General features: G+C 46.2%; 5 protein-coding genes, 1 long non-coding RNA gene and 1 pseudogene across 7 annotated transcripts; 6 read left to right on the top strand and 1 right to left on the bottom strand.

Moving 5' to 3' along the window:
- The first annotated feature begins 17,960 nt into the window (after positions 1-17,960).
- Positions 17,961-22,088, top strand: LOC133890694 (YTH domain-containing protein ECT3-like). 2 transcript variants are annotated; one of them, XM_062331188.1, is made up of 9 exons: positions 17,961-18,088; positions 18,525-18,601; positions 18,717-18,849; positions 18,960-19,024; positions 19,150-19,620; positions 19,930-20,475; positions 20,598-20,810; positions 21,038-21,184; positions 21,457-22,088. In XM_062331188.1, the coding sequence occupies exons 1-9, from the start codon at positions 18,061-18,063 to the stop codon at positions 21,673-21,675; spliced, it is 1,899 nt and encodes a 632-aa protein (XP_062187172.1). In that variant the 5' UTR covers positions 17,961-18,060; the 3' UTR covers positions 21,676-22,088. The 2 variants fall into 2 exon arrangements, with proteins under 2 accessions (XP_062187172.1, XP_062187171.1); XM_062331187.1 differs by having other exon boundaries at positions 19,921-20,475.
- A 449-nt stretch (positions 22,089-22,537) lies between these two features.
- Positions 22,538-91,497, bottom strand: LOC133890006 (uncharacterized; annotated as a pseudogene).
- On the top strand, positions 55,762-56,804 carry LOC133890924 (NADPH-dependent aldehyde reductase-like protein, chloroplastic). The gene has a single exon (XM_062331565.1). The coding sequence runs from the start codon at positions 55,841-55,843 to the stop codon at positions 56,630-56,632; it is 792 nt and encodes a 263-aa protein (XP_062187549.1). The 5' UTR covers positions 55,762-55,840; the 3' UTR covers positions 56,633-56,804.
- Positions 74,469-77,371, top strand: LOC133891139 (uncharacterized). Its single transcript, XM_062331863.1, has 4 exons — positions 74,469-75,473; positions 75,553-75,648; positions 76,584-76,946; positions 77,030-77,371. Exons 1-3 carry the CDS (start codon positions 75,090-75,092, stop codon positions 76,941-76,943), a joined length of 840 nt encoding a protein of 279 aa, XP_062187847.1. The 5' UTR covers positions 74,469-75,089; the 3' UTR covers positions 76,944-76,946; positions 77,030-77,371.
- Positions 83,192-84,996, top strand: LOC133891542 (uncharacterized). The gene is made up of 3 exons (XR_009904242.1): positions 83,192-83,291; positions 84,223-84,585; positions 84,669-84,996. It is a non-coding gene; the product is annotated as an uncharacterized LOC133891542 (long non-coding RNA).
- Positions 91,498-99,128: 7,631 nt separating the features above from the next.
- Positions 99,129-101,518, top strand: LOC133891699 (NADPH-dependent aldehyde reductase-like protein, chloroplastic). The gene is made up of 2 exons (XM_062332432.1): positions 99,129-100,036; positions 101,066-101,518. The coding sequence occupies exon 1, from the start codon at positions 99,178-99,180 to the stop codon at positions 99,979-99,981; it is 804 nt and encodes a 267-aa protein (XP_062188416.1). The 5' UTR covers positions 99,129-99,177; the 3' UTR covers positions 99,982-100,036; positions 101,066-101,518.
- Positions 101,519-122,960: 21,442 nt separating this feature from the next.
- Positions 122,961-123,964, top strand: LOC133890915 (NADPH-dependent aldehyde reductase-like protein, chloroplastic). The gene has a single exon (XM_062331543.1). It carries the CDS (start codon positions 123,028-123,030, stop codon positions 123,817-123,819), a length of 792 nt encoding a protein of 263 aa, XP_062187527.1. The 5' UTR covers positions 122,961-123,027; the 3' UTR covers positions 123,820-123,964.
- The last annotated feature ends 6,092 nt before the right edge of the window (positions 123,965-130,056 follow it).

The following is a 130,056-nucleotide window of genomic DNA, read 5'->3' as shown; positions in this document are numbered from 1 at the left end:
ATCCATCGCCCCACAAGCTCCACGCACGACAACACCTTCATCACGAGCTCTATGGCCCATGCCGTGAGCTCGGGTAGCCAGATGCCCCCATCTTAGTCGAAGCCCATTTTTTTTAATGCCATTTAACCGTGTGGATGGTAAATTTGCAAACCCACTCTTTGAATTGGCAAATATTTTCCCCCTATTTTCTCGTGCCTGTGTGGAGCCTGCTTTTTTTGTTCTTATGTAAGCCGGAATACCCAGCAGTTAAACTTCCTTTCTCCCCTTTCTCTGCTTGCGAGACATTTCTGTATTAAGCTGGGATACCTGTTGTTGGAAAGAAATTATCGACAACAAATTCCTTGAAGAAACAGGACCGGTTAAAAATGCTCAGTTTGACAGCATTCCTTCAGCTGATACGATGTATGTATTCCAAACTTTATCAGCGCGTAGAATTCCGAAAGCAATTGTTACCAGCTCCTGGAAGCACTTAAGAACTACCTGCAGTTCCGTCCACATTTTCTCATCCGGACTTGGGACCGGCAAAGGCAGTGTTAAACCGCATACAAAACAAAACACAAATCACAAAGAAAAAAACAACTAACCAACCAAACAATGAACCAGACAAGTCACATGATCAGGTATAAAACTGATAAGCTACATTCACACAGAACAGAACAATTGCACACTGGGTTATGGACGAGAACAGATCTGGAAACACAAACAAATATCAAGTAAGAACGTATGGGCTCTGACTGAAAGGACTTGGGCTCTAGCCTTGGAACTAATAACACACCAACGCTAATAGCAGTGACGAAGGGAGCAAGGAGCTCCCCTCCCGAGCCACCCGTGTTCGAGCCAGGAGGCTGCACGGGATGCACGCCCCGACAAAGGCTAAAAAAAAACCTCCGGGAAGGAGGGTCAACGTTCTAAAAATAAATAAATAAATAAATAATCAGAAGGTTAGTGAGCGCTATGATGAAACAAAAAAAGGCAATGGTGCATTATAAGCAAAGTCCATTTTTCAATCTATTACTTCAACCAGAGAATTGGAAAATTAGAAGTTACCTAGATAATTCAGCCAACACAATGGAAGATACCACAATCCAGTCCCATAACAAAGAAGCTCCATCGCCGCAACAACCCAGCTTCAGAAAAATCTTCCATGACCAACAAACCAAATTGGAACTAACACAGAAAAGAGAACAGAATGTGCCAAAAGCGAACCATTTGTTTAAGCTTCCAATTTTGGGATCTTCCCTTCAGTGAATGTATAGTCAAATACCGAGCAATTCTAGACCTCAGCATGCCCATATTGCCAAAATTTTAGTCACGTCACTGCTGTTGATAATCTCTGATTGCTATTTAGAAGCTACAAACTGATGGTGCATGGGACCAAGTAAACCAAGGTCAGATCCGAAATCTATAGTCATCTTTGGCAACTATGCTCACAAACAACAAATACCAAGAATTAACCCACAAAACCATCTTGGCCACATATGCTCTGCAAGTATCAAGAATTGATTTGTCACATAAACCAACCAAACAGTGGTGCACTGCTCATGAAATTTGTCAATGGCCGAATCAACATTATGCAGAGTGACAAATCAGCGTGTGGATATGTCCAATATGAGCATCCAGTTAAAATACCAGTCTTCAACTGCATCTAGTACCCCAGAAACCATACAACTGTTTCCATGTCAGGATGCAATGGATGAATGCATTAATTTCACCAAATACAGTCGTAAGTACGCAGAAACTGGTACAATATATCCAATTTTGTACAGTCGAGTAATCCAAGATATGATAAAATCTAACAAAAATGACGTGCTACAGAACAATAATCTAATCCACAACTGAACAGATAAATTGCAGACGACAGGACAAGCATAGAGCACACTAGTTCCATCGAAATTAATTGATAGCCAGCAATCCAAATCAGAAATGGCACAAACCATTAAGTCAGAACCTCATAATTTTTGGTGTCTCCTAGATTATTGCTTGGACTACTTGTGCAAGGAAGGATGGAGAGCAGGCCATCAAGAGGTAACCAAAGTAGCATGCTTCAAGATCACTAATCAACCCAACCACATAAGTGAAGCGCCGGCCATGGCGACATTATTCTTCACTAGGGTTGCCCTTGCCTTGTTAAGATTGCATGCATGCATGCAGCAGCTGCCGGTGAGTCACCAACGCGAGAATTAGTCTTGTGCTCTGTTTTCTCATCATATCCTGACTCTGATATCTTGTTAAACTACTTCTCAGGCCATGCTTAGTGTTACTCTCTTCAAATTAAGCAGCAATTCAAAGTAAACAGCTCCAACGTTAGCGACAGGTCTGAAACTGAAAGGTATTCTTCCTCTTCTTCGAGCAAGTTCTGAAGAATACCCACATGGTCATGTGGCATCTTCGAATTGGTTGGTACTAAAGCTACACAATTTACCGAAGCGTTTCATTAGAGCTTTACCGCAATATGGTAGAAACCAAGTAGTAAGGCAGGCACTAAACCTTTATGGCCGACTATATACATTGTGGATGTAGGCAATAAGCATCAAAAGCTTAAGGTCGACAATAGCGCTATTGCCTCGTTGCCTGGCCATAAGCAATAGTAAAAAATTATTGATTAAAAAAAATTGATTCCCTCTCCTCCCAACTGCTCCTCACCTCTCTCTTTCTCTCCGACGTCGTTCCAACTCGCGCCACCGTAAGATCGATGAGGAGAGGTTGGCGATGTCGATTCGGCGGGTTCATTAAGTTCAAAACAGAAACTGCATTCTCTCTTCAGTTCAACATTCACACATATTTATCACCTCTCGATTGACATGATCAAATGCTAAAGATAAAAAAAAATATCAAGTATGGAGATTGAAGGAAGAGCAATAAAAAAGGATGACCAAAAAGATATATTCCCCAAGGACATGTCTTTCTGAAAAAGAAAACCTGCATGCCAGGATCGGGAAGACTGCGTGTCTCCTTGGCCACGAGATGTTTATCTGCACATCTGAACTATGTTCATGTTGTTCAATCCTGCAGTCCTACTTCCTTTTTTCCTAATTCCTTTGGTAGTTGAGGTCCTCAAGAAAACACCTTGGTTAAATTTTGTTTGACTTCTTGCAAATTTGAAGCTGATGCCGTAGTTACCTCTTCTTTCAGATGTATTCACTTGAATTTTTTTTTTTAGTATACTTGTGCTCATCGTTTAGTTGTTACTCTGTTTTTTCGTTGCTTTCTTTAGTCAAGAGCATGGTCGCACGATCGCCAGTGCGCGTAGTGGGCTGAGGCGTGCTCATTCACGCCGAGCCTTGTAGCTGTTCAGTTACGGCGCTGGACGCGGCACGAGTGGCAGAGGCGACGTGCGGGATAGCGCATGCCACGGCCCGATCGTGGCGTGGGTTCTATTGTCGATTTATAAATAATAGTCTGAAATGAAAACGCTGCAAGTTCTGAGCGCAACTCCAAAAACACCTCTGCTCGAGTTCGTCTCTGTTCTGTCCTTTACTCACGTGAGTTGAGTGCAGGTTCGCGTGTGTTCGCATCCTGATTGCGTAAGTCGCCGGAGGTGGAGCTAACAATTGGCATTAGAGCCGAGGTCCTAATTCTAGACGACGATGTTGTCATCATGGGTGCCGATGCGTTCCAGGTCGAAGACTCCTCCGTGGTGTGGTCGCCCCTGCTCACCGACGTCGCATCGGTGCCGACCCAGGCACCATGACGATGGTGGTCGTGGTACAACGCATGATCAAGGAGCTTGGTGAGTCGACAAGCTACATGACACTGACACGTACCAACTGCAGTGGCTGGTCCCACATGATGAAGGTGATATTGTAGGCGCGCGGCCTTTGGGATGTGGTTGAGTTCGAAGGAGTCGAACTGCAGGAGGACACGATGACACTTGAGGCCATCCTTCGAGCGGTATCGTCGGAGATGATCTCCATTTTCGCAGTGAAGAGAAGTGCCAAGGAGGCGTGGGACACCATCAAGACCATGCACGTCGGCATCGATTGAGTGTGCGAGGACAATGCTCAGAAGCTCCAAAAGGAGTAGGAGGGCATTGCATTTTGTGATAGCAAATCAGTGGATGACTTCGCGTTGTGACTGACTGGACTGGTGAACCAGCACGCCATCCTTGGAGATCTAGAGCCCTTGCAAAAGGTCGTCGAGAAATACCTCCGCGTGGTCCCCTTCATGTTCTCTCGGCTAGCCCTCTTCATTGGAACATTATTTGATTTGTCGATAGGGGCGGAGACAGGGGACGCGGGGCCTGGACCCCTAACCAATAAGAGAGGCCCATTAATTTCCATGCTAATTAAATGCTTAACCAAATACTTAATTAAGTATGCCCTCATGTGTTGCAATTCTAAGCCGAATAAGAAAATTAGCTCAATCAAACAAGGCTTCTGTCCATCGTCAGTAATTTATGCTCATTCTGCACCGCATGTTTGACTTCCTCTATTTCTTCATGTTGTCGCCACCTGCAGATCGCTTGTGCATATGCTTCGCTCACTATTGGCCACTGTTTCAGTATTAGGGCTGTGAAACCATGAACGTCAGGAAGGTATGCCATGAATTCCAATTTTAGTATGTTTTGATAGCCTTTACATGTTGACTTGTTAGCCATGATGAAGAAGCTAAACACGATCTATAGTTTTTATAAGCTAATTGTTTCAAAATTTGGTTGTACTGAAAATCCTAATGCAACCATTAATCAAACTACCGAACCGGTTGATACGGAAATTCATGATTAGAATAATTATGCACCATCACAAGATAAATAAGCATAATTATAACTACAACATTTGAGAGGGACCCAGGTAAACGCCTTCAAATTTGAGATACTTGTTAGCGAATTAGTAGAAAAAACAATTGCCTTTCTTTTGTATCACAAAACATATGTTGATGTACTTGTTATGTATGCTCCAGTTGAGTCAGTATATGTGCATATATAGCATCATATCATACCTGTTATCAGATGACTGTTATCAATATTTGCGACTTGGCCCCCTATCGTTCAGTGCTGACTCTGCCCATGTTTGTCGATGTTGTCTGTGGAGGAAGTCACTGGGAGCTTGAAGGCAGTTGCGGACCGACTCGAGCCCGTGCCATCCAATGGTACCAGCGGGAAGCTACTCCTCACCGAGGAGGAGTGGATCGCGAGGATGAAGGAGCGCCAGCAAGGGGTAGGATCCTCAGGCAGTTCCAAGTTCAGTAATAGGCATCAGAGGCCGCCTTGGAAGAAGTCGGCTGGCAACGGCTCTGAGGATGGCAACTCGGCGTCCAACGGTGGCCAGGACAAATGCTGCAACTATGGCAAAATGGGCCATTGGGCCAAGGAATGCCACAACAAGATGAGGCATGCCAAGGCTCACCTGACGCAATGGTGACGACAACGAACCCACCTTGTTGATGGCCAGGACCTACATTGTGCCCACTCTACTGAAACTAGTCACGCGAACTTCCCCTTCGGCGCGATGCAACCCGCTCCGGCTGATCGAGGAGAAGGTATTCGCATAGCTAGATCAAGAGGAGGACTACGATGATCGACGGTAATACCTTGACACCGGCGCCATGAAGCACATGTCCAGATTGTGACACGCCTTCCCCTAGCTCGAATCCTGTGTCTATAAGACTGTCAAGTTTAGCGACAGCTCTGTGGTCGACATTGAAGGCTGCGACACCATCCTGTTCGAGGGGAAAACCAGTGAGCACCATGCTCTCATTAGGATGTACTACATTCCGAAGCTCACAACCAACATTGTGAGTCTCGGTCAACTCGACGAGGGCAGATGCTAGTTCCTGATCGATGAAGGGGTCCTCCGGATCTGCGACCAGCAACAACGCCTCCTTGCCAGGGTGAGGCCCTCAGCCAATCAGCTCTACACTCTAAGGCTCACCATCACGCATCCTGTGTGCTTCTCGGTCCGCAGTGCGGATGACGCATGGTTGTGGCATGAGTGATTCGGCCACCTCCACTTCGACACGCTTCAAAAGATGGCACGCAAAGGGATGATTCATGGACTACTCCAGATTGAACATGTGGAGGAGCTCTGCGATAGCTACGTCTCCACCAAGCAACATCAAGCCCCATTATCGGCGCAGGCGAAGTACCATGCAGAAGGATTGCTCGACCTCATCCACAGCGACTTGTGCAACCTGATCACACCTGCAACACCCGGTGGTAAGTGCTACTTGCTTCTGCTGGTGGACGACCATAGCCAATACGTGTGGTTGGTGTTGCTGGTCATCAAGAGTGATTCTTCGATGGTGATTTGAAGATTCCAAGCGGCGGTGGAAGTCAAGATGAGTCAGAACAGTTTGCTAAAGGCACGGGGTGTTCTGGCGGAGTTCTAGGGAGAGGCGATCACGTCGGCCGTCTTCCTCCTGAACCGAGCGCCAACGAAGAGAGTCAACGACATGACATTGTACGAGACATGGCCTGGGCACAAGCTGGTGGTCCACTTTCTGTGCATATTCGGGTGTGTGGTGCACATCAAGAATGTTCACCCACACCTCAACAAGCTTAAAGATCGCAACAAGCTGATGGTGTTCATCGGGTACGAGTCTAGATCCAAGGTATATAGGGTGTTCAAACTCTCATCCGGGTGCATGCACATGGCACGATATGTCGTGTTTGATGAGAACACAACCTAGGGATGGAGCGAGAAGGCCGGTGTAGGTATGACATGCCCATCTGAATTCCTAATGGAGTACATGGTTACCCAGGTGTGTGGTGGTGTACATCCCATAGCGGCAACCGATGCAGAGTTGGGCTCAGCACAAAGTCCTATTGTGGGAGCACAGACACTGACGCCAAATGAGGAGCCGGAGGCACCTCCAGGTGTCATCCCAGAATTCGCCTCGCCTTTGCCAAACCACTTCAAGCACTACGACATCAACAACGATGATTGCCCTGAGCGACTTCGCATAGTCAACAATGTCCTCAGGTCGGCCACGCCACCCGGTCTTGCTTTATGATAACTCAACGCCGATGAGCTGCTTATCCAAATTGTAGAGGAGCCAATGATGTTCGCCGAGGCTGAGTGACACCAGGTGTGGTGCCGAACCATGATCGAGGAGATGCACTCCATTGAGCAGAACTGCATTTGGCGCCTCATTGACTTGCCATTAGACGTCGCCCCCATTGGGCTCAAGTGGGTGTATAAGGTCAAGAAGGACGGCCATGGCATGGTGGTGAAGCACAAAGCATGTTTGGTAGCCAAAGGATACGTGCAACAGCTAGGGGTGGACTTCGATGAAGTCTTCGCTCCCATGGCGCACCTCGACTACATCCGCCTACTGCTTGCACTAGCTACCCAGGAGGAGTGCCCCGTGCACCACATGGACATGAAGTCTACCTTCCTCAATGGTAAGCTCCTCGAGGAGGTCTACGTCATGCAACCTCCAGGCTTTGTTGTCAACGGCTGTCATGACCCCGAATTCAGGTTCCCCTATGCCTCCTGTATCAGTCCTTGAATCAAGTAGTTGATACACAAATAATTCTCCATAATGATATCAAATACATACTTCGAATAAAATAAAGTAAAATAATTACCTGAACAACGCAAAAGATGGTCTTGTGGACAAGGATCCATGACAGACTAGCTAGGCAAAAGAGCCTACAGCAGAGTAGAGCGAAACAAGTAGAACAACCCAATGACACAGGTAACTCGGGTGCGGACACAACCTTAGACTTTTTCTTTTTGACTTCAATTAGGTTGATCTCTATCTCAACAATCTGAAAGTGGCAAGACTGAGTACAAAAGGTATTCAACAAGTCCTATACTACTTCAAGAGGTTGATAGATGCATAATAGATGAATCAAGGATAAGGCTTTATGGTATAGTTTTAAGTGTAAAGCAAGTTTTATACAGGTATCTAGTTATATTCTCTACTGTTAATATTTTGAAACAAAGGTAACCTGGTAACAAAGCTTTTGAAACAATTTTAAATCCAAAAAACAGTAACAAGTTATATTTAGGATGTTTTTGGTGCTGGGAGTGGCTACATCTCGCTCTGTAGTCCCTTTCATCATCTCTGGTGTACCTCTAGTACCACACAGCTCCTGGTGGATTGAACCAGCAATTGTATCACACGGACATCTAGTCCACACACTTACTCATCAAGACACACGCACCCGAAGTCTAGTAAAAAAGGTTCTGCCTTCGCATGTATGATCGTGGACATGGCTATTCGAATAGGTTTACTCCCTATAGAGGTTGCAACTGTACCCACGCAATATGCTCAGCCTCCAACCATTGCAAGCGGACGAGCGAATCATACCGAGACATTTCAATTGCCTTTCATGCCAGGCTTTTCTACGAGATACCCCAAGTACCAGAGGCCTTGTACTGAATGTCAGCCCCCTTTTTAAGCTGTTGGCCGGTTCTCAAAACATTCAAACAGAGGGACAGATGGTCACTCGACCCCTCGCTACTCCCCAGGCTCCTAGTATGACGCCCAACCCAGTCCGGTGAAAGAAAAGTCAAGTCCTATCTATTCAGGACACATGGTTGCACCAGGGTGGCTTAAGCATGGTGGCAAAATGACTTAGTCCATAAGCGGCTAGGGCAGACATCTTCTGGCAATGAATACGACAAAAGTAACTCAAGCCCCCAAGAGTATCCTTGATCAGAGTAGTACTCTATCTGCACCTGCCAAAATAGTTTTCACCCATTTTTACACACCTCCCGCTATATCTCACATAACAACAAGGATCTCACCACCATCATGGAATTCACAACCATCAAAGGTTAATGGTCTATGAGTTTAACATTGATAACGATCAAGTGATGTCTCCAAAGAGACGTATTTTGGAAGCGACCCCTTCGGGGAGACGTATTCAATCATAAGCATGCTAGATATCAAGGCGTCGTACAACATTAATATAGATAACAACAGGTAAATTCTAGGGTGATATGTATTCTGATGATAACAATTAATGCATGACAACTGTTTGATAGGATTAACTAGTATAAGCAGTTGAAAAGCATAATACATAGTATATGCGATAATAAGTTCACTTTTTAGTTGATCATGTAAATTATTTGAAAACATAGGTTCAATATAATCAAGGAGATATGACTTGCCTTCTCCGATGTTTTCTTCAAAGTATTTGTTATAGTCAGGATCCTCATCGCTCCTGATACTTCCAGCGCATCACTCACAAAACTCCGATGGTTCTGCAAACACGACTACGATTAATAATGAACTATACTAGAGAAGAATCAAATAACACCAAATAGAAAACCAAAAGAGCTCTAATGGATATCACATTGTGATAGATAGGTAGATCTTGAATTTAGATTAATTTGACGAAAGAATTACCGAAATCGAAGCTAGAATGGAGAAGTTACGACTCCCAGAAGATTTAATGTAAAATTAAATCAGAAAAATATGAAATTATACTATTCATAGGTGGGATCAACTGAACAGTAACCTAGGCCCACTGACTAGTACTCGATGGGGCCCACTTCACAGTGTTGGGTTGGGCCGAATGGGCTCGGATTGTGCTGGGATGGACTTGGATTGGGATGGGCCGCATAGTGGTCGACTCGCTCGGGGCGGGCCGACTGCGTTCATGGGCTAAGGCAGCTAGGTCGGCCCAATGGAGCACGACCCCATCCGACTAGGCTAGCCTGGCAGGCCAACGGCGTGCGGCCGAGTGCGGCCTACTCAGGTGGGCTATGGGCATGACCGGTGGCCCAGCCATGTGCGCGTGGGCGCACGATGTAGTGGAGTAGCGGAGGGGATCGAACCGACGGCTAGCAATTGGGCAGAGCAACGCCAGAGAGTTCACCGGAGTTCCACGATGAGAAGCTGATGAGTAATGTTGGCCTGATCTTCCGATAGGTAGCGATAAGTCGGTGGATGGAGAACTCGACGTTGATGACCCAAAGGCTTCGACCCGAACAGATCGTCTCCCTTGCAATCACTACACCACAGCTCCGTTGGTTATCAACCATGTCGCGCGGTTGACCTCGCCAAGAAGGCTCAATCCCTGCAAGCGTACCGAGAACACAAGCAAGAACGTAGAAGATGCAATCTGAAATATTGCGAATAGAATTCAAGCACTCGAAGTTGGGGTTCCACAAACACTTGCGGCGGCCTAGTCGGTCCGGAACAAGAACAAAAATCTCATAATCTGTGTGTAGATCAATATCTAAGTAAAACCCAACCCTAATTAGGGCGGTGGCTACTGTATATAAAAGACTAGGGTCGGCCAAGGACCCCTAGACGCGTCCCTAATGGACTCCAACACGTTACACGGCCCAACGGCTCAAAAGATGGTGGCGCAACACCCTGATAGATTCTGGATGTCCACTTGTTTCGACGATTACTATTAACTTAGAAAGAATTTGGACATGGGACCAGTCCCGTTGGAAAGCTTATCTCCTTAGCTTTCCAACCATGTGTAGAACATCAAAAACAGAGTCCGTATGCGTCCTGGGCGACGATTTTAGTGCAGGCTGATCCTGGACTCCGAAACGGACTCGAACTTGATTGGACCTCCACCTTGGCTTGGGCGCCCTTGCTGTTCTTCTCCCGTGTTCCTAAGTAACAATACATCACAATTATTCAGAAGCATCCCATCCTTATCAAAATATAAAGGAACACTAAGGAACGAGCTCACCTCATGATTTAGTTGACGTGCACGAGCTCGTGCCAATGGACCTATTGTTGGAGGAATACTCGGTGTGTGTATCCGAAAGAGTGATGTCCTCATCAGAAGCTAATGTAGGTCACCTATGCACTACAGGGAACTCGGTCGTGGGTTCGTTGTCAGCTGGCCGTGACTGGAGCAATGCCATACGGCGACCGAAGAAGATGACGATGGCATGGAGAAACTGAATAGCACCTCCCCTATACTATGCATGGTCAACTTGCAAAGAAATGGAGCCTAACGCTCTTGGGCCATACGACATGATGGCCGGACCACACACAGAGGGCAGCTGCACGCCGGCGACGAGATTTTGACGCGGTAGTAGAAGAAAACAAGCGACTTCATGTGGTTGCATGAAGAGAGAGTACTAGGACAACGACATGCTATCTATGGGCTGCGTGAGGGGGTGGGGATGCTCATCGAGCTCAAAAATGGTGATGGGTAGGGAGACGGTCGGTGTCGGAGGATGAACTCCTGTCGCAGGGATCCCGAGAGACCCCTTTTTAAAGATTCGGCCGGGGGGATGATCCTGAACGAGCTCGTCGGGGAAATAAATGGAAACGGAAATAAATGCAATGGCTGGTGGTGGGGGATGATCGACCTAGTGCAAAAAAGAGATAGATGCACCGGGGTTTAGACAGGTTCGGGCCTCACGGGGGCGTAACACCCTACTCCTGTGTGAGTGCAATATCTTTCCTTGAAGAGAATTCGTCAAGGATGTGTCTGGTTACAAGGGTGTGTTGTCTACAGAGAGCTTGAGGCTCCCGTGTTCTAGCTCTGCTCGAGCTTGTTTGTGATGTTCTTCGTTTCTTGATCTGAGCTTGGCTTAGTTGAATTGGACTTGGTTGAACTTGGTCGTCTGCTAGACTTCGCCTGTCTTCTGCTAGATATTTTTTTGCGTGTCTTCATGTGTTCTCCATCCTTTCCTTTTATACACACACCGACCTCGACTTATCCTGAATGGGAAAGAGGGGCGTGAGTGCCAAGGCGCCACGGAGAAAGGCGTCATCATTCCGTCTTGGCGAAGTGACAGGGGCGGTGGAAAAATGCAGCGCACATCCGACCACCCGCCACTGTGGACGTCCTCTGGCGCCATTGAGAGGGCCCACCGGGCGGCCACAGAGGCGCCCGGTGCGCCCACCCTGTCTTGTTCTTCTGTCAGGGCAGGGTGGCAGGCGGAACGCTTTGATCCTGGCAACGTTATCCCGAGGCACCCGGATGATACGGGACGGGACCCGTGCAATTAATGGACCCACACCCCCCTGCCAAAGCATGACAGGGACTGACACTAGGGCGTGGGCAGCTGAGAATGTCAGGATGTCAGGATGTCAGGCCGCGCGTGCCTATTAAATGCGGCATTAGACCTTTGACTGGCTGACACCCCGCCGACGGGACCCTTTGGGTCGTCGGGCGATCTTGCGCGAACCTTCGGGGAACCAAGTGCTCGGGGGCTGCCACGTGCAGCCCCGAGCACTCTCTCCCGAGCACTTGGGCAGATCTTTCGGGGAACCGAGTCCTCGGGGGCTGCCACGTGCAGCCCCGAGCACTCTCTCCCGAGCACTTCGGCAGATCCTTCGGGGAACCGAGTCCTCGGGGGCTGCCACGTGCAGCCCCGAGCACTCTCTCCCGAGCACTTCGGTAGGACCTTCGGGGAACCGAGTCCTCGGGGGCTGCCACGTGCAGCCCCGAGCACTCTCTCCAGAGCACTTCGGCAGATCCTTCGGGGAACCGAGTCCTCGGGGGCTGCCACATGCAGCCCCGAGCACTCTCTCCCGAGCACTTCGGTAGGACCTTCGGGGAACCGAGTCCTCGGGGGCTGCCACGTGCAGCCCCGAGCACTCTCTCCCGAGCACTTGGCTGTTCGAACCATCGGGGGACTATGGTACTCGGGGGTGAGTGGGAACCCTTCCGAGCACTTTCTTCCCGGTACTTGGACTCTGTGGGTCATCAGGGAACTGGGGTGCTCGGGAACCAGAGGCTGTGGCCCCGAGCACCTTCTCCCGGAACTTAGATTCTCCTCATCCTGCAGGGGGGACCTCGTGGGATGGTGACACGTGGCGGACAGCCGGCCTGGTCTTGGGACTCAGGGATCCCTGGTTCCTGATACACCGACAGTCGGTGAAGCGACGGAGCGGCGGCGGTGGAGCAGCCCATCTTCCGGTCCAGGCGTGTTCTCGTCGGGCTTCTGGTTGATGGAGCTACATCGGCTAGCAATGGCGTGGCGGCGGTGCTATGGCAGCGGAGAGGTGAGTAAACAGAGAGAGGGAGGCTGGACTGCTCTATTTATAGAGGGAGGCAGAGCAGTAGTAAGGTGGTGCTGCGCGTCGCGTTGTCCTCCATGAACAGAATAGTGGTAGCGATCTTTCCAGCTGGGGCGGCGGCTCTGCACCGGGTCACGCATGAGGAGGCGAGAAAGTCGTGGGTGTCAGATGCTCAGGCTGCAGGAGAGAGAGAGCTGAGAGAGGGAGAAAGAGCGAGAGCATGTGTGAGAGAGTCAAATCGTCAATGCATTGAATGCGCCAGTCGTTGCGGTGGTACGGGACATCGCGACACGACGTCACACTAGAGGAGGGAGATGGCTCGGGTGGACGAGCGATAGATGGGTAGCACGTGGACGGCGCAACGAGCACGAGTGCGGGAGAGCGGGCTGGTGAGCATGTGTGAGCTGGGTAGAGCGGGATGCCACGACCCAGGAGTGTCAAATGGGGAGTGGGGGAAGAAAAGGAAAACCGGGCCAGCTGCACGTGGACCGAAACAGAGAGAGGGGAGGGAGATCGGCCTGGGGGAAAAGGAAAAGGAAAAAGGGGAAGGAATTAAATTTAAATTTAGATTGAGGCATTTGAATTTGGATTTGACTTTGGACTTGGAATGAATTCAATTTGGAATATTTGAATTGTGATTTGGATTTGGATCTTGATATTCGAGAGAGGATTTGAATTCAAATTATTTGAATTCAATTTTATTTGAGTTGAAGGGAATCTAAGAATATATTTGAATTTGAGAGACATTCAATTTCAAAACTCCACTCAAAGAACCATAAAAACCATAGACCAATGCATATAAACCAATTCAATGCAGAGACTAATTTTGAAATAATTTTAGTGCACTTTGGAATACTTAGCCAAAATAATATATATGGATATGTATACATACATATAAGTATATGCATATATTTAAATGTATATTTCCTTGATTTTAGTTGGTTTAATTAACTAAAAATATTTAATTTGGAGTGAATTTTGCCATTAATCAATATGCTAAAACTCAAGATGTTACAAATAAGGGAAGGTGCTAAGGCTCGACAAGGCTTTGTACGGGCTACGTCAAGCACCACATGCGTGGAATGCCAAGCTCGTTCGAAGCCTGAAGGCGCTCGGCTTTCAGCACATCACATTGTAACACGCTGTATGCGCACATGGACATGGCTCATCGCAGATGTTGGTTAGTGTCTACATCAACGATCTCATCATCATTGGTGGACGTCTCATCATCATTGGGAGCATCCACCAAGAGATCGCCAAATTCAAGCTCGAGATGAAGGAGCTATTCAAGATGAGTGATCTCGGCCTGCTTAGCTTCTACCTTGGCATAGGGGTGAAGCAAAGCACCGAAGGGATAACCCTGAGCCAATCTGCATATGCATCGCAGATCCTTGACAAGGTAAGCATGCAGGACAGTAACCCTTGTCATACTTTAATGGAGCCACAATTCAAGTTGAGCAAGGTGAGCTCAACATCGGCAACAAACGCAACTGAGTATCGAAGCCTCGTTATGAGCTTGCGATACCTCGTTACCCATACACATTCTTTGTCGACTATGTCAGTCGGTTCATGGAGAACCCCACCACCGAGCACTTGGCTGCGGTGAAGCAAATCATCGGCGAGGTGGCAATGCTAATTGGCTACAACGACATGACTTGTGACATCGACACACGCAATAGCACCAGTGGTGTGCAGTTCTTCATGGGCCCAAACTAGGTTAGCTGGCAATCCCAAAAAACAAAAGATCGTGGTGTTGTCGTCATGCGAAGCGAAGTACATTGCAGTGACGATGGAGACCTGCCAAGGCGTTTGGCTGGAGCAGCTCCTTGCCGAGCTGAGAAGCGAGCAACACAATGCCTTCATGCTCAAGGTCGACAACAAAATCCATGATCGCCCTTAGCGAGAATCCTGTCTTTCATGACCGAAACAGCACATCAAAACAAGATATCACTTCATTTGGGAGTGTGTTGACGAAGGGGGGATTGACGTCAATTTTGTCGGTGGTGAGGGCCAGCTCGCAGACATCCTGATCAAGCTACTTGGGTGCGTCAAGCTTAAGGAATTGCGCCCGACTTGGGATAATTGAGGCCAGTAGGGAGCACAAGGTTTAGGATGTGAAATGTTTGTAAGCTTGTGATCATCATTTACTTAGTTGTTACTTTGTTTTTCTGTTGCTTTAGTCAAGAGCACAGTCGCACGACTGGCCGTGCATGTAGTGGGCTGAGGCATGCTCGTTCATGCCGAGCCTCGTAGTTGTTCAGTTATGGCGTTGAATGCAGCACGAGTGGCAGAGGTGACGTGCGGGATGGCGCACACCGTGACTCGATCATGGTGCGGGTAGCGCGGCCATCATGGCCTTCTCTCCTGTTGTTGATTTATAAATCGTAGTCTAAAACAAAAACTCTGCAAGTTCTGAGTGTAGCACCCTCTGCTTGAGTTCTTCTCTGTTGTGTCCTCTGCTTGAGTGAGTTGAGTGCATGTTCGTGTCCTGATCGTGTAAGCCGCCAGAGGTGGAGCTAACATATTTCGACGGATATTCTATGATCTTCTTACATTTATGTCTTTAACTGACTAACTAGTCCTAATAGAAAATTTATTTTCATAGTTTACAAATGGGACTTGACAAAGGACTGACTTAGCATAGAAATTAATGAAACCTATATCTTTTAAAGAAGTCCTGGAAATATGCACAATTACAAGTTTTGGAGGTTACTCCTCTCAAAATGCCAGCCACATGCTGCATACCTTCCACATGACGAAGAAAATCAATCATCTCCATCCATCCACCTTCATAATTCCATTAACCTGAACAACACATGTGGTAGGCAACCAAATTCATTGCTGCAGGCTTTATTTGGAGGACAGAAGTTGGTGAACTTGTATTTTCTTGATGCCTTTTTTTTTTATACCATTTTCGCATGCAATTCCAAGTTGTCTCATATAGGCCCAATAACGGGACGAGTTGGGGTCGGGTGCAGCAAGAATGTACCCAACTCGAAACCCGAATCGTGAAACCCGACCCGCACCCGAGACCTTTAATGGGTGAAAAATCTCTCTCAGCCCAGAATCTAGCGGGGACCCAAAACCCGACGGGACCCCATGGGCGGGAGCTGCGGCCTCAGGCATGGGTGGCGGAGGGAGCGGGGCGGCCAGGGGGTAGGAGGACAAGGGGCGGCGGTCGACGCAGGGAGGGCGCGGGGTGGTCGACGGCGGCTGGCAATGGGCGGGAGGCGAGTGGGCCTGCGCCTATGGCGGGTGCAGGCGGGCGGCCTCAGGCGAACAACGACAGCCGAGAGTCGGGCACCCGCTCGGGGCCCGTGGGCAAAAATCGGCCCTTGTCCCGACCCGACCCGCAATCGGAGCCCGACCCGCAACATCCACAGGTAAAAACCCAGCCCCGCCCCCACCGGATATAAAACCCCCGGAAACCTAACACGACCCGCCCTGTTGCTAGCCCTAGTCTCATAGAAGAAGAAGAAAAACCTCTCTTTTCCCATGTGTCTTTATCTGTTTTCATGTTTTATTTTAACCCAAAAACATCATTTCTCCATTAATTTAAGAACTAGTGAACCATTTTTTTTAAAAGTTGGTAACAAAGAAAGTATCTTCTTTTCCAAGGTCCTGATGATTCTATGGAAGTCATCTTTGTTGTGCTCCTATTTTTCTCCAAGCTAAATGAACAAAAATGGATGCTTCGAGGCTACGAATGACAATTTATTCCGATTACACATACCTAAATAGGGCAATGTATGGATAGCAAATGGTATCCCTAGGTATGTTTGTTAGGAAAAATACTACCCGATGAATAAACAGGTATAGATATACGTAAGACATACTCGTACCCATAAAACTCGTATACTCGCTATCTAAATATCTCATCTCCAAAATCTTATATTCTACATCATATAAATACTCTGTCCCGACCCACCCCGCTGTGCCACCGCCGCCCTGTCTCGTCGCTGCTGCCTCGCGCCTCCCCGAGCCACCCCACTGCGTCGCCTCGGCCCACCCCGCCGCCCTGTCATGCCACGTCGTCGCGCCGCCCCACGGGTAAAAGAGTATACTCACGAGTAACGGGTACCTACGGGTAACAGGTTTGAGACTGACTCTTTATCCGCAGATGTTTGTGGTATATCCGTGGATAGGTAAAAAATCAACAGGTATAAGTATAATTGACCACTACCTGTATCTACTGTACCGATTGCTATTCCTGTTTGAGACTAAGTGAGTTGACTAGTCATAGCGAGGTCACTGAACAAGAGAGGAGCCATCAAACATGACTGAATACTGATGGTTGAAACGAAGAACGCCAACGGTACCGTAAATCCTTGTAGTGTGAGACAATCAAATAAAACGAACGAAAAGTTGTAACATAATTTGGAATTTTGTCCATAGGTAGAGTAATTACGAAAACTAGCAACTACGTATATATATTTTACATACGTAGAATCAATATATAATATAGCAATTTAAAAAGTAAAAGAATATAGTATAATAAAAAAGATTAGTATATTAGACTTTTCAAAAATATACTACGTGGTTGAAAAAAGAGAGCATAATCACCGTTAATTCCTCGGGGAGGTTGAAGTATTTTTATAAGGAGAAAAAAGATCTAATTTTATACGGTGACTGTTTAATTAACTCGGATGAACGAAAGAGATCGTTCGAATCTACCGTAATTTGTTCATTTTATAAGAGTATAGATATATTTAATAAAGTTTTTAGAATATTTTCATGTTGGTTTTAAGCAAGTGCCAAAGTTGATCAGATATTATCCGAAGATGAACAAATACAAAAGTTTATTTGGAAGTCTTTTGAAGTTAAATTACTGTCATGGTTACTTAACAGAAATAATGCAATTGGATTAGTCCACCCAAATCACCATCGTCCTAGGGTCTGTTTAGAAAGCATCTCCCGAGAAAAAAAATTCCGCGATCCAAACAGAGTTTTTCTCTAGCCTGAAAAGAAAATTAAAAATAAAAAGAAAACAAGAAAAAAGACCACGATTACATATTAAAAAAAGCAGGAAAGGCTAATAATGATAGGGGCGATCAGATCTGAGCCGCTAATTATTTAAGTCGCCCCGCTCGCTTCCCTCCCTCCCTCTTTTTTTCCTCCTCCCCTTCTTGCCCCCCACCCAAAACCCTAGCTCGCCTCCAGCCCATGGCCGCCGCCGCCGCCGCCGCCGACCGTATCCTTCAACCCTACTGTGGATTCCTTTCTTTCCCCGCTGCTCTCTCGTTTTCTTGGTTCAGGGTTCTTGAGACTCGCGCGGATCACGCGGTCCTTGCCTTTTTTTATTTTCTTTTTGCGTCTCGTTTCGTGGTGTTTTGGAGGGGTTTTGCTCATGGAAGGTTCGAATCTTATTGGGCTCCGTGCGTGGGTCCTTACGGTGGGGAGGGGTGTTTGATCCTCCGGTACATGTGTTTCTGCGAGATCCTTTCCGTGGTGCTTGAGTTCGGATGCTTAATCTCTCGTTGAAAGAAGTGTTTTGTTTTTGGAGATTTTTGCGGTCTTGCTGTTTCGGTTGTGTGGTACATGTGTCCTTCGTTGGTTGGGACCGGCGTTGAGTGGTGAAAACCATTTCGCGCGATGTTGTTGGCTTCCCTTGACCTTTGTTTCTCCAGATGCTACGGATTTGCTGCAGAAGCTGGCTCTGGACCCGACAGGGGATGCCGGCGACGTCACCGCGGTGAAGGAGAAGGTGAAGGCCCGCAAGTTTCTCCGATTGCCAAGTGATCCTCGAGTTGTGTGTGTGCTCCGGAAGTTAGTTCGGTTGATTTGGTGTGATGTTCTCTTTGTTGTTCCAATTGTTGAAGGCTTTGGCGAAGGGCGTGGAGGCGGCTGTAGGGAACCTGCAGCCGGGGATGGAGCAGTGGGGGACTCCACAGGTGCAGGATTACAAGGACGCAAGCATGTACTACGGTGCGTACCCGGCTTACGCCTACGGAGGTAATGGACTGCTCGGTTTCTAGTGTTCCATGCTTGAATTCGTAGTGGAATGTTATGCGAACAGTTTGTTCTAGAGTTTCAGACTCCCTTGTTTTTGTGTCCATCTGCAGCCTATGGTGGTTGGGGGGAGTACTCCACATACTTGAGCCATGATGGAGCACAGACTCCGACTGCTGTGAGTGATTCTTATACTCTTTATATGTCTGTGAAATAACAATGATACTTTATAATTGTCCTGATTTTCATGTGTTTGGAGTGTATTTGGATCGATAATAATGCTATATTCGTTGGAATATCCAGGGTGCTTATGGTGACATGTACTATGGCTATCATCCATATGGTGTTGCAACTTTGGGGCATGATGGTCAGATGTATGGGTCTCAGAGTTACCAGTACCCATCAACGTACAACAAGCAGCAGAATTCCACTGCCAAGCCGCCATGCAATGGTAAAACTGAAAATTTGGCTCCATTGCCACAAGGGGATGTCTCCACCAACGGTGTTGATGGGGTGAAAGATCTGAAAGATTCAAACCTGCCCCTGAAGGCAGACCGGAGTACGCCAGGTTCCAATGGCTCATATGGTCGATCTAGTGGGCGTTCCGGTAGCTACCAGAACCAAACTAACTGGTCAACCTATCCGTATTACAGTAGTAAGATCTTTTCTGATAAGCAGCAAAAACTTACCAGCAATCGGACTTTGACCGCTTCCAATGCTAAAGTAAAGGGACAGTCTAGGAATCAAAACATGAAACAATATCCTCATCTCATGGTAAGCTTTGTTGCTTTTAATGTTTACTAAAACTATTCAGTTAATTTAATCGAGGCTGGTGTCCTTTCTATGCCATATACTTACTGGCCTTTTTGGTTCAAATGCTTTGCTTGGTATAGTTCTGATTGGTCACTTGTCATTCTGAATGTGCTTTACTGTTGCTTGGTGAAGGACCTGTTAATTTTTCGGAGCTGAATTCTTTTCTATGAATCTGTTAGCTAATCTCCTGAGCGTGACATTGCATTATGAGTTGTGACATTTTGATTAGGTGGAGTAATGCTTGTGCCTCCTGTCTTGAAGTGTTTGCAGACGCCAACTTCACCAATGGGGCCACCATCGATTTGCTCAGCGAATGGAATATATGGGTATGATGGCAATTCTTATGGATCTGGCCTTTGGTATGGATCACACATGTATAGTTCTGGATTATATGGTGGATGGAGTGCACCATGGGATGGAAAATACAAGCCCAGAGGAAGAAGTAATGGATATTATGTTCATGGTAACGGAAACCTAGATGGGTTTAATGAGCTGAAAAGAGGGCCAAGAAGTGGCCTTTTCAAAAATGACCAAGGGCCTGGAGCTACTAATGAAGTACCTGCAAAAGAGCAGGAGCTTTTGGCTGTCGATGGCTCAAATGCTGCCATAAAGGATCTGTATAACCGGGCGGACTTTGTGGAAACGTACTCAGATGCTAAATTCTTTATTATTAAATCATACAGTGAGGATGATGTTCACAAGAGCATTAAGTACAATGTATGGGCTAGCACGCCCAATGGTAATAAGAAGCTTGATGCAGCATATCAGGAGGCTAAAGAAAAATCCAGTGAATCTTCTGTCTTCCTTCTTTTCTCTGTAGGTTTTATGTTTCTTTTTGTGAGAAACTAAGTTTTATCAATGCTCTTAGATTTTCTAAGGACAGGCCTTGTCAAAGTTGTTTGCTGTTTTCATGCTGGCAACATGTTTCCATTTTCCAGGTGAATGCAAGTGGTCAGTTTGTTGGTCTTGCTGAGATGGTGGGTCGTGTTGATTTTAGCAAGACAGTGGAGCATTGGCAACAGGACAAGTGGACTGGCTGTTTCCCTGTCAAGTGGCACATTGTGAAGGATGTTCCAAACAGCTTACTGAAGCACATCATTCTTGAGAACAATGAGAACAAGCCTGTGACAAATTGCAGAGATACACATGAGGTTAGAAGAATGGCTGGTCATTCTTTTGTTTTTTTTCCTTTTTTTACCCCAACCCATTCCTGGGATGAGCACATTGCTATTAGCGCTATCATAAAAAATGGTGTAGGCACACTAGTATGCTATCTTGCTACCATGCAATGAAATGCTTGATGCTTTTTTGTTAACATGTTGGACTATTGGAATGAAGGACTGAGTGAGTTTATGTACCTTCTGTGGTGGTTTCACAGGTGAAGCTTGAGAAAGGACTTCAAGTGCTTAAGATTTTCAAGGATCATGTCTGCAAGACATCTATACTGGATGACTTTGGTTTTTATGATAATCGTGAGAAGATGATGCAAGAGAGGAAAGCAAAGCAGCAGCAGTCACTGAAGAAGGTATGGAATAACTTTTCATCTTTTATCGACTGTCCTTTACGGTGTTCTAAAATTGTATACTGATATTTATGGTTATACATTTGTTGTAACTGCATAGGTCCAGATGTATTATTAAACACAAACTATTTGAATGTGTGTGTTGCTATGAGTACATGAACAAGCAGCTGACATATTATCTTTTTTCTAATTAATTCATTTTTGTAAAAAGAGGCTTGATTCTTTATAGCTACCATGATCACTTATTTAGCTGGCACTAATGAGTGTTCCTGTAGGTCACGGATGTGAAGCTGCTTAATGCTATTGACACAGAGAAGAAAGTGCTCAGCGGGGAGCCTGGATCACAGAAACTTGCTGAGGTTGAGGTTGATGTCTTGAACAAAGAGCCTTCACATGACAAAGCAGGACAGAAAAATGATGTGAAAGGAAATGGTGTTGCCCCACAAGACCTTAAATCTCCAACTGAAAAGTTGGCAGGTGCAAATGGCTGTTAACTTTTTTGTGATCAGCTCAGCCATTGAGGGTGGTATGGGGTGAAACCTTACAGGCTGTGGGGGCTTTGGTTTGAGACATTTCAAGATCCCATTTAGCTTATTTGTTGTTCCTCTTTACTACTTCCCCATTGCTTGCAGTTAGGAGTACAGTTCATAGGAGAGGTTTAGCTAGTTGCTTGTGTTTGGTGATAGTTGTGGGCTGTGTTCTGGCTAATCAGTTTTTTAGGAGTAGAGGTTGATTAACTGGGTTTTGCAATGACGGATCATGGGTTTGAGGACGTATTTTATTTTACTTTCTTTCTCTTTCTGAATTCTGGACAACTGTAACTCTTTTTTTTATGTCGGCTGGTGTAAGAACCTGAAATGAACCTGGGAATGCAATCAAGGAATTTTAATATATTTTTAACGCAGTACTTCCTGGGTTTATGCGAAAATAGTGAATGACTCCACGTGTGAAGTTTCTGCAATCGTTACTTTCTGTTATTGTTGTGATCCCAAGTTTGTTGAGAAGGGTGGATTGTACTTTACATCCTCGTATCTGTGCTGACTGTTATGGTGTGCTGCATGCAAATTGTCTTTACAAGGAGTAAATGTGAACTATAAATGCTTGGCAAATTTTACGTGAATTGCCCTGTTTGCTTCAGTTGTGTTGGTATCTACAGAAGCTTCAAACTCTGTAATCTCTTGTAAAAACTGATCGAGTCGGTACTGATGATCACTTTCATGTAAATAACTTGTCATAGAATGGGTTATGTATATTTAAATCAGTATGATGTTTATTTACTGAGAATTATTGTATGTTCCGAAGTTGTGATGGATAGTAATATAAAATGAGATAGTTGGTAAGGTCTGGAGCTCATGATCATGGAGATGGCCTGGCAAGGTACTGCAGCCACTCTTCAGTCAGCCCTTGGTTCCTCTTGAGCATTCTGAATGTAGTTCTTGTTAAGGGCACAACCAGAATATCGTATTCCTTCGGCGCCTGCAGTGTTCATCCCTATTAGCAATTGGTAGTTGCAGTTCACAATCTTGCAGCTACTGGGAAGAGAGAACACCACATACCTTGGGGATCTTGCGTAGCTTCATGTTTGCTTGCTCCAGTGTCTTCTGACCCTTCCTTGAGTTGCTCTTGAACATGCAGTTACCTGCACAATTAAAAAAAATGAACATTAAACTATGAAGAGACTACTACCGAGGGTTTTGTGGCAAATTATTTTTCTTCGGGAAAGATTGTTCATAGATTTCAAGAACCCTAGTAAAATAACTAGATAGTAGGAACACTAGATCTGCATACCAAATTTTCCCATTCCCATTTGCCACCGAGCGAAATTGGAATAACATGGTCAATTGTCAAGTTGTCACCAGAAGAGCAATATCAGTAGGTAATACAGTCAATCAATTTATGACTTAGAGATTATTATTTTTTTCACTTGATGCAATCCTAGTCTCTCTTCTCCACTAAGAAATCATACTTCTCTCTTTGTCCAATAAAAATACCACAAAATCAAAGACAATATGAAAAATCAACAAAGATACTTAAAATTTTAGGGAAAAAAGCAATCTCATTCGAAAAAGAGCTGTTAAATCTGTAAATATGCCAAGGGAAAAAGCGCTATGTTTAAACCTTACCTGTAAAGGGAAAAACAAAACTTCTGCAGTGATCTGTATAAGAGAAAACGATATCAGAAATAATGTAGTACTTACTGATAGATGAATCCATCCTTATAAAGAATGTTTTTACGACTAAGGCGTAGAGTTGTCAAATCATGGACAATGGTCATATTTCGAGTTGTGGGCTATAAATAGATCATTTGCTTGTTCGAAGGGGTAAGCAAGCACCTTATTTCTAGACTCTTGAGCACTTGCCATCCTCCTCTCCCTCTCTTGACTTAGTGGTTGCACCTTTAAAAGAGTGAGAGCATCTAGTGCATTGCATTATAGCGGTTGAGAGCTTTGTGACACTAATGATCCTTCAAGCAAGCATCATCGACTTGCTACTCTTGAAGGTTGCTGTCTTCTAGACGACTTAGAGGTGATTGCATCGTTGAGCCCTTCAAAGGAGTTTGTGAAGGAGTCATGGTGGTGTGATTGTGAAAGACTTTGAGCACGTAAAGTGTTCCTCTAGTGAAATCAAGGTATTGAGTAGTTCATTATTCCATTCCGGCTTAAGATCAAGTTGCTCTGTGTGAGCCCTTTCTTGGTGTGAGAATTGCATACTTAATAGGAAAGCAGTTAGAAGCTTGAACTCCCCTTAACGTGGATTAGCAGTGACTAGCAAATCATTGATGCCACGGGATAAATTTAGGGTGTCATCTCTTGTGCTATTTATTTTCATACAATTTATATTATGTAATTTTTAAAAAAAAATATAAATTATTGCATGTCACTCTAAGATTGCAAACCTTGACATATTTCTTAGCTGCTACATATAGCTCTAGTGATCTCTAGTTAATTTCCGTAAAATTTACTAATCGCTAAATAAGTAGTTTTAAAACCGACTATTCACCCATCTCTAATCGGTATCTTAAATCCTACACTTGTCCATAGGCTCCACCTAAGGGACCCGTAGATTTTCGACGCCTGAATATTCGGTGACCGGATGTCGCATGACCCTCTGCTCTCTTCGAGCCGCAATCATTGAACATTTGAAACTTGGCCAAACCTCTCGACCTTCGGCAATCGTAGCGGTTTGCTTAGCTCGATGCTCCAGTAGATAATCTTGGAAGCCCCCATCCGGATACTGACTGAGGAACCTTCGCCAAGTTGGGGCAATAAGATACATGCCATCGCATTCGATGGCCAGCGGGAGCACATCTAGTGAAGCGGGTCCGTTCTTTGGCCCATGCCCTGAAACTAGCTATTTCACTCGCCCAGAAGAGGGGCGAAGACCTTACCTAGCAGTGCGTTTTAAAGTGCAGCAGGAGCATGTCCTGGGAAGCGCATCCACTTTTCAGCCTGAGCCCTGAAGTTAGCTTTTTCTGCTTATACACAGGGGAGGGCCTCGCCGAGTTTTTATATTTTTATATTTTTTATATCTAATATTTAAATAAATAGACTTCTGATGGCAAGATTTGTGGAAATATGTGTCTACCGCTCCCTAAAAGGGCTGCAACACTTTCAGAGGACGATTAGGATGCCACGGTGGCAACACCACCCCTAACCGCCCTCTCAGAGGGCGGGTACGGCCCCCCACGCTCGCCTCCCTTATTGCCCTCTGAGAGGGCGGTTAGCCCCCTTGCCACTCTCTCAGGGGCGGTGAGCCCCACCGCTTGAAAATTTGTTTTTTAATTTAAGTTTTGTATACGTCAATTTAAAAAATAGTGCACATTCATTCGGTGAAAAATGTTAGTTGTGTAAAAAGTGGTCATATTTGTTTATTTATTTTATGTCAAATTGTATGAGTAATTTTTTAGTGACGTAATGTTGGGAGGATATAAAATCTAATTTTTTGAATACTTGTAGTTGTGAAGTACTATTAGCATAATACCCGACACGGAGGTTACATACGATGACAAATATTACATGGGACATACGGTGACAAATATTATATGGGACCCTAACCATAAAGACACGACAACAGCAAATGTTGGCATGTATGGTACGCCTAAAGACCAACCTAATAGCGTGCCGCTGCTAATCCTAACATGCATTAGTGAGTGAAAATATATCGGGTTACAGTAGATGCTCTCTACTGAGTGCACCTAGGATATTTGCCATTTCTCAGGGTATCGGGGCCACCTGCATTAGTGTGACGGGCCCTCTCCCGCTTCCTTGCACTCTCTGCTTTGCGTGCTTGAGCCACAGCGAGCTCCTACGCTGCCTTCCTCATGTGATCTTCCTCCTGCTGCTTCATCCGTAGTTCCTCCTGTTGTTGCTCGTACTCCCGGCGTTCATACACTTCCATCCTCCACCGCATGCTCATGTCGACCCACCACTTCTACTCTTTATTTTGCTCCATGTCAAGCCATTCAATAAAGTCACAGATAGGTGGAGTAGACTGAACAAATATAACAAGATGTGAGATTAGTAAAACAGTGCGTGAAATCGTATGGAACAAGATGTGAAAAGTGCCACATGATTGATCTATGTCGCTATACCGGTGGGTACTCATACGTCCATGTTGAGGCTTGTCGTATTGGTAGTTGGCACACATGAAGAAGCATAGACCATAGGTGTAGGAGATGTTCTAGGACTCGCGAAGCCTACAAATATCACCATAGAAGCACATCAGTGGTTCGACCCCTGGGGAATGAAAATCCCCCAATGTTTCTTGGGTGGGCTTGGTGGAGCTGAGGAAGACATTACAGTGGAGAGAGGTGAGGAAGGAATGGTCTATCCATGGATGAGGGTGAGGTTATTTATGGTGCCTAGGGGCTGGTACATGAACTGAGTGCATGGGCTTGGCTGGAGGTTGGAGCATAGGATTTACTGTGAAAGATGAAAAAGTTGTGGCATTGATGCTAGACAGAGATTCCCTGTGTCAAGATAGAGATGTTATCATTTAATTTATGATTAAAGCTCTGCCGTGTGGTCACTTTATGTCTACAGCCTGCGTCAGGACAGATATGTTGTCATTTCATGGTTAAAGCTGAGTCATGTGGTCACTTCGTGTCTAAAGCCAGACTCACGACAGAGGTGTCGTGTGGTCACTTCGTGTATAAGTAGCTTTATATGAAATGCTTTTCTAGCTTTATCGTGAACAGTTCATACAAAGCCGAGGACGAGGAATGAGTCAACATGTTGAAGAAATGCAACTAGCGTGCGGTCACGTGGGATTAAGAAATGTAGTAATGACATGGTAAGTAGACCATAGAAAGTAGATAGGTCTGAAAATGTAAGACTACCTCGCGAATCAAAGATGTATCATGAAACAAACATGTAAGTTACAATAGCAAAGGAAAAATGCTACTACTGTCTCACTTGCTGCCATCAGCCATTCCCACCATCATGGTCTCGAAACCACTGCTACTTGTTCTCCCTCACGTGGCCCCTAGAGTAGGTCAGGGCATACAGTGGACCAACCTACCTGGTAGGCCTAGTAGCGAGCACAGGTGTCGAGGCCTCCTTCTAGGTCTGCTGCGTCCGAAGTGGAGCACTGGGCAACTGAGACCGCGTGACGACGTTGTAGTCCGGTGTGGCCCCGAAGAAGTCCCTCACGAGGTCAAACGGGGGGTCTGGCCCAGGCTCATCCTCCTGACTCGGGTATGACGACTGCGATGGTGCTGCCGTCGTCCATGTATAATCACTCGAGGGGCCTACGAACGGATGAATTTGTTAGATACGGTAAATGTGCAAATGAATATTTAGTATAAAATACAGTGTTGTACCTGTATGGTATGCAGGTGTAGTAGTAGATGGCCAGACGTGAGGGCCGAAGTAGGGTGCGAACGGTGGAGGTCCGAACGGTGGACGTGCGAATGGTCGAGGTGTAGACGAAGACGTCTCGGCTTCATCACCATAGTAACCTGCAGAATATATTAGACATATTATTGAATATATTGAAAGTGGCAATGTATTGGCACCCACTACTTGAGAGGCTTGCGAGCGGTGAAGGTGTCGGCACTGGGCATGGTCTAGGTGGCAGCGTCGATAAGTATGTAGGTGCACCTAATATTTTTTTTTGAAATTAATACATCAGTAACAAAGGAATATTGCTAACCGTCGTGCATATGAAAAATGCGTACATGTTGTGTCTGGGATTGGTGGGCGTGGTCCAGGTGGCAGTGTGGATGTCGGTCCCGATGGAGGTCGTTGCACATCAGACCTCCTGGACGACTCTGCATGGACCCCACTCGACCTGGAAGGAGCACCAGCGACGTCTGCGGTGGATCGGCATGAGATAAGCTTCAGGGCCCGCGCGGTCTTTTCAAAAACTCGCTTGATAAATCCCGCTACATCCACCGCACTAAGCTGCATCCCTTGCCTGAGGGGTCCATGGTTCCAACTACGTCCCTATAGATATCGTAAATGATATTGGTATGTTGAAACAAACATGAAATAAGAATTTCAGTTTATAGTGGTTCTTATGGGATTATATGATAAATAAATGAGACGTTATTACATATATCGCTAATGCAGCGTCCTCGTCCCAATGGTCCGGGTAGGCCTCCGTAGTCGAAACGACGTGCTACCGTACAGTATCTGGGGTGTAGGTGATATGTGTACATGTACGCGGGACGTACCACCGCAGGTACTCCTCGAAGCTCAGCTCAGCGAAAGGACGGGGCTCCTCGACGACATCCTCATGGGCATGGGCCCACGCCGAGACGTATGGCGCCAAGCGATCTGCCCAGAGATTGCCACCCGGTTGGCCCTTTCATGTATACCTGCAAGTCCGTCCGCTGAATAGGGGTGAACCACTGGTGCATGATGCTCATCTAGTCTGCATCCACGTCGATGACTCCAACGACAGCTCCGGCGCAAGGTAAGTCTACCAGGTAGGCTACGTCCTACAATGTCGAAGCCATCTTGCCGCAGGGGAGGTGGAAAGTGTGGGTCTCAGGCCTCCACCGGTCGACCAGTGCAGCGATCAGCGAGCGGTCAAAATAGAATCGCCTTGACGCTACCTTAGTGTTCTCTGTCGCTTGGGCCTCCATCAAACGACACAGCGGTAGAAGTCCAGATGCTGCCAACCTGAACCATTTTGAATATAAAGTGAATGTAGAGCATGCAATAAAGAAATAAACTAGCACATACGTAGCTAATTAGTGACATACTAGTGCTTCCAACGATCATCGATCGTAAGTAGCTCCTCAGGGCCATGTGGTCGGAAAACTCCTAACTCCGTCTAGTGAAAGGCAGACAAGAAGCTATGGTGCTTCTTGTCCACTGCACGGTCAAGAAGCTCGGGGGTCGGTGGGTGTGTCATATTTGAATTGAAACCAAATATAAATAGTTGGTTACATGAAAATATACACACAGTTACGTGAACAACATATAACATACACGTACACAAAGTACACGATCAAATACAAAAGTAAGGTCCAAATGCAACGTACATAAGTAAGGTGAAAATATTACAAATATAATATCGAGATATGCTAAATACATTCACACTTGGCCGCCATCATGACCCCATCTACACACCAGGTATATTTTTCGGACAGTACTTGTATGTGTAACATGTTTTATCGCACTTGCTGCATCGTTTCACCCTTGGACCCGCCTTGGATTCATCCATATCGTTTCGAATTTGCTGAGTTTGTCAACATCCCGGTGTGTATTTCATCCTCTCAAAGTCTGGCACATAGATTCGTGAGGGACTTGGATTACTTGTAAACATATCAACAATGTTGTAGCCATAAAGCTCATAGTTCCATATGTTCAGTATCTAATCCTTCATAAAGTAGTGAGAAACATATTGTCTGGGTAGCATATTATGCTCCCCACATGCAGCTATGACGTGCATACACGACCTATGTAGCAATTGTGGCTTCTGGCATGTACAGATACATGTTCCAATCCTAAGCATACACTCTTGCACATGGCGCTCACGTCTGCCACCCCTACGACACTTATCATGGTACAAGACACTGAACCTGTGCTCCGCAGTTTCCTCCTGATTGACGCGGTGCATATGTGCCTTCTTTGTGGCCTTCTCCATATACTCACATAGCATTGATCCATACAGTATATGGTTATCTTCCATCGTCTTTGAAGTAGCTGCATGGCAATCAATAAAATATCTGCAAGTCCTATGCATAATACCTTCAACAATTCTAACAAGTGGGAGGGACCTCATACCCCGCATGACCCAGTTGTAGATCTCAGCAAGATTAGTTGTTATTATCCCATACCTTGCCCCACCAATATCGTACATCAATGCCTATTTCTCTCTTGGCTCATTTTGTTTCCACTGCAAAAAGTTCCTAACAGCTGACCTTGACCTCCTTACTATCTGGGGAGTACTGTTGGGATGGGTTCAAGAGCAATTGGGTCATCTCCTGTGTCTCCTAGCTCAACTTCCTGCTTTGTGGTTAGTTCGTCTAGTCTTGCCCATATGGCGTTGAACTTTCTCTGCTAGTTTTGGCTGCATAATTTCTTGAAAAGATTCATCAAGTTCTTGTTTTTGAATTGTCTGTAAAAGTTGGCACCCATATGCCTCATACACCACCTGCTCTTCAAGTCGGGCCACTTTGCTCTTACACACCGTCGAACACTGCTGTATTGCATATCCAGCAAAGCCTGCAACATTCATGCATATATATCATGAATCAAATATATATGAGGCCGATCCAGAATAATAGCATGCTTCACCTGCTCAAGGAACCAATACCAGTTGTCCCCATTCTCACTCTCCATGAAGGCAAACCCTAGTGGCAGGACTTGGTTGTTCTTGTCTACTCCAATTGCAGATAATATTTGTCCTTTATACTTTCCAATGAGGAATGTCCTGTCCAAGCAAATGATGGATCGACAATGCCTAAATGCCTTGATGGTTGCCACAAATGCAATGAAAGCACGCTGCAATACTCACTTCCTGCTATACTTCACATCAGTCCTGAGGCTCCTCGGCGGCACGTTGTGGCAGGTCGGCAACGGTGGAGGTGCGATGGCGTAAATAGGGATGGTGGCATGGTGGCGTGGATGGCAAAATGGAGAAACACACACACACACACACACACACACACACACACACACACACACACACACACACACACACACACACAGAGAGAGAGAGAGAGAGAGAGAGAGAGAGAGAGAGAGAGAGAGAGAGAGAGAGAGGTCAAACGGCTGTATGTATAGAGGAAGAGGGAGCACAGCAAGGCAGTGCAACGCATGACGTCGTGTGGTCATCGGCGGCAGCGCGGTGGTGAGGTGGCGGAGCGGCACCCACCATATTTTTCGCGGCATGGGCGCTCTGCACCGTCCACGCGCGGTCGTGGACGCAGAAGTCACATGGTGGCAGGATATGGGAGCGCGAGCACGGGCAGCAGGGAGAGAGCGAAGATCGCGGCGGGGTGTCGCATCGATTTTTCTCAGAAAGGCGGCCGTCGCAGTGGCGCGGGACAGTGCGGCGCGGCGTCGTGCTGGAGGGAGGAAGGAGAAGGCGCGGGCGAGAGACAGATGCGCGACACGCGTACGGTACAGATTGCGCATGGGAGAGAGCAGTCCATGAACGAAGGAGTTGGGCCGTGCGAGGCTGCGACGGCCTACGCGCGCGGGGAAAGGGGGAAAGGAGGCCGGACCGGCTGGCTGGGCCACGCGAGGGAGAGGATCTGGCCCGGGGAAGAAAAGAAAAAGGAAAAGGTGTCACATCCCAATTCCTAATTATGTCATTACGCATAATTAAGCATCATAAGCATCATGTTTATTTGTTAAGCATTTGGATTTCTTGATTAAATCAATTGATGGATTGTTTATTTATATGTATTTTAAAAATACCCGATGATAGATTTGTCGTTAGTTAAAACCTCCGCTTATGCGTGTAAATGAATCCTTTTGGAAAGGTTTCATCTCATTTTGAAATCGGGTCACAAATTTTCCTAGAATTTTTGAAACACTAGAATTATAATCTTTGGGCTATTAGATTGGGGAGAGAAAGATTTGTTTTTCAGCTGAAATTTTGTTCTCTCTTACTTGGGCAGCAACCTGGGGAGAGAAAGATTGGGGCCCATTTTGGCCGACCCCACACCCTCTCCCTCACTTGGGCAACAACCCCACCCCTCCACCTCAGCTCCCTCACTCTCCTCTCCTCTCCCCCACACCCAAACAGCACCAGGAGCTGCTGCTCACTCCCTCCCCCACTCAAACTCTCTCACTCTCCACCCAAATCCCACCCCAAGCCCTTACATTTGAGGTATGCATGCATTATCACTGGAATCCCCTACTCGCTAGCTCTCCATCCCTCTAATTCTTGCCCATCTGTTCCGAATTTTTAGCAGCCCTTTGGTCTTCCTTTCTCCAAGCTTTCCTTCGATTCTTCTCCAAATTGATGGCCACAAACCTTGGCTAAACACCTTGGGTAAGTCTTCTGGGTTTTCTTGCTGAAAATGCATGTTTTGGAATGGTGGATTTCGAATTTGGAACTGCAGTCAAAGAATGGTGACGCCACCATGTGTTCTTGAGACATTAAAGTTAGAAAAAATGTTTAGATGGAGTTGAGCTATTGATTCGAGTTTATAGAGAGAGTAAATTAGGTTTAGAACCAATGTTTTAGTGCCTTTACATGTTTAGGTGGCTTAGATTTCGACATGCAAGTCGAATCGACCGAAGAATCGTCAAAAAACTCGCGTTCTGCTATCAGAACCCGGACTATCCTCCCGGGTGATTTTAACCAAAAATACCCAAGGACCCCCTCCCAGAGGGTCTGCCAGAGATTCCAGACCCCGGAGAGCCTGAGTTCACCTGAAGACTCCGGATGTTACTGTTCATCAAGCATTTTTTTTGGGGTCCTAATACCTTGTATATTTCATAGTAAATTCATACAAACTTAAAAAATCATGAAACTAGTTGCGTTAGCTTTGTATGAGTATGAAATACATTTTAAAAATGTTGAAACTCGATAAATACTTTCTGATATTTAACTAATTATTTAAATGTATTTTAGCTTAATTAAATCACAGTTAACTAATGCTATGTCCTAAAATTATGGAACTACTTGGATAATTCATATTATGATCAGTGATATCTAGAAAAAAATATACTTTTGTATGAAAGTGCTGTTTAAATTATTGAATCTCATTTAGTCTTGATAGCTAGGTTAATTAAGATCATTTTTGGACAGACATTAAATAAATCTTTTTTACCATGGGCTTACGTATTTAAATTACAGTGTTTGTTGCTGTATTATGCTCTTTACGCAGTACCAAATCCTCATTAAAATTTTGTAGCATTTTCTTTGCATCCCTTTCATGCTCATCATTGCATGCGATCTTCGTTAGTGAACGAAGGACCAGAGGGTGACGCGGGCGTGATCGAGGGTAATTCGAAAGTTGTTTCCCTTGCTTGTGAAGCTGATCAACAAGGCAAGCATCTAAGCATTTTCATCCTATTACTTTGGATCATATATTATGTTAATTGATAAGTTATGCTTTATGTATGTTTGCATATCAATAAATCTTATGTCGAGTTTTGGGTTAGATCCTATTTGTTGCATTACCCTCTCTTAACATTGTTTATCAATTGATCCTTTGTAACCTAAGTTGTTCATGTCACATAATGATCTAAATTAAAAAGAATACGTTATGCTTAACATGGCTTAGGTCCTCGGTGGAAATCGAGTGGTGGTTCGGCCATCGTTCGTGAGCTTAGGGCTTACCTTATATCACAAAGATAATAATGATAGAGGATGGTGTAAGTTAGTGAGGATGAACCGAGATTCGAGTGGGCAATAGGGATGGCTCGAGAAGGGAGTCTCGGATGCTATAGGCCTACTTGAATCGATTAAGCACCGTCCGTTGTTGCAGTCGGCTTTAGCACTTGTTCGTACTTATCACGTATCCGTATATGGGATGGATGAGCCGAATACCTTATGTAGCTGTGATCTTTTGGCATGCTAGTCTCGGGTGTTGTCGGCATAATAGGCTTGGAAGGGGTATCTAGTTTACTCTGAGAGTAGTTCTAGATGACCCTTGCATGCCGAGACGCATGTTCAAACGATTGGGGCTTATTTGGAAAAGGTTGACATGAGTACCCTATTGTGTGGACCTGTGTGGTCACACAAGCCGTATGGTCCTTAAGTCATGTGGGTAATAGAGTACCCCCTGCAGGTGTAAAACAATTCGAATTGCCGCGCTCTCGGTTATGAGCATGTTTCTGTCCATTTGTATCAATCGTAGAGTTCCGGTTGTGGTTGTGACGATATGTTGGGAAATGTACGGTGATGTTGTTTAAGTTTGATACGGCTCAAGTTAAAATTACGGTATGGTAATGATCTCAGGATAGAAGGTTGTTTATGGTTAGATGTAGATGCTTACACTTGGGTCAAAATTTGCTCTTGCATATAAAATTCACTTGACTTTGTGGCAGAGTCCTTGCTAATTATCCAAATTGCATTCTCTTTGGAGTCAGGTTAATTATAAGTGCTTATTATGGATTAAATTTTGCGAGTACCTTCGTACTCACATGCTTGATTTGCTTTTTAGGTGAGGAAGATTTAGTATTTAGCTACTTTACGTCCGCCGATATTGGCGACGTGCATGAGTAGTGCCGTCTACTCGGTTGATGTTGTTTTGGAATAGCGCCTTAGGGCAAATGGCGCTACTCATATTTTGTTGTCATGTATTTTATTCCATTGCGTAGCTACTCTATCAACGTTCGGTTTATACTTTTGTTGTAAAGTTAATATACTTAAAGACTTGTAACTTAATTTAATTACTCACTCTTTATTATATCTTGTGATGATGTGCTTGTTGTAAAGGCGTGTGTTCCGATCTTGGAGGAAACACATGCTGAGACTACGGGGTGAAATTCTAGTTAATCGTTGTAGTTGTGGTTATGCAAATGACCAACTTGATGATTAATTAGAATATTATCTGGACGGTTCCCCACAAAAGAAATTTAGTTTTGGAATTAAATTCAAATGAGAGATTTGAATTTGAATTTGACTTTGGATTTGGATCATTTCAAATAAATATATTTGAATTATAATTTGAACTTAAATCTTGAGCTTTCTAAGATTATTTGAATTGAGGAAATTGAATTTGAATTGGATTTGAGCTGAATAGAATCTAAAAGTAGATTTGAATTTGAGAGACATTCAAATTCAAATCTCCACACAAAGAACCATAAAGATCTCAAACCAAAGCATATGAATCAATTTAGAGTAGGGATTAGTTCAGAAATTATCTTGGTGCTATTTGAAATACTTAACCAAGAAATAATATATTCGAATATATACATACGAGTATATATACTTCAATATGTATTTCTTGGTTTTATATTGGTTTAAATAATTAGATTTTTTTTAATTTGGAGTGAAATTTGTAATAAATTTACATGATAAAACTCAGGATGTTACAGGCAGGACTTCATCCTTCATTGTCACGACTATGCCGGACACACTACTAGGAGAGCTAAAAGCAGCGAGAACCTAAGTGCATGATAGGTTGATTTCTGGACCAGGCGCTCTACAAATGTTAATTATCGCACAAGAGCCAGACATTGTATGAAGATCAATAGTCCCTGACTTTAAGAATGAAACTTGTAGCACTTGAGCTGTCTTGCAATAGGAGAACAACAAGGGAGGGATGTGAGTACCATTCAAATAGTATTCTAATTAATCATTAAGCCAATCATTTATATAATCACAACTACAATGATTAACCAGAATACCATCTCAGTACTTTCGGCACGTGTTTTGTGCAAAAGATCAAAACACATGCCTTACCAACATATAAGGCCACAACAAGCTTAAGAAAGAGCGAGTAACTAATATTATATTAGAAGCCTTTAGAGAATCATCATTTCAACAATTTCCAACAAAAGATTAGAGAAACTATACAGCAAAAAAAACCCATTGACAATAAAAGAAGGGTGGAGCCATTTACCCTGAGACACCACCCCAAAACATCATCACTTCAGTAGTTTGTACTACTCTTTTCTGCCACCAACATCGGCGAGCGTAAAGTAGCCAAAGATCAACTCATCCTCATCTGTAGAACCTAAAAGAGCAGCGTGAGTACGAAGGCACTTGCAAGACTTAATCTATATAGGGTACATATAGATAACCCAACTCTAAGGATTATGCATTGAGCCGCTAGCAAGGAAAAAAACCACAAGGTTAAGTAAAATAACATGCATTCACAACCTAGACACATATGTGTGAGCATCTATACTTAACCAACTATATCTTTCCAACATGTAAACCTCAACATAAACATGAACATATGTGTAACTGGAACAACAATTAACGTATTTGTAAACATAGCCATCTCAACCACATACCACCCATCAACCCACAATGGAACTCTACAATGGTGCGCATGGACATAAGACATGCTTATGACCGAGAGTGTGGTAATTCAAATTGTTCTTACACCTTACAAGGGGTACAACTTTACCCATACAACTCGGGTCCATCCTCTTAGCCCCTGAGGCAACCTTTCTCATACCCGGAACTATCCCCTTGCACATGCTCCTATGGCATCGGGGTTACCGCAAGAAAGTCTCGGTCATGCTCCAGCTCCCCGACACCTTGCTTCTTCTCATTCTTTTTCTCTTACGCGTCATAGAGACGCACGACAAGTGTCAGCACAACATATGGTAATCGTCTTACCTTACCATTAGATCAGTATGTGGTAAGTATGGAAAATGCTTAAGCCAACGGCGGTCAATGGTCGGTGCTTAACTGATGCAAGGCGGTCTATGGTATCCAGCCTCTTTTCCCAAACTACCCCAAGGAACTCCTCCGGGACAGAGAATACCCCTAACACCGCCCACATCTCACCTCATTCTCACCACTTATGCAGCCAACATCACAAACATAGTACTTGTGAACAATAAGTAAGCACTAGGCTCACGAACAATGGTTGCATGTCGCTCGACTTCTACTGATTACCTAAGCATTGCTAAACATATCGAACGACTCTTAAGTAATACATTGACACTGTTATCCAGGCTACAAGGATATGGATTCATCAATAAGTCAAGGTAGAGACAATGCATCGACATAGGTTCTACCCATATTCACCCGACATCGACTCGCTAAACATGCAAACTTACATAAAACATAACTTATCAATTTAGACTCCATTCAATTCAACTGAAAGGGTGCAATATGCTTAGATAGTTGCCTTGCTGCTCTAAGGTTTGCTTGATACCGCCTGCACATAACTCGCGGAAGTGGTGTGCCTCGATGTCACCCTCAATCACACCCACGTCATGCTCCGGTTCTTCGTTCACTAAAAGAACGCATACAATCATGAGCATGAATGACGTGCAATGAAAGATGCTTCACAGTGCACGACGACAGTGGAGATGCAATGTTTTCAGGTCATGAGTTTTAAGGCCTCAAAGATTTCCTAATTTGGATTAATGTTAAGCATTTACTCATTTCATGGATTAATTAAGCTTAACACAAAACTTAGACCTAATTAGAAAACTAATTTATACTTAATGTGAGGGTGATTATTTTTTTATGAGTAGGGAATCAATTAGTAAGATTTACAAAATTAATTTCAGCAATGTTGGAGTTACCAATATTTATTTATGAATTAATGAAGCTTTAAACATATTTCATTAGTCATAGAAATTCCAGTACATATTTCATAGCCCTAGTATTTTTATCATGTAGATTATGATCATATGAATCTAACAAAACTGGTTTCACTATTTTTGGAGCTATATTCATTTTCATATGCATTTTACCAATTTTAGCTGATTAACCATTGAGCAATAAATTGATTTCACCATTTTCTAAATAACCGAATAAAAAAATTGGCCTGGAAACCTTTTTGCACAAGGCCATTTCTAGCCATAGAGATGAAACACGGGCCCTTAACTTGGGTCAAAGCCGACTCGCGCCAATGGCCGCTATGGCAGGCGGCGCTAGCGGGTCTACCGGCGGCGAGCGGCACAACGCCGGTGGTGACATGACAGCAGCTCGGTCCAAGTGTGTCAGCGGCGAATGGCAACCCAAACGGCCCGACCGAGGGTGCCTACAACTTCCACGTGGGACGACGAACACAATGACGCAACTAGATGTCGATGGTCCTGATGGTGGCTTGGCCGGTAGCGTGTGCAGGGAGGCGGCGTCGGCTCAGCCACCATTGACAATCACACCGGTAACGAGCTAAGACAAAAATAGTGCGCGCAAAAAAGTGATGAGAGCATGGGGAAGCTCACCGCGGGCTTGGGTGGATCGGAGAAGCAGCGGCTCAACTACTTGGTGGTGAGAAGCCAAGGGAAGGTGCCGATGCTGAGGAAGACGGCACGGGCGCGTGAAATCTGGTCGGGGAAGAGTGGGGTCTCAGAGGGGAAACGACCGGGGTGCTTCGGAGGCCTTCTTCCTTGCTTCACACGGATCGGGCTTGAGGGAGTTCGTTGGTGGTGCGGTAGATTTGGCGGCGGCGTGCGTTGTGGCACTCAGCTCTATTGGCTCGGCCAAGCGCGCGTGAGAGAGAGGAGAGCAAGCAAAAAAGGAGGTCGAGGGGAGGAGATAAGGGTGACGCCTGGCGCCTCGGGAAGGAGCACGGTGTCGTGACCCGGTTTTCAGACGACATGGCAGTGGCCGGCAGGCCTCCATGGTGAAAGAAAACGGCGAGAGAGAGAGAGAGAGAGAGAGAGAGAGAGAGAGAGAGAGAGAGAGAGAGAGAGAGAGAGAGAGAGAGATGGGCGCAAACAGTAGCCGACCAAAAATATCCTCACCCCTTTTCCAACCCTATGTTGTATGGTGATTTTGTGGGTTGCTTCACAACGCACCATTTACAATTAATTCCAACAATTTCTATTTAATGTTTGATTGAACTAATTGGTTGCTCAATATTTCAACTATGATGCTAATAATGCTCATGAATTCTCAATTACGTGCTTACAGATTTTGGGCTGTCACAAGGGATGACTTAAGTGTCTCATTATGATGCTCCACTGTTGATCCTGGTTAGAAGTTGAGCATTGCGTGTGGATACAATGTACAAACTTTGTAGAGTGTAAATATATGAAGCTTTGGTCACACTTTGGTTAGACTTTGAAGTGTGAGTATCCTTGATGTGTGAGTGCATGAGCTAAATGCTCGTGTGGTGTGGTGTGGTGTTGGCTGTATGGGCCAAGAGATGGTTTGGACTTCATGTACACCTATCTCAGTGTCAGGGAATACGGAGTGTGGTATAGCCTCTGCTAGGATAAAAATCCTAATTTTACTTGATACTTGGATAGGATAGTTTTTCAAAAGTATCAGTAATCATACTCTTAAACAACCTCATAAAATTGGCTTTTCGCTAAAAACTAAGCATTATAGCCCCCAAATCCTTGTGCTGAACATCCTTATGTATTTATCCACTACTTGAGTAGTATTAGAACTTGTTGAGTAATATCCTACTAGTATTTATTCTTGCTACTGTTCAGATGAGGAGCTTCAATACAGTGAAGGAGAAAAGTAGGTTTAGTGTTTGTTTTGGCCAGTCGATCATTGCTGTAAGAACCATAAGGGTTAAGACCTTTATATTCATCACACTATATATCTTAAACTATGAGATGTATGATCATGGTAACATGAAGTTGTAATTATATATAGCAGCTACCTGATTCAGTAACTAATTCATGAGATACAGAAGACTATGAGATGTATGATCTCGAATAATTCGAGATCTTACCAAAGCTCCTAAATTAGTTACTTTTTTAAAAAAGAAAAGGCTGGAAAAACCTCATGAACCTAGGTGTCGGAGGGTGAACTCCTGTCGCAGGGATCCCGAGAGACCCCTTTTTAGAGATTCGGCCGGAGGGATGATCCTGGAAAAGCTTGTTTGGGAAATAAGCGGGAACGGAAACAAATGCGATGGCTGGCGGGAGATGATTGCCCTAATGCGAGGAAAAGATAGGTGCACCGGGGTTTAGACAGGTTCGGGCCGCACGGAGGCGTAACACCCTACTCCTGTGTGAGCGCTATATTTATCCTTGAAGGGAATTCAAGGATGTATCTGGTTCTAAGGGGAGAGCCGTTTACAAAGAGCTTGAGGCTCTCGTGTTCTAGCTTGGCTTGAGCTGGTTCGAGCGTTTGCGTCCTCTTCTTCACACACTTTCGGTTCCTTCGGTCTTGTTCGTCGGGGGGTCCTCTTTTACATATTCTCCATCCTTTCCTTTTATAGGCGCGCCGACCTCAACATATCCTGAATGAGAAAGAGGGGATGCGAATGCCAAGGTGCCACGGAGAAAGGCGCAATCATTTCGTCTTGGCAAAGTGACAGGGGCGGTGGAGAAATGCGGCGCGCATCCGACCACCCGCACTGTGGAAGCCCTCGGGCGCCATAAAGGGGGCCCACCGGGCAGCCTCTGAGGTGCCCGGTGCGCCCACCCTGTCTTGTTCTTCTGCCAGGGCAGGGTGGCAGGCGGAGCGCTTCGATTCTGGCAACGTTATCCCGAGGCACCTGGATGAAACGGGACGGGACCCGTGCATTTAATGGACCCACGCCCCCCCTGCCAGTGCATGGCAGGGTCTGACACTGGGGCATGGGCAGCTGAGAATGTCAGGATGTCAGGATGTCAGACCGCGCGTGCCTATTAAATGCGGCATTGGGCCTTTGACTGGATGACACCCTGACGACGGGACCCTTCGGGTCGTTGAATGATCTTGCGCGAACCTTCGGGGAACCGAGTCCTCGGGGGCTGCCACGTGCAGCCCCGAGCACTCTCCCCCGAGTACTTGAGTGAGACCTTCGGGGAACCGAGTCCTCGGGGGCTGCCACGTGCAGCCCCGAGCACTCTCTCCCGAGCACTTCGGTGGGACCTTCGGGGCACCGAGTCCTCGGGGGCTGCCACGTGCAGCCCCGAGCACTCTCTCCCGAGCACTTCGGTGGGGCCTTCGGGGCACCGAGTCCTCGGGGGCTGCCACGTGCAGCCCTGAGCACTCTCTCCCGAGCACTTCGGTGGGACCTTCGGGGCACCGAGTCCTCGGGGGCTGCCACGTGCAGCCCCGAGCACTCTCTCCCGAGCACTTCGGTGGGACCTTCGGGGCACCGAGTCCTCGGGGGCTGCCACGTGCAGCCCCGAGCACTCTCTCCCGAGCACTTCGGTGGGACCTTCGGGGCACCGAGTCCTCGGGGGCTGCCACGTGCAGCCCCGAGCACTCTCTCCCGAGCACTTCGGTAGGACCTTCGGGGCACCGAGTCCTCGGGGGCTGCCACGTGCAGCCCCGAGCACTCTCTCCCGAGCACTTCGGTGGGACCTTCGGGGCACCGAGTCCTCGGGGGCTGCCACGTGCAGCCCCGAGCACTCTCTCCCGAGCACTTTGGTGGGGCCTTCGGGGCACCGAGTCCTCGGGGGCTGCCACGTGCAGCCCCGAGCACTCTCTCCCGAGCACTTCCTTCTTGGTATTTGGGCTCTGCGGATCATCGGGGAACTAGGGTGCTCGGGAACCAGAGGCGGCGGCCCCGAGCACCTTCTCCCGGGACTTAGCTTCTTCTTACTTTGCAGGGTGGTGACATGTGGTGGATGGCCGGCCTGGCCTCGGGACTTAGGGACCCCTGGTTCTGAATACACCGACAGTAGCCCCCGGGCCCGTTGGTAGCCGATGGGACGGAGACTGCGAATGGGCCCTTCGTCGCGACCGAGGCCAAGGCTGGCGCGGACGCCATATGGCAAGCTTTCGAGAGGTGGCCCTTGCGGACCTAGACCTCAAGTACGTTCCAACGGGAAAATGAGTGGACGCGTGTCCACACAACTTCCGAAGGGTATGATAACCATACGGGCGGCACGCGCGGTTGCCGCGCAGATCGAGGAAAATACGCCTGGCAACCGCTGACATCGCGCGATCGGCGGGAGATTCGCCTGACAGTTGCGCCGATCGAGGCGACGCTTCGCCGAGCGAACCGTTCGGGCGGCAGTTTTCGAATTTTGAGATATAAAAGGGGGAACGGATCGGTCCGTTCCCCTTTTTACGCTCTCTTGCACTTGTGCTCTTGCCTTCTTCATGCTCCGAAGCCTTTAGGGGATTCTCAGGCAACCGGAGCATTCTTCCTTCTCTCTTTCTTCACCACCAAAAAACACCTTCCATCCTGTCGAGATGACGAAGGTTGGAGGAGGTTGCCGGGACAAGACTTCGGATAGCATTTTGCCAGAGTCTCGTCTGAGGAACGAGGAGGCGGCGGATAAGATTAGGAAGCTGCTGGTGCCGGAGGGTCAGGAGGGTGCTGTGGCGGTGAGGCCGGCGACTCTGACGCCGGCGACGACCGTCCCTGGGCGGACCGTCCTCTTCACCTCCTTCGTGGCAGTGGGGCTAGTGCCGCCGTTCTCCGCCTTCTTTCTGCAAGTGCTGGAGACGTACGGCATTCAAATGGTGCACCTAAGCCCCAATTCCGTTGTGGCATTGGCGGTCTTCGCGCATCTCTGCGAAATGTTCGTGGGGGTGATGCCGTCGGCGACGCTGCTTCGCCACTTCTTCGTCCTTCGGCCGGTGGGGAAGAAGAGGGGGCACTCCACGGCGGACGTCGCGGGGTGCTGCAACCTTCGGCTCCGGGAAGGCCTGGGGGACCATTACATTCCCCAGGTGATGCGCAGCAAGTGGGAGGAATGGAGACGGGACTGGTTCTTTGTCAACATCGACCCCCACGAGCGCCTCGAATTGCCAGAGAAGGCGGCGGAACCTCGGCGATCGACGTGGGAGGCGCCGCCGCCAGAAGACGCGAGGCTGAAGCCGGTATTGGAGCGCATCTTGGAGCTGCGCGAGTCCGGGCTGACCTCCGTCATGGTGGTGGCGGATTTTCTGCGTCGTCGGTTGGCGCCTCTGCGAGAACGGGCCCTACCGAGCTGGTTCTACACCGGGCCGGAGGACATCACCAGGACCCAGATTGGCGTGAGCTGAGATCTGGGGGCGGCGGAACTGCGGGGGATGACAAGGGTGATCACCGGAACGGAGGATATGAGCCGGGCGGAACTCCCGTGGCCGGAGATGGCGCTCTGTGCCAACCCCAGCCGGGTGGCCATTATGGCGGGGCTGCCGGAGTTCGATGCCCAGGGGCCCGTGGACTGGCCAAGAAGCCGGAGTCCTGAGGCCTCCGAACTCCCCAGGCTGGAGGAGCTACTTGGCGATGAGGTTGCTGGTAGTTCGGCGCAGGCTGGTGAAGGGGTCGCCGCAAGCGGCAGCCGCCGTACCAGAGAGGAGGGCGCCACTGAAGTTGTTGAGGAGTTGGCACCGGGAGATCGGGGAAAGCGTCCCCGGGCCTTGATCCTAGTGCCGGATTCTCCGCCGTCGCCGACGGCAGCGGCGGCATTTCCGGTGCTGGAGCCGCGCCTGGTGCGGATGGGGCCTGCATCGGCGCCCGCAACCTGCACGACGGAGACCGAGACCCGTGCGGCGGCACCCGAGGCCCGCACGACGACGCCCGTGGCCCGCGTAGTGGCTCAGCCGAGCCCTCAGCGGAAGAGGCGGCAGGAGGAGTCCGGACCGACGGCGCCGGACCCGGACATCAGGCTCCCAGCGGCCAAATGGCGGTATCGGTGAGTCTTCTTTCTTGCTTTTCCATGGGCATTTTCGGCCCGAACTAAGTTTTGACAATTTTCACTTGTCTCCCGTAGGCCGGCCGCAGGCGCTGCTGCGACGGAGAGAGAACAGGCGCCGGGGCCAGAGCCGAGCCCACCCACTGCGCCGACGGAGGCCGGCATAGGAACGGCGGAGGCGCCAATTGACGTGGCAGCCCTTGGAAGAGAGGCGGAGGCGGCGGCCAAGAGAAGGGCGCCGGCGGAACCTACCCCGGGCGCGGAGAGCCCGGGGCGGATAACGGTGGAGGTGAATGTTCTGCTGGGGCCGGTGGACAGGGCGGCCGATGCGGGAATGCGGCCGCCGTCCGAGACCTTGGCTCCGGCGGAGCCTACCCCGGGCAGGCAGAGCCCGGGGCGGATGGCGGTGCAAGGCCCTGCGGAGAGCTCGGCCCCCCTGGAGGCACTCTGCGGAGAAGCCTGGGCCCCACCGGTGCCCGGTCAGCCCGCCGATCCTTTCCTAGCCGCCATTGAAGGTGTCCAAGTAGCGGTTGGGCGGCTGGGCGCAGTGGTGAACGCCAAGGAGGGGGAGCTCGAGGCCGAGCGCGCCCGCCTGGCACTGGAGAAGGCGCAGCTGGCAGGCGCCCAGGAGGAGGCCCGTGCGGCAGCCGCGCGGGAGCAGAAGCTCCTAGAAGACATCCGCGCGGAAGCCGCGCGGGAACGAGAAACTCTGAAGACCGCGCGGGCAGAGGCCGCGCGGGAACGAGAAGACGCCGCCCGCTTGGCCGAGGCGTCGAGGCAGCAAGCTGCTGAGGCCCTTGCCAGGATGGGGCAGGCGCAGGAGAGGGAGGTGGCTGTCGCAGCCCGGGAGCGGGCTGCGGAGGAGCGGCAAGCCGAGCTGGTTCGCCGGGAGGGCGCGGCCGAGAAGACGCGCGCCGACCTCCAACGCTGGGAAGACGATCTCCGGAAGATCAGAGAAGAATTCAAGCGCTGGGAGGAGGACGTCTCCATCCGGGAAGTGGACAATGAGCTATCGGCGTCGGGTCTCGGTGCCCGGGAGGATTCGGTGGCCCAGCAGGAGGATGTGTTGGCCCGGCGGGAGAATGAGCTGAGTCGCCGAGAAGGCGAACTGAGTTGCTGAGAAGGCGAACTGAGTCGCCGAGAGGGCGAAGCTGCTGCTGCGTTGGCCGCCGCGGCTACAAGGGCGGAGGAGAACGCGAAGCATGAGGCGGAACTGGCCGCGCGCGAACGCGCCTTGTCCGAGATGGTGGCCAAGACGAAGCAGGCTGCCGCCTCCACCGCGGCTGGCGGTTCTTCCGGTCCGGCCGGGGACCAGGGACTCGAGGCACAGCTGCGGGCCGCCAAGGAGAAGCTCGAGACCTCTTTTGTCTCGCGGGTCAACCTTGAGCATATGCTGGAGGACATACTCCGGCGGATGCGACGGGCCGTGGAGAAGGGTGGTCTTGGACGGCTTGTCGACGACACGAAGGGCGACGGCCCCGCACGACAAGTGTTGGGGCTGCAGCAGGTCTGCGAGAGCCTCGAGGCCCTACCTTGGGCGGTCCAGGAACTCGCCGCCCGGGAGGGACGTGGCTTGGCGCATGCAGTGGCCGAGCACGTCCTGGCCTGCTACCGAAGCAGGGACCCGAACTTCCCACTGGAGCCGGCGCAGGAGGGAGTGGTCGAGGCTGAGGGGGAGGCTGCCCGGGCAGCGGTCCGGAGTACCGCCGCCGAGGTGGCGGCCGGCTTCAGGCGAGAGGTGCCGCCGCCGCCAGTCCCCGGGGATGACTCAGAGGATTCAGCCGACGCCTCTGCCGCCGACTAGATCTTTTGTAGCCTCTTTTCTTTTGTTGTAGATGTAGGAGTGAACCCTTAGAAAATGCCTTGGAAATATCATGTGAATATTAAATGGCTGTCTTTCCCTGGGCTCGCAACTCCAGTTTCTCTGTGTGTTCGATGCTTCTTCCGATGTTTTACTTCGAAGTCCCGGGGAGTACTCAGTCGGGCCGTTCCCGACCTTCCCATCCCCGAGGATGAAGTTGTCTTGATCGCTGTTACTGGCACAGTCGGCCTTCAAGCTCTCACGAATCCGCATCGCCTAAGTTAAGAACAAAGACAGAGACTTCCTTGCCCGGGAGATGGATCGATCCCGCTCGGAACACGCCGTGCCTGATGAATACTTTTTCACTTTGCGACCACTCAGTTAGTAGAAGGGAGACGCGTGCGGGCGAGAATGTGACCAAGAGTCCTCGCGGTCCGGTGGTGCCCGGGCTTTAAACGGGCCAGGCCGAGCACTGACAGCCCGCCCCCGAGACCTGAGCTCCGGACTACCCGAGCAGCTCGGGCGATAGGATTACCCAGGGCACCCGAGGACTCGGTAGTGCTCGGGGTCCTTAAAAGCGGACCGAACACCACGACCACCACGAAGGGCTTCGGTCAGACGTTATCGCAAGCACGCTACTCTTTTCTGCAGACCGTTCTGTCATTCTGGGAAAAAGTAGTCACGCGGCAGGGTTTTGCGTGCGAGGAGGCCACCTCGCCGAACAGATTAAAACGCGAGAGCCCCCGAGAGTGACTCGAGGACATAAATTTACTTAAAGCAGACTTGTCTGAATATAACCACTCACCGGACAGCTGTCGGCCTTCCGGCTCATCGATCCAGGAGGGATGTGCTTCCGAGCTCGGGTGCCCGGGGACTCGATTATTTTAACGGAGCGCCTGAGTGCCCAGAGGCATACGAGGCTCCTAGGGTCGGGTGATCTCGACCACCCATGCCTAAGTGGTAGGACCGCCCGAGGACCCTGGAGCCGACCAGAGACCGGGGCATTGAAGCCCTTGCGGCCGAGCTGCTCGTGATCACCAGCCTGTGACTTAAGAGAAAAAATAGGATTTCTTTGTCTGGTGCGCTCTGTCAGTGCGGTACTTGCTATAGACTGCTCTCGTTTTCGACCCGAGACCTCTCGAATACCCAAACCGGCGGACAAGAGCGGTCAGAGGCATAACCCAGAGGTCCTATGGTTTGGTGGTGCCCGGGTATGACAGACCAGACCGAGCACCGACAGCCCGCTCCGGGGGCCCGAGCTCCGGAAACTCGGTAGTGCCCGGGAGCCTGTCACGACACCGAACACCACAGCCTACCATGCCGGATGTAAGTCAGCGGCGACTGCTCGCATGCATACCAATTGGGATTCTTTTATCAGCGGGGAAAATGAGAGAGCGAACTTTTTCTCGCACAACCGAGCACCTCACCAGACAGATTAAACATACGGAATCCAGACAAAGTATTTTGACATAGCGATTGCTTATTGAAATACTTAATGTGCAATATTTACAAGGTTGGGCGACAACGACTTACCCCACGGGGCGAAGCCTTCAGACTGCTCGGGCGGGGAGAAACCCCCGGCCTTGCTGACCTGAGCCGCAAGCACGACCATCTACGGGTAGAAGCGTCGGAGATGCTCGATGTTCCACGGATTCGGGAGTGGCTGTCCTTCCTCCGTCGCCAACCTGAAAGAACCTGCCCGGGGGACCGCGATCACGGTGAAGGGACCTTCCCACACAGGGGACAACTTATTCATTCCTTCGCGCGACTGGATGCGTCGGAGAACTAGGTCCCCCACCTCGAGAGACCGGGCCCGGACATGGCGCAGATGATAACGCCGCAGACTCTGCTGGTACCGAGCCGCTCGGACAGCAGCACGCCGCCGGCGCTCTTCCAGGTAGTCCACGTCGTCGCGCCTTTGATGTTCCTGCTCACCCTCGGAGTATGCATGCACTCGAGGGGAGCCCAGAGTGAGCTCGGAGGGGAGGACTGCTTCGGCGAAATAGACGAGGAAGAACGGAGTCTCCCCGGTGGCGCGGCTTGGTGTAGTCCGATTGGCCCATAGCACGGCTGGCAGCTCGTCTACCCATCCCTTTCCGTGCTTAGCGAGCACGTTATAGGTCCGGGTTTTGAGGCCCTTCAGTATCTCCGCATTGGCGCGCTCGACCTGCCCGTTACTCCGAGGATGAGCGACGGAAGCGAAGCAAAGCTTGATGCCGAGATCTTCGCAATAGTCCCCGAACAAGGCACTAGTGAACTGGGTGCCGTTGTCGGTGATGATCCGATTGGGGACACCGAAGCGGCTGGTGATGCCGCGGATAAACTGGAGCGCCGTGTTTTTGGTCACCTTGACGACTGGGACCGCCTCCGGCCACTTGGTGAATTTGTCGATAGCGACATATAGGTATGCATAGCCCCCGACTGCTCGGGGGAATGGACCCAGAATGTCCAAACCCCAGACCGCGAAAGGCCATGACAGGGGAATGGTATGGAGAGCCTGAGCTGGCTGGTGAATCTGCTTTGCATGGAACTGGCACGCCCTGCAGCGCCGAACCAGCTCGGAAGCATCCTGGAGGGCTGTAGGCCAGTAGAAACCTTGCCGGAAGGCTTTCCCGACCAGCGTGCGGAACGATGAATGGCCACCGCACTCGCCCTCGTGGACCTCAGCGAGAAGATCGCCGCCTTCTGCCCGAGAGATGCATTTCAGGAGGACACCTCCTGCGCTACGTCGGTAGAGATTCCCATCTACCATGGCATAGCGTTTGGACTGCCGAGCAACCCTTTCGGCAGAAGCCTCATCCTCGGGTAGGAACTTTTCTTTCAAGTACCCTCGGATGTCAGACATCCACGAGGCATCTTGAGAACATTCGGCGAGCATAGCGCACTCGCCGGACGGCGGCGCCCTGACGGGGCTTCCCACTGAGGGCACCGCAGGGGTCCCCTGAATTGAGTTCGAGGTTTCCCCTTCATCCTGTTCGGCAGGCAGGACGGAAGGCCGTGCGAGTCTTTCTTCAAAGACTCCGGTAGGGACGTGCGCACGTGAGGAGGCCAGGCGAGAGAGCTCGTCGGCCGGAGCATTGTCGCGGCGAGGGATATACCGCAATTCGAGGTCGTCGAAGCGTCTCTCGAGCTTCCTGACTGCAGCTACGTACGCCGCCATTTGAGGATCCGTGCACTGGTACTCCTTGGATACCTGGTTGACGACCAGTTGGGAGTCCCCTTTGACCAGGAGGCGACGAATCCCGAGCCCCACCGCAGCCCGGAGGCCGGTGATGAGACCTTCATACTCCGCCATGTTGTTGGATGCGCGGAACTGCAACTGTACGACATACCGGAGCTCTTCACCTGTTGGGGAGGTGAGAACCACTCCGGCCCCTGCGCCTTTAAGCGAGAGGGAACCGTCGAAGTGCATGACCCAGTGCCCGGGCGCGTCGCGCCCGGGATAGGCAGAGATCTCTTCTGGGACGACGCAGGGGACGGGCGTCCATTCTGCCAAGAAGTCGGAGAGTGCCTGACTTTTGATTGCCTGGCGACAGACGAAGTGTAGGTCGAACTCCGCCAGCTCGACCGCCCATTTGACAACGCGCCCGGTGCCCTCCCGGTTCCGGAGAATGGGTCCCAGTGGATAAGTGGTAACCACCGAAACCTTGTGCGCCTGGAAGTAGTGGCACAGCTTCCGGGAAGCGACAAGCACGGCATAGAGCAGCTTCTGCGCCTGGGGATACCTTGTCTTGGCCTCCCGGAGGACCTCGCTGACGAAGTACACCGGTCGCTGTACCCGGCGGGCCCGGATGGTGGCCCTACCCGGGGGGCTGCCACAGCCCCCAGGGTCGGCGGTATGGTCGGGGCTGGCCGGGCACTCGGGCTCGATTCCTTGGCTGGGAAGAGCAGCATGCTCGGGTTCGACCCCTTGCCCAGGGGGAGCCACGAGGACAAGTGAGTGGTCGGGGGCCTCTGGGAGCTGGGACCCAGCACCCGGCCCCGAACACTCGTCGCGCTCCACCACCAGTACTACGCTCACAACCTGAGGAGTGGCCGAAACGTAGAGCAGCAGGGGCTCACCGTGAGAGGGAGCCACCAACACGGGTGGCGAAGTGAGGTACTTCTTTAAATCGCGGAAGGCCTGCTCGGCTTCCGGCGTCCAGTCAAAATGACCGGATTTCTTCAGAAGCTTGAAGAGGGGGAGCCCTCGCTCCCCGAGCTTGGAGATGAAGCGCCCGAGAGCTGCCATGCAGCCGGCGAGGCGCTGGACTTCCTTGAGTCGAACCGGGGGTCGCATCTGCTCGATGGCCCGGATCTTCTCTGGATTGACCTCGATCCCTCGGCCAGAGACCAAGAAACCAAGGAGCTTGCCCGTCGGCACCCCGAAGACACATTTCTCCGGGTTGAGCTTGAGGCGGGTAGAGCGGAGACTGTTGAAAGTCTCGGCAAGGTCCTCGAGCAGGGTGGCGCGGTCTCGGGTTTGGACCACGAGATCGTCGATGTAAGCCTCGACGTTGCGGCCAACCTGCGAGTTAAGAGTGATACGAATAGCGCGCTGGAAAGAGGATCCAACGTTGCGCAGGCCGAAAGGCATTGACATGTAGCAATAAGTCCCCACCGGGGTAGTAAAAGCAGTTTTTTCCTCGTCCCCCACGGCCATGCGAATCTGGTGATACCCAGAGTTTGCATCTAGGAAGCATAAAAGATCACATCCCGCAGTTGAATCTATAATTTGATCAATGCGAGGTAAGGGGAAAGGATCTTTAGGACAAGCCTTGTTAAGGTCGGTGTAGTCCACACACATGCGAAGCTTGCCGTTGGCCTTCGGGACGATGACTGGGTTTGCTAGCCAGTCGGGGTGGAGGACTTCTCGGATGAATCCGGCGTCGAGGAGCTTGCGGACCTGCTCGCGGATAAACTCCTGGCGCTCTGGCGCCTGCCGCCGGACCTTCTGCTTCACTGGGCGGGCGTCCGGACGCACGGCCAAATGATGCTCGATCTCCTCCCTAGGGATCCCGGGCATGTCGGACGGTTGCCAGGCAAACACGTCCACGTTAGCCCAGAGGAAGGCAACGAGCGCGCTTTCCTATTTGCTGCCCAGGTCGCTGCCGATACGGACAACATGGGTAGCATCTTCGCCCACCTCGACCTCCTTCGTTAGAACAGAGGTGTCGGCGGCGAGTCGGGGTCTGGATGAAGAGGGTCCCGGGCCCCCTGTAGAGCCATGAACCTCGGCCTGCGCTGAGACCAGAGCCATGTATGATTGTTCAGCGCAGGAGACGGCGCCGCCGGAGTCGGCGATCACGGAGATAGAGCCAGCGGGGCCGGGCATCTTAACCGTAAGGTATGCATAATGCACGGCCATCATAAACTTGGCAAGCGCCGGACGCCCGAGGATGGCGTTGTAGGGGAGAGGGAGCTCCGCAACATCGAAGAGGACGCACTCCGTGCGGAAGTTGTCCCGGCTCCCGAATGTGACAGGCAACTCAACCTGCCCGAGGGGCAGGGAGTGCCCGGGAGTTACTCCACAGAAGGGGAGTGATGGCTTTAGGCGTCGGGAAGATACTTGCAGCTTCTCAAAAGCCTCTTTGGAAAGGAGGTTGAGGCCGGCACCACCGTCGATCAGCACTCTGCCGACCTTAACATTGCAGATAGTGGGAGACACTACCAGAGGTAGCCGTCCCACGGCTGCAGTACTGACGGGGTGATCAGCCATGCTGAACGTGATCGGAGCATCCGACCACCTCAGGGGTCTTGTGGCCTCCTCGCTCGGGGTTGCCGAGCACACTTCGCGCCGCATGACCTTGATGCCACGGCGCGAGCAGGGTGTGTAAGCGCCACCGTCGATGAAGGCGACCGCATGCTCGGGCTCCTGGAAGCCGAGCTCGGCGTTGTTGGGGACGACCTCGGTATCGCCTCCTCCGTGGGACTCGTCGCGCTCCCTCTGGCGCTGCTCCACGAGTCCTTTGACCGTACGACACTCCGTGAGGTCGTGCCATCTGGTCAGGTGTATGGGACACCATTTACCTGGCTCGGGCCCCGCAGGAGCGGGGGCCCTCGCTGGAATAGGAGCTCGGCCAGGGGCCGGGGCTCTTGCTGGAGCTGGCGCCCTAGCCGGTGCCGGGGCCCTCGCGGGCACAGAGGCCCGAGGAGGAGCCCGAGCAGGGGCCCTGACGGGGCGCCGATCGACACCCGGCCGACGCTCTTGCCGGTGATCGGGCTCTTGCGGCACCCTGTGAGCGGGGACTTGGGCTGGCTCGATGGGAGCGGCCTCGCGCTTCCTTCTCTTTTTCTTTTCCCGCTTATCAGAGAGGGAAGAACTTGGCTGGTCGGGAGCGGGGCGAGGAGCATGCCACGCCCTGGCTTCCGCAGCCTTGGCGCACTTATCGGCCAGTGCGAAGAGTTCTGCAGGGGTCTCGATCTCGTGCGTACCTAGCTTCTCGAGCATCCGCTCATCACGGACGCCCTGCCGGAAAGCAACAATAACAGCGTGGGGGGCCACTCGCGGAATAGTGTTGCGAACCTGGCTGAAACGCTGTATAAATCGCCGTAGCGTCTCCCCTTCCTGCTGCTGGACGGCGTGGAGGTCGCACTCCAAACCGGGACGCGTAAACGTGCCCTGAAAGTTGGCCACGAACTGGTGGCACAGGTCATCCCAGGAGCCGATAGACCCTGGGGGTAAGTTCATAAGCCAAGAGCGGGCGGATCCCCTCAAGGCAACATGAAAATAGTTTACCATCACCTTTTCGCTGCCTCCGGCCGCTTGGACGGCCGTCGTGTAGATCTGGAGGAACTCGACGGGGTCGATGGACCCATCGTACTTCTCCGGCAGCTCAGGGCGGAACTTGGAAGGCCACCTAACCCGGCGGAGCTCGGTGGTGAAGGCGCGGCAACCGGTGCCGTACCCCGCAGCGCGAGCGGGGGTCCTTGGTGGTGAGAAGCGGCGAGCCGGGGATCCCTGGTGGCCGCGGGCCGGGAGAGAGGAAGCCTGGTCCTCTGCCCCAACCCCCTGCCGGGTCTCCCGCTGACGTTCGAGAGTAACTCGGGCATCCTCGTGGCCCCTCCGCTCATCAAGGTGTAAACGAAGGTCCCGGGCTTCAGACACGACCAGGGGGACGGCGCTCCGCCTGGAGACCCCTCGGCCCGTGTGGGTGTTGCCCGTTGAGGAGCCGGCTCTGGTGGCACCATGCTGAGAAGTGGCGCGAGGACTCCCGGCCTGCACCTGGTGACGAGCAGTGCCGACCAAAGCGACGACATCTTGTATCCACCGGCCTTCCGGAGTGTTTGGCGTGGCCTGAACGGGCGGGTGCCTGAGGAGAGCATGTGCTGCAAGCAGCGCGCTTCCTGGGCTGGCCTCGCTGAAAGCGAGCCTGTGCCGGGGTGGCACCCGACGTGGTCCAGAGGCGGACCTAGCGGCCGGGGATCCGACCACCTGCTGGGGGTCGGAAAGTACGTCGGCAGCGGCGGCGGCGGCCCTGCTGGGCCCAGCGCCTTGATCCCCTTGCGCGGGAAAAACCGCGCACGTGGATGGCGGCTGCCGCTGGTACGCAGCAGCGACGGGGCTCTCTCGGTCGTCGGGCAACGCTCCGTCACTGGAAGTGGAGCCGGAACGCTGGAGACGGTGCCCGCCGGCCATCTTTTCTTGGGAAAAAAAAAAGTGAAAACAAACAATCCAGGGATACTCCCCCCTACCTGGCGCGCCAGCTGTCGGAGGGTGAACTCCTGTCGCAGGGATCCCGAGAGACCCCTTTTTAGAGATTCGGCCGGGGGGATGATCCTGGAAAAGCTTGTTTGGGAAATAAGCGGGAACAGAAACAAATGCGATGGCTGGCGAGAGATGATTGCCCTAATGCGAGGAAAAGATAGGTGCACCGGGGTTTAGACAGGTTCGGGCCGCACGGAGGCGTAACACCCTACTCCTGTGTGAGCGCTATATTTATCCTTGAAGGGAATTCTTCAAGGATGTATCTGGTTCTAAGGGGAGAGCCATTTACAAAGAGCTTGAGGCTCTCGTGTTCTAGCTTGGCTTGAGCTGGTTCGAGCGTCTGCGTCCTCTTCTTCACACACTTTCGGTTCCTTCGGTCTTGTTCGTCGGGGGGTCCTCTTTTACATGTTCTCCATCCTTTCCTCTTATAGGCGCGCCGACCTCAACATATCCTGAATGGGAAAGAGGGGATGCGAATGCCAAGGTGCCACGGAGAAAGGCGCAATCATTTCGTCTTGGCGAAGTGACAGGGGCGGTGGAGAAATGCGGCGCGCATCCGACCACCCGCCACTGTGGAAGCCCTCGGGCGCCATAAAGGGGGCCCACCGGGCAGCCTCTGAGGTGCCCGGTGCGCCCACCCTGTCTTGTTCTTCTGCCAGGGCAGGGTGGCAGGCGGAGCGCTTCGATTCTGGCAACGTTATCCCGAGGCACCTGGATGAAACGGGACGGGACCCGTGCATTTAATGGACCCACGCCCCCCTGCCAGTGCATGGCAGGGTCTGACACTGGGGCGTGGGCAGCTGAGAATGTCAGGATGTCAGGATGTCAGACCGCGCGTGCCTATTAAATGCGGCATTGGGCCTTTGACTGGATGACACCCTGACGACGGGACCCTTCGGGTCGTTGAATGATCTTGCGCGAACCTTCGAGGAACCGAGTCCTCGGGGGCTGCCACGTGCAGCCCCGAGCACTCTCCCCCGAGTACTTGAGTGAAACCTTCGGGGCACCGAGTCCTCGGGGGCTGCCACGTGCAGCCCCGAGCACTCTCTCCCGAGCACTTCGGTGGGACCTTCGGGGCACCGAGTCCTCGGGGGCTGCCACGTGCAGCCCCGAGCACTCTCTCCCGAGCACTTCGGTGGGACCTTCGGGGCACCGAGTCCTCGGGGGCTGCCACGTGCAGCCCCGAGCACTCTCTCCCGAGCACTTCGGTGGGGCCTTCGGGGCACCGAGTCCTCGGGGGCTGCCACGTGCAGCCCCGAGCACTCTCTCCCGAGCACTTTGGTGGGGCCTTCGGGGCACCGAGTCCTCGGGGGCTGCCACGTGCAGCCCCGAGCACTCTCTCCCGAGCACTTCCTTCTTGGTATTTGGGCTCTGCGGATCATCGGGGAACTAGGTTGCTCGGGAACCAGAGGCGGCGGCCCCGAGCACCTTCTCCCGAGACTTAGCTTCTTCTTACTTTGCAGGGTGGTGACATGTGGTGGATGGCCGGCCTGACCTCGGGACTTAGGGACCCCTGGTTCTGAATACACCGACACTAGGTGTAAAATATATTGCTCATATTTCATCATAAAAAAACCTCACGAATCACTGTCAACTTTAACTTCACTAATCATATTTTAATTAATTAAGTTGTCAGCTACTTCCGTTTTTTTAATACTCGTCACTTTTGACTATTTTATTTATTTTTAAATACTTATCACTTCACGTTTTTTAAGACGTAGTTTCCAATTTTATCTTTACAAAATATCTCTTACCCACCTATTTACAGTAGTTTCTAGAATATTTGAGCTAGTTTCTAAGGACTTTTTTGTCATTTCCCATTTAAAATTGATACTACCCTTAGTATGTCTTGGTATACGTATTTAGTTAAAAGTGATAAGTATTAAAAAACAGAGACAATAAATGCCACAGTCCAGAAGCACTGAATCTTATCAGAAGAATTGAAACCGGTTGATGGCCATTGCTAGTAGTACTTTCTCTATTTTTTAATATTTGTCACTTTTGATTATTTTATTTGTTTTTAAATATTTGCCGCTTCAAGTTTTTGGGACATAGTTTCCAATTTTACTTTTACAAAATATCTCTTATTCATTTATTTACGGTAAGTTTTAGAATATTTTAGCTAGGCTCTGTCATTTCACATTTAAAATTTATACTATCTTTAGTATAATTTATTATACGTATTTAGTTAAAAATGACAAGTATTAAAAATAGAAGAAGTACGTAATAAAATAAGGCTGGCAGAGCAGTGACTGAGGACGAGCACGAGGTCTAGCCTCGAGAGTCGTGCATTCGTGTCGGGCCATCCAGAGCCGTGCACGAGAGCAGTTTTTTTTTTGGGCTTTGCTTGCACGGCTGAACGCCTGAACCTGACGAGTATCAAACAGAAACCAACCAACCAACCCCGTCGTGGTTTGCAGGGTGCGTACATGGACAGATCATGCCTGATTCTGACGAGTTCAGACCTCCCTCACATGAAGCAGATCAATGGAGACTACTACGGTAGACCAGTTAGCTGATGAATAAATCGAATCGGCAGCTGAAAACGAAACGGAAACCAGATCGATCGTCCAGCAGGAACAATACAAAGCGGATCGGATCGTCTTCGACTCTTCATCAGAGATGAAATGAATTGAAATGCTGGTTGATACGCTACACTAACAGCGACGCCGAGCAGAACGATACAGCGCTGCCGGCCACCCATACAATGCCAGCAATGCATGCTAGTACGTTACTGTCCCAGGTGGAACGCACGTACGTACTCACGTACGCACACTACACACGTGAACACGGTTTAACACACATATAAATAAAATTTAAGATAGTAGCTTACATAGCACACTCATATATGTATGTATTATTTCTTGCAAGATTTAATTTTAAAAAAATACAAACACCTATACTGAGTTTGGAACTTAAATCTAGTGGACAAATTTCACAAGAATTTTAATCCACACCACTGTATAAGTCTAAACACAAACAGGCATATAGAGTATCGTACTATGTCCATTCGTGGATCTATATCCAGCTGAAGCGTTATTTTTCACTGTCAGTTAATAAGGGTAATCACGGGAAGCACCTCATGGTGCACCGGGTTTTTCAAGAATCCTTTAATCTTAATTTATTGAAAAATAGATACACAGGTAGATTCAGCATTATCATCAAAGTCCATTCTGTAGAAATTTGGTGGAGTTATATTTCACATGAAGTCTATAGATTTTCTTTAGGTCTGAAACTTTTAATACAAATAGATATTCATATATAAATCAATTTGATATACCTGTGTTTAACGTTGAGTGTTTTTGTTTTGGGGAAATCTGCAAGCATCATACTTTAAACTATCTAATTAATGTGAAAATTCTAGATATTTTCTCCATTATTTCAAATTAACATGGGAATTTTCTACTTTTTAAATGTAATGGTTAATGCAAAGCTCTGGATGGAACCACCATTACTATACATAAAGATATGTATATATGTGTAGGTAAAGCTGGGGTAGGTAAGGCTACAGCGTATATATGTGTCCAGCTTGTAAGAGCAGCAACGACACGCTCAAATAAACTCGCAAACATCCAAGAACTCGCCGAATGGCTGACGCCGCTGCCGCGTCCTCTCCGCCGGTGTCCCTGCCGCTGGCCGGCCGGGTGGCCATCGTCACGGGCGCGTCGCGCGGCATAGGCCGCGGCATCGCGTCCCACCTGTCCTCGCTTGGTGCCAGCGTCGTGATCGGCTACGCCTCCAGCGCCGCGGAGGCCGAGGCCCTGGCCGCGGAGCTGCCCCGCGCCGTGGCCGTAAGGGCCGACGTCGCGGACGAGTCCGCCGTCCGGGCCCTCTTCGACGCCGCCGAGTCCGCCTTCGGCGGCGGCGCGCCGCACATCCTCATCGCGTGCGCGGGCGTGCTGGCCAACGCGGAGAACCTCAGCTTCCTGGCGGGCACCGCCGCGGAGGACTTCGACCGCATGTACGCCGTGAACACCCGCGGCGCGTTCCTGTGCCTCCGCGAGGCCGCCAACCGCCTGCGCCGCGGCGGCGGGGGGCGGATCGTGGCCATCACGTCGTCAGCAGTGGCGTCGCTGCTGCCGGGATACGCGGCGTACGCAGGGTCCAAGGCGGCCGTGGAGGCCATGGTGCGCGGGATGGCCAAGGAGCTCAAGGGCACCCACGTTACGGCCAACTGCGTCGCACCGGGGCCCGTGGCCACGGACATGTTCCTCGCGGGAGACAGCGCCGAGAGGGTGCGCCGCGCCGTGGAGGTGAACCCGATGGGGAGGCTCGGGGAGCCCGCCGACATCGCCCACGTCGTCGGGTTCCTCTGCACCGACGCCGCCGAGTGGGTCAACGGCCAGGTCATCCGGGCCAACGGCGGCTACGTGTCTTAGGTAGAGTCACTGCCTTGTGGGCCACCCATTAGGACTAGTACCTCCGCGAGGTGGTCCGTGTCATTGTAGCGTGACAGGTTTCATGGCCAAGCAATAAAATTGTTAAATTGCTAAACAAGACTCAATCCTAATTTTTGGTGATTTATATATGTTGATTTCTTTTAAGCTTTCAATAAGGGGAAGGAATCCCTATGTGGTTTTACAACTATGTTGAATTGTGTTGCACTACATAATTGAAAGCAATTACATGAATGTTTACAACACAATAAGATTTTGTTGTTGTAGCTCTAAATTTTGAATTCAATTCTGAACTCTCTTTACACAGCTTATATGATTTCTCCAAAAATCACCCAAATCTTCAACCATATCATCTAGTAGCTCAAATATTCCTTACATCTTTAATATATCAATACTATATATAGTTACTATATTAGTTTTTGTCCACATCACTGAACACGACACGTTTCATTTATTGTTGCACTATTTGGATGAATAATATGTACACACATCATACCCATCGGGGCCTCTCCTCCTTCTCTCTTTCTCTATTCGGACAATGAGGCTCCTATGCTCCAAAATTCATGAACTTTTTTCTATTCGTCCTGCAATTTACGATGAATCCATTTTAAAAGATCCATATCAATACCTCGTGTAGGTTTTAAAGTAAAAAACTCTAAAGAGGGCTACTTTTAGAACTTCTTGCAATTTTTAAGCCCTAAAAAAATCCCACAAATCTGAAAAAATCAACTAATATTCCTCTCATGTATTGTAACAAATTCACTAACCTCGAGAATGTATGAAAATCCTAGGGTTATGGTAGTTTTACACTATTTATCGTCAGTAATTTTCTCAGTTGATAAGATTTAAAGATGACTTTTTATAAGGGTTTTGCTATTTATCTATTGATAGATTTCTAATACCAAATCAGTCTAATTTGTGACCGCATGATTTTCTTTGATATGTGTGCTAAGATGATTGAGGTGTTTGGAGTTTTTTGGTTCTAGTTTTTGGTCCTGCGCTCCGACTTGTTAAATTGGCTGGAGACTCAAATCGATTTTAAAATTGCTTCTTTATATCTCGGTTTTAGCGCCCTTTTCTCTGACATATCTATCTCCAGCTCTCCCTCGCACTATCTCTCCTTTTATCCTTTTTCTTCATTTTCTGCAACCTCAGAGCTTTGAGGGAGAGGCAACATAGTTCTGTGTCTCGATCGCTCTAGCTGCGCACCCTATTCCTTTCTATAAGCGGCGGGTTCAAGGTTCGATTCGAGCGCTTATCCTTGTTCTGGTTCCTGGCTATATCGGTTGCTTTATGATTTTGTTCATTCTCATGGTGTTTTTTCATTCATTAGGTGAGTTGAAATGCATCACGCGCTGCGTGTTATGAGATTGTATGTTCATGTGCATTTTATTTTATTTTACGAGGTTTGGGATGGTCACTGTCCTAGCATCATGGACAAATTTTTGGTGCACGGGAGACTGGTGACGAAATCGGGCAGAATCCAGATCTAACATTTTTGGGGGTGAGTATGCATCTCTAGTTCTTGGTCCGTGCTTGATTCATACGATCCCAGTAGAGTTTATTTGAGCAATATTTATTCTCATTTCATCTGTTTTTATTGAAGTTCATTATGCTACTCATTCAGGCATGCATTTCTTATTGGGGATTCGATTGCTGTTTTCTAGGTTAAGGTCTCCAATCCCCTGCATCGATCTATATGTGATGTGTTACCTAATTATTAAGTGTTTTTTTGGATTTCATTTTTTATGATATGGCTAATTTTTTTTATGTTGATATGTATGGTTAGTGTGTTCATACGGGAATTGTTGGGGGTGGCCTGTACTACAAGGGGGTAGGCTTGCTGTCCGCGTTGCTGTTGCTGTTTCTGTTTGATAATGACCTTTTTTTGTAGGTTTTATATTTGTTTGTTATAATGGTCTGTTAAATGATATCAAACATTGGGAAAATGGTGTTGCCCCTATGCTTCATCCATTGTGCATCAGTTTTGGTGTTGAATTTGGGCATGTTGTTTATTTCTTTTTTTTCTGATGTGATGAGTATTGCTGTCGACCGGTACTATGTTGTCAGTCTTGTTCTTAGGAACTTTAATTTTTAAATTAGATTTCTCTATTGTTGCATGTTATAATGACGATATATTTGTGTTCTTCAAGTCTGGGCTTAACTGCCATTGCCTACTCAATAAGGGCATGCTATTTTTAGACTAATGTTTTTTCTGGATCTGGCATATGAAATGAGTTAGTTAGGGATGGTTCCAGATTTGAGATTTTTTTGGTTGCTATTTTTTTTTGCAGATGGCTCCTAACCGCATTACTTTCGATCTAAATGATGACGCGTTATGTGATGATGATATCATCAAGGCTTTTGATTTGTTTCATGTATGCCTCAATTTTTTTTTGATAGTTCATATTTACCATTACTTCGTTGCTAGTATTAATTTTTTTTCTTTGTTACAGGGGAACAACCATGGTGACGACACTGAACTTGATGCTACTGTTTTTGAGCTATCTAACAGAGAGGTACGCGGTGGGCTTAATCTACTTTTAAACTTATCATTCATGGGTAATATCTTTTTCTCATGTTTTGTTTAATTTAACTTTTAAGAAAAAAAGAATTTGAAAAGGAAGTTGAACAAAGTTGATTTTAATTATTTGAATCAATTGAAGGTATGTGTTTTTTTTATTATTGTTAGTTATCATCAATTATATTTGTGTTTAGGTTTATTGCAACCTTAATGGTCATCCTCGATCTCTCGTGCATTTATATGCATTTATCTCTCTATTTCTTTATTTATGTCATGTATTTATCTTTATTTATGCAGTTATCTTTGTATTATATATATATATATGTATTTATCTATCTATCTATATTTCAGCGTTGATTTCTGCATTTGTTTTTCTCTGTCTCTCTCTTTCTCTTTCTCCCCCTTCTTTCTATTTTTCTGAGATATCTCTGTTTTGAATCACTATCTTCTTTGTTTTTCTGAGATAGTCTATATATCTATGATATATATAATTATCACTTAGAGATAATCTATGATATATATAATTATCTATATATCTCTATATATATCTGTATATTTTTCTATGTATCTCTATTTCTTTCTCTCTATCTCTCTAAGAGGATCTCTCAATTACCTTTTCTCTCTGTTTATTTCTTTTCATCTCTCTCTGTCTATTTCTTTTATTTCTCTCTTACTCTCTCTCCATTTATTTCTCCCTCTTTCTATTTCTCTAATTTGTTTCTCTCTTTCTCTCTCTGTTTCTCTCTCTGATAGCTAGATCCTTGCCCCTCTTCGATGTGCACATGTTAGCAGAACGAAATCAAAGAGATCCTTGCCCCTCTCTATTTCTATCTCTCACTTTTTCTCTTCCTCTTTCTCTATCTTAATATCTCTTTCTCTATCCTCCGATTGTTTTGTTTCCTATTATCTTTTATTTCCATATGCTGTATGATATCTACTTATGTTTTTTTAATTTTTTTCATGTCATGAAGATACAATGCTTCATATATGCGTGGCAGGAGTTTGTTTGTACTGAAATACCTTTTCACAAATTCAAGATTGGTTATCATTATGTCCCAAAACAAATCAACACGTAAGTGTACCTTTTTTGTGTTTTCCTGACTTTTTTGTGTTTATGTCCTATTATTGTTTCTTTGAGAATTGTTTTACATTTATTAGTGTTTATTGTGGCATTTTTGTGATCAAGTATATGGAGCTTTGAAGGTTTGGAGCAAAACATGTTGATGATTTCTCTCAGGATGGCATTCATAACATTTGAGTACAAATTGTGAATGATTTGTTGTTAAGTGAGCACAGTACTGCCGTGACAAGTATAGTCAAGAACTACTATGGTCTGGTTTCACCTTTTTTTTTACTGTTTTTAAAATTTTTATTTATTGCATTTTTTGTCCCATTTGTGTTTAATGTTTTCTTTTTAAATTTTTAACATGTTGATTTTTCAAGATCTGTGTGTCCGCAGAACAATACATGAAAGAACATTGAAATACCTATTTTTTATAGTAACAACATAAACCATATGTTATACTTTTTTTAAAGGGGAAGAAACGAAAACTCCTATAGAGTCAACCTTTTTCATTCTGACAGTTACATAAACCATTTTCTTGAAAACTACATTATAATGTAATTGGATTTCTCGAATGCACTTCATCTATCCTCATTTCTTGTGCTTTTTGTAATGAGTATACACTCAATCTGAACATGCGCTAATTTTGATTACTATTGGAATGTTTCTTCTTCCTGGCGCTGCTTGTTTATCTGTACATGTATTTATCTATCTCTTTCTCTCTCTCGCTCAACTTGCATTGCATGTTTGCATCCTACATTCCTGTGTAATGCAGTGCAGACACAGGAATATTGTATACACGTAGCATTGTTGCTTTCTGCGGTTGTTAAATGCAATCCCAGAGGCAGAGTAACAGTGAAACGTAGCTTCGGTTATATTTCTCTGTGTGTGTTTGTCTGCTTTTTATGTGTGTAATTTCAGTTTAGTTGATTACTTATTTGAACTGTATGTTGTCATTTTGTTTTTTTAGGAATTTATTTGCTTGAAGAGACAACCTAAATGAATAAGCAGACTCTTTTCAGTCTTCTTTTTTTTACGCGCAATGCATGTATGTGTAAATTGTGTATTCTTATTGTGGCGATATATACATTGAGTAATTCTTTTGAGATATGCATATGCACAATTCTTTTTTTAAGACAAATGATATTGTGTATTCTTTTGTCCCTGGTTATTTCTTCCACAAGAACTAAAGGACTTTTTTTTGGTCTTTATAGTTTTGTACCAATGTTAGTCAATATTTTTCTATATGCGTCTATGCCTTTTGCCTATTCCCCATGAATATGATTTAGTTCTTGTTTTGTTGCTTGCGTTCTTTTTTTTTCTATTGTACTGATTTTGGTTTTACAATCCAGGAGATATTTGCTTGTGCTAAGCTATATTCTTACATGTTAAAGGAATATTAGAGTGTCCCATTAGGTGAATCCGCTGGCTAATGAGATGCACATGTGTATAAGCTCACAAAGCAACACAAAGGGACATAACTGAATAACACAAAGAAACACAAATAAAAGAACACGAGTAGAGCATATCAAAGAACACAAAGAACTCAAAGGGAGATCTGCTGCAAAAGCAGATCAAAAGAGTTCAATTGCAGCTGAATCAGGGAAAGGTTGGTACCTTGATTATTCAGTTTTCCTTACCCCAATCTCCTCTCATCTAGATTCATCATGGTGGCGTGTGCCTGCCGTCGTGTTTCTGTGATGGCAGAAAACGTCGCGGTGCCCACTCTTGCTTTTTTTTTTTCTGGTTTCTTTCTTCCGATGCAATTTGATAGCTGCGATGCAAGTCAAACACAAGTTGATTTTGGGCTTATATGTGTTGATTTGTAATGTTTTATGTTTGGTTTTCTGGTTGGGCTTTTATCCTCTGTGTCATTTTGTTCTTTTAGTGTTTTTACGCTTTATTGCAACTGATATTGGATATTGGGCCGTAATATGAAACTAATTGGGCTTTTTTACCCGTTAAGGTAATTGGTGGGCTGAACTCTAAAATCTGAAAGATTTTTTCTTGGAATATCATTTGTTTTTATTCCTTTTTGATGTGTCAATTTTTCATTGGTTGTAGATTTGATAGATTTTGTTTTGTAAAATCTGTCGCTAGATAGGTAGACAGTCCCTTTTATAATCACTTGGATCCATGATGAAGGCAACTCCTATTCGAGTACGTAGATGCATACACGAGTACATTCCTACAAAGAATAGACACGCGCGTACGTAAAAACTCTCTACCTCGGTAGTCGTAAAAGTTTCGATGCAAGATCATGCGACACGTACAACACCGAACCTGAGACGTGATGCGAGAACGACATGAGCACGGCCACTCCACGAGCGCCTGTCCTACAAATCGGGACCGCTTGTGCTCGTGCATCCTCTTGCTCTTGGCGCGCACATGATCCAACCTGCCTCTCCAAGGAGATCTCGCGACGCAACAGAATCGGCATTGGGCTCCAGGCTCCGCGACGATGTGCGGTAGCGCTCTGACTCTGATCAAGATGCGCTTCCTATCCAAGCCGGCGCCGGCGGATGTCACGGACCTGGGCTCGTACGCGTCGCGCCGTCAACGCCGTCGGACTCCTCGTCGGAGGCGACGTCGTCATCGTACGAAACATTGTCCTCCTTCTCGTCGGGGTCGACTGCGCCGCGCCGCGCTGGCGACCTAGTAGTTGATGTCGGGCGCGGCGGCATGGGGGTTGGCGGCGGCACAGCAGATGCCGCTGCTGTTTGCGGTGACGGCGGGGCTGCGCGAGGAGGTGCGGCAGGTGTGGGTGCATAACTTCGACTGGGATATCAAGCTGATCGAGTCGCTCTTGCCGCGGTTCCAGTACGTGGTCGTGGACATCGAGTTCCCGGGGACGGTGCACCGACCTGCGTTGCTGTTGTACATGCTCACGGCGGAGAGGCGTTACTCGCTGCTCAAGGCGAACGCGGACAAGCTAGAACTCATCCAACTCGGCCTCACGCTGTTCGACACAGGGTGCCGGCTCCCGGATCTTTGCGGCTCCACACGGTACGTGTGGGAGTTCAACTTTTGCGAGTTCGACGTGCGACGCCACCGCCACGCGCTGGAGTCGATCGCCATGCTGCGGACCAAGGGTGTCGACTTCGACCGGACGCGCGAGGATGGCGTCAATGCAGCGGTGTTCGGGCCGCGGCTGCGCAAGTGGCTGCGTGCCGACGTCATCACGTTCAGCGGTGGCTACTTCCTGGCGTACATGGTCAAGATGATGTTTGGCACTGGGTACAAGCTGCTTGCCACGGCGGCGGAATTCGAGCGCATTGCGAAGGTGCTCCTCTAGAGCAAGCTCTTCGACGTCAAGGAGATGGCGCGGTATTGCCCGAGCGACCTCCGCGGCAGGCTAGAGAGCATCACCGGGAAGCTCAAAGTGGCGTGGGCCGTAGGCGAGGTGCACTAGGCCGGCTCCGACAACTTGCTAACCTGCCACACATTCATGAAAATGAGGGAACACTACTTCAACGACGATGACAAGCTGACGAGGGTCGCCGGCATCTATTGCCTGAGACGGACGACATGGCCTTCAACGACGGTGGCGGCAGCGGAGGCATCCCCCGCCACAACAACCGCAGCCGTCTCTCGCACATGTCCTACTCCGGCGAGGATGGCCGTGCTCAGGTCCCCGGCGCCGGCGGCGATCTCCCGATGGTCACCTTCACCCGTCACACCTGCTCCGGCTGTTATGTCAGCTACTCCCGCGGTGACCTCGATAGCGAGGTCGGCAACAGCGACGACTTCTCGCCAGACCATCAAGAGTTCCTCAGCTACCACGTGCACATCCTGGCGACCCCCGCCAACCAGTCCATGGACCTGGCCATCTCCGTGCGCATTGAGGAGCAGTACGTCTCCAACTCACTCTTCATCGGCTGCATGATTATTGAATTTTGGTGCTGACGGTGTGATATTGGTATGATTACTGAATTTAGCTAATGTAATTTGAGTTCGGTTCCTATCTACCGTTGGTGTTAAAGGGAGAACTGCGAGGAGCCAACCCTAGTACGAGAGGACTTGCACCAAATATATCATATTGTGTTAGAGTGCATCAATGCTTTCGATTGGTTTGCTGATGTTATTCGATTTGCTTTTGTGAGATGATTGTAATATGGTATGATTACTGAATGCTTCCGATCATACTATGTGAGATGATTGTAATATAGTATGATTACTGAATGCTTTCGATTTTCTTATGTGAGATGATTGATTTTTTTTTTGAAAAATAGCAACACTGCCAGTTAAACTAATGAACCAGTACTGATGATCAGTATTAGTGCCGATTTATAAATCAACACTGATAATCATGAACTATCAGTGCTGAGTAATCAGTATCGGTTAAAAAATTCAGAATTTATAGCGTTTTTGAGCCGGTACAATGACCTTTTCTGTAGTAATGCATGATACACACCTGTATGCATGCATGCACGCATTCTACACCAACAACTGATTATCGTCACCATTAACCAGCAAGAGCACGCATGAAGCAAATTAAAACTGCAAGTTTATTTCCGATCGCCATTGGACTGTTTATTCCATCGCCATCTACAACCATCCATGCATCCATGAAGCACTATGCATACAACTAATTCCTGCGTCCATGGACGCAGCGCCATTATTGCTGAGATCAATCACTTCTCCTGCCTACCATGGCCCTGGCCTGCTGGCCATTGCCCCGAAATCGCAAGATCCACGACCGAAGGCGTCCATGGTGCTCGCGTCCGATCGGTAGTGCTTCTGCGTGAACTCGAGGAGCTCACGCTACGTGTAGTCCGGGTACGCATGAGGGCGGGCGGCGCCAGAGACGAGCACTTCCGTCGGGCGGACGACGCAGTCCAGCTGCGGGTTGAGGAAGAAGGTGAGCGACATGCATGTGGCACAGCTGTTCATGACGGCGCGGTGGAGGCAGCTGGCGTGGCGCAAGTCGGTGAGCGCGGCGAAGGTGTCGCCGATGTTGATGACGAACGCGTCCGTGCGAGGCCGCACGTCGTGGCACGCGCCGTCGGTGAACACCTGTAGCCCACCGTTGGTGTCCTGGTGCTGCACGATCAACGACGTCGGGTCGCGGTGCAGGCTGCTGACACGACTGGTAGTGGTTCAGCCGCATCGGGGAGTCGTCATCGGCGAAGAAGCCGCGAGGCACACCGTGGTCCAGGCCTAGCGCCGCTGCGAGTACCTCCATGATGTCCAACACCAGGCACGTCATCACGTCGCAGTATTCCTGGTACTTCCCAGCATTCGTGCAACACACGTAAGATTACTCCATTTTCTCACAGGGATACAATATGTATTTACGAGAATAGTACTATATATATATACACACACATAATGTTATTCTACTCGTAAGGTGTAGAATACTATTCCATCGTGCTTGTATCGCTGCCCCCGCTTCCCGTCCCCGCCCTCAGCACCCGTGCCGCATGGGCCCATGCCACGTGGGCCTCATGTCGTGTGGCCCCGCCGTACGCGCCCTGTGCTCGCTTGCACCGCTCGCGACGTGTCAACCCTGCCTCCGCACCCTGGCACCATCTTCACTCGCATCAACTACTAAAAGCTACCAAAACTACTAAATAATTTAGAACTACTAACAACTATTGAACAAAACTATTAACTAAAAACTACTAATACAACTGACACAACTGATAAATACTGACACTACTAATAAAACTACTAAACAATTTTACTATAATTTTGAACTATTAAGCAACTACTGACACTACTAACCAAAAACTACCGACGCTATTAAAAAACTACTAACAATTACTAACACAATTGACACACTATTGAACAATTTTACTATTAATTTGAACTACTGAATACTAAACTATTGACGACTATTGACACTATTGAATATTTTTTCTATGACTTAAAGCTACCGGACAAATACTAACATAACTAATAAACAAAACTACTAACAACCACTGAAGCATCCGAATCATAGTAAATTTTCACACTTCTACTCGAAAACATCCAAACATAGTAAAGTTTTAAACCATAGTAAATTTTCAACCCATAAAAAATTTACTAAAGATCCAAGTTATACTAAATTCTCATACTACTGACAACTATTAAAACATCCGAGTTATAGTAAAAAATTACACGAAAGCATACAACCTATAGCAAAACTACTATGCTTGAAAGCATCTAACCCATAGCAAAATTACTAAAGAATCTAAGTCATAGTAAATTCTCACACTACTAATAGCTACTGAAGATCCGAATCATAGCAAATTTGTATTTGAAAGCATCCATCCCATAGCAAAATTACTCAAGAATTATTAGATGATAACTACTGAATAATTATTGAAGAATTACTGGATGATAGGTACTAGACAACTACTGAGCGGATGACATAGGACGAGCAACACGTAGCCTACGCGCGTGCACGGGGTGAGCGAGCTGGGTGGCCACGTGACACGCGTAGGCTCGGCTGGCATGTGGCCACATGGCGCGGTGCAGCTAGCGGCTACAGTAAGTGATGGGGAGTAGGTTGGTCTGGCTGCTACAATAACCAGCGGGGGTGGGTTAGCCTATATGCTACAGTAAATGGTGGGGAGGGAAGTGGGTTGTATTGGTTTGTTGTCTTGGGTGTTAGGTCCTAGGTGTAGAATATTATAATACACCATATATGTATAATAACATACATACACATATATATATATATATGTTGGGATCACCATCAAGAACCCCTGACGTCTTCTTAGCTTCGTTAGTCTAAACCAAGGACCATGAGGCTCAGTACCCCTCTGGTATCCATACCTCAGGAGGGGTACCAGAGGCCATGCCTTTAGGGCCCTCTTGACCACCGGAGCCATCAGCTCTTTAGGAAGATTAACCAGGAGGAGGTTCGCAGGTCGTCCCCACTTGTAGCAAAATTATCGACATTTGATACCAATCAAGTGGTGACCACCTAACACGCTGATATAAGTGATGGCCGTCTAACAAGCTAGTGGAGTATGGCATCAGAATAAACGATCAACTACTAAGATAACCGCCTCACTAGTCGTAGCTATGAATTACGGGACTGTCCCTATACCTTATGATACAGTAAAGAACCTGTATCTCTATCCGTCTTATTTGGGCATATTTGTACATTCACAATATGAATATCAGTATAAATATAGACATTTGGTCACTAAGCTAAAATGGCATATTTCCTTGGAAACGCGTGGTGTTCTATCCATTTCTATTTTTCCTTCAAGCTTGAGTCTTTTCATTGAATTAGTTCTCACCACATTTTGTTCGTGAAAGATATTTTCTTTCCACAAAAATTAGTTCTTATATATATATATATATATATATATAAAAGAATCAACTAGGTTCAAAACTATATTATGCATGGTACGAACAAAAAATCTCCATCAGTACTTGTCAACGATTGGTTAGTCAATTATACGGATATTTGTATAAAGTAAGGGTATTTGCTAGTCTTAACGTGTGTATCGAAGAAAGAGGTATGAGTTTGTATATAGGTTTGTACCCCTTAAATAATAAGTCTATATCCTGCTTTCACTTAATTAATTTTAGAAAAAAAAGTTACAATCAGGATTTATCTATATCTAATCTTAATGGTTTCTCTTATGTTTTAAGTTTTGAAACTCTTGTTGAATAAATTTGTTATAATATGATTTTATCGTGGATCTCAATAGTTGTTTCGGGTCATATCTGATTAGATTTATTATGTATTGTTTATCCATCCTCTTACTGAAAATGTAGGAATTTCACACAAAACAATTCAATCTTTTGTATGATCAGGAAAAAAAAACTCTCGCATTTCAAACCGAACGCATGGGGTTTTGCAACATTTGATCGCAGAGATAATACGCCCCATATATAGACTACTCAGGGAACGGATTTTTGACACGAATCCATTGACGTGGGCACCTACCCCATGTGATGGTACTATTTTTAGATACGGTTTGTGAACTGTTTTTATAAACGTTTAACGCAATTCGTTTGTGATATAAGGTCTATAAAAATAACCGATTTCTACATACGTAAAATAGACTGTTTGTGAAAATCTATTTCTATAAACGGTTCACTTAAGGAACCGTCTATAGAAATCGTTTTTCACAGGCAGCTCCTTAAGAGAATCACAGGCGGTTCTCTTAATGAGTTGCCTGTAAAAATCTATTTTCACATACGGTTCACTTATGTTTTTCACATGCAGTTATTTTAAGGAGCCGTCTGTGAAAAATAATTTTCTCAGGTAGTTCCTTAATTGAACCGCCTATGAAAATAATTTTTTTACACGTGGCGCACTTTAGCGTCCGCCTGTAGATAGATAGATTTTCACATACGGTTTACTTTAAGAAACCGCCTGTAGAAATAGATTTTATTAAAAAAAATAATGAGGATATATTTTTATTCCCTCCAGATTTCAACACATTTTCAAGATATATTTCAAACATCACAGATTTCAAAAGCATTTGAATCTAACACAAATCAAATATTTAACACAAGTACAATAATATTCACAAGTACAATATTTTTACATCAAAAGTCAATTTATTTCATAAGCCAATATTGCTAAGAGTCTTTCTCTCTCACTCACAAAGCCTCGGATGGCTAGCCAATTCGCCTTCGAGACCAAAGAATCTGTCACTCTTGTGGATTACTTCGTGCATAATAAACCGGTATATGTCACGTTGCATGTTTTGGATATCTTCGTCTGTGAGACAGGTGTTGGTACGTTTGATCATCCGTGTTTGAAATAAAAACACAACTAAAAGAGTTAAACACTACTAACAACGGCAACAGAACCAAATTAGAATGTGCAAGTGCAACGATGACTTATATCCTCGGGGTTCGTTTTGTACCTCCCGTTTACCCGAAGAAACTCATATTCACAAAGAACAGTATCGAAATCTTGCTTGTGGCACTTAAAAAAAACGCAATGTATTCGTTAGTTCAATAAGGCACTTCGTCATAAACAGTGAAAGAGGTGTGTTATTACTGGAAATTGTGTACGGACGACCATCGCATCCGGCTTGGCCTTATCGTGTATCCCACCTTTCGTTACGTACCACTTGTAGACCATATTCGAATGCTAATAAGTAATTGTCAATTCAGAAATGATTTTAAGAATTTATGTATGGGATTGTCTTTACCTCTGTATAACATCGATAAGATCTTAGTAGGATTTTTGGGGGAGATCGGCTAAGTCAAGGACCACGAGTCTACTCGACTTCAGCATCAATATTATACAAATAAAGTGGTCACTACATAAATCCTTATGTTAGGTTATTGATCGACCAATTAAGTTGAATACTTATGTTAGGTTTTTGACGTATCACACTTACTTACAGTTGTAGGCAGTTATGATGTAGTCCTTGTCTTGTATTTTTATCATAACCCTTCCTACGTAGGTTGATATTTCAAGATTACATGTTTTGGTCATTTCTCTTATGACCCTTGCTTTCTCCTTGTTATTCTTCCCCTTAATTTGAGGGTCATCAGTCGTAAACTTCACAACCAAGTTGGACTGGAAAATTCATTGCGGATTAATGAATCCGACCGGTAACTTCAACTTTTTCGCATCGTTAAATTGCATCCTATGGAACAAGTCATTAGTCATTAGCTTCTATAGCATACAGTGGTAGATATATGAACGTAGCGGTAGATTGTAGGCACTTACAAGCACCACATGCTTATGAGATTGATGTCGAGTTTGTCACGATCAAACAAAGCGTGCATGTCCTTAAAATCCACCATGAGATAGGAGTCTCCGCTTAGATTATAGAGAACCCCACGCGACATGCTCTCATGTACCATTCGTGAAATCTACTCATCTCCCATGGACCTTCTTGGAGTTGAAACAATGGCAGAAATGGCTTGCCATTCTCATATTTCTCAGGAATATCCAGTGTAGGCAAGAAATCCAACTGAGGGGTATTTCGTGTTTTACCGGTCTTTCGCGAGGTCGCCCTTCGCTGGAGATTTTAGAGCGGACGATGCCTTTGCTTTTGAGGATAGAAGCCACCTCTTCATTGGTGATGTTAGAGTCTTTTCGTATGGGGTAACCATGATAGGGACTCTCTGATACTCAGGTGAATGTGCCGAAGGCGCAAACGTTGGAGGCGGAGATGCCGGAGTTGCAGACGCTGGAGGCGAAGGTGCCGAAGTCGCAGATGGTGAAGCACGATACGAAGATGTCTGAGGCGGAGATACTGGGCACGGGGACGAAGGTGCCTGAGGCGGAGAGGCTTAGCTTTGGGTCGGAGGTCCCTGAGGCGAAGAGGGTTGACTCTAGGGCGGAGGTGCCTGAGGCAGATATGCTGGGTGCGAGAGGGCGGCCGTGACGCTAGCGATTGTGACTGATGATGACTGAAGATGATATCCCGTCTAGGCCACAGGATGAAGTTGTCAACAACATCCTCGAGAATCTCGATACCCTCAGGTGTGCTGATGTCTAGTTTGTACTTCATGAAAAGCGGTTGTACCGAGTCCACTTGTACCTTAGTGTAACTGGTCGGAATGTCTTAATTGTGAAATGCACAGCCTGGAATGGCCTGGCCCATGTCAGCCTCGACAGTGAAGTCTCCCTTGCTGACCGAAACATGTAGCATGCGTAGGGTAACCTCTGTGATATCATCCACAGGATATCTCTAGTTATCAACCTGCGTAGATCCGACGCTGCTTTGAAAGCCTGGGCTGGTTAGTTGATCTGTCAGCATTAATGCCGCCCTTTCCTTCTCCTTTTCATTCCACATTTTCATTAACTAGACCTTAACCTGTTCTTGTATCTCTTCCGCCAGGGTCTTCTTATATCTATTACGGGTCTTGTACTGGCCCGCAATGTCTGGAAATCTATGCTTTCAGCCCACTTTTGATCCGATACCGCGAGTGCAACCCGGGTGTTTCTTGTTCCCCAGGGCCTTGGTAAGCAGGTCATTCTCCCTATCGGGGTCTAGAGACCCTTCGTTAGCAACCCCTTAAATGGTCTGGGTCACTTCCATGGACTGGGGGCTCTTGAAGGATAAGTCCCCAGACTTGGTTCGTTCTGACCGAGCGTAAACCTAGTTCCTGCTTCGCTCCTCACAGTTTTCCAAAGGGTTGGGTTTCCTAGCCTGGGAGCCTCTTCTTCTTGCCTCCTCCATTCAGAAATTTTAGGGGCGTACCCTGACGAGCCCAGGTGATGGTGGTACTTGTTCTTCTTCGTAAGGTGCTTGAACAATTCACCCAGTTTGATGCCCTCGAGTGTGGTCTTCTGTCGGACAAACTCCGCCCATTGGTATGGCATAATCTTTCCGTATTTATTAAAGGGTACCAAGTTCTTCTTCACGAAGTCCTTATTTGGCTCACTCTTCGAGCCCCGGAAGCTCTTTTCCATGGTTTTCAATGCATTCTGTTTGGCGGCTTCCTCTGTTCCTGAGGGGAATCGGATGGTTCTCTTCAATGTTACCCACGGGAACTCCTTTGTCTCATCTGGCAGCAACTGCCAATCAGTTATATTGATTGGGACATACTCCTTGACTAGAAATCTGCAACTGTTATGGAATTTGGCACAGGCCTCACGAGGTGCAACAGGCTCCCCTTCAACACCGACTTGAGTTATTGTATAAGTGCCAGACGACAACTTGTTTCTTCTTCGCTCGCGTTGTCTTTGTTTCAGCGTACCCCCAAAGAGAACCAAAGTTTCGGGCACAGAGAGAGCCGAAGGTTATGGCGCAGATGATTGATACGAAGATCTTTTCACCCTCACCCTCTAGAGAGAAAAAAAAGGAGAGTTGACATAAACTACAGAATTATTCCTGAAGGTGATATGCCCTAGAGACAATCATAGGGATGATTGTATCACACGTCTATGTTCATGTACTACTAAATAATGTGTTATTTCAAGAATGACTATTGTTTACATTGATTGACAGGTATGTTACTTGTTCATGAAACTCTTTGTTTATATCATGATGTTATTCTTAGTTGATACCTGGTCGCATATCATTGTGATGATTTATAAGACCAGCACATGTATTGATTGATGATCACGTTTCATGGATCATAGGTATAGAGATACCAGGTCAATAATGTGGATATTTATGTTAAAGAACATGATGTTTAATAGACCCACGTTGAGATACTGCTGGGATTATTATTTATGATGTGCAATCAGTTGTTATCTTAAATGGTGTACTTGCAGGATCCTTAGACCTGATATCGTCATTGATTCCCAGAATGTGTAGTGGCATACTTTGAGATTGCCAAACGCTATTCCGTAACTGGGTAGTCATAAAGGTAGTTTTTGGGTTTATCATGAAACATGTCGTGGGGTATGAGCGATCAAGATGGAATTTTCCCCTCCTTGATAACGGGAGATATATCTCTGGGCCCCTCGAGGTAGTTGGATTAAGAAAGTGCATGATCATACCAATATGATTAAAGAGTTAATCATGATTGTCTGTGTACCAAGTAAAGGGGTACCCCGGCTAAACGGAACCCACGTGGGGCGCAAACGGCAAGGGGAACATCTCCTAAAAAATCTAGTCGGTCGATGAGCTATCCCGACCGAAGCAAAGTCTCTAGTGACCAATCTCGCCGCATCACACAAACCCACGACCAGCCCCCCTGGTCGCAGGACCTGATTGGACATTTGCCCGAGCAATTCTCTTCACCAGGCACCGGCCCCGATGGATAGGGTCGTGGACAGTGCAGGGGGGTGTGTCCCGTCCCGTAGCATTAAGGGCTACGGTGTGAGACTCTACAGGCCGACGTAGCGCCGCACGACAGATGGGATGTTATCAGCCATTAGCAGAGGCAAGTGGACGGGGACGACGTGCAGAGGCAAGTGGGCGAGAACGGTGCAGAGAGGCAAGTGGATAAGGACGGCGCACAGAGGCAAGCGGACGGGGACTATTAAATGCAGCAGGATAAGGTTCTACAGGCTAGACAAAGACGACGAGCGGCAACACGGTATACAATGCTGCCAGAGAAAAGTTGCATGCCCGGTACTACGTAATGACGATCTGAGATAGATATTAGAATGAGCAGAGGCCATCTGTGTAGAGCCCGCATGTTAGTTCTCTCTCTCCCTACTATATAAAGGGATGAAGACCCCGTTGTAACAACATGAGATTAGATCTGTCAATTCTCTAGAACACTGCTGTAACCAAGTGAGATCTACTATAACACAAAAAAACCAGGACGTAGGGTTGTTCTCCTCCGGAAGACCCGAACCTGTATAATCCCCGGTGTCCCAAAATCCTTCGTTTACACGAACAGACACATTTTCTCCCTGAAACACCGTTCACGTACCCACCGACACAGCCCGGAATCACTGTCAGGGATTTACCCTCGACAATGATGAATCCACTATTTGATCGAGTGAATGGTCGGGCTATCACAAGGGTGGCACGTATCTCGCCTTGAGCTTGACTGGTATCGTAAGGTGAAGGGATCGGTGTATGTGTATATCAAGATTCAGCTGATATGATCTTTTATGTATACTCGGGAGTTAACATGTCCTGCTAGGGATCGCTATTGATTTCAGTTTGGAAAGGGTTTTTAAGTCGTAGCCTTTGTACATGAACCTAACGGGTCAGACACTTAATGGGTTGGAACAAAACATGCGAATTGGACTTTGTTGGTTTACATTTCAAAGATTAGAAAATTACGACCGTCTAGCTATTTGTTGCCAGATTTTCAGGGCCTACATCTGTTGGATTTTTCCACCGTTCGATGCGTATCCAGCAACCCAGATCTTCCCCATCGTACATAACCCTCATCCACCTATCCCTTCATCCCCGAGCTTTCCAGATGCAGCCACCGCCACCATCACGACTCGCATCGATGCCCGCCGTCGCCCCCACCTTGCGCACCACCTCCCATCGCCTCACTGTCACCATCCCCAGATCTGGCGTGGCCCACTAGGACCACCTCCGCCATTGGCCCTCCCCCCTCCACCCCCTCCATTCCCTCTTCGCTGGAGGTAGATCCCGTGCTCCCTCGCCTCCCGACTGGCTCCGGCGGCGCTATCGCCGCCATCGCCGCCTCCCTTGCGAACCGCTCCTTCGTTAACCTCTATGAATCTCGATGCCCCCGCCCGCTAGCACCGCCAAAACGTCTGTCCACTGCCCTCGCCACCTCACCGTCCCGCCTACCGCCGAGCCGACGGCCTCCCTAGAGCTCAAGTCGACAACCTCTAGATTCAAACTTGACAACCTCAAAACCCTAACCGAACCCTAATCCTAACCTCGTATTCATAGGAGAAGACAAGGTGCTCGCCGGAGCCGCGCGCTCGCTCACTTGCTCTAGAGGCCTAGACGCCTGGATACAGCTGGCTTCGATGGCCTAGCCGTCTCGTCTTCAAAAGTTCCGAAACCCGCCGCGAGCGCTACTAACCCCGCTCTCCCCCCAATTCCAAGAAAAGAAAAGAGAAGAAAATCCCAAATCCTCGCCGGCCGCCGCGACGCCGTCGTTGCCCTAACGCGCGCCGACGCCGTCCGCCGTTCCGCCCGCCCGACCGGGACCCCTCCGCCCGCCCCCGCCCCGGCCGCCGGTAGCCTTGCCGCGGTTTCTTGCAGCGGGGAGGTCGGCGGCGACTACGAGGAGGACGCGGAGCGCATCGCGTGAAGGGTGCGGCAAAGCAGCAGCCGCACCACGCGCACCGCCGCTCCGCCTGACCGGGAACCCTTCAACGCCTTGCCTCCGGTAATCTTGACGCAGCCACGCCTTTTATTGCAACCGGCGGCGACTGCGAGGAGGAAGCGGAGCGCGTCGCGGGACACAACGCGCGCCGACGCCGTCCGCTGCTCCGCTCCACCGGAGAGTCACCTCCGCTTGATCCCACTCCGCCCCGTCGACGCCGAGGACCACCGAGCCGGCTTCCGCCCCGTCCACGCCGACCTGTTGCGATGGGGAATGCGGCCTTCCAGAGGAACGGCGGTGGCGCTGGAGCCACCGATGAGGAGAACTCTTTGGCTACCGCAGTTGCGGATGCGGCTGCGAGGGGCGCCAGGCAGGCCATCATTGACGCGGTCCACGAGGCTCAGCAAGAAGGCGCGGTGGGAGGCCAGGAGATCGACCCAGAAGCTTTGGTGGCCGCTGTGCTGCCCCTTTCGCGTGCTCAGGCCGCCGCCGCCGCTGGCGCGAAGCGCGGTATCGATGAAATGGTGCGGGATCTTGAACCTGCCAACCGATTTCCATACGATCTCAAGAGGCTGAAGGTTGCGGCTGCCTCTGCAGCCAGCGCGGGGGTGAAAGCAGCCGTACTGATGACGGGGCAGCAGGCCATGGGGGTAAGCTCAGAGGCTTGATTGTGTAAACTTTTTTGGGGGGGTTATTCCATTATAACTATATGTTTCTGATCAATTTCAGGAGATTGACCAGGACACGGCAGCAGCAGCAGCAGCTACTGGGGCTTGGGTAACCTGCTTCTTCTCAGTACAGACAGGTCTCGTCGCGGCCCCAAATGTGAGTTTCTGAATGAAGGTGCATGCATGATGGATTGATGGATATCTGTAGATGTGGAGGCTGCTTTTCGATGAAAATAATCCTATGAATTGGATTATACTGGAAGAACAAATGCCAATTTAATGGGCTGCGTGCCTGCATTTCTAGTCTCCCGAAAATTTCAAAAAGATATTTAGTGCTCTGGCCTCCCAACAATGACGGTGATTGCGGCTCTGCCGAACTTAAACGATTCTGCATGTAGGCAAGCTTTGTGAACGAATAGAATAAATCTAATTACATACGTTTCAATCCATTGCACGAATATATTGTTCGATCCTGGCTTGGCTCTAGGACAGTACAATTTTTAGCTCTTTACTGGTGGACTCTAGTCCCATTAAAATTGTATATTTGGCTGATTAGAAGAGAGAAACAATGCACAGGACTTTAATGCCCTTGAGTGCAGCATTGGCCGAGCTCGAGTTCTTGCGCCCGCACTAGTGTGACATCAAAATCCTACCTCACCTGCGTACGTTATTGCTAGCGGTCGATGTTTAGGAGGCTGCTACTCAGCCTGGAAACGGTATTTCACTGTTCCATAGTGTCCAGCAGCAAAGCGCCACAGTACAGTGCAGTCTCCACCAATAAAGCCATACTTTCATGGTGTCAAACAGAAGATGGCGCAATACTTGAGTCTCCAGGAGCTAAATTTGCTTAATGAAACAGTATATGATATCGACGTTAAGCTTTCAAACCTCTTTGAAATGTTGGGTTGTGTAGAGCTATCTAATGAATCCAACTTTTGAGCTTTTTTGTCATAGTTAGAAGCCCAGAAGTATCTTTTGGACTCTAAACATTCATATGTTATCTTTGTTATTTTTCTTGTATGCCTTATGTTTCTTGTCGGAAATATCCTACCTTTTTATGTTCCTTATGTATTTTTATTATGTTTCTTGCAGGCTAGCAAGTATACGGCTTTACTTGGGCCTATGTTTGGGGGGTCCTTTCCCACATCTGCTGCGGCCTACCACTTGCTTAGTACTCACTCAGATATTGTGAAACTCTGTGGCTTTGGTGGAATCACTCTGGGTGTCTTTGTGATATCGTCTGGTTTGGCTGCTGGTTTTCTAGGCATATCTCCGGGATCAGTTTGTTACACTCGGTTTGCTACCCTTGCAGCACTGGTCATTGTGTTGAGCCTTTTCAGTTGTGCGCTATATACAATCTTCCATTCACTAGTGTACAAGATCACATGTGCAATCGTATGTGGAGTGACGATCGCTATTTTCATGTTCCTATGGTTGTATTTTGGATGGTAGCTGGTAAGCATTCCTAGATATATGTAATGTTCAATTTAATCTTGCAGCTATCTTTTCTTTGCTAATTTATATGATTTTTCTTGCAGATGTTCTCTTCTTGACATGTCTCCATTATGCAAGCTTGCAGAGCTGATTGTTGTGCGAGTGGTCAATGTGGAGCTGATTGTATATTCTTCCTGATGGATTCACATACGATGCTCAGATCTTGGCTGGGCCATTTTTTGGTAGTTTTAATCGTACATATACTGTGACGTTGGAAGTCAGAGATGTATATTCTTCCTGATGGCATGATCCGTTTTACTCGTGTTGCTGAGGATCTTGTTGTGCTGGGTCATTCTTTTTTACATTGGAGACGTGTTTCATTGTTCATAACCTCCAACATGGAACTTGCAAATTTTGCACGTGAATGAAATATACATATAATGATTTGGTACTGCGATGCTTGAGTATTGCTTCGTTTATCTGTATCTATTGATTATATAATCTCATAACTTTAGGCAAAAAGCTAACCATTTGTTGTTTTTTTTGAAGCCACTAACCATTTGTTTTGAACTATATTATGTTCAGATGGTGATTTTTTCAATCACTTCATGTTTTTTTTTATGCGAAATCAGTTCATGTTGATATATTGGTGATGAATCTGCCGATAGTAATTAATACCATCATGCTTGCCTTTTTTTTTCTTTTGGTTACTTGTTTAAGTTAGATCTATCACGCGTCATGCGTCATGATGTGAAGGAACCCTCCGCCGCAGTTGAAACATCTCACTATAGAAGAGGAAACACGGTATAGTTAGTCTCACGAGACCAACTGGCGATCTAAAAGTACTTTTCATATAGCGGTAACTATCAGATTTTTGATTATTTGACCGCATATAAATAGTTTGTTCTAACATAGCATCTACTCTTGAGTTTTGACCCGATCGAGTTGATACATATTATGCCGGTCTAACTTGCACGCTAATCCAGTAGAGGTCCGGACAATGGTTGTATCCAGTAGTTGAGGCTCGGACAATGGTCGTAGACGTAAATGCCAAGGTAGGAGAACACCATCGACAGCAGCGAGAAAAGCATAATCAGAACTGAGCACACGATCACCAAGGTGAGATCGGGCAATAAGTCAGGGTGCATTGCGTTGTAGATCATCACGCTCCCAAGGACCAGGGTCGAGATGCATAAACCCCCCTGAAAATTGACCGAAAACGCATGCAAATTCGATCAGATACCCCAGAATCAATTAAAAAACGCATGCAAATCTCCTGCTTTTTCGTCAAAAAAAGAAGATACCCCAGAACCAATATAATCAATCATCATCGTGCATCGATCTTAAATCTTAGAGAATTACCTGAGGGGCGAACATGAAGTAGCGGAGGCGCTCGATCCTGTTCGCCTCCCGACGCTCGTCGATAGCGTGCTGGCGGTGCTGGAATATTGGGAGAAGAGGCCGAGGAGGCAACGGAGCGCGTCGTGCCCGGCGGTCGTCATCCACGACGTGGATCTCGAACTCGGGCTCCTGCATCGGGTGGTCGGGGTCGGGGTCGGAGTCGGAGCCGGGATCGCCCGCCATGCTGCTGGACGCCGCCGGACGGCCGTCGTCGACGGGGAGCGAAGCCTTTGTCATCGCGGAGAGTTGAGGATGCGGCGGCCAGGCGCGGCTCATCGCGTCGTCACGTCACGTATTTTGGCATGGATGGGCGCGACGCGTGCAAATATATATCCGTCCGTCCCCTCTTCGTGATGGCCTCGGACTCGAACTCGAGTCCGATCCCGACGCAGCTGAGCTGAGCTGACCTGGCTATGTACGTGGCGCGACGAAGCCGGCCGAGTCCACCAAGCAGTCCGAACGCCGGCCGGCCCTCAGCACCGCCTTCCGCATGCAGGCCTGATCGATTCGTGAATAATTGACCGAATCTCTATAGTGGAGTACTCTATATCGATCCGATTCGTGAATAATATACGTACGTGTTGGGTCACACTATATAGTGCATGCCACATAAGCTGGTTCGAATTCAAATTGTTTTCAGCTTTTCGAATTGAAACATGCAAGAACTCCAAATTTGGAGCAGATGCTGAAGGCTACACTGTTGTATGAGCACGCTAAAAATCTGTTTGGTAGAATTCTCAGAGCAGCTTCCCAGCTGAGATCAGATGGAGCTCTGTCAAACTGAAAGAAATTAGAAGCTAAGAAGCTAAAAAAAGTAGTTTTTCCTGATTCACTTTCTACACAAAATCACTTTATCCATATAGTTTATTTTAGAGAATTACTAGAAAATCACTTTCAATCACAAAATCACTTCTCACAGAGAATCACTCTCCACAGAGAATTTGAATCAGAAAAAACTCTATCAAACAGATCCTAAGATAATCCATTGTTATATGAACTCCACTGCTGTATGAGCACGCTAAAATATGGTGCTGCTTATAACTGATGTATGAGCACGCTAAGACAGTCTCGTAGTAATACAAAATGGGACAAGGGCAATTCCATCTGTTCGGTGCTCTCTTTGCTCCTCGCCTTGTTTTTTTCTTTCTCGACGTGAGGGTGAGGCACGCGCCCAGCAGCCGCTGATCACAATTCACATCGACGAATTCCACCGATTTATCCTAAACTCAAATCTCCAATTTCCAAACCATTGTTGAGATAGTACATCCAAATTGTTGAATTTTTCAAAAACAGATCTAAATATATTCTATACGGATCTCATTTCTGTTGCATGACTGATTCGATCAACATCCTGGTTTGAACAGTTTTCAAATTAAATGTATGTGTCGGGAGATAAACACGTTTGAAGTTCCCTTAAAAAATCCCACCAAATTTGCACAACCTCCCTCTACAAATCCAGCGGGTACATCGGGACGTCCGTTTTCATGCAAACGGCTGTATTCCGCTGGCGCTGGATAGAATTGTGCCTTAAGGATTCATGGTGACACCACCGACCTTTTTCTGTGGATCTGCCCCTTGGAATTGTCAGCAGGCCCGAGTGTGAGCAAGCAGCGACCGCCATCCATGCCAGAGCACAAGCTCGAGCTCCCAGAGCAGGTTGTCATGGTCGGAGTCCGTGTCTGGATCCATAGCCACGACTGCCATGCTGGCACCCCCGGCCGGACTGCTAGAGAGCAAAACATTCTATTCATCACCGAGGAGTTTGGGACCAACTGTCATGATAGAACTTTGTAGGTTGATCCTTACACCTTCTCTTGGCACGACGGTGTTTCCTATTTTATATGGTGTTCTTAGTTTAATTGTTGTCTGATGCGTACTTCTCTAAAGTGATGCGTACGCTGACTATCTAGGAGTTTGGTTCAGCGTGGGAGCATTACTCTGCCAACCAAGCTGTCGTTGGTGTGGAAGCAGGGCTCCGCCAGTTTGTTGCTCAGTTGTTGGTTTTGGTGCACGAGTTGAGTTAGATTGGGCGCGGCTGTTTATTGGTTGTACCGTGTGTTGTGGGCGTCGTTATGTTATCCGAGGTTGTTGTCGCCGGTTTTTTCTGTAGGTTTTCCCCCTACGTCCTCACTTCACAGCGGTTCTTTCAGTTTGGTGCTTCACGACAGGGATTTGGTCCAATGTGCGCTCCTCCGAAGCGACGTGTTGCTGACTTGTGGGGCAGAGAGGTGCGGCGTGGGAGTAGGGCTCTACCGACAGAGTTGTGAAGGTTAGTTGTTTGGTTGGTTATCGTGCGAATTGAGTTAGATTGGTCCTATTTGTTGTTGGGTTTGTGCTTTTAGTGTAAGGTCGCCTATGTAGTTGAGATCGTATTGCCGTTTCGAGTTTGTTTGTCTATTTTCTTTAAAGCCACATGAGATTTTCAGACCCAATATTTTTTATAAAATAAGTCAATTCTCTTCTTTATAAAAAATTCAACAATACACTTACCGTCCTTTGAAAAAAAAGAGCTGTCCCAAACCGAGACTCGACCAAATTCTGTTTTGCCTGGCTATGTGAACGAAATCGACCAAACTCTGTTTGCTCGGCTATATATGTGAACGAAATCGACCCACCAAATAGTCTGACCCGAGCCGAACGCTCCACCCTGGCCCACACGGCGCGGGACATGTTGGTGTTGCATGCCGCATCGCAGATGGTCGCGAGAAAACATTTGTTATGATATAGGCATTGTAAGTCTTATGTAGACACCTGTACATAAATGGGCCTTTAGCCCCATAACAGGTGCAGAACAAGTAGAAGCTCATGTAGAGTAGGAAGTTTAGTCCTATATTACTTATTAATGTAATAGGAGACTCTCCACTATATAATGAGGTGAGGGATTCACAAGTTGTACATATCAGATCAGAAATCAATAAAGTTAAGAGGTATTAGACTACATCTTATCCTTGTGCTTTTCTTTAATTCATTGTTTGCATGTGATAACGTGATCTCCCAACAATATCAATTCCAATATGTTATCAATGCGCAAGAAATTAAGAGAGAGATTTAGTAAGAAGGCACTTTTTTACGCTATTTGGTAAATTTTTACGCTAACTATTTAGTTAACTTTTATGCTACTTCCAAAAAAGAATTAGTAAATATTGACTAAGATTTGTGTTACCTTTTCTTTTTTAAGTAAGATTTGTATTGCCAATTTTTGAATTCTTATGGACAGAAGATATTTGTGTGAACAAGAGTTGGCATCTAACCATGTGGCAATGCCCGACGACTTACTGAGATAAATAGAAGTGGGATGCATTTATGTGAACACGTGGTTATACCAAAATCCATCTCAGTTTTAGGCACATCCATTCGAAAACTCTTACACATACTGAGAAGATAGCCACAAGGACGAACATGTTATTATAAGAGTTGGGTAGGGAATAAAATAGCGAGTTCTATTCCCAATTTAACTTTTATTCTCCTATTTGTGTTGGTCTTGGTTCTCTTTCTGATACTAACATTTGTGAAAGTGTTAAGTTCACATGATATCGGTTAAAACGTAGCCTTTATGATATCAAATATTATGGCTTTGCATAGACTGAACGCTACGTATTATAACATCAGCAATAAAACCATGTACACCATCCATTTATATACATGGAAGAACAACTGCAACCGGTACCAGTATGTAAACGATCTTGAGGAGAAAACATATTACCAACGATCTCGAGGAGAAAACGTGCTCAGGCCGCCGCCGCCGCTGGCGCGAAGCGCGGTATCGATGATATGGTGCGGGATCTTGAACCTGCCAACCGATTTGCCTACGATCTCAAGAGGCTGAAGGTTGCGGCTGCCTCTGTAGCCAACACGGGGGTGAAAGCAGCCGTATTGATGACGGGGCAGCACGCCATGGGGGTAAGCTCAGAGGTTTGATTGTGTAAACGTTTTTTTTGGGCAGGGCCAGCCCCGAGGGGAGTTGAACGGGGCGGCCGCCTCGGGTCCTTAAAATCGAGAGATCTTTTTTTATGTATCTGTGTATAATATATATATCTAACAGTCCGTACGATAACATATAGAACTAGATTTAAAGTAGCAGTTAGGCTTAGTAGTCCGTACGATAGGACGCAAGTAGTCTGATTCCTTTAGTTCATAAAAATTCAAGTGACTTGTCTGCTTAACCTATTTGCCTGTTTACTTGTTTCATATTTTCTTCCGTACAGACAGTCTAGTTTCTTACGTTCCGTGGGACTACGACTCTAAGGTGTCCCGCATGCCCACAACTTCGATCGAGGACATGCATCAGCCATTGCCATATGAGTTTTCGTCGCTGTTTTTTCCGCTCTATAATTTCTACTTCACCTCAGATGGATCCGACTCCTGTTGAGATCGCACGTTTGAAATATGAAAAGGTCCCCGCTTGCTCCGGCGATCAATGGGTCCAGCGTTTGTACTGCAGTGCTAGCACTTGCGAGCAGATAGCTACAAAGCTACTATAGTTGCAAGCTAACTGCTGCATGTACCGATGAGTAACTAGAGCTGCACACAGCAAGTTGTACATAGGCTTATGAGTATCTCTACCTAGCTAGTATGCATTAACGCAAGTATACGTGCATGTATCCTGATTCCTCACAATTTTTTTCAGCATTTACGATAATTTTATTTTAGCTTACCGTAACGGATGCATTTTAAGTTGTTCAAATTTATTGTAAATGCTCATGAACTCTACTAAAATATTATCTTTGTAATTAATATATAAATATTTTAATATTTATATTTAATAGGGTCTCGTTTTTAGTTTCGTTTCGGGCTACTAAAATCTCAGGACCGAACCTATTCGGAGAGGTTATTCCATTATAACTATATGTTTCTGATCAATTTCAGGAGATTGACCAGGACACGGCAGCAGCAGCAGCAGCAGCTACTGGGGCTTGGGTAACCTGCTTCTTCTCAGTACAGACAGGTCTCGTCGCGGCCCCAAATGTGAGTTTCTGAATGAAGGTGCATGCATGATGGATTGATGGATATCTGTAGATGTGGAGGCTGCTTTTCGATGAAAATAATCCTATGAATTGGATTATACTGGAAGAACAAATGCCAATTTAATGGGCTGCGTGCCTGCATTTCTAGTCTCCCGAAAATTTCAAAAAGATATTTAGTGCTCTGGCCTCCCAACAATGACGGTGATTGCGGCTCTGCTGAACTTAAACGATTCTGCATGTAGGCAAGCTTTGTGAATGTATAGAATAAATCTAATTACGTACCTTTCGATCCATTGCACGAATATATTGTTCGATCCTGGCTTGGCTCAAGGACAGTACGAATTTTAGCTCTTTACTGGTGGACTCTAGTCCCATTAAAATTGTATATTTGGCTGATTAGAAGAGAGAAACAATGCACAGGACTTTAATGCCCTTGAGAGCAGCACTGGCCGAGCTCGAGTTCTTGCGCTCGCACTAGCCTGACATCAAAATCCTACCTCACCTGCGTACTTTATTGCTAGCGATCGATGTTTAGGAGGCTGCTACTCAGCCTGGAAACGGTATTTCACTGTCCATAGTGTCCAGCAATGCGCCACAGTACAGTGCAGTCTCCACCAATAAAGCCATACTTTCATGGTGTCCAACAGAAGATGGCGCAATACTTGAGTCTCCAGGAGCTAAATTTGCCTAACGAAACAGTATATGATATCGAAGATAGGCTTTCAAACCTCTTTGAAACGTTGGGTCGTGTAGAGCTATCTAATGAATCCAACTTTTGAGCTTTCTTGTCATAGTTAGAAGCCCAGAAATATCTTTTGAACTCTAAACATTCATATGTTATCTTTGTTATTTTTCTTGTATGCCTTATGTTTCTTGTCGGAAATATCCTACCTTTTTATGTTCCTTATGTATTTTTATTATGTTTCTTGCAGGCTAGCAAGTATACGGCTTTACTTGGGCCTATGTTTGGGGGGTCCTTTCCCACAGCTGCTGCGGCCTACCACTTACTTAGTACTCACTCAGATATTGTGAAACTCTGTGGCTTTGGTGGAATCACTCTGGGTGTCTTTGTGATATCGTCTGGTTTGGCTGCTGGTTTCCTAGACACACCTCCAAGATCAGTTTGTTACACTCGATATGCTACCCTTGCAGCACTGGTCATTGTGTTGAGCCTTTTCAGTTTTGCGCTATATACAATCTTTCATTCACTAGTGTACAAGATTACATGTGCAGTCGTATGTGGACTGATGATCGCTGTTTTCGTGTTCCTGTGGTTGGTTTTGGGATGTTAGCTGGTAAGCATTCCTAGATATATGTAATATTCAATTTAATCTTGCAGCTATCTTTTCTTTGCTAATTTATATGATTTTTCTTGCAGATGTTCTCTTCTTGACATGTCTCCATTATGCAAGCTTGCGGAGCTGATTGTTGTGCGAGTGGTCAATGTGGAGCTGATTGTATATTCTTCCTGATGGATTTACATACGATGCTCAGATCTTGGCTGGGCCATTTTTTGGTAGTTTTAATCGCACATGTATTGTGATGTTGGAAGTCAGAGATGTATATTCTTCCTGATGACACGATCCATTTTACTCGTGTTGCTGAGGATCTTGCTGTGCTGGGTCATTCTTTTTTACATTGGAGCTGTGTTTCATTGTTCATAACCCTCGACATGGAACTTGCAAATTTTGCACGTGAATGAAATATACATATAATGATTTGGTACTGCGATGCTTCAGTATTGCTTCGTTTAGCTGTATCTACTGATTATATAATCTCATAACTTCTAGGCAAAAAGCTAACCATTTGTTTGAAATATATTATGTTAAGATGGTGATTTTTTCAATCAGTTCATGTTGATATATGTTGAAACGTTATTGGTGATGAAATCTCCCGATTGTACTTAATACCATCCTGCTTGCCTTTTGTTTTTTTGTTACTTGTTTAAGTTAGATGTATCACGCGTCATGATGTGAAGGAACCTTTCGAAGTTGAAACAGGAAACATGAAGACTAAGGTTATGCTAAAGCATAACTATAGATCTAAGATTGTTTAGGCTGATCAAACTTACCTTAAAAAATTTTAGATCGGGAGCTATAGATGAATTAAGGTATTTAGTTGAGCTATTTGTTTTTATTTTAAACTAAAAATAAAAGTTTAAACTATTCTATTTTATCATATAAACTCTAGATCTAATATAGATCTCGGAGTTAGAGTTGTATCAAAGCACAAGAATTGTTGACCTCTTTCGGGACAAGGCCTGGAAGAAGCAGGAATTGAACCATAGGTTCTAACTGGTGATTAAAAGTACTTTTTATACAACGGTAACTACCAAAATTTTGATTATTTGACTGCATGCAAATAGTATGTTTTAACATAGCATCTACACTTGACCCGATCGAGTTGATACATATTATGCGGGTCCAATTTGCAAGCTAATAATGCAACCAGTTGTTGAGGCCTGGGTAGCGGTCGTAGACGTAAATGCCAAGGTAGGAGAGCAGCAGCGACAGTAGCGAGAAAAGCATAACCAGAGCTGAGAACGCGATCAGCCAGGTGAGATTAGGCAACAAGTCAGGATGCATTGCGTGGAAGATCATCGCGCTCCCGATGACCAAGGTCCAGACGCATAAAGCCCCCTGAAAATTGATCGAAAACGCATACAAATTCGATCAGATACCCCATAATCAATAAAAAAACGCATGCAAATCTCATGCTTTTTCGTCAAAAAAGAAGAAAGAAACGCATGCAAATTCAGATACCCCAGAACCAATATAATCAATCATCATCATGCATCGATCTTAAATCTTAGGGAATTACCTGGGGGACGAACATGAAGTAGTACAGGCGCTCGATCCTGTTCGCCTCCCGACGCTCGTCGATAGCGAGCTGGCGGCGCTGGAACATTGGGAGAAGAGGCCGAGGAGGCAACGGAGCGCGTCGTGCCCGGCGGTCATCGTCCACGGCGTGGATCTCGAACTCGGGCTCCTGCATCGGGTGGTCGGGGTCGGAGTCGGAGCTGGGATCGCCCGACGCGCTGGACGCCTTCGGCGGAGGGCCGTCGGCGGGGAGCGAAACCCTTGTCATCGCGGAGAGTTGAGGATGCGGCGGCCAGGCGCGGCTCATGGCGTCGTCACGTACTTTGGCATGGATGGGCGCCGCGACGCTGCGACGCGTGCAAATATATATACCCGTCCCCTCTTCGTTCGTGATGCGTGCAGTAACCGAACTGGCCTCGGACTCGAACTTGAGTCCGACCCTGACCCCGACGCAGCTGAGCTGACCTGGCTATGTACGTGGAGCGACGAAGCCGACCGAGTCGACCAAGAAGTCCGACCCGAGCCGAACGCCGGCCAGCCCTCAGCACCGCCTTCCGCAGGCCTGATCGATTCGTGAATAATTGACCGAATCTCTATAGTACTCTACTAGAAAAAATAGCCCGTTTGCCCTCAATGAGATGACTCTTCGTGGTCGGTTGGCATGCATATATTCACATATATGGATAACATTTTATATGACAGGACAATAATCAGTGTAATAGTTCCTAAGAAACGACTTCAAACATATATCACATCCAAAATATATGTTACAGAAGCATGTTCATCTTGTAGGAGTCAAAAAGTTAGATAAAGTCTTCGTTCCAGACGTGCAAGCGTTTTCAAACATACCTGCACACCCGTCTCGCGCCTGTGCCCCTAGGTGACCCCGCCATCACTTTCGTGCGAGTGCCCGGGAGGCAGGAGGTGGCTGTAACCCCATCCGTAGCGGTTCGCTCGTTGCACACAATGAACACAGGGAGACAACTGGTGTCCGCCTTCACAGCCTCGATGGTGCTAGCTGTGGAGGCGGTAGCCCTTGTCATCCCAGCGACTGTGGTCTATGAGGCCCTAGCACGAGAGCTAGAGGGCGCTTCGTCGCTGGAGGTCATGGATCGGGCGGCTACCTCCTCATCGATAGCGGCCACGCTCCTCCGCCCTTGCCTTGACCCCGGCGTGTGACCTCACGGCGCGATGACCTGATTCTCGCACACCGGTGCATATATTCACAGATATGGACATCATTTTATATGACAGGAAAATAATCAGTTTAGTAGTTCCTAAGAAACTACTTTGAACATATATCACATCCAAAATATATGTTACAGAAGCATGTTCATCCTGTAGGAGTCAAAAAGCTAATGATTTTTTTATCCCATATTTGATTCGCATAGCCAGTCTTGTCGAAGTTGAAACATGTTGAATCTACAAGAGAGAAAATGTAATGTTAGTCGTCAAGGTAAGCAACAGAGTAAATCATGGCATGTGAAAAGAATCAGTAGAGGAGTGTTATTTTCAGCCTGGCCCAACAATGTTGAGCTAAAGTTTTATGAAACAAGGCGAGAGAAAGTGGCAGGTGTGGAGAACCGAAGACTATAGTGATTTACTACATCAAATCTTTTCATCTCAAACTCAGTAAAAATTATAATAAGATCTAACAAAGCATCATGGTGCAGCACTTTTCAAGCATAAAGGATATGAAGTCACAGAAATTCCAGGGGGTAAACCACCGCCGCTCATCAATTGCAATGGTATTCTGAAGGTAAAATTATACAATATACTACATCTTTGGCTGATGAACCGTGGTTCTCTAACCCTGCTTAGAACTGACGAGCAAGAGAAATTATATACCCGAGATGGCAAAAAGAAGTTAACCGAAGGCCACAAATTAGAAAGAAAAAAAAGACCTCCAAATCTTCATAGATATTTTGATAATAATCCATAAGCCATGTTGACATAGGAGGTTTAATTGCTAAACGAGTTTGTCAGTTTACCTAAAGATATATGTTACTTTATAACTCTGAAAATGATCTAAAGATATATGCTTTGTAAGCACAGATTCACCACTTCAATGTGTGAGAAAATCTGTTTTTCTTTTGTTAGAGCTAGCTCTCCCTCCAATGTTTGACAAAATCATGGTTGTTCTCTTGGAGCAGAGGGATATATTCCTTAACTGTTACAACTTCTTTCTTGGCTGGTCAATTAGATGTATATAACAATAATTTGACAGTTGTTGCCATATCTAAGCAGTTGTATATAACATTACCTATGGTCGTAATCTCACATCCACCAGCAAGTTGGAAGTATTGGTATTTCTATCTTAAGGCCAACAAGTAAAGATCTATCTTCGGTGATCTCAGATATAAAAAACGCATATTTTATTTCACATCTCAAAATAACATTTTTAAGTAGTTCAATGTAGGATTTAGGAACAGGGTATATAACATACCTTGTTCAAACACTGATGAAAATCTGAAGCTTATACACAAGTATTGTTGGTATTCTTTTAGTACTAAGTTGGCGGTTCACTGCACAATGTTAAGAAACAATCAATTATTATATATTGAAGTAATGGTATAATATTTGCTAACCAAAACATAGGTAATATATGGTGCTGTCTTGGTTTTTTTGGTTTGCGCAGAACTTTTGTTAGAAACATTGCTGTTATCATCATGATCATCTATAACAATAAGTAATTTGTTTTCAATCGTAGTACGTACAGATAGATTCGTAAGGAAATGTCAACTACTTTTAGGAGTAAAGCATAATATGAAATTATAATAGTAATGTAAAATACTCATATAAGAACCCAAAAATTACTACTTGTTACACTTACCTGTGTTCCAAGTGTATTGGAAAAAGCTTATGAGATGATATTGATTGTGTTGCCTTTCATTTTTAGTTTATTTTCATTTTTCATAACATTTATATGTAGTTAAAAACTTCTTTGTATACTATATTTCATGTTTAATTTTCACATGTTCCGTCGTTATGTAGTTTGTTGAGAATGGTGGATTGTACTTTACATCCTCCTATCTGTGCATCTACTGTTATGGTGTGCTGAATGCAAATTGTCTTTACAAGGGGTATATGTGAACTATAAATGCTTGGCAAATTTTACATGAATTGCTCTGTTTGCTTATGAACAGACGCAGCATGTTCTCTGGTGAATGCCACAACATTCTTCAGTTATGTTGGTTCCTACAAAAACTTCATACTCTGCAATCTCTTGGAAAAACTGATTGAGTCATTACTGAGGATCACTTTCATGTAAATAACTTGTCGAAGAATGGGTTGTGTATATTACTAAGGATCACTTTTATGTAAATAACTTGTTAGTATGATGTTTATTTAATGAGAATTATTGGCATGTACAGAAGTTGTGATGGATAGTAATATACTATGAGATAGCTGGTAAGATGGCCTGGCAAGGTACTGCAGCCACTCTTCATGCAGCCCTTGGTTCCTCTTGAGCATCCTGAATGCAGTTCTTGTCAAGGGCATAGCCGGAATATCGTATTCCTTGGGTGCCTGCAATGTTCATCCCTGTTAGCAATTGGTAGTTGCAGTTCACAATCTTGCAGCTACCAGGAAGAGAGAACATCACATACCTTGGGGATCTTGTGTACCTTCTTTGAGTTGCATCTTGAACATGCAGTTACCTGAACAATTAAAAAAATGAACATTAAACTACAAAGAGACTACTACCGAGCGTTTTGTGTCAAATTATTTTTCTTTGGGAAATATTGTTCATAGATTTCAAGAACCCTAATAAAATAACTAGATAGTAGGAACACTAGATCTACATACCAAAATTTCCCATTCCCACTTGCCACCGCGCGAAATTGGAATAACATGGTCAATTGTCAAGTTGTCACCTGAAGAGCAATATCTGCAGGTAATGCAATCAATCAATTTCTGACTAACTGAACAGAGATAAAATTTTCTTTTCAATCGATGCAATCCTAGTCTCTCTTCTCCACTGAGAAATCATGCTTCTCTCTTTGTCCAATAAAAATACCACAAAATCAAAGACAATACAAAAAATCAACAAAGATACTTGAAATTTCAGGGGAAAAAAAGCTATCTCATTCGAAAGAGACCTGTATAATCTTCAAATATGCCAAGGGAAAAAGCGTTGTGTTTAAACCTTACATGTACAAGGGAAAAATGAAACTTCTGCAGTAATCGGTACAAGGGAAAACAACATAAGCAGTAATGTAGTACTTACTAACAGATGAATCCATCCCTGTAAATATTGTTTTTTTACGGCTAAGGCTCTGCTTGACTCTTCTTCTCTCACAACCTGCAGCTGCTGTGGAACCTGAAGAAGAAGAGCAGCAGCAACATAGTGAGGTGATGAACTGATGATTCCAATAATCCAAGAAAGAGAAACCAATATATCACATACATACCCTTAAAACTGCAGGGATATAGAAGGATCCGCAAGGCGAAGAGACCGTCTGATCGTAGTACTCCAACACATCGGCCTACATAGCTAAAGCGATCATCATATTAGAAATGTTTGGAAATGCAAGTAATCATAGAATTTGATCAGCATATGTCACAAATGATGAACTCGGAACAAAGATGAAGTGTTTGGTTTGTATCAGGGAAGCTAACCTTCTCCATGAATTGCAGACAAATTGCACGCTTCCAACAGAAGACATTGACAGGCCTACAGGGTACAGTTTTAGAACACTTCAGGATCAAAGTGTAGAAACTACCTTAAACTTATTTGAATAGTTGAAAAAAGGTAGTAGATCAGTAACTATTAAAGACATTGGAATAAGAGACCCCCCCCCCCACCAAGTATATGAAACAAAACACTAGTTTATCAATATGTAAGTAGTTTTACACCATGAAAGTTGCTAAATTTTGATTTGCTACCTATAATAACTCCAAAAGTATTTTAGATGATTTAGAGTTTTAATATTTTGATGAAAAAAAGGTTCAAAAGTAGTGGACTCTAAGTGAGACCCACACATTGATCATGCAAGTTATGAGATCCACATGTCTGGGACCAGAAGCTGATCCATAAGCCGCTTCAACTGCTTAATTTTAGTCATTATGCTTTGTCCATGTGCTCATCATATACTAGACTTAACTTCATGATGCAAGTTATGTATAAATCGTGTTAAAGTTAAGTTTTTTAGTATTGAAAAGGAAATGATGAAAGCTATATGATCAGATCAGTTTGTGTGATCACAAAATAAGTGAAGGTGACCTGTAGGAGAGATCAAGAACTAGGCCCCTGAACCCGGACAGCTCACCACCAGCGAACTCCTCCTCGTCCCCGGCGTCGACGATCACCACATCGGCCTCCACCTCTTTTGCGAGCTCGTCATCCTTGGTTGCTCTCCGGCCTCCACCAGACCTGTTCCTCCAGCGTGCGCGTCAGCCACACCGGTGCCGCGAGCTTGTCACCGTCGACGCCACTGCTCCAGCACAGCATGCTCCCACTCCGGCCACATGCTCTCAGCCGCAAACCGAGCAGGCCAAGCAAAGCGTTAGGGTGGAACAGGAGTGGCGCCGCCACCTTCGCTGCCATCGGTTGATTGAGTGGAGCGCTCGTGTGTGATCTTGGGATTGGTATTTTGTTTGTTTGCTAGCTAGGAAGGTGAGAGAGATAAAGCCAAGGATCTGGGAATTTTTCATCTTCCTCTCACCAGGGAATAGACAGTGACCTTCATAATACAATATGTTGGTGATACTCTTCTAATCATGAATGGCTGCCCTAAGCGGCTCTAGCTCTTTGTTCTTAAAGAAATCCTTAACTCTTTTGCAGACTCTACTGGGTTCAGAGTTAATTATAGCAAATCTCTCATGATCCCTATCAATGTTAGTCCAGATTACATGGAACACCTCTCTAGGACCTTTGGCTGCCAATGTGGTTCACTCCCTTTTACTTATCTAGGGCTTCCTTTGAGTGTTACCAAGACAAAGATTGAACATTTCTTGCCTCTTGTCCAAAGAATTGAATGCAGGTTAACCTCTTGTTCTGACTTTCTCTCTCAGGCTGGGAAACTTGAACCAGTGAATTTTGTGCTCTCCTCCATGCCAACCTTCTATATGTGTACCCTTAAGATACCTTCTGCCGTGATTAAGCAAATTGATGCCTATAGACATCATTGTCTCTAGAGGGATTATGATAGCAACAGCATAAAGGCGCCAAAGGCTTGGAACTTGATGTGCAAACCAAAATCTGAAGGTGGCTTGGGAGTCTTCAATCTTCGAATCCAAAATGAAGCCCTTTTGTTAAAGAATCTACACAAAATTTTCAACAAGATGAATTCGCCCTGGGTCCAACTTCTTTGGTCCACCTATCACATTGATGGCAAGATACCTGGTACAATAAAAAGGGGTTCTTTTTGGTGGATAGATGCACTCAAGCTCCTACAGTCTTATAAAGGAATGGCATGGCCAATATTGAAAATGACTCCACAATCCTCCTCTGGTAGGATTTATGGAATGGAAGAGTCCTGGAACATTGTTACCCAGAGATTCACTCTTTTCTTCTAAAAAGAGTATCTCCCTAAAGAATATCATGAACTTGGCAGCTCTCCATCAACATTTCTTTTTGCCTCTGAGCTCACAGGCCTTTGCCCAGCTTAAACCAGCAAACTCTATTAGACAACAATGATTTTTGGACTTATATATGGGGCAATGGTATGTATACTTCTGCACGAGCTTACAAAGTGCTAATTAGGCATTCTCCTGTTCACCCAACCTTTAAAAGGCTCTGGTCTTCATGTTGTCAACCCAAACATAAAGTCTTTTTTAACTCAACACTAGAGGCTTACTCCGAAGAAAAGGAATGAATATTGAATCTTTCACATGTGAGCTCTGCATTCTTCAAGGGGAAGAAACTCTTATCCATCTTTTTCTGCAATGCAATTTTGCCTGCTCCTGCTGGCGCTCTATTGTTCTTTTCTACAATACAAGGCTCCAGCCTTTGAAGGCCATTTTGCACTTCAAAAGGAGATTGACTCTTCCCTTCTCTATGGAGATTATCATTTTGCTATCCTGGTGTATGTGGAAAGAGAGGAATTATTGGATCTTCAGTAACAAAGACCCAAGTGTGTAGCATTGCAAGGATAACTTTGTTCAAGAATTTGCCATGGTTATCCATAGAGCAAAGGAGAAAAATAAACAAAAAATGTTTGTATGGCTAGAAACTATTGTATAATCTCTGATTTTGTTGTCTTTATTTTCCCTTTTGTACAAATTTCCTTGTTTTTTAATTTAATTTTTCAGTAGGGGTTCCCCCCTTCTGTTTCATCAAAAAAGGTGGTAGAGACAGAGAAAGAGCTTGGAATGGAGTGAGGCTCAGAGCCACTAGTTCTTTCCATGGCATGGAAGAAATATCTCTCTCTCTCTCTCTCTCTCTCTCTCTCTCTCTCTCTCTCTCTCTCCTCCTACCTTTTGACCTGTTTTATGGCCTTTTTTCAAGAGGAAAAGTTGCTTTTTCCCCTCAAGGTCAAGGGTATGCTAGTTTTTTTCTCTATATTCTCATGATCCATCTTAAATTAAAAAGTTACACCTTTAACTATTTAGAATTTTAGATCGAGACACTACCATGAAAACCCTCATATTTAGCAGTTCATCAATGTTGATTCTTATTTGGAATCGACATTGATGTCCTGGCCAGTTTAGAACCGACATTGATTACCTATGTTACTAGCGGTTTAGCATACAAAGTAGGTTGCCTGTTGTTTATTTAGAAACATAAGGCCGTACCACATTCTATCTATTGAAATGAGCATTTTAAGCATTTAAGCTTAGGCAAATGCATATTAGGTTCTTAAGGGCAGGCACATACAAGACTATGAAATGCATATCAAAAAGCGAAAGGAATAGCCAGACTAAAGCCCTTCAAGCGCTAGTGTTGGACCAAAAGTTTCGACAAAGTCTATTCACCACTACTTTGTATTCCAGACTCGCTGGATCCCAACTCATCTTCCCCAAGGTCAAATTCGCAGAACAAGCCCCTTTAGTTTCTTGTATGAGTCTATCCTAAAAAAACACATGTTGTTTTTATATCCAGATTCTACAAAGAAGAAACATTACATGTCATATTCAAAATATTATACCTGTCATTAGCCACCACGTGGCAATCTCTTACAAGTCTCAATCTGGTCGCATTCACGGCCTCCCAGCGTGTCCATGTCAGCTCAAATCTACTCTGCCGTCCGATCTTTAACAAAGGACTGCGATAGTATATCATCTTGCAAAGAGATCTCCTGTTCTATCTCTCTCTAGATACTTCTCGTGCTGTCTCTCGTGAACGGAATGAGATCAGAGACGTGCCTGATCAAAATCTGGAAAGATATATTCCGCAAACTGGATTTCTGCAATAGCTCTATTACCCTGCTTGAAAGAGGTAAAAAACTTAGGCTTTTTTTAGATCAAAACTTAGGCTTGTTAAGAATGGTCATTTTTTATTCTTTTGTATATTTATGCAAAAATGTCAGAAGAAGTGATCAAGTGATTTGTAAATCTTAATTGGTGATTAACAACAAGTACTATCGACTTACTGGTGATGCAAAGTGTGGAAGCTTCACATTTTATATAACTAGATGTAAAGAATAGGTGGCTTCCCAGCCTGATCTCGCTACTGAAATTTCAAATATTATTGTAAAATTGACATAAGTGTCAGAAATATGCCAAGTAAAGGTGCACCTGTTCACATAGTGGTGTATTGAATACTCTATTCTTGCAAAACCGATCGACGAGCCCTGTTGTGTAGCGAAAGACGCCATCGAAACCCACATCCTCTCCAAAGACATAAGAACTGTAAAAATGAAAATCATCTTCAGTTGACTAAAGTACTACACTGCGTGCATAACAACCTCGAATGAACTGAAATTTGGAACGGATGGATTTTATTTCAAATAGTAAATTGGCATGTTTGGATATTCTAGGCGAGGAAGAGGAGGTGGGCAAACCACATGGGAACCTGAATGTCTAATTTGCCATTGACCCGAGGAAGACTCTCCACAAAATCCATTGCAATATCTTTCCATATTTGCTCTGGTACTGACAAAGGCTGAAGTAATCCTGCTTGATGCAAGTGTTCAATCTTATTATGGTGGCAAGTTGGACAATTCTGCACAAATTCTTTGACAACCTGATGGGCTTGAGGCACATGGAAATCAGCATTCAAGCAGTGTAGTGTGCGCTGAATGCCTTCATGGCCAAGTGTATGAGCTGCCTGAATGATCTCCTGAAGATAAGCCAAAGATGCCATCACATATACCTTGTGATTATACAGAATAAGACCATCCACTACCTCCCAAGGAGCATGCTTGTGACCTTCTTGAATGGCTTTACCAAGTTCGGCCAAAGTAACATCTAAGGGCACTTATTGGCACAATTTGTTGAAGAGGTTGAGACTAGGAGTAGAGATGGCGCAATTTATAGCCAAGTCTTCAGAAGAATGAGACAGAGCATCAGCCGCAATGTTTGTGTTACCTGGTTTGTATTCCATGGAAAAATCATACCCCATTAGCTTGCTCACCCAGCGATGTTGTGAAATTGTTGAGAGACATTGATCCAAAAGAAATGTGAGATAACATGCCCTAAATAGGCAACTGATGAAACACAAAAGGAGCACTTTGTTCGCTTGAGGACCAAGTGATGTTGCTGAAGGGTACTTAGAACTATCTTGACATGCTGAAGGTGATCAGACTAGTTCTGATTGTAAATCAATATATCGTCAAAAAAGACAAGAACAAACCTGCGTAAGAATGGACGAAGAACGTCATCCATAAGGGCTTGGAATGTTGTTGGAGCATTCATCAAACCGAAAGGTATGACCAAAAACTCATAGTGGCCGTCATGAGTGCGAAATGCAATCTTGTGAATGTCGTCAACATGCATCCGCCCCTGGTGATAACTGGAGCGTAAGTTGAGCTTACTGAAGAAGCGAGCCCCCTTGAGTTCTTCTAGGAGTTCCTCCACTACTAGAATCGGAAACTTATCCTTCACCGTATTAGTATTGAGTGCATGGTAATCAACATAAAAATGCCAAGACCTATCATGCTTTTTGACAAGCATCATCGGTGAGGAGAATTCTGAAGTACTGAGACAAATCAAGCTATGCTTCATCATCTCTGAACATTGGCGTTCCAACTCATCCTTTTGAAGTTGTGGATAATAATAAGGACGTACCACAACTAGAGCACTCCCCGGAATCAAGTGGATACGATGGTCTTGGGAACGCGCTAGTGGAAGTCCTTGAGGTTCTGCAAACAAATCTGCAAGGACTGGAGCAAGAGATCCATGTAGTGTTCGTTGGCATCCTGGATAGCCAAAGCTGTACTGTTGGAGTCTGTCATCCCATGCCATGCTACCTGACAGTCTTGGAGCCAAGCTGACATAATGAGTTGAGAGAAATCCCATAATATGGGACGAAGGATGCTCAACCATTGTGTGCCCAGGATGAGATCAAATCCTCCCAATTCTAGAGTGTGGCAATCAACTTGAAATTCGTCTGTACCAATTTGGATTTTCAACCTTGCACATCTGCCTTCACTAAAAATTCGATCCCCATTGGCAACAACTACTCACATGCCCCCAAGATGGAGCTGTACCACCAATCCAAGATGATGCACCACATCATTGTTGATGAAATTATGCGTGGATCCCGAATCTACTAAGGTAGTTAGAGGTGCTCCTTCAATTTGTACTGCCAATCGCATGGTGTTACTTGTGCAAAGGCCAACCAAAGCATACAATGATACTTGCGGGTCTTCTTCTGAATCGTCGGCCGAAATGTCCCATCCAGCTGGATCACCTTCGTTGATGACAAAAGAGAAAATGTGCGCGCATTTATGGCCATGAACAAACTTCTCATCGCAGTTAAAACAAAGTCCTTATCTCCAGCGCTTGGAGATTTTGGCTAGGGTAAGGTGCTTGAATGGGTGCGCGTCCCCAACGGGACCGCTTCCAGCAACAAGCGCAAGTAATGCCGCTCGTGGAACACCTACAGTGAGCATCGGGTTGCGATGTTGAAGTCGTGGTTCTTGGCGCTGAGTTGTCACTGCGGCAGTTCCATGTAGCTTCTCCTCATATGCACGCGCTATACGCCCAGCTTCATCGAGATTCCGTGGCCTCTTGAGTTTCACATCTACCCGGATGATGTCAGAGAGTCCTGCAACGAAGAACTCAGTTTACTGTGTAATTGATAACAACTCTAATATGCCCAACAGCTTCTGAAATTGATTATGGTATTCCTTCATTGTGACGGCTTGCACCAACCATTTGAGTTCTCCCAATGGGCTGGCCATCGCCGGACCAAACCGCACATGGCAGAGTTCCTTGAATGCAGTCCATGTGGGATGTCCTTCAAAGCGATTCCTTTGATCAAACCACTCTTGAGCGTCTCCGATCATATGGTAGGATGCTAGCCATACTTTTCTTCTTTCCGACGTGCCCTGTCCCCGAAAAAATTGCTCACAACGGTTGAGCCATGGCAGAGGGTCCTTCTCGCCATCAAAGGTGGGAAATTCAAGCTTGTAGAACTTAGGTGCTGCACCTCCTTCGTATCCTATCATGTCATGACCGGCACAGGAGAGTTCTTCAGTTTGGATGCCGCCTCTGAGGATGCCTGATCCACCCAGCCAGGCAATCATGGTCCGTGATTGCTAGAGCGATACATCTTCAATGTCCTTCTCAACCTTGGTCATGCGCTCTCCAAGGCATGCCAAGGCCTGATGGAGAGACTCAATCTGCTTCATCAGGACGTCAAACTTCTCGTCAGTAGTCATGGCCGACGTAGATGTGGATTGATCAGTAGCCATAGTCTCTGATACCAAGTTATTATGGGGTGGATGGTTGGACGTGGGTGGATTGCGAAGGTGATAGTCGTGGCTGGTTGGAGGACGAGGCTGTGGTGGCCGGCGTCATCCCAGGACAATGCGTCGTGTTGTCAAACAGAATTGGTAGCAGGAGATGAGGAAACAGAGAAACGAGATGAGAGATTAGAACTCAATCATTGCCTGTCTATTATCGATTGGTCTGAGCTAATATATAGCCGGCTTTACATGATATCTAAGGCAATAGCCAAATACAAGATCTATCTAGACTCTTATTACCCAATTCGAAACCAATTCAACTCCTAAACTGAAACCAACTCTGAAACTCAAACAAAACCTAATTAGGACTCCTATTTAGGTGGGGACGCTGATACATAACATCATTTATGTATGAAACACTATTATTCCCCAATGAGGCTCCAATCACTGGGGGCTTTGGCGTGGAAATAGCTGCATCCATTGCCGAGCGCTGCTTCCAGAGGGTAGTAAAATCTTCCAACTTTTTGATTCAACGGAACTTGTAAAAAACAATGGTTGGTTACATCATCTTGAAGCTCATCTGATCACATCCCTAAACTGATCTGTTCCAGTTAGAAGCGCCTGTAGCGAGAGTCTGCGGCCTCGACACTACTTTTCCTCTTGTCTATGAACCATTTTACATGCCCACAAAGAACAAGGTAGTGTCTTCATCCTTAACTCTCTATCCTTTGCTATGCAGCTCTAATGTCTAACCCAAGTTTATTGCAGGTTCTGGACGCTATAAAAGCAACTGTAAATTACTAAAGTGCAGGACCAAGCTACTGATGCACATGTTCCATGATAGTACAGACATAAAAATTCTGTTCTCCATATATATGTGCTCTTTACATTGCTGGTCTCTGTACCCTGAGCATGCCATGCATGCCCACAAACCAGCTTATTCAGTAATGTCAGACCAATAAGGTTACAAGATGCAAATAATTGTTCTACAACTTCAGCACCAAATCGTTGAATATGCAGTAATGTCAGACCAATAAGGTTACAAGATGCAAATAATTGCTCTACAACTTCAGCGCCATGAATATGAATATGAATATGCAGTCACAAATTGTGATAATAAGTTGGGTTCTATCGGTCCCCAGCGTCTAGTGTTTCTTCTGCTGCGTCGCCTCATCCAACACCCAACGAGAGACGTGGAGCACGCGCGTGCTACGCAAGACGATAGATACTAGATAGCGCTGGGCGCGCGCGCAAGAAACCCAGAGCCGATAGAATGGCAGACGCTGACATCGCCGCCGTAGCCGCCGCATCGTCGGCCGGCGGCGGATCGGCGCAACCGCCGCTGGCCGGGCGCGTGGCCATCGTGACCGGCGCGTCGCGCGGCATCGGGCGCGGCATCGCGGCGCACCTGTCCTCCCTCGGCGCGAGCCTCGTGCTGGGCTACGCGTCCAGCGCCGCCGAGGCCAAGGGGCTCGCTGCGGAGCTCCCGCGTGCCGTGGCCGTGCGGGCCGACGTGTCGGAGGAGGACGGCGTGCGGTCGCTCTTCGACGCGGCCGAGTCCGCATTCGGCGCCAGGGCGCACATCCTCGTGGCCAACGCCGCCGTGCTCGACGACAAGTACCCTTCGCTGGCGGACACCGCCACGGCGGATTTCGACCGCACCCTCGCTGTGAACGCGCGCGGCGCGTTCCTGTGCCTCCGGGAGGCGGCCAACAGGCTGCCACGCGGCGGCGGGGGCCGGATCGTGGCGGTGACGTCGGCCGTGGTGGGGTCGCTGCCCACAGGGTACGCGGCGTACACGGCGTCCAAGGCGGCCGTGGAGGCGATGGTGCGGACGATGGCGAAGGAGCTCAAGGGCACGCGCATCACGGCCAACTGCGTCGCGCCGGGGGCCACGGCGACTGACATGTTCTTCGCCGGGAAGACCAAGGAAATGGTGCGGCGCAACGTGGAGAACAACCCGATGGAGAGGCTCGGGGAGCCCCGCGACATCGCGCCGGTGGTCGGATTCCTCTGCACGGACGCCGCGGAGTGGATCAACGGCCAGGTCATCGGGGCCAATGGCGGCTACGTGTGATTGTGACATGGTTATTGTTTTTTCCCCAGCGTGCAGGGTAATAAAAGACTTCAAAGTAAGTAATTTTTTTTAGAAAATCTCTAGGATTTCTCATTTCAAGGTTTCTTTAAGATTCATGTTTGGGTCGCCGTGAGCTTTTCTTTCGGCGACAATGGTGATGGGTTATGGTTGGGGTTCACCAGGTTAGTGCTGGGGGTTCATTCTGCCAGAACCTTAAAAGAGGTAGGAGGGTAGCGGAGTCTGGTAGCAGGTGGTGAAGGTGACGGGGGCCATGGTTGCCATGTCAGTGGCAAGAGCTGGAGTCGCGAGGTAGAGATTGCACTGTCCAGGGAAGAAGAATGCCCCACTTGCCATCTTTCTCCTCCCTGTGTACTCTTTCAGTCTTTCTTATCTCTCCCACACGGCCACACCCACCAAGACAAGAATCCATGATCCATCAATGCAAGTAACACTAATCCATAAATATCAATAGAACATGGTATATCATTGCCGATTCGTTTAAAACCAATAGTAATAAAGTATTACTATTGGTTTTTGAATGAATTAACGATGATAATCCATTTGAAAAGAACTACAATGATAATCAACTATTGTCATTAGCTTTCTAGAAATAAATTATCAATGATAACTGAATTATCATTGTCGATCTTTTATTGAAACCAGTAGTGATAATATAGAGAATATTACTATCGGTTAAAAAAAACATTACTGATAATGGCTTATCACCGTCGATTCCAAGTTTGCAGCTCCTCTTCAGAAATTCATAACTTTTTCGAGATAGAGACAATTTTTATATAAAAAATGTAGCTCTCGATGAGATATACAACTTTTTATTTTGAAGTCATCTAGGTGCCAAAATCTGGTTTACAACTAATTTTGCATTCTTAACTTACCGAGCTCAACTCCTTTTGTCATGATTCACACATGAGAGTATATAGCACTTCTAAACTATATGAAAAAAAGATAATGTTGGGGGAATGGTACCACGTCAGCCCCTTTGTTGACTTCGGCCACATTAGCCAACCCCAAATACAAAGTGGCAATACTAACATTGCAATGGAGCTAACTTCACTGTGTTTAGCAGGGGTGGTACCAAAGGGCATACGACACCAAGCAGGAGGCCCGAAGGCTCATGCTTCAGTCCCGAAGGGAAGTTGTGAAGCGAGGGGCCCACAATGTGGAGACTCCAACGAAGCCTGAAGGGCATCCGGACATGAAGTGAAGGTCGTCGAACCATCAAAGATGGAATGGAGGGGACGATGCCGAAGGAGGACCCGAAGGTAGATGGCGGCAAGACTGAAGGGTAGAGTGACATGTGTCGGGTTCGGCTAGATTAGGGTTTGTAAATGTATGTTGACTGTAATATCCAAGAATATCTCGGGAACATTCCTAGGGATAGAGGGGAATGTTCATGGGGATAAGGGGTACTATTGTAATGTGAGCTAGAGTAGTTGAGGAATGGCTATAAATACCCCTACCCCATTGATGTAAGGAGAGAACCATTTCAGACATAAGTAATACCACCACATTGTGTTGAGATTTGGATCCCAACAGATAAAACTAGTAATAGCATGGTGAATGATAATATATGTAATTCTTAAGTACTAAGATATAGGTTAGTTAAAGGTTAAAGTCTAATGGTAATAATAACATAGTGAATTGATAATGTATGCAATGCTTAAATAGCTTCATATTGAAGCCAGGAAAAACGAGTGTTGGTTTTCAAGTTTGTAGTGAGATATTTGAAAATTCACAATATATTCATATAGAGTTGGATGTAGAAAATATTTATATAAAAATTGTAGCTCTTGATTATATCTATAATTTTTTTGATTTTTCCCCCATTTAAATCCATCTAGATGCCCAAATAATTGTCAAAAGATTCAAGTAACAAGGGTTAAAAGGAATACATATCCTATTGTACTTAGCAAGCTATGTTAAGTGAGTTGGTTAGGGGGATGGCGCGGAGTCAAGAGGTCCCGGTTTGAATTATAGCAACTACATGAACAAAAAATTGCGTGACTTGTGTAGATAGCAGAGAGGGTGGTCAGGGTGTCAATTGTTTTGGATTTCAGCATCAAAAAAGTTAAATTCTAAAAGTGATTATCACTATCGTTAATTCGGTGTTTGTTCCAAAAACGTCATGATGTTCCACAAGATAGGCAACTGTTAGCCGTTTGGCGGGAAGGAGTGGCTTGGCGAGTGGATGTTGCAAATACCAGAACATCATATCATGTGTGATTGAGATAGTTATTGTGTTTTTTCGTGCCCAGGGTAATAAAAGACTAGATTTGCTATACATGACTCATGTAAAATTTGTGGGCTACCGCTCCTGTGGTCCTCTTTTCATAGCAAATTAGAGGTGAGGATTGATTCTAGTTGATTATGATTCGAAGGGTCATTTTGGAAGAGGGTTTTCAGATATTAGGATCCATTCAGGTAGCCTCTTCGTCGTAATCCTGATGCCTTACTAAGCCCATAACTTGCTAAAACCCTCACTCCAACAACAGTACAACGCAGATGAGAGCTTGTTCTGTAACAGCGGCGAGCTTGTGTGGGTGAGGCAATGCTTCATCTTTTCAAGAACATATAAAACACAACCTCTTTAAGATTTCTTAAAGATCCCTATTCGGGTCGTCGTGTGTTCCTCTTTTGGCAGCAACAGCATTGGGTTTTTCTTTTAGAATTAGATATATTCCATTAATATCATAAACACATTAAAGAGATTGGAGATGTGGTGTCCCATTGAAATTTTGCAAGTGTCAGCTGCACTAGACATGGTGAAATATGAGTTAAAGCCTCACAAAGTAAGAACAGAGCGACAAAGAATTTGCTTGTCTAGCCTGTTTAGCTAATGCATATCTATAACCGAGTTGGTTGTTCTAGAAAACTTGGTTACACAACGAGTAAGACCCTAATTACTTAAGCTTGTGCAAATTGTGTTCAATCATCTCCTTGACCGGCGATGGCGGTGGATAGCACAATAGGGTAAGCGTTGCACCCAATCTCCGAGGTGGTACCTTGTATCAGTGGTAGATGTCTTCGACAATACCAGCGGTAGAGGTAGCTTGTAACTTTAAGGCTCTAAATGTACTGTGGCATTGACATTTTAGGGTCTCTTCCGTGCTTGCCAATTGACCTATTGGCGACCCTCTCGGTTATCTTCTCAGATTGTGGACTTGGAGTTGGAGTTCGTTGATCCATGGATATGTGATGAGTTTCACCATGCTCAACCCGTGTTGCATGACTTTGATGAATCTAGGACTCAACGATGGTGACCTGAACTTTAACCAATGCAACATTGGATTATTGTTGGGGTTCACTTGGCGCCAGAACTTTAAAATAATTAGGTAGTGGTAGTGGGTGGCGAAGGCAGCATTGCAATAAGTCATTGCCCTCCACATCCATGGAGGCCGACGGTTGGCATGTCAGTGGTACGAGGAAGACCGAAATAGATTAGATGGTTAGCCAAAGGCCTTTCCATGTGCCTCCCCCAAGTGCTCCCTGGATGGTGACGAACTCTCCTTACAGGTCACCAATGAGCCATCCACTGATGGGCACGAGTTCATCAACGGAGGGCATCCTCGAAACGGCAAGGTGGGTCATCAGCTGACAATAGCTGTCAAACTCCCGTGTGCAGGACCCTGAGGATAGTCTATGGTAACCTCCAAAGGTTCCTAGCGAGCGGTACACAGTAGGGGTATATACCCATCTCGCATCTAGTATCACGGAGGCACTCTCTTTTCCTTCACTCGCCCCTCTCTCCTCTTTCTCTCCACCTCCCGCATCTCCCTCTCCTCCAAACCCCATATCTGATTGGAACCTCAAGCTAGAGCACCTTTGGAGGCGTAGCATCAAGGTTGGGGTGTGCGAGAAGGTTGTGGTCCGCAATTTGGAACCCAAATCCAGCAAGCCCAAGTTGCCTACCGTTTCCCTTTGTGGCTCGGCGCAGTGATTCGAGTGGTTGACCATAGGAGGTGACTCTAGATCTTTCACTCAGGTGGTGAGGGACTTGTCTCAGGAGGGAACTTCCATGTCTGGGCGGGAGAGATTCACCACCCCCCCCCCCACGGGGGCCCTGGTGCTGGTCGGGGAGGCTTTGGTTCAGGACGCTTTGGCTGAGGACTGGGTTGAAATGGTGGTCGTGGTGGTTTTGGGAGAGGCGGAAATGAAAGGTTCAATGGTCGCCCTTAGAACGACCAAGACCAGTGTGGGCAATGGAAGAAGGAGGAGCCATAGCAAGGAAAACTCAAACAAGACTGGGAGCAGTCCGTGGATGCTCAACCCCAACAAGGGGAGACTTCAAAAGGTACAGAATTGAGTCACGAACAACAGAAGGTCAAGGGAAATATGAATGAAGAAGGGGAAGAAGGTAACAACAACCAATAGCAGATCGATGATAGGGGCTAGTCCAGAATGCAGGATTTCCCTCTGAGAAATTCCTAGGAGCTTGTTGCCACTTTTTGTGGCTCAACTGTTCCTGGCCTTGACTTCTATTTGATCCCTGCTAGATCAAATGACAAGAAGGGCAGGGGCATGGCAAGTTAGGCCATGATTACTGTTAAATGAGGGTCTGGTGACAACTAGATAAATTGAAGCTGAATTTGGACCCAGTTCTACCTAGAGGTGGTATGCCAAGAAATTGAATGAGACTCAATTTCAATTGAGATTCCCAACTAAAAAAAAGTTGAAGAATTATCTCACTTCTTGAAATGAGAATGAGAACAGTTCCAACAGCGAGTATCAAAGTGAGCCAATGGAACTCTTCTGTTATGTCTAAAGGTCCTCTCGAGTTGGTCTGGTTTAGGATTAAGGGCATTCCCTTTGACAGAAAAGATGAAAGCACAGTTTGCTATATTGCCTCTTTGGTTGGCCTAGCAATGGAGGTGGACAAAGAAAATCTTGCAAAATTTGAGTATGTAAGAATCAAAATTTCTTTCAAAGCTGTGAATAAGGTGCCAAGTGTGGTTGAAGGTGTGCTTGACTTCCACTTATATGACTTTTTCTTTCAAAGAGAAGTCCCCCAGGAAGGTGCAACTAATGCTGTAGGTAACAAATGGGTTAAGGTCAATAGAGACCAATCTGAACACCCTTCACCTAAGAAGGCCAAATCTGCTGGATAGTGGGAAGAAACCAAAAACAATGCAAACTCCACTCAGATTGGGGGGGGGGGGGACTCTAATGCTCCAGTGAGGAAACTTATGGCCGACGCCCAGAAAGTCTATAGTACCATGTGCCCATCTCCCACACTTGCAATGGATTCTGGTAAAGGGAAAACTGTTGATAACACTCCAAGTGAGGAAGAGGAGAGTGATGAGGGGTTGTTAATCGGTGACATCATAGCTCTAGGTGGAGATTCTTTGATAACTGACCAGTCCATCAAACAATTGGAAAGTGATGAATTTGGATGTCTCTCAAATTCAAATCTTGTCTTTAGATTCAATTCAGCTGAATCAAATCAATTTCAACTCCACCCAATCCACAAAAAATCCTTTCCCAAAATTCCCCCAAATTCCCCTTGGGTTGAATTCCTCTCAGCTGGGCTCATTTCCTTCTCTCTTCTTTCCTCTCTCAGAAGTTAGCCTTCTTCAGACCATACCAAAATTGATCAAAGGCTCATAGTCTAAGTTAGCCTAGTAACCATTTCGTCGATCTCGTGTCACCGGCACAAGCCTGAAGAAGCAGCGCGGCGTAGAGGAGGTTCAGTAGTGTGAAGATGGTGGGCAGGCAACGCGTGGGCAGGAGAGGTCAAGGCACCAAAAGAAACCAAATGAGCGGTTATACGGGTCAGCCTAGCTGTAGCGATAATGGCCCTCTAAGGCCATGTAATGTGATTTTGGTGATTAATGATAATATAGTCAATGTGACTAAGATATTTGTCAAGTATATGTTTTAGTAGGTCTTATGGATGCAATACATCAAGAAGTCACCACAGCCGGGACAAAGATTAGGTGAATTGGAGGAGTCCCAGAAAAATTGACTACACCAGAAGGTCAGGCGTTGGGTCATTTGTACACGTCGGAGTATTTCTATCAGAATGGATCATAGAAGATTACACTCACCGAAAGGTCCAGTGATGCACAGGATGTACACACTGGAGTGCTTCTGACAGAGGGTGAGAAATACCTCATCGGATGGTTCGGTGCTCAGCACTGAGCAACATTAGAGCATTTTGCATCAGGGTAGAAGGAGTTGAACTCACCGAAAGGTTCGATGCACTGAGTTGTACTCACTGGATGGCATGCGCTGGAGTATTTGTTGCAAATAAGGTTCCAAGTGTTAAAGATTGAAGGTCAATGCACCGGATGGTTCGGTGCTCATAAGTTCAACACGCCGAAGAAATCCTTGCAGAGAAGATTTCAGTGGCTCAGTCAGGCTCAAACAACATGTCGGATGGTCCGGCGATGAAGTGAAGAACACACCAAAATGTCCGGTGTTCACAGATGGTTCTGAGTGGAGTTCCAATGGCTAGTTTCTGATAATGTACACACCAGATAGTTCGGTGTTTGTACCTCTATTGACGCCCAATCATCCAGTGTTCATAGTTTTTGTGAGCCGTTGGGGCAACGGCTAGTTGGTGGATTTGAGGCTAGAAATACCCACTCACTCGATTATTTGAAGGTGTTGGAGTTCAGAGAAGCTCACATACACTCGAGAAGACATCCAATCCATCAAAGTGCTTAAAGTGATCATCCAAGGCAATTAAGCACATGATTAGAGAGTGATTAGTGCTAATAGGCGTAGAGAGTTGTGTCTAGGTGTTGCTGCCTAGAGAGGGGATCAAGGAGTGATCCTAGCTTATACCAAGTGGTACGCTAGCACCTTGGAGTCTTTGTGACTCGCTAGCATCTTAGGTCTTGGTGGCTCACGCTTGTTGACCCTTTGATTTGGTGTGGAGCGGTGGCAAGACTCTTATATGGGGACGCGGAGACCCTTACCTTGGTCGCTCAAGCTCCGAAGTGAAGACAATGGCAAGTGACTAGAAGAGAGGCTTGGTGTGAACCTTGCCTTTGTGGCTTGGTAGCTCAAAAGCCGTGACCGAAAGAGTCTTGACGACCAGGAGCATATCCTTAGTGGAGATCCAATGTGGACTGGGGTGGTATTTATACCATCAATATCACGGGATAAAAATCCCTTGTGCCGAGTTTACTCTCTCTACCTTGTTTATGTTTCCGCATTTACATACTTACAATCTCTTTTGAACGGTAGAGTAGACACACTAGATAAGCCTAGAGCACATTTAGATAGAAACTGATATAGGTTTATCTTGTGAAAAAAAATTTGGAGCCGGTTAGTTTTAAGTGTCCTAGTTCACCCCCCCCCCCTCTGAAGACATCACCGATCTCTACAATTGGTATCATAGCCTTGTGCTCTTAATAAGGTTTAACCACCTAGAGTTGTGACGTCCAGGATTGGGATGGATACCTATAGCGCTCCACATTTCGACTGCACTAATTTCCCCCGATGAAAAATTCTAATGATTTGTTTTCTTCAAGCCAAGGGGTTAGATGTTTGGAGAGTCACCGAGGAAGGGATGAGGCAATGCCTCACAAACAAGGAGAGACAATATGACGCATTAGCGAAGAGTATCATTTTATCATCTTTATGCGTTGATGCATTTAATCGTGTTTGTTCTCTCACTAATGCACATGATATTTGGACTAGTCTCATTGAAATACATGAAGGTATAAAAGATGTGCGCAATAAGAAATATCATGTGCTAGTCTCCAAGCTCAATAACATTAAACAACTTGCCTATGAAAGTGCTTATGACATATACTCACGATTGAATATTCTTGTCAATGAGATCAATAGGCTAGATTTGACACAAATTAGAGACGATCAAGTGGTGAGAAGGATGCTTCAAGCTCTTCTTCTAAAATACAAGTTGATAGTCTTCATCATCTACGACAAGAGTGACATCAAGAAAATGACTCCAAGCCAAGTAATCGGCAAGATTATCGCCCTTGAAATGACAATGAACATAGGGGTGGAAGCTTCTTCCTCATCCGACGTCAAGAACCTTGCTCTCGTAAGCAAGCAAGCTCCATGTCCACACATGAAGGTGAAGATGAGGAGGCAAGAGCAAGAGTCAAGTTCAAGTGATGAAGATGAAGAGAGCTATGAAGATGATGAGCAAAGCACCTCAAGTCATGAAGAGATAGATCCCAAGGTCACCAAGCTCATCTCACAGGTGGAGAAGAACATGAACAGAATTAGCGCCAAGATTGATTACCCAATCTCTATTGAAGATATGGTCAATACAATTGATCATATAAAGAAGGAGAAGAAGACCAAGGTCAAGAAGATGGAGACAAGGGGAAGAGACAAATCATTTGTAAGTATAGGAAGGTGGGTGAGTGAAGATGAGGATTCAAGAGATGAGAGCCTCACCATCCACTCCTCCAAGAGAAACTCTTCCTTAAGGACATCATCACGTAAGTCGTCATCACGTAATCCATCATCTCACAAGTGTCTTATGGCTAAAGGTATGGAAAGCAATGTAAGTGATGATGAATCTGATGAGAATTCTCCCTCCCAAGAAGAACTTCTTGAATTGATCAATGAGCAATAAAGAGCCTTAAAGAAACAAGCTAAATAACTTAAGAAATTCAATACCCTTAATGACATTCGTGCTACCTTTGTTTCTAATTATAAATAATTATTGAGCAAATTTGAACTACTAAACAAGGAGCATGAAGAGGTTAAGTCAAAACTTAAGTGCATTGAATCTCAACCTAAGGTCCCTTTGAAGCAATCTACCTCTTTATTCAATTTTAATCATAAGGTAGATGCTTTCACTTCTTGTGATGATTGGAATGTTTTATCAAGTTCGCCCCTTTGAATTGATATATGCGTTGAGAATGTTTTTGTAAAACCATCTAATGAAATCATTGCATAAGAGAATGATGAGCTCAAGTAAGAAGTGGAGAAGCTCAAGCAAGACTTGACAAGATTAAAGGGCAAAGAACATGTCCAACCTCCTCAAGATAACCGTGAAAACTTGATGAACAAGTTTGCGGAGGGGTCCATCGTGACTTGCTTCAAGTGCCATCAAAAAGACCACAAGTTCTTCCAATGCAAGCAAATCAAGAAAGAAACCAAGAAGAAGAAGATGATGCATAACCTCTCAAATAAGACATTCAACCTCTACACCAAGCCCAACTACAAGATCAAGACCAAGAGCAACCACTACAAGCTCAAGAAGAAGAAAAATGGTAAGGTGGATGAGCATATGGTTGGGAGAAAGGACTAGAGGTGAAACCAGTTCATTTGGGTGCCCAAGAAAGTTATCATCAACATGAAGGGGCCCTAATCAGTTTAGATTCCAAAGAAGACTTGAAGTCCACAGGTGGACTCGGGGATTTAGAGACTTGGCTCATAAGATGGAGTATAGATTCAAACAAAGAAGCCAAGGGTACAAGTTTGGGCTCGTTGATGAAGATCATGATCATCATATACCTAAATCCCCATCCAAAGGTAAAAAGAGGTAATGGTGCTAGATGCAAAATCTTTTCAATTGATGTGCACCTTTTCTTTGCCTAGGATTGCATATTCATATTTCAATTTATTGCAATGCCTAGTGTAGGTTTTTCATATGGTAGGTTGCTTGTGTTTCTCTCGCTAACCAATGAGCAACCTACATGGTTTATTAGTCGTAGATTCCTTTCATGGCATTCTACATTTGACATTCTACATATACCATGAATTCAATCTATAGGATAGATTTCTCATTGTTATCAATAACAAGTCCATATCTCTCACAAGTATTCAACACTTGTATGAACGCATTTAGGGGGAATATATCCTATGGGTTGTGATTTTGACACTAACATGTGTTGCAAGTGATATCTTTATAGTCTCATGGAGAAATCTACATGTCCCCGGAGGTATGCAATGCTTATTTGTCAATTGATATCATTATCAATTCATTTGTTCATTTAAGCTACCTCCATACATAATATGGATTAAGCTTTCTATCTTGACAAATTGTCTAGTTATGCATATGTTTCTATTTTATCATATGTATGCACACATATAGAAAGAATTTATATCATATTATGTGAGTTTAATGAATTGTGATCCATGTGTTTCATTTCAATTGGTACTATATCCTTGAAATAAACCCCTTCAATTGGTACCATTTTATTGTAGCATGGTTCATGAAGCTCTCTCCCGTATGCTCTAAAGATTTTTCTTGAGTGTTTTGTAGCATTTTTGAAGATTGTTGACAAAGGGAGAGAATTTTTATAACCAAAACAAGATACAAGTTGCAAGATGACATGTCTATGGGAGAAGAAGTAGTAAGCAAGATGCCTAGGGACGCCAAGGGTGACAAAGGAAGAACTCTTGCATGGGTAGATCAAGCGAGATAGTGGCGATGAAGAAATGGGGAGTCACAACAAAAGGGGAACTAAGTGGGAAGAACATACATTTAAGCAAAGTGGTATGCTTTGTGCATTTTAAAATTGATATCATTTATTATTTGCCACTTGCTTTGGTTGTGTTGTCATCAATCATCAGAAAGGGGGATATTGTAGCGATCATGGCCCTGTGAGGGTATGTAATGTGATTTTGGTGATTAATGACAACATAGTCAGTGTGACTAACATGTTTATCAAGTATATGCTTTACTAAATCTTATGGATGCAATACATGAAGAAGTCACCATAGCCGGGACAAAGATTAGGTGAATTGAAGGAGTCCTAGGAAAATTGACTACACCGGAGGGTCTAGCACTGGGTCATTTGTACATCCCGAATTATTTTTGTTAGAAGGGATTAGAGAAGATTACACTCACCGAAAGGTCCGGTGATGCCCAGGATATACACACTGGATTATTTCTGACGAAGGGTGAGAAATACCTCACCAGATGGTCTGGTGCTTGGCGCTGAGCAACACCGAAGTATTTTGCATCAGAGCATAAGGAGTTGAACTCACCGGAAGGTCCAGCGCACTGAGTTGTACTCATCGGATGGTATGCGCTAGAGTATTTGTTGCAGAAAAGGTTCCAAGTGTTGAAGATTGAAGGTCAACGTACTAGATGGTCCGGTGCTCAGAAGTTCAACACGCCAGAGAAATTCTTGTAGAAAAGATTTTAGTGGCTCGGTCAGACTCGAGACAACACGTCGGATGGTCTGGCGATGAAGTGAAGAACACACCAAAATGTACGGTGTTCATAGATGGTTATGAGTGGAGTTCCAATGCCTATTTATGAGAATGTATACACTGGATAGTCCGGTGCTTGTACCTCTATTGATGCCGGATTATCCGGTGTTCACAGTTTCTGTGAGCCATTGGGGCAACGGCTAGTTAGCGGATTTGAGGCTGTAAATACCCACTCACTCGATCATTTGAAGGTGCTAGAGTACAAAGAAGCTCACATACATTTGAGAAGATATCCAAGCCACCAAAGTGCTTAAAGTGATCATCCAAGGCAATTAAGCACATGATTAGAGAGTGATTAGTGCTAATAGGCATAGAAAGAGTTATGTATAGGTGTTGCTGTCTAGAGAGGGGATAAATAAGTGATCCTAACTTCTACCAAGTGGTACGCATGTACCTTACAGTCTTGGTGACTCACCGGCATCTTGAGCCTTGGTGGCTCAAGCTTGTTGACCTTCTGACTTGATGTGGAGCGGTAGCAAGACTCTTGTATAGGGATGCAAAGACTCTTGCCTTGGTGGCTCATACTCCGAAGTGAAGATGGTGGCAAGTGACCGGAAGAGATGCTTGTTATGAGCCTTGCCTTTGTGACTTGGTGGCTCAAGGGTCGTGACCGAAAGAGTCTTGGCGACCAGGAGCATATACTTAGTGGAGCTCCAACATGGACTAGGGTGGTGTTTATTCCATCGATACCATAGGATAAAAATCCGTCGTGCCAAGTTTGCTCTCTCTACCTTTTTTTTACGTTTCCGTATTTACATACTTGCAATCTCTATTAAACGGTTGAGTAGACACACTAGATAAATCTAGACCATATTTAAATAGAAATTGATATAGGTTTATCTTGTAAAGTTTTTTGGAGCCGATTAGTTTTAAGTGTTCTAATTCACCCCCCTGTTAGGATGTCACTGATCCCTACACTAGCTGAACTGAGGGCGGCCTGTGTGCATTACTTGTGTAAGAATTCAATACAAGAGAGGGAAAAGTGCACTGTAAACAAGCGGACACTAAGCTGTGTCTCTGGACTATCTCTCTCTCTCTCTCTCTCTCTCTCTCTCTCTCTGTTTGATTCTGAGTTCATGTGTGCTCATAAAATCTTGGCCAGACGTCAACCCTAAGCTCGTTCAAATTTTTTACTTATATATTTTTATTTTTCAATATTTGTAAAAATACACATCCATTTCAAACTATTGCATATCTAGACTATCACGCTAGTCTGCCACGTTAAGACAGTAGTCTAGATGTGCAATATTTTGAAATGGGAGTGTATTTTTGCAAGTATTGAATAATAAAAATATATAAAGAAATAAAGAAATTTGCTAGGTATCTGTCGATAGATTTCTTAGGGGGAAATCTACCGAATTATTGACCTCACGATCCTGCTCAGTGATTCGTGTTGGACTTCCATCTCCGGCGAACAATGAACTCCAGTGAACTCCATGAAATCCGGCAAAGTTTAGGGTTAGGTCGGGTTTATTGGGGAAGGAATTTGTGGCTGCCAGCAGTAGAAGGAGGCTCGGGGAGACTGTCAGCCCTGTGATGGTGGCGGGCGGTGGGTTGGATGGTGAGGCGGCGGGGGCATCACTAGCTGCGGGTGATGGTGGACCACAGGTTGGGCTGTGGTGGCGGTAGGGGAGAGCATGGGTGACGGGTTTGCGAGGGAGCGATCGCGGGGCGGTGACTCCGACGGTAACGGCACCACCGGAGCTGGACGGTGGTGGAGGCGGGGGAGCTCGAGGAGGAGGAAAGTGGCGCGGGGAGCTCGGGGAGGAGGAAAGGGGTGGCAGAGGAAGCGGGGAGCTCGACGAGGTTGAATGGGCGGCGGTGCTCCAACGGGCCATGCCAGCACTACGACGACGATGGCGAAGCCGCGACGAGTGGGAGGCGGGTGGGGCTATGAGGCTACAACAACGAGTTGGAATAGGGGAGGGTGATTAGGGTTATGTATCTATATGAATCCCATACGAATCTAGAGTGTCTGATCCAGATCGAAGGGTCCAAAATTTGATAGATTTAAGGTGTAAATCTGTCATCAAATAACTAGACACTCCCATAAAAAAATTCCAACCCATTCAGTCCGGTTAAATCCCCCGCAGCCTATTTTCCTCCCTGACCCATCTCGCCCGTCTGGCCTGCTCGCCCTCTCCCTCCTCTCTTCTCTTCGACCCAGCCTAATTCCATGCACGCATTGTGCTTCTTCCTCCCCTGCTCCGCCCCGTCTCTCCCTCCCTCTCTCTCCCACTCCTCTCTCCTCTGCCGCGTCGTGCCGTACCAGTCCTCGAGCCCAACGCCATGACTCATAGTGCTGCTTCACCTATCCCTTTGCGCATGCTGGTTTGTGTCGTGCTGCGCGCTTGCTGTAGGGCACTTGACCCAATAGCGTTTCCACTCGATACTCAGAACAGGATTTTTTCTTGCTCGATTCTTTCGACTACAAGATTGATCTACCTTGCTCGACCAACCCTAGACTTCGCAGTACTCGAGTAGGAGCTTGTGAAAATCCTCCCTGCTGAGCAGAGTTAAGGGGCTACTATCGAATATCTAACTATATTGTATATACACATAAGGAGTACACCATATACAGACATGGTACATCGTATACTTGATGGATAATTCCGGATATTGTGGATCTGAATCTGCGGAACCTAGTATACTCGGAGATCACGAAAACTTATACTAGGAAGGTCCCGATCAGATTAACCGACTTAAGTACGACTAGTATACAAGCTGAATTCAGCTGCCTTGCCTTAGCTGATAAGATGAAAAACTCCCTATCGACTACGGTTAGAGTTAAAGCATCACTAGGACCCCTATATAAGACGGAGGAATGGCAACACAACAGAGCAACGCATACGAAACTCGACGTAAGCACCAAGATCCTAGCAGCGGAGATACTTGGCAACTTTAACATTAAATTAGTTTAGATTCGATCTACTCCATTGTAATAGATCTAGTCACCTTGCTTGTACTCGAAACCTTCCGTATACAGAATCATCTATACATGATGTATGGTATTACTTCGCATCAGGAGCCCAAACCTATATACATCGTGTATCTTATTTTTTATTTAATCTCTAATCTCAAAGATACCTCGGTTCAATTACAGACATATTTTCAAACAAATCTTCTACACACGGCTCATTGCTGTCTATCCGGACTATCCATCTCTTTCTCTGTTTGATCTCTGAGGTCATGTGTGCTCATAACATCATGGCCCGACATCAACCCTCAACCCGTTCGGTCCGGTCGAATCCCTCGCGGCCCGTTTTCCTCCCTGATCCGTCTCGCCCGTCCGGCCTGCTCCTTCTCTCCCTCTTTTCTTCTCTTCTTTTCAGCCCAGTCCGATTCCGTACGCGCACTGTGTTTCTTCATCCGCCGCTCCGCTCCGCCCCGTCTCTCTCTCGCCTCCTCTCTCCTCTGCCGCGCCGCGCCTAGCAGTCCTCGAGCCTAACGCATGACCCATAGCGCCGCTTCACCCATCCCTTCGCGCCTGCAGCTCTGTGCCGTGCCGCGCGCTCGCTGCAGCTCTGCTGCCGCCGCTCGTGTGCGCATTGTTCATCTTCCCCGAGGCGCCTGACTGACCCCGCCGCGTCTCGGCGTCCTTCTGCAAGCAGGAGGAACGTCGGGTGGCGACAACCGAGCCCCACCGGCGAACCCCTTCGACGAGTCAATCCAACTCCCCCCCCCCCCCCCTCCGGCGAGCTTCATTCGCCTGTTCCCGCCTCGCGTGACGCTTGGACCCCCACCCCACCTGACTCCGTCTCTCCTTGGCCTCGCTCAGGATCAGCTCAAGCCGCGGAATCGCCATCAAGCCGAGGATCCGTTGCTGCCGAGCTACTTCTTCCCATCGCAGGCTGCGCCTCCCTCCATCCCATCGAAGCTGGTGAGCCCCAGTCCCCTTTTCACCCTCTTCTACGTTAGCATTAGGAGCTTCGCGAGTTGTTTTACACCTGGGAGCTCCGAGCCGCTGCGCCAGCGAACTAGTCGCGAGCGCTCCTCCCATCCCCTCTGTATGCCGGCCTTTTCGCCGAGGTCGCCCAGGAGCTCTAGCCTCCTTTTTGTGCTGGTGGGCGCGCGCAGCGCAAGGGAAACTCTGTAAAAAAATTACGCCACCGCCGCTTCTTCGACGGCGATCTCGGCCCGCTCTCGCACCCGGCCGTCGTTGAGATCCCCATAGGCGAGTTCACCGTCCCCTATAGGTCCCCATAGCCTAGACCTCTCCCTGTCTATTCCGGTGAGTTCTTCGGCGAAGCGCCACCACGATCCCTTGCCGCCGGTCCCTTTCGCCTCTGTTCGCCCGGCCCGGCCAGGGTGTCCGCCCTGTTAGCGCCGCGTGTGCGCCATGTGCGCGCCGCGTCGCGTGAAGCTGCCCGCGACAGCCGTTGTCCGTGAACCCGGTGGACTGCAGACCCTCCTTTGTGCCACTCTCGGTCCACCAACCCGTAGACTCAGTCCACCCAATAGTATTAGGTCATCCTCTCCCCATGGGCCGACTCTTCTCTTGCGGCCCGTTTAACCCGTAGGCCGAAATCCCAATCAAAACTGCATAAAGGGCTGACTTCCTTCCAGCCCAAAGGCTGACTCGAGTCGGTTCGGATCCGAGGTCAGACCCGACCGTTCGTCAGATCATTGGTACCCACTAGTCAGCCGGCTAGATAACTGACTAGTGGGCCAGCCGGTCAACGTTGACCCTTGGCTGTAGGAACACCTATCGGACCCACCAGTCAGTGTTCAGTGGGCCCACCCATGAACAGTACATTTAGGAATATCTAAATAATTTAAAAATCTGGAATATTACAGGCATATTATCTTTTTTTTTTAACTTTTCTAAAGCTCTGATTTCAACAATTCTTTTATCTAAAATCGAGATCTATACTTATCCTAGTTTGGTAGGTGTTAAGTACCATTGATGTTATTTGGTTCTTTAGTAGTTAGGCCATCCTTAATCGTAAGTCATGATTTGCAAAAGTAAAAGACTTCGTGGAGGATCGAAAAGATCCTGAGTACTAAGAAGGACCAGAAGAGGACTTTACAGAAGATAAGTTGTAACATCCTTTACCACTTTGAACCTAAATTCCTATAATCTAAAATGACCAACATAAAATAGGACTTATCATCGTATGTGATTATATATTAGTTTATTTCAACCATTGTTGTTAGTTAATTCACACTTGATTAAGCCATACCTTGAAATATTGCTACCATAATTCCATAACACCCTAGAGTTTCATGTCATTACCTATATTATGTCAGGCGACGCCTTGCTGTGTAGCATGCTCAAGCTTGAATACATCTCTTCAGAGATGACACATTTGAATACATCTTCTTAAAAATGTTGCTTCATTAAACTTCATTTGATCTTCTTAATCATGAATCCTTGGTGTGTAGGATGGTAGGGGATGTGTAAAAATAACTGAAAATTATTTTGACGGGATATGTGGAGTAGTCTTTAGAGAGGATGCTCTTGAGGACTCAAGTGACATGCATGGTACTTGTTGCTAATAAAGATGCCTGCCTCGCATTGTTCATCTTCCCCGAGGCGCCTGACTGACCCCGCTGCGTCTAATCGTGTCTCGGCGTCCTTCTGCAAGCAGGAGGAACGTCGGGCAGCGAGAACCGAGCCCCACCGGCGAACCCCTTCGACGAGTCAATCCAACTCCCCCCTCCCTCCGGCTGGCGAGTTCATTCGCCTGTTCCCGCCTCGCGTGACGCTTGGACCCCCACCCCACCTGACTCCGTCTCCCCTTGGCCTCGCTCAGGACCAGCTCAAGCCGCGGAATCGCCATCAAGCCGAGGATCCGTTGCTGCCGAGCTACTGCTTCCCTATCGCAGGCTGCACCTCCCTCCATCCCATCGAAGCTGGTGAGCCCCAGCCCAGTCCCCTTTTCACCCTCTTCTACGTTAGGATTAGGAGCTTCGCGAGTTGTTTTGCACCTGGGAGCTCCGAGCCGCTGCGCCAGCGAAGTAATCGCGAGCGCTCCTCCCATCCCCTCTGTATGCCGGCCTTTGCACCGAGGTCGCCCAGGAGCTCTAGTCTCCTTTTTGTGCTAGTGGGCGCGCTAAGCGCAAGGGAAACTCTGTAAAAAAATTACGACGCCGCCGCCGCTTCTTCGATGGCGATCTGGGCCCGCTCTCGCACCCGGCCGTCGTTGAGATCCCCATAGGCGAGTTCACCGTCCCCTGTAGGTCCCCATAGCCTAGACCTCTCCCTGTCTATTCCGGCGAGTTCTTCGGCGAAGCGCCACCACGATCCCTTGCCGCCGGTCCCTTTCGCCTCTGTTCGCCCAGCCCGACCAGCGTGTCTGCCCTGTTAGCACTCTCGGTGGACTGCAGACCCTCCTTTGTGCCACTCTCGGTCCACCAACCCGTAGACCTTCGTGGTGTTGTGCTGAGCCACCCGGTGCAACGGGCAAGACTTCATCCTTCCTTGTCCCGACTGTGCCGGACACACTACTAAGAGAGCCGAAAGTAGAGAGAACCTAAGTGTCTGACAGGTTGATTTTTGGACCAGACGCTCTACAAATGTTAGTGGTCACACAAGAGACAGGCATAGTAAAAAAGCAGTTGTCCCTGAATTTAGGAATGAGACTTGTAGCACTTGAGGTGTCTCATAGTAGGAGCTCGGCAAGAGAGGGATGCATGAAATGTGTCATTATGATGCTCTACTGTTGATCCCGGTTGGAAGTTGAGCATAGCGTCTGGGTATAATATACAACCTCTACATAGCGTAAATATATTTGAATAGTCATGTCTACAGTCATAGATATGCGAAGCTTTGGCCACACTTTGGTTAGGCTTGGAAGTGTGAGTATCTTTGATTTGTGAGTGCGTGGGCTAAATGCTCGTGTGGTGTGGTGTTGGTTGTATGGGCCAAGATATGGTTTGTACTTTGTGTACATCTATCTCAGTGTTAGGGACTGTGAAGTGGAGCATAGCTCCTCTCAGGACTAAAAACTAAAACCCTAATTTTACTTGACAACTAGATTGGATAGTTTTCCAAAAGTATCAGTAGTCATACTCTTAAATAACCGCATAAAATTGGCTTTCGCTAAAATGTAAGGTTTATAGCCCCAAATCCTTGTGATGAACATCCTTATGCATTTATCCACTACTTGAGTAGTATTAGGGCTTGCTGATTACTATTGTACTCATTCTTGCTACTATTCAGATGAGGAGCCGGAGCTCAAATGTGGTGAAGGAGAAGAGTAGTTGTAGTGGTCACATTCGTGCCCAAGCTGCATGTGGCTTTGGGATGCTTTTGTGTATCCTTCGTTGGTGTCTGTTTTGGCTAGTCGGTCGTAGTTGTAAGAACCATAAAGGTTAAGACATTTGCATTCGGCATACTTTATAAACTATGTGATATATGACTGTGATGCCATGAAATTATAACTATATGTAACAGCTACCTGATCCAAAAACTAATACGAGAGGCATAGGAGATTTGAGATAATTCGGGGTCTTACAAAAGGTCCTGAATTGGTTATTCTTTAAAAAAAAGGATGGAAAAACCTTGTGATCCTAGATGTAAAATATATTGCTCATATTTCATGATTAAAAAAACCTCACGAATCACTACCAACTTTAACTTTTTTTTTCTCAAACACGCAGGAGAGTTGCATGTCATTGTATTAAGAAGAAAATGACCCAGTTTATAAAGAAAATCAGGCCCGAAAACCTTAACAAGAACTACACTACAACCCATGGAGTCCAGCTCACGCGTAAGGCGAGGAAGAAAGAAAGAAACCCTAAACCCCCTAACAACTGGACGACAAGGTCTCGCAAAGCAGCATACAACCTGGCAACCACAGAAGTGGCACCTACACCAAACAACGCAACCCCACAACAACCAAGTCCAGCTAGCACCTCGACTAGAACAACCCAACAACTCAATAGGCGGAGCCTAACTCCCACGCCTGATAACCCAGACCGGTTGACGGCACCGACGCCAACCCACAAGCAAAAGATGGGGTCCTAGGACTTCGGAGTAGGCCACTGTCATGAAGCACCGAAGGTGTAGGAGAGCCCCGCTGAACAGAGGATCAAACAAAGGGGCAAACAACAACGGGGGAGGTGGGCCCTGCAAAGAGATCCGCCAAAGGAGACGACAAGAGCAGAGGGATCCTTCGAAGCGACGCCTTTAGGAAGGAAGTGATCAAGAAACTATTGTCGCTCGTCCGGAAGGTCAAACAGGGTTTTCACTCAGAGAGATCCTAGGGGGAAGCAATGATACGGCGCCTCCAAGGAGGTAATGACGCCCATGACGTCACCACCAATGGCAATGGTATTGCGCCAGCCAAGGCTTTCGCCTAAAAAACCCCACCACAACGGAGCACCGCAAGAGCGCAGAGGCTTGATGGGAATGCCATAACAAACTCCTGTAAGAAATATAGAGGCATGGCAGCCCTAGCAACACCCACACCAACCGAAGAAGTTCAGGAGACGAAGCCCCAAGCCACAACAACACAAAGCAAAGCTGCAAGGTTGCAACAACAATGGCGGCCACCGTGCATAGAAGGGAAAAGCCACTGCACAGCAAGACCAGATGAGGCCTAGCCGGGACTGCCAGAAGCAGAGCGACAACTGGCCACTGCCAACATCCAAAAGTCGTGCAGAGGCCTTCCCACCCCCCGCCACCGGAGTCGTAGCACAACAGATCGGCGGCAAGGAGAGCAGCTACATGGGGCTCCGCGCGGATCCGACCTGGAAGAGAGATCCAGCTAGAGCAGACTCAAGGTCGACGGATCCGCCCAGATCGAGCGCATCAAACAACACGGGAGAGGGGAGGGAGGGGGAAGGAACCGTGACGTCCCGGCTTTGGAGGTGTCATTGGCCGCTGCCGCCAGCGTCCGCCCGCTGGCATCGGCGGCCGGAACTAGCTCGCTAGGAGGAGTGTTGGAGCGGAGGTGGAATCGCCCCTTGAGTCGCCGGAGTGGAGACGGCGGGGGGCACTGCTTATTTCGATTTTGTACTTTTCTTAATCTTGCCAATTTTAACTTCACTGTACATATTTTGATCGATTGAGTTGTCAGCTAAATGCCATAGTCCAGGAAGTACTGAACCTTGTCAGAAGAATTGAAACAGGTAGCTCGCCATTGCTAGCACGTACGTAATAAAGTAGGCCGGCAGAGAAGTGATTAAGGGGCAAGAATCTAAAAATAGATAATATATTAGATCCTATTTATAAACAGACAACATGATACTATATTTACAAATATAATATGTGTATTCAGCACCTTATTCACTGAATACAGATTTTTGATATACCGTGCATCAAAAAAAAGTGAACTCAAGTGTTTTTACACTTCATATGCTAAATAAGATACTGTATATCATATTCGATATATAAAGTGCTAAAACCTATTGTATTTGACACATAAGATATCGAATACAATACATAGTACTGTATTCAGCCTCTTATATGCCAAATCCGGCCGGGCCTGCCGGGTGCTGCATGCATGGTGATGTGCAATATACCAGTATTGATTAGCAATAAATAAGTACTGGTAACAGTTGGTATTGAGCAGGACCCATCCATGCACTTTCTGACAATATTGTTTCGTGCATAGGAATTATAATAACTAGCTCTATTTGTAACATATACATTGTATTACGTTTGGAAAGAAATGGAACAAGCGTTACGCATGCAGCATGCCTAGCTGCCAATTGATTCAACGATGCACAGCATGATAGCACAGTGCCTGTAAAAACTGCTCCCTGCTGCTGCTTTTCGCATGCATCAACCCCCAACCAGGACAAGACCGTTGCATGCATGAGCAGCTCCTTCAACAGTTGAACTGATCGATCGATCGATCCCCTGCTTGCTCGTGGGGACCGACACCCGTGCATGCACACTGCCACGAGGCACCATGACTCCGTGCCATGGCAAAGCCCAACGGCCACCTCTGCCTGCGTCGCTTCCTTTGTCTCCAGTGTCCACCCATGCATGCATTAGTGTACTGTGCACACGAATCTTAATGCGTCCAATCTCACCATGCATGCATGATGGCATGGCCCGTCGAACAACGACTGCATCGATCTCCGCCGTCGAAACTAATGTGGGTTGATCTGATGGTGTGCATGCGCAGGAAGATCATGCACGCGATGTGGCGCCCTCAGAAGTTCAAGTCCATCTACCTGCTGGCGACGGTGTGCTGACGCTGACGCTCCCCTCCGCCTCCGCGGCGTACTGGGCGTTAGGTGACGCGCTCCTCACGCACTCCAACTGGCTGATACTACCCCGCGACTTATACTCTCTTCGATTATAAATGTAGGTTATTTTAGATTTGTGCATAAGGATTAAGAAAATAGATCAAATGATCTTATTGCCCTTCATTTATTCTGTATTGGAAAAGATAACTCATTCATTTGTGAGAGTGGTAGTATTTATTAACAAGGTAAGACGGGAATAAAATAGAAAAAATACATAGAAGTTCGAGAATGACTTATATTTAGAGAAAAGTTGAGGAGGCTAAAACAACTTATATTTGCAACCAGAGGGAGTATCGAATACAACAATATGAACCATATTTGGTACAAATATGGTTCTTTATGTATCGAATACGAGACTGAATTTGACACATGAGGTGTCAAAAATTCTCAGGCCCATCTTTTACAATATACAGTATATAAAAATCCATATTCGATGAATAATGTATCAAATACACATGTTATATTTACAAATATATATGATGTTGTCTATTTTGATAAATATGATTAGTATATTATTTATTTTCGAATTTTTACCGTGCCTGAGGAAGAGCACGAGGTCCAGCCTCGAGAATCGTGCATTCGTGTCGGGCCATCGTGAGTCGTGCACGAGATCTTTTTTGGGGGGGGGGGGGTGGCTTTGCTTGCACGGCTGAACCTGACGAGTATCAAACAGAAACCAACCAACCAACCACGGCGTGGTTTGCAGGATGCGTACATGGACAGATCATGCCTGATTCTGACGAGTTCAGACCTCCCTCACATGAAGCAGATCAATGGAGACTACTACAGTAGACCAGTTAGCTGATGAATAAATCGAATCGGCAGCTGAAAACGAAACGCAGAGCAGATCGATCGTCCAGCAGGAACAATACAAAGCGGATCCGATCGTTGTCATCACAGAAGAAATGAAATGCAGGTTGATGCGTTGTTGATACGCTACACTAACAGCGACGCCGAGCAGAACGGTCCAGCGCTGCCGGCCACCCATTAAACAGAATTAGGAGGAATCTAAAACACCAGCTCAGTTTGCATTTTTCTTTTGGAAATATTGGGAGTTAATTAATCTCCGTTTTCAGGTATTTCACCCGTTACAATCCGAGCAATACATGCTGGTACTTCATGGTGCACCGGGTTTTTCAAGAATCCTTGAATCTTAATTTATTAAAAAAAAATAGATACACAAGTAGAAATTTTCATCAAAGTCCATTCTGTAGAAATTTTATGTTAGGTTGTTTATAAATTTAAATATCATTACTTGTACAGATCAATTTGGTGGAGTTATATTTCACATGAAGTCTATAGATTCTCTTTAGATCTGAAATTTTTAACACAAATAGATATTCATATACAAATTAACTTGATATACCTGTGTTTGACGTTGAGTGTTTTTGTTTTGGGGAAATTTGCAAGAATCATACTTTAAACTATCTTAAATTAATGTGAAAATTTCTAAATATTTTCTCCATTTCAAATTAACATGGGAAATTCTACTTTTTCATGTAATGGTTAATGTAAAGCTCTGGATGGAACTACAATTACTATACATAAAGATATGTATATATGTGTAGGTAAAGCTGGGGTAGGTAAGGCTACAGCGTATATATGTGTCCAGCTTGTAAGAGCAGCAACGACACGCTCAAATAAACTCGCAAACATCCAAGAACTCGCCGAATGGCTGACGCCGCTGCCGCGTCCTCTCCGCCGGTGTCCCTGCCGTTGGCCGGCCGGGTGGCCATCGTCACGGGCGCGTCGCGCGGCATAGGCCGCGGCATCGCGTCCCACCTGTCCTCGCTTGGTGCCAGCGTCGTGATCGGCTACGCCTCCAGCGCCGCGGAGGCCGAGGCCCTGGCCGCGGAGCTGCCCCGCGCCGTGGCCGTGAGGGCCGACGTCGCGGACGAGTCCGCCGTCCGGGCCCTCTTCGACGCCGCCGAGTCCGCCTTCGGCGGCGGCGCGCCGCACATCCTCATCGCGTGCGCGGGCGTGCTGGCCAACGCGGAGAACCTCAGCTTCCTGGCGGGCACCGCCGCGGAGGACTTCGACCGCATGTACGCCGTGAACACCCGCGGCGCGTTCCTGTGCCTCCGCGAGGCCGCCAACCGCCTGCGCCGCGGCGGCGGGGGGCGGATCGTGGCCATCACGTCGTCAGCAGTGGCGTCGCTGCTGCCGGGATACGCGGCGTACGCAGGGTCCAAGGCGGCCGTGGAGGCCATGGTGCGCGGGATGGCCAAGGAGCTCAAGGGCACCCACGTTACGGCCAACTGCGTCGCACCGGGGCCCGTGGCCACGGACATGTTCCTCGCGGGAGACAGCGCCGAGAGGGTGCGCCGCGCCGTGGAGGTGAACCCGATGGGGAGGCTCGGGGAGCCCGCCGACATCGCCCACGTCGTCGGGTTCCTCTGCACCGACGCCGCCGAGTGGGTCAACGGCCAGGTCATCCGGGCCAACGGCGGCTACGTGTCTTAGGTAGAGTCACTGCCTTGTGGGCCACCCATTAGGACTAGTACCTCCGCGAGGTGGTCCGTGTCATTGTAGCGTGACAGGTTTCATGGCCAAGCAATAAAATTGTTAAATTGCTAAACAAGACTAAATCCTAAATTTTGGTGATTTATATATGTTGATTTCTTTTAAGCTTTCAATAAGGAGAAGGAATCCCTATGTGGTTTTACAACTATGTTGAATTGCGTTGCACTACATAATTGAAAGCAATTACATGAATGTTTACAACACAATAAAATTTTGTTGTTATAGCTCTAAATTTTGAATTCAATTCTGAACTCTCTTTACACAGCTTATATGATTTCTCCAAAAATCACCCAAATCTTCAACCATATCATCTAGTAGCTCAAATATTCCTTACCTCTTTAATATATCAATATTATATATAGTTTTTGCCCACATCACACGACACGTTTCATTTATTGTTGCACTATTTAGATGAATAGTATGTACACACATCATACCCACCGGGGCTTCTCCTCCTTCTCTTTCTCTATTCGGATAATAAGGCTCCTATGCTCCAAAATTCATGAACTTTTTTCTATTCGCCCTGCAATTTACGATGAATCCATTTTAAAAGATCCATATCAATACCTCGTGTAGGTTTCAAAGTAAAAAACTCTAAAGAGGGCTACTTTAGAACTTCTTACAATTTTTAAGCCCTAAAAAAAATCCCACAAATCTGAAAAAATTCACTAATATTCCTCTCATGTATTGTAATAAATTCACTAACCTCGAGAATGTATGAAAATCCTAGGGTTATGGTAGTTTTACACTATCTATCGTCAGTAATTTTCTCAGTTGGTAAGATTGAAAGATGACTTTTTATAAGGGTTTTGCTAATTATCTGTTGATAGATTTCTAATACCAAATCAGTCTAATTTGTGACTGCATGATTTTCTTTGATATGTGTGCTAAGATGATTGAGGTGTTTGGGGTTTTTTGGTTCTGGGTTTTGGTCCTGCGCTCTGACTTGTTAAATTGGCTGGAGATCCAAATCGATTTTAAAATTGCTTCTTTATATCTCAATTTTAGCGCCCTTTTCTCTGACATATCTATCTCCAGCTCTCCCTCGCACTATCTCTCCTTTTATCCTTTTCTTCACTTCCTGCAACCTCAGAGCTCTGAGGGAGAGGCAACATAGTTTTGTGTCTCGATCGCTCTAGCTGCGCACCCTATTCCTTTCTATAAGCGGCGGGTTCAAGGTTCGATTCGAGCGCTTATCCTTGTTCTGGTTCCTGGCTATATCGGTTGCTTTATGATTTTGTTCATTCTCATGGTGTTTTTTCATTCTCTAGGTGAGTTGAAATGCATCACGCGCTGTGTGTTATGAGATTGTATGTTCATGTGCATTTTATTTTATTTTATGAGGTTTGGGGTGGTCACTGTCCTAGCATCATGGACAAATTTTTGGTGCACGGGAGACTGGTGACGAAATCGGGTAGAATCTAGATCTAACGTTTTTGGGGGTGAGTATGCATCTCTAGTTCCTGGTCCATGCTTGATTCATACGATCCCAGTAGAGTTTATTTGAGCAATATTTATTCTCATTTCATCTGTTTTTATTGAAGTTCATTATGCTACTCATTCAGGCATGCATTTCTTATTGGGGATTCGATTGCTGTTTTCTAGGTTAAGGGTCTCCAATCCCCTGCATCGATCTATATGTGATGTGTTACCTAAGTATTTAGTGTTTTTTTGGATTTCATTTTTTATGCTATGGCTAATTTTTTTATGTTGATATGTATGGTTAGTGTGTTCATACGGGAATTGTTGGGGTGGCCTGTACTACAAGGGGTAGGCTTGCTGTCCGCGTTGCTGTTGTTGTTTGATAATGACCTTTTTTGTAGGTTTTATATTTGTTTGTTATAATGGTCTGTTAAATGATATCAAACATTGGGAGAATGGTGTTGCCCCTATGCTTCATCCATTGTGCATCAGTTTTGATGTTGAATTTGGGCATGTTGTTTATTTCTTTTTTTTCTGATGTGATGAGTATTGCTGTCGACCGGTACTATGTTGTCAGTCTTGTTCTTAGGAACTTTAATTTTTAAATTTGATTTCTCTATTGTTGCATGTTATAATGACGATATATTTGTGTTCTTCAAGTCTGGGCTTAACTGCCATTGCCTACTCAATAAGGGCATGCTATTTTTAGACCAATGTTTTTTCTGGATCTGGCATATGAAATGAATTAGTTAGGGATGGTTCCAGATTTGAGATTTTTTGGGTTGCTTTTTTTTTTTTGCAGATGGCTCCTGACCGCATTACTTTCGATCTAAATGATGACGCATTATGTGATGATGATATCATCAAGGCTTTTGATTTGTTTCATGTATGCCTCAATTTTTTTTGATAGATTATATTTACCATTACTTCGTTGCTAGTATTAATTTTTTTCTTTGTTACAAGGGAACAATCATGGTGATGACACTGAACTTGATGCTACTGTTTTTTAGCTATCTAACAGAGAGGTACGCAGTGGGCTTAATCTACTTTTAAACTTATCATTCAAGGGTAATATCTTTTTTCTCATGTTTTGTTTAATTAACTTTTCAGAAAATAAAGAATTTGAAAAGGAAGTTGAACAAAGTTGATTTTAATTATTTGAATCAATTGAAGGTATGTGTTTTTTTTTTATTGTTAGTTATCATCAATTATATTTGTGTTTAGGTATTGCAACCTTAATGGTCATCCTCGATCTCTCGTGCATTTATATGCATTTATCTCTCTATTTCTTTATTTATGTCATGTATTTATCTTTATTTATGCAGTTATCTTTGTATTATATATATATATATGTATTTATCTATCTATCTATATTTCAGTGTTGATTTCTGCATTTGTTTTTCTCTGTCTCTCTCTTTCTCTTTCTCCCCCTTCTTTCTGTTTTTCTGAGATATCTCTGTTTTGAATCACTATCTTCTTTGTTTTTCTGAGATAGTCTATATATCTATGATATATATAATTATCACTTAGAGATAATCTATGATATATATAATTATCTATATATATATATATATAATTATCTATATATCTCTATATATATCTGTATATTTTTCTATGTATCTCTATTTCTTTCTCTCTGTCTCTCTGAGAGGATCTCTCAATTACCTTTTCTCTCTGTCTATTTCTTTTCATCTCTCTCTGTCTATTTCTTTTATTTCTCTCTTGCTCTCTCTCTCCATTTATTTCTCCCTTTTTCTATTTATCTAATTTGTTTCTCTCTTTCTCTTTCTGTTTCTCTCTCTGATGGCTAGATCCTTGCCCCTCTTCGATGTGCACACGTTAGCAGAAACAAAATCAAACAGATCCTTGCCCCTCTCTATTTCTATCTCTCACTTTTTCTCTTCCTCTTTCTCTATCTTAATATCTCTTTCTCTATCCTCCTATTGTTTTGTTTCCTATTATCTTTTATTTCCATATGTTGTATGATATCTATTTATGTTTTTTAAAAAAAAATTTCATGTCATGAAGATACAATGCTTCATATATGCGTGGCAGGAGTTTGTTTGTACTGAAATACCTTTTCACAAATTCAAGATTGGTTATCATTATGTCCCAAAACAAACCAACACGTAAGTGTACCTTTTTTGTGTTTTCCTGACTTTTTTGTGTTTATGTCCTATTATTGTTTCTTTGAGAATTGTTTTACATTTATTAGTGTTTATTGTGGAATTTTTGTGATCAAGTATATGGAGCTTTGAAGGTTTGGAGCAAAACATGTTGATGATTTCTCTCAGGATAGCATTCATAACATTTGAGTACAAATTGTGAATGATTTGTTGTTAAGTGAGCACAGTACTGCCGCTACAAGTATAGTCAAGAACTACTATGATCTGATTCACCTTCTTTCTTTTTTTACTGTTTTTAAAAATTTTATTTATTGCATTTTTTGTCCCATTTGTGTTTAATGTTTTCTTTTTTAATTTTTAACATGTTGATTTTTCAAGATTTGTGTGTCCGCAGAACAATACATGAAAGAACGTTGAAATACCTTTTTTTTAGTAGTAGCGACATAAACTATATGTTATATTTTTGTTAAAGGGGAAGAAACGAAAACTCCTATAGAGTCAACCTTTTTCATTCTGACAATTACATAAACCATTTTCTTGAAAACTACATTACAATGTAATTGGATTTCTCGAATGCACTTCATCTATCCTCATTTCTTGTACTTTTTGTAATGAGTATACACTCAATCTGAACATGTGCTAATTTTGATTTCTGTTGGAATGTTTCTTCTTCCTGGCGCTGCTTGTTTATCTGTACATGTATTTATCTATCTCTTTTTCTCTCTTTCTCTCAACTTGCATTGCATGTTTGCATCCTGCATTCCTGTGTAGTGCAGTGCAGACACAGGAATATTGTATACACGTAGCATTGTTGCTTTCTGCAGTTGTTAATTGCAATCCCAGAGGCAGAGTAACAGTCAAACGTAGCTTCAGTTATATTTCTGTGTGTGTGTTTGTCTGCTTTTTGTGTGTGTAATTTCAGTTTAGTTGATTACTTATTTGAACTGTATGTTGTCATTTTGATTTTTTTTGTAGGAATTTATTTGCTTGAAGAGACAACCTAAATGAATCAGCAAACTCTTTTCAGTCTTCTTTTTTTACGCGCAATGCATGTATGTGTAAATTGTGTATTCTTATTGTGGTGATATATACATTGAGTAATTCTTTTGAGATATGCATATGCACAATTCTTTTTTTAAGACAAATAATATTGTGTATTCTTTTGTCCCTGGTTATTTCTTCCACAAGAACTAAAGGACTATTTTTTGGTCTTTATTAGTTTTGTACCAATGCTAGTCAATATTTTTTCTATATGCGTCTATGCCTTTTGCCTATTCCCCGTGAATATGATTTAGTTCTTGTTTTGTTGTTATGTTGCTTGCATTCTTTTTTTCTGTTGTACTGATTTTGGTTTTACAATCCAGGAGATATTTGCTTGTGCTAAGCTATATTCTTACAGGTTAAAGGAATATTAGAGTGTCCCACTAGGTGAATCAGCTCGCTAATGAGATGCACATGTGTATAAGCTCACAAAACAACACAAAAAGACAACTGAATAACACAAAGAAACACAAATAAAAGAACAGGAGTAGAGCATATCAAAGAACAGAAAAAACTCAAAGGGAGATCTGCTGCAAAAGCAAATCAAAAGGGTTCAATTGCAGCTGAATCAGGGAAAGGTTGGTACCTTGATTATTCAGTTTTCCTTACCCCAATCTCCTCTCGTCTAGATTCATCATGGTGGTGTGTGCCTGCCGTCGTGTTTCTGTGATGGCAGAACACGTCGCAGTGCCCACTCGTGCTTTTTTCTGGTTTCTTTCTTCCGATGCAATTTGATAGTTGTGATGCAAGTCGAACACAAGTTGATTTTGGGCTTGTATGTGTTGATTTGTAATGTTTTATGTTTGGTTTTCTGGTTGGGCTTTTATCCTCTGTGTTATTTTGTTTTTATAGTGTTTTTAGGCTTCATTGCAACTGATATTGGATATCGGGCAGTAATATGAAACTAATTGGGCTTTCTTACCCGTTAAGGTAATTGGTGGGCTGACTCTAAAATCTGACAGATTTTTTGTTGGAATATCATTTGTTTTTATTCCTTTGTGATGTGTCAATTTTTCATTGGTTGTAAATTTGATAGATTTTGTTTTGTAAAATCTGTCGCTAGATAGGTAGACAGTCCCTTTTATAATCACTTGGATCCATGACGAAGGCAACTCCTATTCGAGTACATAGATGCATACACGAGTACATTCCTACCAAAAATAGACACGCGCGTACATAAAAACTCTCTGCCTCGGTAGTCATAAAAGTTTCCATGCAAGATCATGCGACACGTGCAGCACCGAACCTGAGACGTGACGCGAGAACGACACGAGCACGGCCACTCCACGAGCGCCTATCCTACAAATCGGGACCGCTTGCGCTCGTGCATCCTCTTGCCCTTGGCGCGCACATGATCCAACCCGCCTCTCCAAGGAGATCTCGCGACGCAACGGAATCGGCAGAGGGCTCCGGGCTCCGTGACGATGTGCCGCGGCGCTCCGACTCCGATAAGATGCGCTTCCTGTCCAAGCCGGCGCCAGCGGATGTCACGGACCTGGGCTCGTACGCGCTGTCAACGCCGTCGAACTCCTCGTCGGAGGCAACGTCATCATCGTACGGAACACTGTCCTCCTTCTCGTCGGGGTCG

This window comes from Phragmites australis, chromosome 14 (assembly GCF_958298935.1).
Source record: "Phragmites australis chromosome 14, lpPhrAust1.1, whole genome shotgun sequence".
Lineage (NCBI taxonomy): Eukaryota > Viridiplantae > Streptophyta > Magnoliopsida > Poales > Poaceae > Phragmites > Phragmites australis.
The sequence above is the reverse complement of the archived record's forward strand: the minus strand, read 5'-3'. Positions and strand labels throughout refer to the sequence as shown.

Bases quoted from the DNA above. Each gene is read 5' to 3' on its own strand.
- LOC133890694 (XM_062331187.1), top strand. From the start codon at position 18,061: ATGGCCGCCGCCGCCGCCGCCGCCGACC. The intron at 18,602-18,716 runs GTGAAGGCCCGC...CAATTGTTGAAG, and splicing joins TCACCGCGGTGAAGGAGAAG to GCTTTGGCGAAGGGCGTGGA. The intron at 21,185-21,456 runs GTATGGAATAAC...GTGTTCCTGTAG, and splicing joins AGCAGCAGTCACTGAAGAAG to GTCACGGATGTGAAGCTGCT.
- LOC133890924 (XM_062331565.1), top strand. From the start codon at position 55,841: ATGGCTGACGCCGCTGCCGCGTCCTCTCCGCCGGTGTCCCTGCCGCTG.
- LOC133891139 (XM_062331863.1), top strand. From the start codon at position 75,090: ATGGGGAATGCGGCCTTCCAGAGGAACGGCGGTGGCGCTGGAGCCACC. The intron at 75,474-75,552 runs GTAAGCTCAGAG...GATCAATTTCAG, and splicing joins CGGGGCAGCAGGCCATGGGG to GAGATTGACCAGGACACGGC. The intron at 75,649-76,583 runs GTGAGTTTCTGA...TGTTTCTTGCAG, and splicing joins GTCTCGTCGCGGCCCCAAAT to GCTAGCAAGTATACGGCTTT.
- LOC133891699 (XM_062332432.1), top strand. From the start codon at position 99,178: ATGGCAGACGCTGACATCGCCGCCGTAGCCGCCGCATCGTCGGCCGGC.
- LOC133890915 (XM_062331543.1), top strand. From the start codon at position 123,028: ATGGCTGACGCCGCTGCCGCGTCCTCTCCGCCGGTGTCCCTGCCGTTG.